Consider the following 144,179-nt stretch of genomic DNA (forward strand, 5'->3'; position numbering starts at 1 on the left):
TCTACCTGTTTTGAGATATTGCTCAAAAAACCATGCTGGATGCCCGTGATCTTTGGGCTTAGTGTTGTCAAAAGACCCGGTACCAAGTTGGTACTAAAAAAATGAAAATGTCATGGTACCAGATTTCCAGACGTCATCTCTTTCAGGGAAGACCTTGCATTTTCCAACATGACAATGCCAGACCACATAATGCATCAGTTACAACATCATGGCTGCGTAGAAGAAGGATCCAGGTACTGAAATGGCCAGCCTGCAGTCCAGATCTTTCACCCATAGAAAACATTTGGCGCATCATAAAGAGGAAGATGCTGCAAAGAAGACCTAAGACAGTTGAGCAACTAGAAGCCTGTATAAGACAAGAATGGGACAACATTCATATTCCTAAACTTGAGCAACTTGTCTCCTCAGTCCCCAGACATTTGCAGACTGTAATAAAAAGAGGGGATGCCAAACAGTGGTAAACATGGCCTTGTCCCAACTTTTTTGAGATGTGATGATGTCATGAAATTTAATACCAACTTTTTTTCAGTTTAAACATTTGATATGTCATCTATGTTGTATTCTGAATAAAATATTGAAATTTGAGCACTTCCACATCATTACATTCTGTTTTTAAATCACAATTCGTACCGTGTCACAACTTTTTTGGAATCTGGTTCGTACTTAAGGAAACCTAAAACACATCCCTAGTGATAAGAAAGAAAACTGCCTACAAATTTCTTATTTACAGGCTCATGTCTGGATTAATGTGGGACATCCCACAGTGTGGGCTGCTCATAGAGAGCCCAAAGCTGTGGAGCTCACCTGGGCAAACCAGCACTGGGCCTGTTTAGGTTTGATGTGGTTCCAATATATTGCAATATATACAAAAATATATTGCAATATATTGGAAAATATCATGTAATATATAGGCATATATTCTTATATATATATATTTATATTTTTCCAATATATTGCAATATATTAAAAGCGGCAATCATTTGTATATTTTGCAATATATTATATAATATATGTATCCTCAATATATTATTAAATGTATTCAAATATATTAAATATTAGAAAATAAAAAGGGAAAATAATATATTACAATATATTTTAAGAAATATATTGGTAAATATATTTTCCTTTCGTAAGGGGCCTACAGCCCACTGTGCCCGCAAAAAGCCAGTATTGACCCCGCAAGGACATGTTTGCAGGGTTTTTGCCTGTGTTTTCTTGTTTAATTAATAATTTAGTTGCTACACATTTGTGCTTCAGATGTATCTACTAAAGAGATAAACAATTATTTTAGCCACTTTCTGTGAGGACAATGAAAAACAGGAAACACCTATATATAGAATCAAATGTAAAGTTAGTAAAGGAACCTTTCAAAATGATTGCTTGCTTGTTGGTGTGCTTTGTGACTATTAAAAGCGTTTCCTGTTTCCACGATCACAAATTTCTGACCCAAACCAGTATTACCAAGCACTTCTTGATTGATCACAACTGTGGAAAAAGATTTTATGATTAATTGGAAAAATGTCTGCGTAAGTCACAATGTGCATTTCCACATTTTCTGATTTATTAGTCTAAATACTGTGAAAAAAGACTGAGTTCAATCTTTTTTACAGTATTTTTGAATTGCTAAAACACATTTCTTGAAACCATCACTCATTTTCTCAAAACCTTAAACACAAATAAAAACCTTCAAACTAAATTCGCAGAATCTGACTCTTCTTGCAAAATAAATTGCTTCAAAACCATTTCACCTGTACTCAAACAAAGCTTTCAAATCACACACACACACACACACACGTCAATCATATTCACACTACAGATCATTCATTAAACACTACATTAACATATGGATAAAACAGTTTCCAGTGCCTGTTTGTAGAAAAAAAAAAATCTAATCAAAAAATTAATTCCTGTTTGTTGCTACCATCTGTGATGAGTTTGAGCTCCATCACGTTAATTATTTACAGACTTTTTTTTTTATCATCACTTTCATTTCTGTAAAATGCAGATATATCCTCTATCGTATTGCTATCCTCTTACTTGCTTTAAAGGCGGATGTATGTCTACCTTTGAATGAAGGTGAGGATGCATTCAAGCTGCATTCGGTGCAGCTTGAGCTGGAGGCCGACAAGAAGCAGATTTGCGACCTGGAGGTAAGGCAGGCTCAGCTGAGAGAGAGGAGAGCTGCGCTGGAAACCTCCCGAGCTGATGCTTACAAGTCCAGGGTAAGTATACAGTACGCTGCTAACAGTCCCACCACCTCTACTCCATGTGTTTATCTGCACAGGCCTGGTGCACCCAGGATGTGATCTTCCCAGATGTCCTTCGCTCCGGCTGGTTATCACGACTCAGAGACAGAATTGCAAATTCAAGGCGGTTTAATGACAAGATATAATTATCGTCATACAAACAGACAATAATGATGCTGATACCACAGGGGGAGATGGTGTGTGACGCAAGGACCTTGGTGGACAACAGTGATGATCCTCTGTGATCCAGTGCTGTAATCCCACTGAAGGTGCTCGTGATTCCGGTGCAGGGAACAAGAAGACTCGATGAAGAACAACGGGGGAATCCACGATCCAACACAGCCAGGGGAACAGAACGGAACACAGGAAAGAACCACGACGATCTGACAACATGAAACACCAGTTACTGCACTTAAATAGACACACATAATGGGACGCAGATGGTGCTGTTAATCAGTAGTGATCAGGGACCATGCACACAGAAACACACCTGCACACTACACAAGCCGAGGGAGAGACAGCAAATTCATGAACCGTGACTGTACCTCTTCCCCTAGGAACGCCTCCTGGCGTTCCTCCATGGACTTACCTGTAAATTCTAATCATCGATTAGGGAGTGATCCAGAATGTCCTTAGTAGGAACTCAACTTCTCTCCTCCGGACCGTAACCCTCCCAGTCCACCAAGTATTGGAATCCGCATCCCCTCCTTCTCGAATCCAGAATACGGTTAACCGAATAAGTGGGTTCCCCATCTACGAGATGCAGCGGGGGAGGAACTGGGACCGGTGGGTTAATAAGTGAATGAAATACAGGCTTTATTTTTAGACACATGGAAGGCGGGATGAATTCTCCTCTACGCAGGAGGAAGTTTGAGGTGGACTGCCGGACTAATGATTTTTTTGACAGTGAACGGGCCAATAAATTTAGGAGACAATTTATTAGATACGGATCAGAGCGGAATGTTCTTAATAGAAAGCCACACTTTTTGACCAACGACGTATAAGGGAGGCTTTGACCGGTGGTGATCAGCCTGGGCCTTGGTGCGCACCCCCACATGGAGCAGAGTCTCTTGGGCTCTTTTCCAGGTGTGACAGCACCTCTGGATGAAGGCATGAGCAGAGGGGACCGCGACTTTGGATTCCATACTTAGAAAAACTGGTGGCTGGTAACCTAAGCTACATTCAAATGGAGAAAGGTAATAAAATCTAGAGCTATGTGGGACCAGGGTCTTGAAGGGACTGACAGCGGTTGAAGTAACACATCTGGAGGTCGATTGGAAGTCTTACCAGTGGCACAAACTGAGCAAGCCAAGACAAAACTACGTCATTAATGGCCACCAGAATTATTGCTTTACCAAAAGGGGGTGCGATGAACCCCTGGATGACATGCTATGCTGGAACAATGGCCCCACTGAATGATGTCAGACCGAGACCCCTCTGGCACAAACAACCGATTCGGTGGGCAGTCGGGCGGAGGCGTTACTGCTTCTAAGGCCGTCATGACCTTCGATTCGACCTCCCACCTGAGAGTGGAGACAATTAGAGTCTCGAATAAAATACACTTGGGAGTAGACGGGCATTCGGAATGATCAAAAATATGAGATAAAGAATCAGGCTAGATGTTCTTGGAAGCCGGGCGGTACGAAAAATCTAAACGACCGGAAAAAAAGTGCCCACCGAGCCTGCCTAGAGTTGAGTCTTTTGATCATGACTCAGAGATAGGATGCAAATTCAAGGCGGTTTAATGACAAGATATAATTATGGTCATAAAAACAGACAACAATGACGCTGATACCACAGGGGGAGAGTGGCGACGATCACAAGCTCAGATGGTGTGTGACGCAGGGACCTCGCTGGACAACAGTGATGATCCTCGGTGATCCAGTGCTGTAATCCCAGTGAAGGTGCTCGTGATTCCGGTGCAGGGAACAAGAAGACTCGATGAAGAACAACGGGGGAATCCACGATCCAACACAGCCAGGGGAACAGAACGGAACACAGGAAAGAACCACGACGATCTGACAATATGAAACACCAGTTACTGCACTTAAATAGACACACATAATGGGACGCAGGTGGTGCTGTTAATCAGTAGTGATCAGGGACCATGCACACAGAAACACACCTGCACACTAAACAAGCCAAGGGAGAGACAGTGAAATTCATGAATCGTAACACTGGGTGCATCCACAGCAGAGGATGAAAGCCAGGCTCCGGGCGACGACTTCTCCCCCTCTGGTTTTCGAGATCGCCGCAGGTGCAGTTCTGGGTGGAGACTATTATTGTGTCAGGACCACTCCCCATGTATCAATGAGGACATGAAAGGTTCAGTAGACTTGTTGTTTTAAACGAATGGTTAATGTCATGGTGTAAAGAACAGAAACTGCTCTGTTAATAATTGGAATCTTTTCTGGGAGAATCCTAGGCTTTTTCACGCTAATGGCCTCCACCCCAGCCGAGTCGGAGCAGAACTCCTGTCGAAGAACATCTCCAGGACGATTTGCTCTATAATATGACTAGTAAGCCAGTTCTTGAATAACAGCTATGATGGCTTTTGTTCTACCCGCATAAATGATAGAAGCACTTTCGCTGTCCAGTCTATTAAGACTGTGTATGTTCCCAAATAGTGAGGTCAAAATATAAATTTAACATAGGATCTAGAAAAAAATCTGATCTTGATAAAAGCAGAAAATTTTACAACAAAAAAATGAACAAAAACTATTTTTAAAGTTTGGGCTCCTAAACATTAGATCACTCACACCCAAAGCAGTTAACCCCAACCCATGATCACAGATAATAGTAAAAAAAAAAATTATTATTGGTCTAAATGAGTCTACTCCACCAAACTACTGTTATAAACATGAGCCCTGTCAGACTGGTCGTGGTACGGGGGGTGTTGCAACAATATATAGTCATATTCGAAATGTCACTCAGAAAACGGAATACAGGTTTAACTGATTCGAAATACTTCTGCTTAATGTTACACTGTCAGATATGCAAAAGAAATCTATTGTATCTCTTGCTCTGGCTACTTTGTATAGACCACCAGGTCTGTATACAGAATTCCTAAAAGCATTTGCAGATTTCCTCTTAGACCTATTGTTCACAGTTGGTTAAGTGCTAATTGTCCGAGATTTTATCATTAACATTGATAAAACTAATAAATAAAAAATGTCACCGGGCCCATTCATCGCTTACTAGATTTAATTATATCACATGAGATCGATCTTACTGATATAGATCACAGTAACCTCAAAGTGATGATGTTACTGACCATTTCCTTGTATCGTGCATGCTGCATATCACTGATATATATGGCTCAGCATTACCGTCTGGGCAGAACTATTGTTCCAACCCCTAAAGACAGATCTACAAATAACCTGCCTGATTTATCTCAGCTGCTCTGTGTACCCATAAATACACATAAATACTCAATAAAGAAACTCGTAGTCTTGAGCACAAATGGAGAAAAACTAACTTGGAAGATTTTAGAATTGCATGGAAAAATAGTATGTCCAGCTATAGATGGGCTCTAAAAACTGCCAGGGCCGAGCATATCCACAAAAAAAAAAAAAAAATAACCAAAACAATCCAAGATTTGTATTTATCACAGTAGCTTAATTAACAAACAACCAGACGCAGCCAATTTTAAATATTCCCTCAACTTTTAATATTAATGACTTTATGAATTTATTCACTGATAAAATACAGTAGATAACATCAGAAATACATTAAGAAATGTAGATTCTACAGCATCTAATACTTCAGTTTCATCTAGGGTGACCATATGAGCCATTTTCCCAGGACACATCCTTGCCAGGATTTTTATATTGCTTAAAATATCCAGATTTTGGCTGTTTGTGCTGTGCAGATCGATCATTGTATGACATTCATAAGAGCTATAGAGAGCAGAGCAGATGGCTCCTTATGAATTAAAATCACTCTTTTGGTACTTTGGTGTCATACAATGATCGGTACGCAGCGAAGCTTCAAGTTGAATGAACGAACAAACACCTAACATTTACGTGTATTTGCATTGCTTTGATCGTTCTCTGTAGCTCTCACCTTCTCACACACCACGATTGGTTGATTATGTACCATACCTGCATGTTATTGGTCAAACTGCTTTGGATGTTTAGGCAATATAGAAATCCTGGCAAGGATGCGACCTGGGAAAATGGCTCATATGGTCACCCTACTTTCATCCATTGCACCCAAAGATAAAGCTGCAGTGCTTTACAGCTATAGGACAGGAAGAGCTAAACAAACATATCACTGCATCTAAACCTGTTTAAATAAATAAACATGTTTATTAGATCCTGTACCCACTATATTACTGAAAGAGTTGTTACCTGTAGCAGAAGAATTGCTTCTCAATATTATTATCTCGTTATCTTTAGGTCACATCCCAAAACCATTCAAGATGGCGGTTATTAAGCCTCTTATCAACAAACAACAACTAGATCCTAATGAACTGTCAAATTACAGACCCACTTAAAATCTTCCATTTAAGTCTACAATTTTAGAAAAAGTTGTGTCTGCTCAATTGTGCTCCTTCTTGCAAAAAAATGATCTGTATGAAGAAAGACCACGCCTAGCCCTATTGTTAATGCGGCCGTGTATACATTGTTAATATTGTTGATATTTTTTTTAAAGCAGCTTATAATTTCAACACAAAACATATAAATATTTTTTAAACATTAAAACAAATTATTCTATACATAACTGAAAGTACTTTTTACAACCGTGAAACAATGTAAGATTGTAAGATTTCGCAAAACAATGTAAGATTGTAAGATTTCGTAATGTGAAAGTTGATGTGTGCGAATATCTCATATGTAATACATCAATGTCCAAACACTGTCCATAGATGAAGTTGGCTGATAGCAAATTAATATCCCACACTCCTGTAATGAAAACGAGCCACTGCTCTCAAACACGAGAATCTTCCTTACCAGGAATAAAAAAATAAAAATAGTCCAGACTGTGGCCTCACTTTGAAAATAATGTTAAATCCCTATTGAAACTGGACCATGATGTGGTAACCTCACCAATTTAAAGAGTCCTTCTAAAATGCATACACATACACTGTGTTAAACTCTTAGCATCAACCCAAATATAGGCCATATATACATGTGCCATCTCTGTAAAAAACATCAGCAATGTTCACATTTAAAAAAATATATATAAATCCTTTAGATTTGGGTTTTAAATTACACATTTCCCAACTAGGACACAGCACACCTGCAATAATTTAATGTTATATAACACAAATATCCTTTATGTATTTAATCCCATTCTATTAACCAATGTCTTTGCTTCTAAATTTCCATGACCCAGTTCAACCTTATTAATAAGCAAAAAAGACTCTAAGACAAACATTTGTATGTCTTTTTTATATCGCTGAGGTGTGTTGACATTTATTCTTCTCCATTTTACTCCATTTTACTGTACTAGCCCTGTTTCTGATAGGGCTAGATGGGGGCTAAAGCTAGCTGACTACTACTAGCCATCTGATTGCCAAAGCCTTACCATGCCCCCCACAAATTAGCGCTGTTATTTAGTGGTGCTTTGCCGTATATTCCATGCATTATCATGGAATGATTATCATTAATATTATAGTGACTGTTCCCAAAGACCCGCCTCGTTTAGTTACTCAGAAGAATTATAAAGGACTATGGATATGCAGCCTACAAGATTTTCATTACTGTATTAACAGAATTGAAATGATTGTAATGAACAATACTAGTAAATAAATAGAAGCAGAACTGCAGCATACTATATTACACTGAATATTAAAACAGAGAATATTGCGCAGAATGTGAAGTATACCATTGCACTACAGTACATGATCTGGTTTAATAACAAAGGGACCATGTGTCAGACACTTCACTATCTTGAGGCCACGAGTTAGTATCTTGAGGCCACGAGTTAGTATCTTGAGGCCACGAGTTAGTATCTTGAGGCTATCTTGAGGCCACGAGTTAGTATCTTGAGGCTATCTTGAGGCCACGAGTTAGTATCTTGAGGCTATCTTGAGGCCACGAGTTAGTATCTTGAGGCCACGAGTTAGTATTTTGAGGCTATCTTGAGGCCACGAGTTAGTATCTTGAGGCTATATTGAGGCCACGAGTTAGTATTTTGAGGCTATCTTGAGGCCACGAGTTAGTATCTTAAGGCCACGAGTTAGTATCTTGAGGCTATCAGCACATAAAGAGGCGCGTGAGAGGACGCTGGCGCGTTTTGGCTGCCGCTTCTCACTCCGGACGAAAAAGTTTGTTTGTAACAAAAACGGTTTTATCTACTGACTTTGTTTAGTACCGGTGGTATCTGTTCCTACCTCAAGATCTGGATTGTGTCTTTGCCTGGTCGCCGCATCTGCTGCCCGTCACGTTGTGATTCTGCTGTGACCATCAACAAGCTAGCCCCCGGGGTTGCCTTCGGCCCTTCCCCGCTATTTTCTGCTCGAGCAGTGGATTACAGCCCGGTTACTGGCCGGCCTGCACTCCGGAGCAGCCTGTCAGCTATGCGGCTACTACTGTTTATGACTTTCCTGCTGGCCTTTATGTCATCTACGGCTCTGACCATGGCACTTCGATACACGTCCTTGCAGCTTCTCAGATTTAACCACCGCGCACCTCCTTCACTGGACATCATCTCTACTCTGCAACAACACTGTCTTCTTCGTCGTCGCCCTTATATCCACCGAGGCTCCCGTCGTAATCTTCACTACTACTTCAGTGCCGAAAACAGTATTCCATCTTTCTGGTCCGGCCGAAGTTCACTCCAGCCTGGAAACTGGCGCAACAACAACATCCGCATACGTCATCCGCGCACTCTTCACGCGACTTCATCTAACCTCCTGCCCGTCTCAACTTCCGCCATTTGGATTTCAAAACAAAAGCCTCTTAAGACAGCGCTATTCAATACAAGATCACTCAACAATAAAAGCCTGCTCCTCTGTGAATTCATTATTGACAATAAACTGGATTTTCTCTGTCTTACTGAAACCTGGCATAAACCTATGGATTACTTTGCATTAAATCAGACCACCCCACCTGGATACTCCTTCATTGACAACCCCCGTCTGGACCGGCGAGGTGGTGGCATCGCAGTTATTCACCGCAGCGATATCTCCATCCGCCCCATCCCCATTCCGGCTGTATCCTCATTTGAACACTTGGCTTTCAGACTTCCTGGTTCCCAATCACTCACTGCTGCAGTCATCTACCGCCCTCCCAAACTTTGTCCATCATTTCTTTCTGATTTCACAGACTTCGTAACTCAGCTGTCTTCCATTTCTCCGTCCGTTCTCCTCATTGGTGATTTCAACATTCATATCGACTCTCCGACAGCAAAATTCACATCTGACTTTTTGGACATTTTAAACTGCCTCAACCTTACCCAGCATGTCACCTCACCCACACATAATCATGGACATATCTTGGACCTGGTCTGTTCCACACCCTCCCTCACCATACATAACCTTTCATTGACTGACCTCACAATTTCTGATCATCTGGCCATCACCTTGGATGTCATTACCCCCTCTCCTACCATCAAACACACAAGAACAATTACATTTCGAAACTTGAAATCTATTAGTCCCATCTCTCTCAACTCATCCATATCCCATGCCATCTCTACTTCTTCACTTCCCTCCGATCCGATTGCCTCTGATCTAGTCAATTTCTACAACCACACACTCTCCACCTGCCTCAACCAAATAGCCCCTCTTAAAACTGCCTCAGTCTCCTTCTCCACCTCTGCTCCTTGGTACACCCCAGATCTTCACATTCTCAAAAGACAAAAAAGACAACTTGAAAGGATCCATAAAAAATCCGGTCTCACTGTCCATGCACAAGCCTACAAACACGCCATAACCACATACAATTCTGCTCTCAAAACTGCCCGGTCCAATTTCTACTCACAACTCATCCACACAAATTCTTCTAACCCCCGCACATTATTCTCCACATTTGCAAAACTGACCAAACCCAAGGACAATATAACCTCCACATTCACTATAGACAAATGCAATAACTTTCTGTCATCCTACCATACCAAAATCCATACAATACACTGTTCACTAGCTTCCACTTCCTCTGCTTCTCCTCCTTCTGAATATCAACTCCCTCCGCTCACACACCACAGCTTTTCCTCCTTCTCTCCACTGTCTCCCTCTGACACCTCCAAACTCCTTTCGACCATGAAATTCTCAAACTGCCAGCTTGACCCGATCCCTTCTCCTCTCTTCAAAAGCTGTCAAGAAACCCTTATTCCTCTCATCACCATCATCATCAACACTTCCCTTATGTCTGGATCTGTTCCATCCCCGCTAAAACTTGCATCCATCACACCCCTCCTGAAAAAACCTGGCCTCAACCCTGACAATCTGGATAACTTCAGACCCATCTCCAATATTCCGTTACTTTCAAAAATCCTGGAACGCGCCGTAAATACACAACTCCATCAATATCTTCACTCCTCTCAACTCTTCGAAACATTTCAATCCGGATTCCGTCCACACCACAGCACAGAAACAGCCCTTCTTAAAGTCACAAATGATCTCCTCATTGCTGCCGACTCTGGTTTCATATCCATCCTCCTTCTCCTCGACCTCTCCGCTGCATTTGACACTATTGACCATACTGTCCTTCTCCATCGTCTTCAATCTATTGGCATCTCTGGTACAGCACTTCGCTGGCTCACATCTTACCTCTCTGATCGTCACCATTTTGTCTCTGTTAATAACTGCAACTCCCACACCTCCCCTGTCACCCATGGCGTCCCCCAAGGTTCCGTTCTCGGCCCCCTCCTCTTCAACATCTACATGCTTCCCCTCGGTCAGATCATCCGCAACCATGGACTCCATTTTCACTGCTACGCAGATGATACCCAAATCTACTTTTCCACCAAATCCATCTCCCCGGCTATTCTCTCCACCATCACCGATTGCATTTCTGACATTAAAGCCTGGATGGACAATAATTTTCTTAAACTCAACAGCAGTAAAACAGAACTCCTTATCACGGGCCCAAAATCTCTCCTCTCCTCTATTCAGAACTTTACTCTCCTTATCGACGGACATATTGTCACTCCCTCCCTCTCTGTCCGAAACCTTGGCATCATAATGGACCCCACCCTCTCATACCGAACACACATCAACCATATCACTAAACTATCCTTTTTCCACCTCCGCAATATTGCCCGCTTTCGCCCCTCCCTTACCTTGGCAACAGCTGAAATTCTCATTCATGCATTCATAACCTCAAGACTTGACTATTGCAATAGCCTTCTATACGGACTTCCTACCAATCAACTACAAAAACTGCAATACATCCAAAACTCAGCTGCCCGCCTCCTAACCCACACCCGGTCAAGAGAACACATCACCCCCGTTCTCCGTCAGCTCCATTGGCTACCTGTTCACTATCGCATTCAATATAAGCTCCTTCTCCTCACCTATAAGTCCCTCCATAACCTGGCCCCACTCTACCTCACTGAGCTCCTGGAACAGCACCAACCTACCCGCCACCTCCGTTCAGCTGGCACAAACCGCCTTGCTCCGATCGTCCGCACTAACCGACGGACTTTGGGGGATCGAGCCTTCGCTATCACTGCCCCCACCCTCTGGAACTCACTCCCTACATCCATCAGAAACTCGGACTCACTGCCAAACTTCAAATCAGTACTCAAAACCTACCTGTTCAAACTAGCTTTTCCCTAAACCCTTGTTGTTTTGTTTTGTTTTGTTTTGTTTGTTTCCCCATGTGAAGCGTCTTTGAGTGTCCAAAAAAGCGCTATACAAGTTTGATGTATTATTATTATTATTATCTTGAGGCCACAAGTTAGTATCTTGAGGCTATATTGAGGCCATGAGTTAGTATCTTGAGGCCAAGAGATAGTATCTTGAGGCTATCTTGAGGCCACGAGTTAGTATCTTGAGGCTATATTGAGGCCATGAGTTAGTATCTTGAGGCCACGAGTTAGTATTTTGAGGCCACAAGACAGTTATATTTTTTTTTTTTTGACAAAGTGGGACCAGAGGGGCTCCATAGGCAAAAGCCAGACATGAGTGTCATGAAGATGAATAAAATGTTTAATGGGACTGAATTTGTTTTGAATGTGATAATTTAATAAAAACATTAGAAATGTATAATTAGGCTCTATAACGTTTCCTCAAGGTTATTCAAACAGTGAATAAATTATAGCTAACGTTATAGAAATTAACTGATATTAAGTGCTAAAGTTTGGTTAAAACGTTTGTAGAAATGTCTTGCATGACAGCACTTCAAAAACACAACAAAGGGAAAGACCATTACCTTATAAAGTGGCTGTCTTATTGTTTGTGGGCTTTATGTAAAAAAATAAAATAAAAATAAATAAATAAAAATGTCTTTTAACGCTTTTGCTAGGTATTTGAGTAAATGAAAACACAATAAATATCAATATGAATTCCTCCATTGAACAATGTAGATTAATAGTGTGGGCTAAGTGAGGGTACCAGCACTAAGGGGCCAACGTTTTGACAATAGGTAAAATCTCAGAGACCTTGTGCTGGGGGCCCTTAGGTTAGCCCTAAGTGTGCCCATAAAGGCCCAGTGCAGACTTGTTTGCAGGGAGGGTTTAAGTGTGTTGCAAAGGCTAATCTTTAATAAAACTTTGTTATCTTCCCATACAGTCATAATTGAAACCAATTTATACTGTGTTCTTGACCAAAATGCGGCAGTTTATATTTGACATAAGTAAGAGGTAATTCGAAATTGAAGTGTATATTCTTGCATCTCTCTTTTTATTTTGAACTGAAACCGCGCAGACCCATACCCTATGGAACATCTAAACTGAATTATGCTAATAAATATGCACCACAAGCGCAGTGTAATAATCAAATTAGCCATTTTAGCTTATATAAAGGAGAGCAGTGGATTAAGACTGCCAACCAGAAGGTTGCTAGATCAAATGAATGAATGAATGAATGAATGAAGGTTCATGTCAGTGTCACCACCGTTTCCCTGAAGGGTACTTACAAGTCATTTCAGATGAGAAGTGTTTACTAAGTGACTGCAGGTTATTCAATTGTATCTCAACACTAGATGGCACAAGAGGCTTATATGACTCTAATCTGCTGCGCTGAGAGAATGATAACTCAACTAAAAAGTAATTTTGCTACTAAACAGATTACATGATTCTAGAATAGAGCTGAAACTTATCTAAATTGAAATACATTTTCATTTAGTCATTTAGCAGACGCTTTTATCCAAAGCAACTTACAAATGAGGACAATGGAAGCAAATAAAAAAAACAACAACAAAAGAGCAATGATAAGTAGCCTAGGCTATAACAAGTCTCAGTTAGCTTAAACACAGTACACGTAGCAAGGGCTTCTAAATAATATAATAAATAAAAAGAAAACAGAGCTTTTTTTTTTAGAATTGTATAATAAATGAAATGAAAAGAATACAAAAAGATTAGAAAGGTAGGCCTAGTTTGATTTTTTTTTTTTTTTTTTTTTTTTAATAGAATTAGAATAGTGAGTGCTAAAGTTAGAGAGTCAAATAAAGATGGAAGAGGTGTGTTTTAAGCCGATTCTTGAAGATGAGGACTCCGCTGCTCGGATTGAGTTGGGGAGGTCATTCCACCAGGAGGGAACATTTAATTTAAAAGTCTATCTATCTATCTATCTATCTATCTATCTATCTATCTATCTATCTATCTATCTATCTATCTATCTATCATGTCTGTATGTATGTATGTATGTGTGAGAGTGAGCGCGCGTGTGAATGAGTGTGTGACGTTCCTCCAAGTCTCTCGTAGGGAGTCCCGTTGAACTTCCAAGACTGTGAATCAATCACGGGCTCGCGCGCGCGGTGGACGCGTTCGTCAGTCATCTCCAGTTCACGCTCAAACCGAGGCCGTGACGTCATCGCAGCGAGGGTCTCAGGATCTTAGGTGTATCCCGGAGCTGTCTATCCCTCCAGCAGTGTGTCGTCAGATCATATCAGGAATAACGCGGCGGACCGCGCGTCTCCAGCGACATGGGAAAGACCCGAGCGCTGATCCTGCTGTGCGCCGCTGTCGGTGAGTTTGCTGTGGGAACATCTGAACTGCAATTGTAGCAGAGAAATGACAAACCCTCCGCACACGGCGTGCATCTGTTGTATCTGACAAGTAACAGTGTTCCTGTCAGAAACATTAAAGTGTTTTGCTAGGTTACCTAAAATGCGTTTCACAAGGTGACATCTGAATTAGCTGCTTTTATTTATGACAAAATGTAATTTAATATGACTGAATCAACCTGATTACATTAGGTGCATTATCAAAGTGATATAGTTTAGATTGTGATATCATTTTTTACAGCGTTAACCATTGCTGCTGAGATCTTATTAAACATCTCAGTCATTATAGAATTGGTCTGCCGTGATTTCTTATTAGATTTGCACGATTACAGTAAATACCTCACAGGAAGTAAATACACATTGATGTATAGTGAAGATTTGCATAATAAATTAGATTTAACTACACCTCTGAATCATTATAGATTTGTTCTGCCATGATTTCTTCATATTATTAGATTTGCATGGTCAAAATTGACACTAAATTCCTCAAGGGAAGTATGCATATTGAAGCAGTCTATAGTTAAGATTTCCATTTTAAATTAACTCTTAACTACAATCATTATATAATTATAAGTTCTTGATTTCTTACTATTTACAGTAAATACCTCAAAAGATGTATTAAATGAGATCTCTATAAAATGGGACGAATGCCTTGGCAAGTATTGGAAATAAATAGCTTTTTTTTTATTATTATTAACAGTGATGTGTTTTTTTATGGTTTTATTTTAAGGGGGGGGGGGGGGGGAGATACTCCTTCCTGTTTGTCACAAGTTTCGGAAAGTTTTATTCGAGTATGGGTCTGTGTGACGTTAGATGGAGCGGAATTTCCTTATATGGGTCCTAAGGGCACTTCTGCCGGAAGAGCGCGCGCTCCCGTATAGCAGAGCGGGGCTGAGACATTCACTGATCAGAGCGAGAGCGTCGCGAAATGTCACAAAAGAAGTGTGTTTTTGGTTGCGAGGGCAAGACAACCCTGCACAGATTACCAAAAAAAAAAAACATTAAGGGACCAGTGGACGCCGGAGTTTATTTTTACAGAGCATCAACGGAGTTGTGCAAGTGTTTGTTCCCTGCATTTCGAAGATGCTTGTTTTACAAACAAGGCCCAGTTTGACGCCGGATTTGCACATCGTTTATTTCTTAAGGATAATGCAGTCCCAACGAAAAAGGGTCACAATCGTGTGTTGGAACCGCAGGCGGTGAGTAAAACTGCTTCAAATATCTCTGTGTTGTTAACTTAGCTATCAGCGCGTAAGCACATCAACACATCACATACCACATAGAGACGTCCTGCTGTAGTCGTTGCTGCTGCTGCTCTCGTTCAGTTTCAGCCTCTGGATCTGATTCTGGATCATAAATATACGGCTGAATCTGACTGTTAGCCATGGTTTGTTTTGGATGATGTTTTTTCCTCACGGTAATGTCACAACTTCCAAACGCTCTCAACGCAAAAGCCTACTCGCGCTCGTGATTCTTTAGCTCCGCCCACATGTCACGCCTCCAGACGCTCGTGTTTTTCCGAAAAAAATCGGCACAGACTTTTTTTCTCTTATAAATATAATAAAACTAAAGACTTTTTGGAGATATGAAGGATGCAGTACTACTCTATAAGTACTCAAGATTAACAGGAGATTGAGTGAAAATGGGCATTTCACCCCCCCTTTAATTTACACTTTTACCCTGCACTTAAGATATGACATGGAATGGCATGCAAACTTATACTTTTAAAATATAATAATTGTAATTTGAATCAAAAAGGGATTGAAAGGTTTTGTTAATTCATCAAATAACATTTTATTTTTGATTTCTGTAGAAAACCATAAATGTACTGGTGCTTTAAAGAAGCCAGAAACCAAACCACTGATCAGAGATCTGAAGAAACCTGTAAAGAAACTAAAGAACTTTTAACCTTCAAAGAGCCAATCGGTCGTAATTTTTTTTTTACCTAAATACTGCAACCCTTGAATGGCAATTATTTTTACAGAAACATTGCATAATGTATCTGCTTTGCATGTTACATGAGACCTAAATAAACCTCTAAATTATTATAAAAATCTATAAAAGTCTTGATTAAAAGTTTCTGATTTACATGGTCAAAATGTATAGGGTTCTAAATTAAAAATGTTGTCTGTAAAGTTTTTTTTTTTAATTTAAAATTTAAATTTTGTACAGTGCGATATGCTGACATATTTGGGTTTTATGCATGCATATATTTGCATATGTATATTCTCATGTGGCCTTTAAACAAACTTTAAAACAGACCAGAATATATCACCTTTCCTCTCTTTTTTTGCTGTTCTGCATTCATCAACATAGACCTATCTGTTAAACACTCATGTTTGTACTTTAAAACAAAAAAATATTAAGAATTTGTGATTTTCTATAGCTGAAAAGATTTCCTATAGACTTGATTTATTTTAAATATAGTGCAAAAGAGAATAGATGAGCATATGGTGAAAATGACAATGCTTTAAATCACATGTTTCTCCTTTGTCTTCCCCAGTTTTGAAGTTACAGTAGGTGCTTAAATCTGAAAGTGTGTCACTCTGTGTTACAGGAACTGACCTGTAAGAAAGGATTATTTTAAGATAGTCTTTTTTATTTAGTGTCATTTGCAAGTCTAGTGGGGTGAGAATGACAGAGTTATCATTAGCATGGTGCTTCATTTGCATTTGTGGTCTTTTTTTTGTATGAAAGTGCATGTGTGCTTAGAAGATAATCCTCATAATCCCATTGTAAAGTGCCAAACACCAAACAGCACGTGTTTATGAAACTCAGGAATCAGGTTAAATATTAAGATGTTATTGTTAAGTTATATGTCACATCATATGTGACATAATGCTTCTTCAAAGTAACAGTGCATCCGTCTAGTTGCAAATTTGAGGACCTAGGACAGATCCTTGTGGCACTCTATACTTTACTGGTGATAATTGAGATGACTCCCCATTTAAATAAAGAAAGTGGTAGCAGTCGGACAGGTAGGATCTAAACCATCTTAAAGCCTGCCCTTAAATACCCTTATAGTTTTGTAATCAAGTTATGAGTATGACATGATCTATAGTGTCGAACGCAGCACTAAGGCCGAGTAAAACTAGCAATGAGATGCAGCCTTTGTCTGAAGCAAGTCATTTGAAGTTAACAAGTGCAGTTTCTGTGCTATGATGGGCCCTGAATCCTGACTGAAAATCTTCTTAGAGATTTTTTTTATTTTATTTTTTTGCAGCAAGGAGCACAGTTGAGCAGACACAATTAAAAAAAATAGACATAAATGGAAGATTTGAAATGGGTCTGCAATTTGACATTTCATTAAGATCTAGTTGTGGTTTGTTGACAAGAGGCTCAATATCGGCCAGCTTGAATGTTTTTTGGACGTGACCTAAAGATAACGATGAGTTAATAATATTGATGAGTGGTTCTTCTTCTACAGATTACAATTCTTTCAGTAATTTAGTGGGTACAGGATCTAATAAACATGTTGTTGGTTTAGATGCAGACGATATTTATCGCGCACCCCTAGTGATAAGTTTATTTAGCTCTTCCTGTCCTATATTTGTAAAGCACTGCATTTGTTCTTTGGGTGCAATGGATGAAACTGAAATATTAGACACTGTAGAATCTACATTTGTTATTGTATTTCTGATGTTATCTGTTTAATCAGTGAAGAAATTCATAAAGTCATTTCTATTAAATTGTGATGGAATATTTAAATTGGTTGACTTCTGGTTTTTTGTTAATCTAGCCACTGTACTAAATAAAAACCTTGGATTGTTTTGGTTATTTTCTATGAGTTTGTGGATATGCCCGGCCCTGGTAGCTTTTAGAGCCTGTCTATAGCTGGACATAATGTTTCCATGCAATTCTAAAAGCTTCCAAGTCACTCTAGTTTTTATCCATTTACACTCAGGAATACAAGTTTCTTTCTTGATAGAATTGGTCTTACTGTTGTACCATGGCACAGTACGTTTTTCTCTAACCTTTTTCAATTTGATGGGGGCAACAGCTTCTAATGTATTAGAGAAGATGGTGCCCATGTAGCTAGTCATTTCGTCTAGTTCATGTGTATTTATGGTTACACAGACCAGTTGGGATAATTCTGGCAGGTTATTAATCTATTTTTAGTGGTTGGAACAATAGTTCTGCCCAGACAATAACACAGATCCATATAGTTAATATTAATAGTAATACGTAGCATGCACAATACAAGGAAATGGTCAGTAACATCATCACTTTAAGGTACAATATCTATATCAGTAAGATCAATTCCAAGCAATATAATTAAATCTAGCATATGTTGAAAACGATGAGTGGGCCCGGTTATGTTTTGCTTGAATGCAAAAACGTTTATTAGGACAGTAAACACAAATCCTACTGGATAATTTGTAATATAAATGTGAATGTTAAAATCTCTGACAATTAGCGCTTTATCAACAGTAACCAGTAGGTCTAAGAGGAAATCTGCTAATTATTTTAGGAATTCTTTATACGGCCCTGGTGGTGTATACACCATAGCCAGAGCAAGAGATACAATAGATTTCTTTTGCATATCTGACAGTGTAACATGAAGAAGTATTTCGAATAAGTTAAACCTGTATCCTGTTTTCAGAGTCATCAGAGAAGCCTAAACCAGGGCCATTCATTTTAATATACTGCATATAGTATACTATATATAACAATTAATATAATTTTATAATTTTTTATGAAATCTAAAGAACAATAAGTTAATTTCTTATAAAAATCTCTCTCTCTCTCTCTCTCTCTCTCTCTCTCTCTTTCTCTCTCTCTCTCTCTATATATATAATATTTAAATTTAATTATATTAAAATTGTATACATTTTAATACATTCATTTAATATTAGTTCAAATGAATTTAATTTTAATTAATGTTACATTAATATTAATTAATTTAATACATTAATTTAAAATGTACTTTGGGCCCACTAAAGCCCTCAATTAAGTCTATATCTTGCCCTTCATATTAAAAAGTTTGCCCACCTCTGTTCTAAATGAACTGGTTTTATTCATGTTGAAATTATTAATATAGCTAAATCACCTAAACACATTCATTTATAGAGACAAAAGTTTTTATGTGTTAAAGGAATACTCCACCCCAAAATGAAAATTTTGTCATTAATCACTTACCCCCATGTTGTTCCAAACCCGTGAAAGCTTTGTTCATCTTCGGAACACAATTTAAGATATTTTGGATGAAAACTGGGAGGCTTATGATGGTTCCATAGACTGCCAAGTAAGTTACACTGTCAAAGTCCGAAAAGTATGAAAAGCACTGTCAGAAATGTCCATCTGGCATCAGTGTTTCAATTGTAATGTATGAAGTGACAAGTATACTTTTTGTAAGAAGAAGAAAACTAAAAATAACGACTTTATTCAACAATTCCTTTTGTCAACAGTCTTTTCTGTGTCTCTCCATATCACTCAAACTGACTAAATTGCTCTTCCATGTCAGCCGTGCCACAAGGATGCACTGTTTTCTTTTCAATTTTCAGGAGACTGTTGACAAAGGAATTGTTGAATAAAGTTATTTTTGTTTTCTTCATTTATAGGGCTGGGACAACGCGTCGAGGTCATCGATTTTGCGTCGACGCAAAATATGCGCATCGATTCGTCGACCTGTTTTTTATTTCTCTAAAAAACGTTTGCAAAAGGTTTACCTTATGTGTGGTGAATATATGCGATGGCCGGATCAACATTCTGTCCAACGTTATGTAACCAATCCAGGGGTTTTTCTGCATTGATCTTTTTTTTTTTTTTGGCGGCTGTCAAAGCCTTATTTGATCGGTGAGTGATGTAGAATAGACAGGGCGCGTACGAGAGAGAGCCCCGGCTACGCACGCACACTCACAGTCTTCAAACAACACGAGCGCTTCTTGCTCTCTCTCTCCCTTGTGCATATTAATCAAAACCATTAAACACGATAGAAAAAGGGTGAAACACCAAAGTTTCATGCGCGTTCGCGCACTCACAGTCTTTAAACTACACAAGGGCTGTCTTGCTCTCTCTCTCTCCCTTGTGCATATTAACCAAAATCATTAGACACGATAGAAAAAGGGCGGAACACCAAAGTTTTACGTGGAGCATTCAGAGATTTTTTTTTTCTCCATGACAGGCTGCTGGCTCCCACTGTTATTATTATTTTTTTTTTTCATTTTTTTTTTTGAAAAGCACTCTCTGTATTAGCTTAAAGCCCTCAAGTTTAGATTGGTTACTGTATTCTTTCAATTGCTCTAAACAAGTATTTTGGGTGACCTTTTTATTGAATGCTAGACATCAAGTTGTTGTTATTTTCATCTGAAAGAAGAACTTTTTTTCAGTAAGTTATGTGTTTTCAAAGCTTCAAGGTTTTATTGAAAGTGCAAAGTAATGCATTCTTAGTCATTCTTTTATTTTGTAATTTTAAGAGCAAGAAACATATATTGCAATCATGCAATGTTAAGGAATTCATATTTTTTTATTCAGATATGTAAATCAACATGTATAAATTGTTAGTAGTCAATTAATGGGGAGATAAGCGAAATCGAATCGGTCTGGAAAAATTAATCGTTAGATTAATCGATGCATCGAAAAAATTATCGCTAGATTAATCGTTTAAAAAATAATCGTTTATCCCAGCCCTATTCATTTACAAAAAGTATTCTCGTCACTTCATAATGTTACGGTTGAACCACTGATGGCAGATGGTCTATTCTGACGATGTCTTTCATACTTTTCAGGACTTTGACAGTATAATTTACTATGCAGTCTTTGGGAAAGTCACAAGCAAACCAAATATCTATCAACCAAAATATCTTAAATTGTGTTCCGAAGACAAATCAAGCTTTTACGGGTTTGGAACGACATGGGGGTAAGTGATTAATGATAAAAATTTGCATTTTGTGGGGGAGTATCCCTTTAACTCGGATAGAAAAAGCTATTTATGGTAACAATTGCAGGTTACCACTTTTTCTAGTGTGTTTAAAATCATAATTAACCAAAATACAAGAGTAAGTTGTCCTGTTTCAAATGGAAATCAATAAAGCAGTGTTGTGTTTGTGTTCTGAAGGTTTATGCGACTGCAGGTCGGTGATGGTGTCCGGGGGCCCCCTGCTCCGGGTCGAGGGCCAGCCGCTGTCCATTCACTGTGATGTATCGGAGTACCAGGGCCCGAGAGAGCAGGATTTTGAATGGACTATAACACGAGGGACAGAAACCATCAATGTGATCTCAACATTTGATGATCGTTTCACAGACCACTCTCTTCTGGACCGCATATGGAGCAACGACATTAGTGTGTCACGACTAGCAGACAACGCCGTTGAACTAAGAATTCAGGAGGCTCGAGTTAGTGACAGCGCCATCTACCGCTGCAGTACTCCGAGCACAGACTCGGTCATTAGTGGAAACTATGAAGCAGACGTCCAGCTGCAAGGTCAGTATGTGCTGTTTTAAATAGTAAAAAATTACCTGGTGTAAAACATTTGCAAACAAATAAATAAAACAAATGCATAATGAATATGCAGAAAATTAGGTTTAATATAAACTAATGCAACTAATGCAACTATTGTTTTTCAAGGTAATGAATCCAAATTGGAGACAAAAAAGACTTAGATAGCAACCAGTGTTATTATGAGGCATTTAACCCTTTTCAACTATAAACTGATACTTTTTATTGTCTCTGTGTGAACTAGTGAAATGCATGTTGGCGTAGTGTTTCTTTACAAAGTGACATTATCAACTACTGGCCTGGTAGTTGATAATGACCATAATACAGTGTTTTTAGTCATTTTCACGGATCTGTGTAAACAAGGATCATTTTGCCAATGTCACCTGTATGTGAGACTTTTCAGTGCATCATTGTCATGTAAATGTACCCCTCAGTATCACTGAGATGCAATTATAGTTTTGATTAATATTTTTATATCTATTATAATTATATAATTATATATTATATAAAAGTTTGTATCACTTTTAGTAGTTTTTGTATTTAAATATGTCTATACATATTTAATTATGTCAATAGTGGCTGACACAAAACATATCCAGGATGGAGAATACTCAGACACACACAGAGAAATGAAAATGTTAAACTATTATATTAAAACTAATTAAGAATGCTTAAACACACACACATATACATGCACACACATTTTATTGTAGACATAGATATTTGAAATTAATGAGGTAACAAAACTGGACATCTCATCTTTATAACACTATTTTTACAAACCCGTGAAAAGGAATGTAATTTACAAATCTCATAAACTTCACAATAGAATATAGATAACATATCAAATGTTGAAAGTGAGAGTGAGAGCAATAAGAGGCCGAAAAAGTTAAATGTACATATAGAGACCAATACTGCGGCAAAAATATGGAGCAATATCAGAAAGGAGTTTCTCAGAGAAAAATTGCAAAGAGTTTGAAGTTATCATCATCTACAGTGCATAGTATCATCCAAAGATTCAGAGAATCTGGAACAATCTCTGTGCGTAAGGGTCAAGGCTGGAAAACCATACTGGATGCCTGTGATCTTCGGGCCATAAGACGGCACTGCATCATATACAGGAATGCTACTGTAATGGAAATCACAACATGGGCTCAGGAATACTTCCAGAAAATATTGTCGGTGAACACAATCCACACAAAACTCTATAGGTAAAAAAAGAAGCCGTATCTAAACATGATCCAGAAGCGCAGGCATTTTCTCTGGGCCAAGGCTCATTTAAAATGGACTGTGGCAAAGTGAAAAACTGTTCTTTGGTCAGACGAATCAAAATTAAAGTTATTTTTGGAAAACTGGGACCCCATGTCATCCGGACTAAAAAGGACAATGCAAAACAAGTTGTTATCAGCGCTCAATCCAGAAGCCTGCATCTCTGATGGTATGGGGTTGCATAAGTGCGTGTGGCATGGGCAGCTTACACATCTGGAAAGGCACCATCAATGCTGAAAGGTATATCCAAGATCTAGAACAACATATGCTCCCATCCAGACGTCGTCTCTTTTAGGGAAGACCTTGAATTTTCCAACATGACAATGCCAGACCACATACTGCATCAATTACAACATCATGGCTGGGTAGAATAAGGATCCGGGTACTGAAATGGCCAGCCTGCAGTCCAGATCTTTCACCCATAGAAAACATTTGGCGCATCATAAAGAGGAAGATGCTGCAAAGAAGACTTAAGACAGTTGAGCAACTAGAAGCCTGTATAAGACAACAATGGGACAACATTCATATTCCTAAACTTGAGCAACTTGTCTCCTCAGTCCCCAGGAGTTTGCAGACTGTTATAAAAAGAAGAGGGAATGCCACACAGTGGTAAACATGGCCTTGTCCCAACTTTTTTTTTTTTAGATGTGTTGATGCCATGACATTTAAAATCAACTTATTTTCCCCGTAAAATTATACATTTTCTCAGTTTAAACATTTGATATGTCATCTATGTTGTATTCTGAATAAAATATTGAAATTTGAAACTTCCACATCATTGCATTCTGTTTTTATTCACAATTTGCACAGAGTGCCAACTTTTTTGGAATCAGGTTTGTAGATTTCACTGTAATCATAATGTGGCATAATTGCAAAAAAACTGATTCCTCAGTAGAAATGAAGTGGTAAACTTTGAAAAAATGTGATGTGTAATGTTATTATAGTGCTTTTATAATGTGTAAATATGAATCCAAAAGCAAAACCTGTACAAAAAAAGTACTATATTAGGGAGTTGAATGAGCTCATTAGTTGCCCTCTGCTGCCATCTAGTGGTTATAATTGTAATGTCATGGCATTTATCATAGGAATATTCTCTTTTAAACCTTTATAACTATTATAGTGCCAATTTTTGCCCGATCTCCATAAATGTTTGCCTGCTTATTTAGAATAATATGATGAATGAGTTTATGTAATTTTGTGAAGTTTTGAGTTTACTTTAAGGATTTATAGGCTTTTGGGTACACTAGTTCAAGACTATATTTTTAAATCACCTTATTATAGCTGTCCAAAAGCAAAGTAGTTTTTTTTTTTTTTTTGTATAATTATTGATTTAGTGTATGTGTGAATGGTGAATATATGAAAATTTTCTGCAATTAGAGGTCATGTACCATAGAAATATTGTGTTTTTGAAGCTTTTTTAACTGTTGTAGCATCAGCTATGGTCTGATCTCTGTACAACTTTGCATGCTTGTTTAGGAACATCTGTCGCATGTTCTCACTTAGTTTTGAAATTTTTTAAAAAAGTTTTTGAAAGTTTTAAATTTTAGTTCAGGATTTATAGACTTTTGGGTATATTTGGTGTATACGTTAATAATTACGTTTTCAGCACTACATGCTTAAACTCGTATTTAAAGGGAAAACAAGATTATTTTCTGACCCCATGGCAAATATTTTTCTTGTTTTAAGCATAATCTCATTTAGTTTTTTCAGTTATTTTTATTGAGATATGACAGGAAAGCACTGGGAGGAGAAAGGGGTGCGGCAAAGAACCTCAAGACTGGAATTGAACTTGGGTCGGTATAATGTGCCGACACACTAACCACAAAGCTACTGGCTCACAATCTCATTTAGTTTTTAATACATTTTTATTAAAATGATTGGGTCTCAAGTAAATATATCTTGATTTAAAAGTATATAGATGTTCAGACCAGAAAGTGAGACAAAAACACTGAGTAAGAAAACAATTTATAATTATTTATAATAGCTGGGCATGCAGTTCAGTACATTAATTACCGATGGCTTATGAATTATGTGTTTAAAAGCAATTTTGCAGTGGAAACTGTTCATTCTTTTTGACTGTGGACTAGCAAGCCTAAACTCTGAACACCAGCAGCATTTATTGTGCAAAATTCACTGGGTTAATGACATTGTCATTATCATTAGTTCATGAGCACTGACTGATCATGTTGAAAATTTGTGTAAGAACCCACAGAACATCAATCCCACTCAATAGTTTCTCCTGACAGCAGTGTGATTTAATGTCAATGTAGATTATTATTTTTTTATCTGGCTCTCAGATGTTTTTTTCAGAAGTCACAGATCTTAATACGAACTTGAATGTTTCTTATGAAATGCTTCCAAGAACAAATTATCTGCTATTCACATAAATTGTATAGCTCTAAACATTTACTAGTTTAAGTTTCTCCTATTTAAGAAATTTTAGGAGAATCGTCCGAGACAAAATATTACTGGTCAAAATTTTCCAGTAGTTAGAATTATGATTTTCTTTTTTTAAAGAAGACCCTTATGCTCACTAAGGCTGCATTTATTTGATTAAAAATAATGAAATATTATTACGATTTAAAATAACTGTTTCTATGTGAATATATTATAAAATGTAATTTATTGCTCTGATGCAGTTAAGAATTTTCTGCATTATTACTCCAGTCTTTACTGTCACATGATCCTTCAGAAATCATTCTAACATATTGATTTGCCGCTCAAGAAACATTTATGATTATTAGCAATGTTGAAAACAATAGAAAACTCATTTAAAATACATAAAAAAAATCTTAATTATTATAAACTTTTTACCGGAGTGCAACTAAAGCTAAAATGAAGAATTCATTTAAGTAACAAGAAATAATATTGGCACCTAACTGAACATAAAATCCGGTTGGAACAGAATTTGTCATGTTCAGTAGCTCTTCACTCTGAGGGTAATCACTATTAAAAAGATTTCAAGATTGCAAACTGCTCTGCAAAAAGCTTGCAACATCTCTAAGATCTGTTGGGTTTGTCTTCACATTTCCGTTTTCACAGTGATGTGCTGTAGATAAGCAGCATTCCTGCGTGGCACACAAGCTGATGAACACTAGCATTCACACTAACTACCTGCTGTCAGATGCTGTGTTCCCTCCTGTCTGCTTGTTCGTGGAGTAACACGCTAACTGTAGCAGGTGGAGAGTTCTGGCGACTCCATCAGATCCAGCAGAGCGTTCGTGTACAAGAACCGCAGATCAGTCAAGATCAGATCAGTGATCATTTCAGCGGTTACTGTTCTGAATGATGTTGATTGGCACAAAAAATAATAGTGACCCAAATCATATTTATTTATTTAAATTAATGCATTTATTCAAAGTTTAAAACTAAATGCGTGATTATTGCAAACGTTCAGTATATACATAGAGAAACAGACAGATATATAGATAGATAGGTCTATCTATCTATCTATCTATCTATCTATCTATCTATCTATCTGTTGTCTGTCTGTCTGTTCGTTTACCCATCCATAGTTGATTGTGACAGAGCAAGTAAGGACTTTTGATCGTATTTAGAGAGTTGCATCTGCATCTGTTTCCACAAGTTCTCCTCTGATGGTTTTAATTGTCGATCTGGTTCAGTGACTGGTGCATGCCTGTAATTAGACCTGGTAGTCATGAAGTCTGCTTTTATTGTTAGACTAACATTGTATCATTTCTGTAATGTTGTGGGTTTTGTTTCATTTTTACGTTCATCTTTATGTAATCTATGTTCAGTGGTTGGATGACGATGTACAGTGGCATTTCCTACCGTATTATTACTGTAATTCATTGACAGAAAGGTGTTGAATTGGTTGAATTGGTTGGAATTAAATTGGAAATTTTTTTGCATGTAAAGATAACAAGAGTTATTAATTGTTAGTTTTTATTGAATTAAAGTGCAGTAGTAAAAAGTGTAAAGTGCAGTGTCTAATCTTCTCTTGTAAAGAGCAAATGTCATATTTAGTCGACCTTTTTTAAATTTTACAGCTAAAGAAACAAAAATTATAAATATGCTTCTATTGAAATACTAATATAGCCACTTATATCTAGAGAGCAGACAGACAAATAATACTTAAAAAGAAATTATACTTGTATTCATCATGGATATATTAATCAAAAATGACAGTAAAGACATTTATAATGTTACATATTTCTATGTCAAATAAATAGTGTCGTTTTTCACTGTCTATTCAAAGAATCCTGAAAAGTAAAATGTATGATGGTTTTCACAAAAATATGAATCAGCACAACTGTTTTCAACATTAATAATAATCATATATGTTTCTTGAGTGGCAAATTAGCATATTAGAATAATTTCAGAAGGATCACGTGACACTGATCAGTAATGATGCTGATTCAGGCTTTATCACAGGAATAAGTTACATTTGAACATATATTCACATAGAAAATAGCTATTTAAAATTATATTAATATTTCACAACATTTCTGTTTTTTGTTTGGACAAATAAATGGAACTTTAATATTTTCCAATTGAGCAAAAAATTTTGTGAAAAATGTTTCGTTTCCTTAAAAATTGCTGGCGTCAAATTCTCACTCTGAAATTGCTAGTAAATTTCACAAATAGTTGCACAAAAACGCATTGAATTATACACAAAATTATGAACTAGAAAAACTTAAATAGTATTTAGTAGTTTATCTGTGTGTTTGTGCTTGTACATCTTCTCTAGAAGTTTTCTTTTCTATTTTAGTTGTTCCCAGCAGTCTGATTGTGGCTCCTGATGTCCCAAACCCTGTGGTTCATGAGGGCGGATCTATCAGACTCCAGTGCAACGTCTCCCGCAACTTCATCGAAGGAATTTACCTGTCTCTTACATGGTCAGCTAAGAGAGGCTCATCTCTACTAGAGGACCTGCTGACCTTTGGTCCAGATTTTGGTGTGACAGTTGGTGATGACTACATGCTGCGCTACACAGATGGAGGGATGCGTCTAGAAATGGGAAACGGCGTCTCGCACAGTCTCATACTCTCCGGAGCAACGCCAGCTGATCAGGGCATGTATGTGTGTACAGCCAAATTGTGGACAAGAGAGCAGGGAAACTGGAACCGCATTCAGGAGAAGACAATGGAGATAGGAGAAGTGACTGTCACCCCTACAGGTTAGTTACTTAAAACAACTCAATAAAAATACTGTAGCCCAACTCAATTAAATTAATACAAGTAAAATATATTAATAGAAATTATGTAAGGTAAACTAATGTTAATTTAAATTTTTAATATAAATTTAGAGAAACTGTCACACTAAAATTCTGCTGTTAGGGCTGGGTATCATTAAATATGTTCATTATCAATACCGACCTTGACTTTGATATCAGTGCAAATAGTTTTAATAAAGTTCAAATAATTTTTAGTTTCAACATCTTTTAGGCTACGTTTACACTAGTGAATTTTAATTTTAAAATGCATAGCTCAGACATAATTTCTATTCTTTTTCCACTGATTTACTGATGAGCATTAGCTGCTGCTAGCACTATGTTTTCTCTTCCACGATCACTGTTCTAAATCAGAGGAAGCTCATTCGCTGCACCCGATGGTGGTTTAAAGTGAGTTTAAAGGGAGTATAAGCATAGTATAAATCTTCTAAATTGTCTTATGTAGCAAGATACAACAGGGTGCATTAATGGTCACGTAACTTGCGTTTTCAGTCATGTAGTGTGGAGGGAGATCTTTTCTGAAATGCAGTGGAAACGCCAGTATGAACGAGGATTGTTTTAATTTGAAAACCAATTCAAAATGAAAATTCACTAGTGTAAATGTAGCCTTACTTCTATGGGGATTGGGACGCTTACACACTACAGCCCAGAAGCACTAGTGTTAAGCCGCCTTTCCACTGTCTCCTTGACTAATGAAGCGACAGATTGATCGTAAGTCATTCATTTCCAATGGAGAGTAGTGCGGGAGCTGCGTGGAGTTCCGATCATATGCGTACGTGGAAATTTCGGATCCAATTTGAGCTTCGGATGCGTTAAAATATTTACATTTCTGTAGCTAGACCATATGCGACCACCCTACCAGATGTGATGTATTCTAATCAAAACTATCGGTGCAAATTATTAATATTTTGTTCACTTTAACATTATTCTTTGAACACATTTTCTGTGAAATGGTGCTTTAGAATAATTTTAGCAGAAGTAATTATTTTATAATTATTAAATCATTATTTACATTGATTAACACCATAAAACTACTGTTTTTATTTTGGGGGGTAATTTCATTCGTGACGATGCATTCATACATTAATTATATTTATTAAAATTATTAATTTTACCATGGTGAATATGCCAAGGTAATGGTTGCTGCATGAACAGTTTGAAAGTTCTATGCGACTGCCACTAGGGGGAGAAATGCAACAGATGAAAAGCATCTTTAGTGGCTCGGAATCAAGTCACATTTTTATAGACTTCAGACTTGACTTAAGACTCGACCTCAAATGACTCCAGACTTGACTCGAGGAAAAGGACTGGTGAAAATGTAAAAAGCAATTTGAGTCTTTTATCCTTAAATACTTACTGTATTTTCCGGACTATTAATCGCAGGGTCATTTATGGTAAATAGCTTTCAGTATTATATCCTCTAGTACTTTTATCTAAAGCAAAACACGCTTCTTTCAAGCCCTTTCCACTCCATGCTTTCTCTCTCTTTTCGGAATCTTTCTCTCAGAGCTGTGTATGGCGCTGTTATGTTAAAGCTGCAGTGGGTAACTTTTGTAAAAATATATTTTTTTACATATTTGTTAAACCTGTCATTATGTCCTGACAGTAGAATATGAGACAGATAATCTGTGAAAAAATCAAGCTCCTCTGGCTCCTCCCAGTGGTCCTATTGCCATTTGCAGAAATACATCGCTCCCGTTAAGAAACAACCAATCAGAGCTGCGGTCCGTAACTTTGTTTGTGTTCAAAATTTAGAAAAATGTATATAATAAGCGAGTACACCATGAATCCATTTTCCAAACCCTGTTTTTAGTCTGTCCTGAATCACTAGGATGCACCTATAATAAGTGTTTATATTCGGACTATTTTAGATTGCTTCAGGAGTACCGCGGCGGAGTAACCCAGTACCTTTGTGATTCTTCATAGACATAAACAGAGAGAAGTAGTTCCGGCTACAATGTTCTTCCGCAAGACGCAAGCAGTTCTGTTTATTAACCGCTAGAGCGTCAAAAGTTACCGACTGCAGCTTTAACAACAACAAAAACTTATAGAAAATTACAGATTATTTTCACTGAAACACAGCAGAAAACAACAATTCTGCAAATATAGTTATTTTTCAGACGTGATTTAGCATTATTAATCTGTAGGCTAAGAACATCTCAAAATAATCATGCCATTATAATTGGGAAAAATGTTGTTAGATGGCCAAGATAGAACGTTAAAACTGCTTGTTATCTTTCTCTTTTGCTCAAGATGAGAACATTTTGATTATTGTAGCTAAATTGTTTTTAGAGGATAATGCTTTTAAGCTAAATATTAAAATAGTATAGCAGCAGCAAAACCCTGAAAAAAACCCAACAGTATTTTATTCTGTCACATGGCCTTGCATGTATTTAAATGTAAAAATACAATAGGCCTATGTAAATTCTGAAAATGTTTTTATTATTATCATTATTATTATTTATTTATTTTTAAGTCCAGACCTCTGCTTGGAAAATATAGAGGCGTGCCTCTTGGAACTTTAATTAAATACTCCTGTCTTATATAATAAAGAAACTTTAATATTTCCTTATGTGTCTTGGTATTGTACTCTTATTATAAAATTTGATTACAGAAAAACTGTTTTGAACATGGTAATGAATTAAACCTAAAAGGCTGGACGTACATTAACACCTCTTTTTCTTTTCTTTTTTCTCTTTTTTTAAAAAGCGGATCATAAAGTAGATCATATATTTTGTTTAAAGCCTATAAAACAGATTTGTGTCTAAAGATTTTTGTCTGAAGCCTATAAAACAGACATGTGAGCCAAGTCTCTGGGTGTAAATTATGCATTAAATGCAATTAAAATTTTGTCTATGCATTAAGTTTCTTGCTAAAGTCTTGTAAAGCAAATGTTAACTAAAGCAAATGTGAATCTATTTAAAATCCTGACATGCACAATTTTGAGTGAACTATTCCTTTAATTCTCTTCCATCATGGCTTTATACTGTTGTGTATTTGCTTAATGTTGTCAATTTTATAAGTTTAGTTGTATTGTGCCCTCCTGGGAAACTGTCATGATCATGATGCCAGGAAATAATCTAATTTGATTGGATAAAAGTACTTATGATGAATCATTGTTATGCAGTTTGCTTGGGTGATCTTTAAACAACAATTGTGAGAAAATTTATAAATAAGGAAAAAAAGAAAGAAAAATATGTGATGATGGTTTTTCAAGTCATGTAGCGCTAGAAAAGAGTAGATATGCTCTTTTGACTGGTTTTATCTTGTTCAATGTCTTCAGACCTTTCTCACACGCCAGGCTGTTTGACTTCTCGTTGCTAGTGAAATTCCTGCCTGGTTACCATATATTCTGTCAATGTTTACTGCAGAGAACCATCCAGCAGACATTACACAAACACAAGCTCTCAATGTCTTTGTGTTGTCTGAGATTGTAACGAAAAGATGTTAAGAGAATTAAAATCTGCAAAGCACTCTGCCGTCTTAAATTTATATACTGAATATCACATTGAGAAATTACTGAGAAATGAGAAATGACTGTTTGCTTTGAGAAATTAAAGGAATAGTTCATCCGTAAATGACAATTCAGGCATCATTTGCTTACTAATGTTATTGCAAACCCGGCTGAGTTGCTTTTTTTCTGTGTAACACAAAAGGAGATATTCAGCAGACTGTTCATGCTGCTCTTTTCCATATAAACAATTATAAAAACATTTCTATGAAAAAAAAAAAAAACACCAGAAAAGTTATAAAAAGACCTGCACTCTTCTGAAGTCATATGAAGTAGCTTTGTGTTAGAAGTTATTCATTGACAATATTTCCTCCCCTTTAGCTCTTAAATTAATTTGCATTACAGGGCTCTCTTTGTGTGAAGAAAAAAAATAAATAAATAAATTGTGTGTCTTTAATATAAAAAAGGTACATGAATAATGACTAAGGTTTGGGTGTTTTCCTCACAAAAAGCTCTTTTAAGTTTTTTTTTTGAATACTTGAAATCGGGCAGATACGTCATAATGAATAATGTATGATAGTTTTGAGGGACATTTTTTAATTAATGGAGCTGCTTTTATTTTCCACTAAAGAAAAAGTTAGATGGGTTTGGAACAATGTAATTGTTAGAATGGGCAAGGATCAGAAATCTCCATGTAAAACTGATCAGGCAGACCAAACCGTGAGTCAAAGAGACTTAAAACTTGGAGGAATGGTAGTACTCACACTGTCAACAACGTCACCAAGACTCGCCCCAATCAGCCTGACGGGGGCGCTACAGCAATCAAAAGTACAAAATCCCCCATAACTCCTAAACCATTAGTTCTAGACTCAAGTGCCTTATGTCATTGGAATCCTTGGCTCACAGCGGGCAAAATACATACCTAAATCTACTTTGGCCAACAAGTCCTAGGTGTTTTGCCCGATTGGAACCAAATCAGTACAAAAAAACATACTCTGGAAACGGATTATCAATAATTATCCAATAACCTTTCCAATCACCCTTGCAATGGTATGCCAAAACTTTGAAAGAGCCACTTTTACTGAAACGCTTATAACATTTGAACAGAAAGAGATATCATCACCAAACTTGGTACAAATATGTTAGACCTCAGTCTGGTCAAATTTAAACAATTTCAGAGCTTGGTCACTTGCTGGTGCTATAAGAGTGGAAAAAAATGCCTTTGGAATCTATTAGAAGTTTGAAAGAAATCAACCACTGCAATATCACATTTTTCAAGGGTGTAAACAATTGTATATTGTGTTTCACACATACACAAAATATTAATATTGTCTAATAGACCTACTCATTCTGAACACATTTGCCTATAGAACCACTGCTGTCAATCAAATTGTTCATTAAAATGTCAAAAACCTACTTTTGCGAACTATAGGTTTTCACTCAACCTCAATATAACCACTTCAGCACAATTCTCTGGACTTTCTAGATCAATAATCATCATCAGAAAAAAATAAAAAATTAATTTTACACTTTGGGTAGCTATAATGGGGTAATTTAGATAAGGGGTGTGCCAATGATACCCAAAAGCCTAAACGAAAACTTTACAAAACTTGGTGAGAACATGTGTCAGATGATTCTTAACAAGCACGCACAGTTTTAACGGAGAATGGATCATAGGTGGTGCCGTCGCAATATAACTGCCATAAAAGTCAACATTAGATTTCTATGATAAATTAACTGGAATTGCCAAAAATGCTCTTTTTATTTACTGATTTAGCGGGTTACAGGCTTTCTAAATATTATGTATTATATTTTTTCTTATGTGGCTAAATGCTTTAAAGCACTTGAATCACAGTATTTGCTGTTTGCATGTAATGTAATTTTAATGTCATTTTCATTTTATTTATTTCTGTAAGTTTATATATATATATATTTATTTATTTATTTATTCGTTTTTTTTTTTTTTTACTTCATTTTTTTCAGGTTTAGTGATTTTAGTGCTTCAACAAAAAGTTATAATTTTGAGTTACCTGTACTTGCCAAGGCAACATTTCTATTTTTCATTTCAAACAAGTCTATTTTAGTTTTAGTTAACAATAACCGGACCAGTTTGGAACAGCATGAGGTTTAAGGTTGCATACTGGCATGTTCATGTAGTTTGTATAATTAAGATATGAATTAATGAAGTTCCATTTCTAATATATCCATATTTTCCATTTCTCTTTCCCTTTAAATCATCAGCGAACTCCCTCATCGTTCAGGTTCAGGATAACACCACATTATCCACAGGAGAGACGCTGCTCCTCACCTGTTCTGTTTCTGCTGAAGACTCTGTTGAACTGGAGGTGATGTGGCTGATGAATGCTACCCTTGTTCTGGCCCATCTGAGTCATGACGGCGTGTTGACCAACACATCTGATGCCGTGGACATGAGACGATTGGGAAAGTGGGATTTCCAGATCAAGGTTCACGAAGTGGAGATGTCTGATGCGGGATTATATGCATGCAAAGTGAGCGCATGGGTTCAGCGTGATGGTGGACATTGGTACCGGGTCGCGGAGAAGATTTCAGACCCCATACACGTTCATGTTATAAAGCAAAGTACGTATGTTGCTTATTTTTTTATTGACAGTCCTTTTCATGTTTCTTAAGAATTATTTATAATGTCATGACTCTTAACATTAACACTCTGTAGTGCAGGGACAGGCAACTCCGGTCCTGGAGGGCCACTATCCTGCAGAGTTTCGCTCCAACCCTAATTAAACATACTGTACCTGAACAAGGCTATCAGTGTTTTCGGGATTACTAGATAGATACAGACAGGTCAGTTTATATGAGGGCTGAAGCTAAACTCTGCTGGATAGTGGCCCTCCAGGACCGGAGTTGCCTGTCCCTGCTGTAGTGTCTCACTTTTTTTGGCAAAGTGTGACATTTAGAGATAATGCCTTCTGAAGCTCTTTACAGCTGCATATGAATGCATTCTGCTTCCCTCATCTATAACATATTAATTGAATGCAGATTATTTGGTATTTTCAATGGCATTAAAAGCATAATATGACATTTGTATTAGTGCACTGAAAATATCTTTCAAGCTATAGTTTTCCTTTAGAACAGGGCTATTCAAATGAGTGCACTGCAGAGTTTAGCTCCAACCCTAATCAAACACACCTGAGCCTGTTAATCAATGTCTTTGGCATCATTAAAAAATCCCAGGTAGGTGGGTTTTGAATCAAGATTTGAATAGCCCTGCTTTTAGAAGATGATACACAGAACACGTTTTATCAGACTGTGGATGACAGATGAGACATCTTTTAGTATAATTTAAGGCCGGATAATACATAATATATATTTTTTAAAAAATTCAGCTGCATATATCTTAATATATATCTAAATGACTTTTTTGTAAATAAATTTAAGGAACCATTTAATTACTGTTAGAAAGATATGTTAATACTTATTATTAAATAGATAAAAAATAAAAATAATCAAGGCATTTTTAAGCATTTTTTTACTAAATGAACAAAAACAAAAATGATATTTAATAATTTTTCTTTGATTAAAAAGTATGGGGTCACTACAATCGTTTACATTTAAGTTAATACTTTTATTCAACAAAGGTGCAAAAAAAAAAAAAAGATCAAAAGAGACATATTTAGATATTTATAATGTTACAGAAGATTTATTTTGCAAATAAATGCTGTTCTTTTGAACTTTCTATTCATCAAATAATCCTGAAAAATAAAAAATAAAACATATCACAGTTTTCACAAAAATATGCAGCAGCACAACTTTTTTCAACATTGATAATAATAATAAAATGTTTCATGAGCAGCAAACCAGCATATTAAAATTATTTCTGAAGGATCATGAGACACTGAAGACTGGAGTAAAATTCAGTTTTGATCACAGAAATAAATTACAATGAAAATATATTTCACAATTTTGCTGATTTTACTGGATTTTTATCAAATAAATGCAGCCTTGGTTAGCAGAAGAGACTTCTTTCAAAACATCTTAACAATAGTGCATATGAAAACAATAAACAGACAAATTTGTATGGATATATTTTATTTAAATGCTTCAATGAGTAAAAACAAAATGATCTCCTGTGAACAATTTAGTGAAACTAAATAAGAGTTTTTTTAGTTTCACAAAGTCATTAGTAAGTTTTAATAATTCACTCAAATGGACAGTTTGAAATGATTCATGGAAATGAATTGCCAGTAGAACTATTTAAAATAGAATAAAATCAAGCATGCATGCTAAACTAAGCATGTTATTTTACTCTCACTACCAGACTGGTTAATTCTTAACCCATCCATCAATGTCTGCTGTCTAGCACTGAAAGTAGAAATGTTGCATTCAGTAGTTTTGCAGTCTGTTTAGCTCTGTCGTGTTAATAAGCGAGCTTCAGGCATGAGATGTGTGTGTTAGTGTCGTGTTTCTGAAGAGTCACTCTGTCACCAGCTATTGGATGGCTGTGGGTGGGCATCCTAATGAAGGACTGTTGTCTATATTTACAGGCTAAAAGCCAGTTGCTCATGCTAGAAGTCAGCGTTAATCGTTTGGGATCTCGCTGTCAGCATGATTCACTGGGAAGAGCTTCAACCTGTTTATTTTGTTAGGAACTACAAGGAGTAGTTCACTGTCAAAGGCAAACTCTGGTGCGGTTTACTCATCTCAGTTAGTTTGAAATGTTTTGTTTTAGAAGATTGCGGAGCTCCAAAAATACAGAAAACAACATTACATTTGTTAATACAAATTTCATACAATCATCGCTTTGTTTGATTTTGCACATTTGTTGAGGATTTGACAGAAATTGTAATCATTTTTCACACAAAAAAAAAACATGAACCATCAACCATCACTCACTCACTCACTCTCTCACATACTTACACAATATTTTTAACCTGCATTAGTTGAATGTTATTATTGGTTTACAGTATCTCAGCGCCACCCTACTATGATCTACAGTCATGCCACTTAAAGTTAAAGAGAATCTTATGTTTCCAGATCTTTAAAAGAGCCGCCTTCATTTCTTTAGAACAGCCTTGAACGTTTGGCCTCTCATTCCTCACCCACGGTTCCAGGAAACAGGTCTCTTGCTGAAAAACACCTGACCTGTGCAACTGCTAATGTCTAAACTTGAGAATGTATTTTTGTGTGGTATACTGAAAAGTATTATTTTTCCCTCCTTTGTTTTCTCACTTCCTTTGCTTTGCATGCTATGTGACGCTCTTAATCCAAATCAGTTTAAAAAGAAAAAGTAGGCGGCATGATCTTGCTGTCTTCTAAGATGAATATTTTCCCTCAAACTCTAAGGGTGCTTCACATCTACACTGTTTAAAAGTTATTAAATATTTGTATAAAAAGTCTCTTATGCTCACCACAGGCTTATTAAAATTAATTAAAATTAAAGTATATACTTTTTATAATTGTGTGTGTGTGTATATATATATATATATATATATATATATATATATATATATAATTGTCAATCCAGCATTTCTCTTTTTTTAGGTTAAAGGGTTAGTTCATCGAAAAATCATAATTATGTAATTAATAACTCACCCTGATGTCGTTCCAAACCAGTAAGACCTCCAATTTATCTTTTTATCAGTTTAAGATATTTTAGATTTAGTTTGAGAGCCCTGTCCCACCATTGAAGCTGTGTGTATGGTGTACTGTCCATGTCCAGAAAGGTAAGAAAAACATAATCAAAGTAGTCCATGTGACATCAGAGGGTCAGTTATAATTTTTTAACCATCGAAAATACATTTTTGTCCAAAAATAGCAAAAACTACGACTTTATTCAGCATTGTCTTCTCTTCCGTGTCTGTTGTGAGAGAGTTCAAAACAAAGCAGTTTGTGATATCCGGTTCACGAATGAATCATTCAGTTCACCAAATCGAACTGAATCGTTTTAAACGGTTCGCATCTCCAATACGCATTTATCCACAAATGACTTAAGCTGTTAAGTTTTTTAATGTGGCTGACACTCCCTCTGAGTTCAAACAAAACAATATCCCGGAGTAATTCATGTACTCAAACAGTACACTGACTGAACTGCTGTGAAGAGAGAACTGAAGATCAAGCCGAGCCAGATAATCACTCATTCACGAGTCAAGAACCGTTTCTGTCAGACGCGTTCGATTCGAGAACCAAGGAGCTGATGATACTGCGCATGTGTTGTGTGATTCAGTGTGAAGCAGACTGACACACAGAGCATCTGAACCGAACTGATTCTTTTGGTGAATGATTCTGAACTGATTCTGTGCTAATGTTATGAGCCCAGGTAAACCGAGGCTTGAATGAAGGGCAATCATCGCCAATGACGCCATTACGTCGAATGCAAAAGAACTGGTTAACCGTTTTCTTCAACCAATTTATTGAATCGAACTGTCCGAAAGAACTACTGGTGATCGGAAAACAGATGAGTCAATGTTTTGTTCATTATCTGTCTCGCCTCTGTGTTCATCTTCAGTTCTCTCTTCAGATCAATCAATGAAATCAATGCATTGACCAATGCTGACGCAAGCCATGCACTACCCTTACAACACTACCACTAAAAAAGGGACCCTTAAATGAAAGGATATTAGCATATTACCCACAAATTACTAATATGACATTGCAGACAATTTGTATTTTTTTATGAATATGACTTAAACTGATGCAAGACGCGCTCAGTCTCTCCCTCTCTCTTTCTTTCTCTCTATCACGCGGCTGTTAGGTATGTTTTGTGCTGTTGATCGTCCTCATCTTCCTCAATAAATTAAACATTTATTCATGCTAGGGTGTCACCGGTGAATCCAGTGGAGAAAAATCCCCTAATTGCAAACTGGCATTCAGATCTGCCTCCATTTTGTTAGCAACGCCCCAACTTCCAACGATCCAATAAATTCCCGAAGGAAGAAATTAACAATATTGAATGCTAGTGCTTTCTAAATTACCACATGGTGTAAAGCACTGAGAAATGTAGGGATTTGTATATAGAGTTTTGCTGTAACAGTTCACCAAATCGGACTGGTGTGTTAAAGCAGGCGAATAGTGTTTATAGTTCAGCAACATGGGTGTGCTTTTTCAAAAATGGCATTATGGTTTTGAAATTTTAGTTAAAAAGCCTAGTTATATAATTGTGTGAAATATTTGTTCCTCGCGTTTGCATCACTATAAACAAACTCCTGCCAGCATCAGCAGAATGTCACTCTTATTTCTTTGTCTTGTTGTGTTTGCTCTTATAATTCATTCTCATCATTGAGCTCTTTCATACACGCTATCCAATTGACTTGAGTTCGAAACACCGCTGTGTGTGCAGCACAATTATTTGTGCCTTATTTCAGCAATGTAAGTTCAAAGTCTGCACCTGCGGTGTCTTGAGTTCTTGATGATGAAGTCATGTTGGAGGTGTTGCTTCTCTTCGTGGTTTTCTAATAAGTGCTGTACATAGTCTCGTGCCTTTGCACCGTTATTAACCAGTTTTGAAGAATGGCGTGTTTATTGTCATCTGCACAGTGCTCAATCAAAACAGTGAAGTGCACTAATACCATGCTGACATACTATATCGCCTGAACCCATGCCATATGCTCAGAGATCTTACGAAGGAACGCCGGCTGAATAGTTGGGGAAATAGCTGAAATCTCTGTTGAGAATTCAGTAGCTGTTTTTCATCTTGTCATGCACTGATGGATGATTTGTGCTGCTCAAAATCATTAGCGTTAATGATTTTAAGACCCGGTGAGTCCAGCAAACTAAAACCATGTTAATTCTATATCATCTCTAGTGTTTGGCCTGTTTGTTGTATAGTTGTGTACATACAGTATATCATTAGTCTTTTGGATTACAATTATATAGATAGATTTGTTTTATTTTGTTTTTCTTTTTATTGTGTAATGTATATAATAAATATTTGCTTATTTTTTTATTTTGTTGAACTAATCTTGATGATTTATATATATTTTTTTACAAATATTTTTTATAAAAATATTCTAATTTCTAAAGAAGGTGCTTCTTTAGTCACTCTATTCTTATGAATAAAATTATTATTATTAGTGAATCTTTTGACTGATTAAATTATTCACTTAACTATTTTATACTGATTTTTAAATACGTTTTAATTAGGCTAGGTTTATTTATATAGCACATTTCATACACAATGGTAATTCAAAGTGTTTTACATAAAAGTATAGTTAAAATAATCATAAAAATCAATAATAAAAAGCAAGGAATTAAAATTTTTATTAAAACCGATACAGGCTGGTTACTGGTGAGGAGGCCATAACAACCCTGCTGGTGATAAAGGCATGAACAAGTTTCTCCAAGTCTTGACTGGAAACCAAACATTTAATTATTGCCATGTTTTTAAGATGATAGTATACTGATTTCAGGTTCGTAGCCAGCCTATTGAAAGGGGGGGTTCTTTTTTTCAAAAAGTGGACCTTTTTGCAGTTTTTCTCCATCGTTTGTATTTAATTATGAGGTTCAAATACTGAAATATATTGCGTTTTATTATTATAACCATGGCCATAGCCAGGCTTTGAAAATTAGTGAGGTCCAGGGAGTTTCTATAATAACCCCCTTATTATAGAATTGTGATATAATAACCCCTATAAATTCAACTAATTATATTTTTCTAACACTTGAAAAGAGACAGAAATGTAGATGTTTTTGGAGGGATGCTCTTTTTAAATCATGCCCTGTTTATTGCATCAAAGTTTGTTAACATACATATTACCCACCAAACGTGTTTTTTGCATAGTCAAGATTACAAAAGACAATTCTTAACTAAGTTCCAGTGGCGCAGAAGATAAACTGTGTGTCATTGATGTGATCAACCCGGGTTTGAATCTGCCTTTTGGCGTTATTTTTTCTCCCTTTTCAAATTTCAAATCACATCAGAAAAGTATTTATTTTCAATGTAAATGAAGTAAATAATCAAAAAGTTAAGGGTAGGTGTAAGGAGGGTTTTATTGTCCCAATAAGGTGACATCCATTAAATTACACTCAATAAGTTATTATTGCATTCTGTTTTATAATGTACTACAATACTGAGGTGCAGATAATTGCCACTATTTGAAGTAAGTAGCCTAGTATAAACAGCAGAAAATCCTGCTATTTGAATAGAGTATACATAGAATCTATTGATATTTGCACTTAATGTAAATAGCATATCACAAAAAAATTCTCCTTTTGCACTTAGTGTAAATAGCCGCTCACTTTTTTGATAACTCCCAGACTAATGCAGGGCGAAGGAATGTTGACAGATTTTCTATTAAAATAAACAAAAACCTATAAATAAATAAAATGGACTGAAATTATTTAAGATATTTTGGAAATTATAAAGTTATCCCTCACCCTAAACCTCAACTTTCTAAAGTGTTAAATTAAGTGGAAAAACAAGTTTAAAAAACCCTTATAATAGCTGGATCTGACAACATAGATGCTGCGTCTCGCGCTCTCGCTCTCAACTCTCTGAACACTTGTTCACTTCGGAAGCGTCTCGCAGTGATTATTTTCATACCACGGACGCTAAACATTCTGAATTATACATGCAGACATTCATATGAGGAGTTTAGCAGAGAATTAGTCAATCAGAGAACAATTTTTTTTCCGAACATGAACAATTTACCGAGGTCCGGACCTCGGTGACCTCATAGCTGGCTACGGCCATGATTATAACAACAACTGTATTTAATAATATAATTAAAAATATAATAAATATGTAATATAGAAGGCATACAGATAATTAGCTAATTGGCTAGATAATTGGCTTTCTAGCCAACTAACGTGCTACATATATGGTAATTAAATGGCTTTCCTGAGGTAAATGTTATGTGACATAATTGTTCTCCAGCAGTTTTATTGACCTCTTTGGGCATTGAAAAAAACTGATTGATCGATATGAGGAGGAATATTAATTTATGTATCTTTCAACATTGTTCATTCGTGTATATTTACTATTATCTAGAGATGATCCTGCCACTATAGGGATCTGTCACGTCACATGTACAAGCGGCAAAACTTATTACTTGAATTTTGTAATAAAATTGACAGAATCTGAGAGCTTAGATTATTTTTTATAACATAAGTAACCTGCTCTGTCTTGTCTGTCGATCTCCGTGTCCTCTATGCTTTGCGATTTTACTGTGCGTGAGAAAATTGATGTGTGGCATAAGAGCGTGTGGAAAGTGTCTCACGGTGAAAGCGTGAGAGCTGGCAAGCATCGCAAATTAATTAATCATTCCAAATAATTTACCTCAAGCGGTCTGCTTCGAAGTTCTCAGAGAAATAAGACGCGCACAGAAGGAGAAGCATTTCCATTGGCTCCAGTCTGCCGGTTTTGGCCAATGAAAAAAGTTGATATTGCACAGCCAATATCACTGAATTTCCTACTATGTTTTATTATTATAATTACACTACGCTTATATGGCTATTGTATTGTAGACTATTGAGTGAAAAAAATAGAGAAATCCTTTTAATAATAATAATAATAAAAAAATACCCCCCCCCCCCATCATCATTCAGAGCCAATGCATGAAAAAAAAAAAAAAAAAAAAAGACTTAAATTCTGGACCTTTGGCAGTGAGGGGGGGGTCGTTCGAACCACCCGAACCCCCCCTGCCTACGGGCATGGATTTAGTTATTGCTCGACATAACTACTGAAACTAAGGCTACGTTCACACTGCAGGCTGAAATGACCCAATTCCGATTTTTTTGCCCCTATGCGACCTGTATATGATCTTTTCATGACAGTCTGAACGACACAGATCCGATCTTTTCAAATGTGACCCAGGCCACTTGGGTATGTGGTCCTGAATCCGATACGTATCCGATCTTTTGAAATGCGACCTCGGTCTGAACGGCCAGGCCACATATATCCGACCCATATGTCATTGATATGCTACAAACGTCATAATTCTGCGTTGAAGTAGGTGGGAACGAGAAGAGCCACTCACATCAGTATCCCACAGGCGGCAAGGGAAGTCAACCGGAAGTTGAAGTCGGCCGGGTGCCGCCATCTTGTAGCAGAACTTCACTTGCGTTAGCATTCCCATTGACTCCCTTTCATTTTGGCGTCACTTTGACAGCGAATAACTTTACATCTGAGGCGTTTAAAGACTTCGTTTGTCCATTATTTATTTTCTAAAGATACACGACAATGTATAAAGGGCTCCATTACCTTCTATGTTACATTATGGCCCCGTATAAACAGTTTTTGTAAAAATAGGCTAACGATTGCGTCATAACCTCTCGACTCTCTGTCGCATTACCATACAGACAGGTGGAGAAGCTCGCAGGCAATTAACTTTATATGGTGTACTGGCGTTAAATTTTTAAATACTATACAAAATAATTAATCAGAATACTTACTCCTGCTCACTCACGCCAAAGAACTCCCCGCTCAAGCTCGCCGTCTTTGCAAGATTAACGATGGCAGTTTGCACGCACAGCTACTAGAACATTTACATCTGTCAGACAGGTTGCTGACGTTGTCAAGCTTCGTTTGAGTCTGCACGTCAGAAACGGAAGTGCTAAAAAACGCTAAAAATGGGCTTCACTTGTCTCAATTGAGTTCCAATGGGGTCGCTGTGTCCATTTCTTTTACTGTCTATGGTATCCCACCACTCCTGGCTGCGACTCCGCACCCACACGTTTCTCTGTACCGACGTTGCTAACACTGCTCCACAAAACGCCATGGCCAAAAACCTTGCTCTTCTCCTTTTTCTTAAAACGAGAAGATTGTATTTGTGCTGGCTCCGTTGGGAAAATAACTTTAATATTGCAAAAAGAGCTCCGCTGTTGACTACACTGTTGTTGACATCCATGTTTAACGTTAGCTACTTCCGCAAACAACGGACGTCGTTCACCGTTGAGTACTCCTCTGCGCATGCGGGTCACTTCTGGGTCATTTCACGTTCACACAGGAGATCACAAAAGGTCGCATTTAATTGGAAATGTGAACGGCCTTGCAAAAAAATCTAATTTTTAAAAAAAATCTGAATTGAGCATTAAGCCCTGCAGTGTGAACGTAGCCTAAGGTCTGACTCCAGAATCAAACCAAGATTCCTGACTTGATTTTTAGTTGTTTAATCCCTAGAGTCAACTTCATCTTTGTTTCCAAATGCAATGACTTCAGTTTTCTTTTTGTTTAACTGAAGAAAGTTTTGGCACATCCAACTGTTAATTTCATCATTTCACTTTCTCATTATTTGAATCAGTGGAAACGTGTACTGGCTGAACAAGAGCGGTGCAAAAATTGAGTCTTGTGGGACTCCGCACATCATGGACACCCACTTATGGTCTCCTATACTCACATAATAACATCTTCCTTCTATGTATGAACTGAACCATTTAAGGAATAGAACAATTAATTATATTCTGGTTAAAATTATTATTCTAATTTATTTATTTATTTTTTTGATTTTATTAAGTTCATAAAATTAAATACTTAAAGTATTACTAATGTTTTAAATTAATAAAAGTAATTACTTTTTACTGAATATTTTTTATTTACTGAATGATTTCCTATTTTATTCTAAATTCTAATGTATTTTCTGATAATTTTTATTCTGTATTTTAGAAAATTGTTATTCTCTCATGTTATTTTATTGTTTCTTTTACAAGTTTATTCTATTATGATAATAATAATAATAATAATACAATAATTTTTATTATTGGTGCTTTCAAATTTTATTAAATGTATATATATTTTAATCTGATTTCTAAATTTGTGTATTTTGATGAATTATTCTTTTTAATTAGTCAGTTATTAATAATTCATTTTCTATTATTATAATTAGTATTCTAATGATTAAACTATGCATTGTTAATATTATTATTATTTTTTTTATTTTTTTTTATTTATAAAAATAAATATCCGGATTAATAATATTAATTTATATCCGGATTAATTTTTCTTTCTGATTTTTATAAAATAATTTTAATTAAGTGATTTTAGTCAGTTCTGCTTGGTTCTGCTTGGTTCAGATTTTTCTAGTCTGTTCAGATTTCCAGTTATATTCTCATTTACTGTATAAATATTTTATTATTTTCTATATTAGTATTATTTTCTAGTGTCATTCAACAATATTGTTTTCCATTGGTAGCTGATCTCCAGTTAAGTGCTGATGTACAAAAAAAAAAAAAAAAAAAATGAGTAGGATTGGGTGACCTGTAATCTAAATTTACCTTTCACTGCATTGGTCTCTCTGTATTTAATTAACAACTAAACCAAACAGACGAGGACTAATCTGCCGCTCCACCTGATAACATACAAGCACTGCAGGTCATACTTTGAACAGGTGTACAGCAAACCAAAAGAAAGTATGAGAGAATGAAATAGAGAGAAGAAGACAGAGGACAAAGAGATAATGTTGACTGAATTTGTGCAGTGGAGAGGCTCTTGTTTAAGGTGATTGACAGTCACTCTCTCGGCCCCTTATTCAGTTCCCAGGACACTTGGTTCCCGTCCATAGCGACGGCTTTAGAGTTCCTGTGGGACTCCTGTGGGACATTCATCTTGTCTGCTCTATTTGTCCGGGTAAAGAAACACTGTCGACCTGTTCTCGTCCTGTCTTTATTTATCATTCTTTAACTAGAGCTCTCTCTTGCTTGCTAAGAATCTGTTTCTCCTCACTCAAACCCAAAAAAGTCACATAACCAAACTTCACCCAGAATAATGAAGATCTTTCACAGGAGGAACGGACTAAGTAACTAACTTTAAAAAGTAATTAGCTAACTGGGAAGTAGTCACCCCTCTTGAAAAAAGAACCAATATTAAACCAGATCGAACCAGTGTTATTTATATACGGTTATGTTTTATTATATTAATATTTATATATTTATATTTATATTATGTATTTTTATTTATTTTTATATTCTTATTTTATTGTTATAATTTAAATTTTAAGGTTATGGTTAAGTTTAAGCTTATGGTTAAGCATTTTAGTAATTCAATTTTTTTTTAATTATTATTATGTCTACTCATATAATTAAGTCTAATTGTGTTTATATATATACAACTAGTTGGCAAATAGTTCAAATACATGTTTAAGTGTTTAATAGTTTATTCCAGTTAACGTTTATTTTAAGTAACAGTAATGCTTTTTTTTCTTTTGTCATTTTTGTAATATTATTTTAACAGAATTTGTTATAAAATAATATACATTGTAATATTAATATTTAATATTTTGATTCAGCCTTTCTTTTTCTTTCATTTTCTTTTCTTCAGCTTAAACCTATTGTCAATGTAACATATCTATGTGTAGTTTAACTTGTTTTTAGTTTAAATGTTTTCCTCTGTTATCTTTTGCTATATTTTATTACATCATAACCTCAATTACCGAAAAATATTTTTTAAGTAATGACAACAACCATTAAAAGAAAAAAAAACTGTCCATGACTTTTACATGGACAGTGCTAGTTTTTCCTCTCTCAATCAGGTTAAATTGGTTATTGCTGACTTGTAATTAACATCTTAGTTATTTCTCCTAAGCAGCAGCAATCAAATGGAGATACTGTACTTATATTTATCTCAATAATGTCTCAAACTGTGCTCACTACAACAACAAATGCAATCAAAAGTCAAAGATCTTAATATGAACTTGAGGACAATTCTCATGAAATCCTCTCTAGAGCAGTGTTTCTTTTTTTATCTATATTTTTGGTTTCCATCATTAAAAGTAAATATAAAAATATAGCTTACATTGGTAACCAGCACTAAGACAATTTGAATGGGTCATTTAAGTTTGATTGCCAGCTGAAATAGGTTATCTGCTCTTTTAAAGACATAGCTCATCCAAAAATCAAAATAAACTCACCCTCCACTGTATGTTTAATTATCTTCTGCTGAACACAGAAACTTTTAAATAATGTTTTGGTAACACTTTACCATAAGGTTCCATTAGTTAATGTTAGTTCTATCATGACACCTCTCTGGAGATTTTAGCATGGTAATGGATATGACAATGATTAAAGGGGTCACATGATTACATTTTTCCTTTGTCTTTGGAGTGTTACAAGCTCTTGGTGCATAAAAAAGACCTGTAAAGTTGCAAAGACTAAAGTCTCAAATCCAAAGAGATATTCTTCATAAAAGTTATTTGTCCTTGTCCACGGCCCCCTAAAACGTCTCGTTTAAGCATGCCCCCATATCTCTACGTCACTATGTGGGAAGATTTGCATAATGCTGCCCAGATGTTTCTGCAAAGATAGAAAGCATACCTTTTATTCTCTCTGTTGCTGCCAGCGCCACATCGTGGAGAAGCTGTGTGTTTCATGTTGAAAGCGAAAACTACTTTGTTTGGCCTTCCAAAAGAGCACGATATCCGCTGCGTCATGCCTAGAGCTGATCCACAACCACCGGCCGCTCCTTCGCCAAATCCGCTGGGTGTTCCTCGTTATAGCCACTGGCTGTTCCTCACTCAAGCCGCTGGCTGTTCCTCACTCAACCCCCTGGCTGTTCCTTGCTCTAGCCGCCAGCTGCCACTTACTCTAGCCATTGGCTGTTCCTCACTCAAGTTGCTGGCCATTCCTCACTCTTTGCAAGGATAGTTTGGCACTTCTGATTCATGGTACTGTAGGTTTACATATGTAAAGGATTTGCCACTGATGATTCAAAGTGAGTTTTGAGCAGTGTGGAGTAGCACATGTTGTTTGTCATTTCTCCGATCACAAATGCAGACATGGTTTTATGTTTATGCGGTGCAATGTGCAATGTGCAATGTGCAACGCAACGCGAAAAAACAAAACATATAAGTCATCTAGAGTTTCATGACAGAACTTGGTACTTAATGTATTATTAACTAACATGAACAAACAATAAACATTAGATTTATTACAGTATTTTATTAATCTTTATTAATGTTAGTTCATGAAAATACAGTTGTTAATTTTTAGTTCATGTTAATTCACAGTGCATTAATGTTAACAAGCACAACTTTAGTAAATGTTAAAATGAACATTAACTAAGATTTTAATAAATGCTGTAAAAGTATTGTTCATGCTTAGTTAATGTTAACTAAAGTAGTTCACTAATGTTAACTAATGAACCTTAATGTAAAGTGTTACCAAAGTTTTTAACCAAACAGATTAGCTATTCACTTCCGTAGAATTATTATTTTTTTCCTACTATGGAAGTCAATGGCTACCGGCAACTGTTTTGTTCCCAACATTCTTCAAAATATCTTCTTTTGTGTTCAGCAGAAGAAAGAAACTCATACATGTTTGAACAACTTGGGGGTGAGTAATGATGACAGTATTTACATTTTTGGGTGAATTATCCCTTTACGCAGAGATGAAATCCATTTTAGGTCATTTTAGGACACATAATGAGACTTTATTAGAGTCAACAAGTTGCCAATTAATTGATGCATATGCAGAATTTCTGTGTATTATTACACTATATGTGGGAGGGGCTTATTGAACAGGAAGTGAAGTGGATGAAAGCCACAAAATGCAGATGGTCCCAGTGACTCAGGTAGCATGACGTCCAAAAGCTGAACGCAAAACTCACCACCACATGTGAAGCTTAAGTCAGTTGTGTATGTGAGCGAGATTCTGGATGATTTTAATTTGTCCTTCTCCTCTCTCATGTGTTTTTCAGAGTTATTTGTGTTTTGTGAGTATTTCGAGTCTGAAAATGTGGGAGAACAGTGTTTTCTTTGGCACACTGTAAGTCTTTGTGTGTCTCTAGTACTGCTCATTCATGCATGAAGGTCCCAGCTGTAAAGGAAGCAATGCAGGGAGTCTTTCACTGCCCACCGGGCAGAAAGCCCAGAAACACTTGACACTTTAATGAGTGTGTGATTGTGCACATGAGTGGATGTTTGTTGTTGTGGGAGGAAAATTTATATTGTCCAACATTTCTAAGTAATTTAAAATTTGTTTTTGGTATAGCAAAGAATCAGTTGTCAGCAGCATTAATGATTAATCCAGCTTTTTTTAGGGTTAGGGTTGTGCTTATAATATCATGCATCAATGATAGTCAGAGATGCTGACGATAGCAGATGTCTTTGTCGATAGTCAAGACGATATTGGGCTCATTCCCCTATTAATGTATTAAATTATTTTTATTATTATTATTATTATTAGGCGGCCTATTATAATTCAGCTATTATTATCAAATTGTCCCGCTATTTAAATCAGCACCACACTTCATACACACACACACACAAACACACACACGCAAGTGAGGATTAGAGCAGATAGCTGCTGAGATCCGGTATTTCATTGCACTTTAACAAGTAATCTAAACGGCCTATATATGTGCAATATTTTAACTGAGTTTAATTAATGCCACAGTTCTGTTAGAAAGCATCATTCTTGACTCTGTGGCATTGAATATTTCTCTGTGTATTTGAAAATTATTTATGAACTAACAGAATGCTTGAAAGTATAATATTTCTATTACTGGTGCTTCTATATGCCCATTCTTGTGTGCCTGTGCGGTTTTAAACACCAAATATTTATGAAATGGCCTAAGACAAATACAGAGAGAGTCTCTCTTTTGCTACCACCCACCCATAATAATATTGTGTATCGCAATCTCACGGGCTGGCGATATGACGATTTGAAAAATGACTGTATCGCCCAACACTAGAGTCACTTTGGCTCCATTACATTTTACTTTAGGTTTACATGAGTTGTTTTGTTATGGTTGTAGTTTTTTGTGTGTGTGTGTGTGTGGGGGGGGGGGGTTGCTTTGTTAGGGCTTTTTAGTTTTGTTTTGTGGGTTTTTGTTTGTCTGTTTTATGTTTTAGCTTTCTGTTTTGTGTGATTTTTGTTTTCTTTTGTGTGTTTTGTTTTTATTTTTGTTTTGTTCGATTTGGTTTGGTAGGACTTTTCAGTTTTGTTTTTTGTGTTTTGTTTTTGTTTGTTTTGCTTTTGAGATTTGTGATTTATTTTGTGTTTGTTTTGCTTCTTGTGTGTGTGTGTGTGTGTTTGTGATTTTATTAGGGATGTTTGTGTTTTGTTTTGTCAGGTTGAGTTTAATTTAGTTTTCTGTGTTTTGTCTGGTTGACTTTTTTTTTTTTGTTTAACTTTGACTATTTTCTCTTTCTCTGTCAGATCCAGACTACACTGTTGTTCTGAGTTCATCTTTGAACGCAAAGTTCTCTGGTGACCCGATGGAGTTGGAATGCAAAGCCACAAACACGTCAAACCTTCTTAGTGGACGACTGGGAGTGTTGTGGCTGTACAGAGACGTTCCGCCTGGTGCCGTGCCAGGTTCTACTCACACCATCGTGTCACTGGATGAGAATGGGATCCTTGTGCCAGGCAACACGTACAAGAGCCGTGTGGAGGCGGGGTTTATTACATTGACTAGAATGGAACCTTACACATTCAAGCTCCGCCTCTTTCGCACCACGGATGCTGACGCTGGTGAATACATGTGTGCCATAATGGCATGGGTACCATCTCGACATGGGAATTGGAAAAAGGTAGCTAAGTATGTGACCCCAGCACTTGAAGTCAGCTTTGCAAACAAGCGTAAGTGTGCATCCATTTGGATGGTTTTGTCATTTCTAATTATATTATATTATATTATATTATATTATATTATATTATATTATATTATATTATATTATATTATATTATATTATATTATATTATTTAATTCATGCACACATATACACACACACACGCACACTAGGGTGACCATATGTCCTCTTTTTCCCGTACATGGCTTCTTTTAGGACCTAAAAAAAATGCTTCCTCTCTAGGGCTGGGTACCGAACTTCGATGCCTTTATGGTATCGAACGAAAAACTTCGATACTATGAGTATAGAAAAATTATTTATCTTTCGGTGCCAAATTTCAGTTCCAAAAGCCAAGCACCGTTTGTTTGGATTTTTTTGTTTTTTTGCCAAGCTGCTGTGTCTGTGTGAGCTTGTAGCATATGTGCATGTAAGGACCTAAAGAGTAAGGACACCAAAGCCGGCAATACCACCAATTTAATGAAGCATTTGTTTTTGATGAGTGTTTTGCCCTCCCTCCCTGTTTGGTCTATTCCATTGCGTATCTTGAAACACGCCCACTTTCACATCGTCTAAAAAACAGAGAGAGAGAGACAGATTTATCTAGTACAGCGAATTTCTCTAAGCAGCAGGCCACTGTATACGTTCACTTAAAACATAACCGACTGTGTTTACGAAAATACTTGCAGAGACAATTATTTTTATATAATTGTGTGTGTATGTGTTCATTCAGAAGTTACGATATGCGAAAGATGAATTCATTCTCTGTACGCGCATTGTCTGAAATGCTGCTGGCAGCGCGTGCTTTGAATGAAAGCATCACATCATTAAAACAACACTTACCATATTATCGCAGAAGATATACTGTATATCGAACACCTTGAGTGGGAAATGAATCACCCGAAGTTGTGTGCACACTTGTTTGCAGATGCCAGACCACCTATTCTAAACTTGCTTTCCTGCAATCCGTGTTCTTCTGACTTCTGACTATTTTGTTAATATAACAAATTTTTGCAGATAGGATTATACAATAGGAGAAATTGCATTATTGACCCAATTGGTAGCGCCATCTCTCAACTTCCTTTGAGGGTGCGTTAAACTACTGTGGTCTTATTCCCAAGGCTCTTGCCTGTCATCGTGCAAATTTGCTAACATTTTTACTGTAGAATTTTGTAAGTTATGGACCCACAAACTTGGCTGATATGTCAATACAACAACAGGAGAAATTGCATTATATCTCAGCTTCCTTTGAGGGTGCATTTAAGGTTCTACTGGGCTCTTTCTCTCAAGGCATTTGACTGTTATCTTGCACATTTTTAGACCTTTTTACTTTAACATTTTGAAGTTATGGACCCATGAATTAGGCAGATATGACAATAACAGGAGAAAGTGCAGTCTCCAGACTGTATTGTCATGTCTGCCAAACTTATGGGACCATATCTTCAAAATGCTACAGTAAAAATATCTGAAACTTTGCATGGTCACAGTCAAATGCCTTGGGAATAAGACCACAGTTTGACTTTTAATTTACCCTCTAAGGCAGCTGAGATATGGTGCCTCCATTTGGGCCAATAATGCAATGTTATCCAGTTACTGTATTATCATATCAGCCAAGTGTATGGGTCCATAACTTAAAAATTATTAGGACTGCCTATGCATAGGGCCCAGGATCTTGTGCAGCGCCCCTGGTCAAGTACACTGGTAATATATTACCACAGTAGAAATTTTAACACATCCCCAAAGGAAGCTGAGATATAGCGCCACCATTTGGTGCAGTAATGCTGTTTTTTCCTGTCTCTGTATTGTCATTTCAGCCAAGTTTGTGGGTCCATAACTTAAAAATGCTACAGTACAAATATCTGAAAAGTTGCATGATTGCAGTCAAATGCCTTGGGAATAAGACCACAGTATTAATTATAATGCATCCTCAAAGGAAGCTGAGATACTGTGCCTCAAATAGGCCAATAATGCAATTTTCCTATTGTATAGTCTTATCTGCCAAACTTATGGGTTCATACTGCAACTTAAAAATGCTACAGTAAAAATGTCTAAATGTGTAGGTGTTCACATTCAAGTGCACTGGGAATATGACCTCAGTGGAACTTTTTACGCATCAAGCTGAGATATAGCACCACCAATTGGGCCAATAATGCAATGTTATCCGGTTACTGTATTGTCATATCAACCAAGTATTTGGGTCCATAACTTAAAAATGCTACAGTAAAAATGTCTGAGAATTTGCATGATTACAGTCAAATGCCTTGGGAATAAGACCACAGTATGACTTTTAACACACCCTCTAAGGCAGCTGAGATATAGAGCCACCAATTGGGCCAGTAATGCAATGTTCTCCAGTTACTGTATTATCATATCAGCCAAGTTTATGGGTCCATAACTTAAAAATACTACAGTACAATTTTCTAAATATGTGCGTGGTTACAGTCAAGTGCACTGGTAATCTGACCACTTTGGAAATTTTAACGCACTCTCAAAGGCAGTTGAGATATAGCCCCACCAATTGGGCCAAAAATTCAATTTCTCTTGTTATTGTATTGTCATATCAGCCTAATTTATAGGTCCATAACTCCAAAATGCTACGGTAAAAATGTCTGAAAATGTGTGTGGTAAGTCAAGTGCACTGGGAATATGACTTCAGTGGAACTTTTAAGGCACCCTCAAAGGTAACTGAGATATAGCCCCACCAATTGGGCAAAAAATTCAATTTCTCTTGTTATTGTATTGTCATATCAGCCTAATTTATGTGTCCATAACTCCAAAATGCTATGGTAAAAATGTCTGAATGATGACATGGTGGCAGTCAAGTGCCCTGGGAAATATTCAACACACCCTAAAGGACACCTTAGGTATAGCGCCCCCTATAGATCTATCAATGCAATAGCTCAGGTCTATATTGTCATACATGTCAAATGTATAGGTCCATAACTTCAAAATGATATCATAAACATTTCTAAATCTTTTGAGACATTAAAACTTCTAATGAAACTTTTAACGCACCCTCAAGGACAGCTGAGATTTTGTGCCTCCTAGGCTTGGGCGGTATCCAAATTTTGATACCGTCAAACCTCCTCCCTATTTTACCTCGGTATACGGTATTACCGTGAATAATTAAAAAATTATGACGTCAGGCTGAGACAGCATCACCAAACTGTTGGCTTGTGCCTAAACCATTCAGAAACTGAATACCAAACACTAATACTGAAAAAATAACAAAATTACATGCACAACAATATTAACAACTTTTATTAGCAACAAATAGCAATAGTCAAACATAATTAAATTAACATAAACATACAGAACAGTTTTTGCGCAGAGATGCGCACACAAATCAATAAAATCACTAGGGGTGTGCACAGATATTATTATTATAATATTCGTTCGGCTCTAATTATTCGATAAATAAAAATGATATTCGAATTTCGACATATATTTGCTTGCCATAAAGAAAAAAAAGGGAAAGAAGTCCACAATAAAACCTAATTCCCTCACTTTCTGTGATTCTCCATGGCATATTTGAAGATGTATGAAAGCAAAAAATAATTAATGAATGAATAAGAACTGCGGTCTTCTACAGTATTTCAAATATGCCGTGGAGAATCAGAGAAAGTGACCGCATTCAAGAACATTGTTCCGGCGTCTCTCAAGCAACGAATAAACACCGCTAACTTGGAGAATGCAGTGAAAACTCCTCTTCTCGCGTCTGCCCTAGACCCTCGGCCCAAAGATCTCAGGTTTCTCGATGAAAACATGAGAGAAGTAAGAAAAAAAAAACTTTTTTGAACATTATCAGAACATTATCCTGATGCGAGTGGTGCGTCACCAACGATAAAGAAGATGTAAACTGGGAACAGTTCTTGCTGGAGCCATGTATTCCACCAGATGAGGATCCCATTCAGTGGTGAAACGAAAACACGAAGCGCTTCACAAAACTTATTCGCTTAGCACAGCGTTATTTGTGAGTCCCGCCAACGTCTGTGCCGTCAGAGCGCGTTTTCTCCACGGACCGGCCTTATTGTTAACAGACTAAGGAGCCGACTTTCCCCCGATCATGTTTACATGCCCGGTAAAACAATAGAAAAAAAAGCAAAAAAGATTTGCAGACAGTTTCAAAGTTAAATGTAAGCTACATTCTGTACAATGGCATAATTGCTGCAGGCTGCTTTACGTTTTTTCTTTGTTCATTTTTTATTTTTATTTTTTGCTTTTAATCTGTAGGCTACTTTTGTTTGTTTGCATTGTTAAAGTTTTTCAGCTACAAAATACGATGTGTAATATTCAAGCTTATTGTGTGTAAGCTTGTTCCAAAATGACAGAAACAATAAATGTTGCTGAAAAATAACGTCTGTCTCATTAAACTTAATTAAAATATACGAATATTCGTTTTTTGTGAGCTCAAAATTATTCGAATGTGATATTTGCGGAAAAACGCCCATCCATAAAAATCACACAAAGAGCATCTTATAAAAAAAGAGCAAATAGACCCACAACACTCAACCAGAGTTGAAAAAAAAAATTATATATATATATATATATATATATATATAAAATAAAAAGTTATTGAAAAGCAATACGTTTAAATAAAAACTTCTTCTTTCCAGTCTTCTTTCCAAAATAGTTTTTAATGAAAACCAAATAAAATTACCCGAAACCATTAAATAAAAAATAAACACAGTGCCAATAGGAACGAATGGCAAGTGGCATACAATGTAGTCAAGATTTTTCGCTAGGGCACGTTGTGGACCGACAACTTTACCTGCGGTGCTGAAAACCTGCTTCGATGGTGTGCTTGTGGCACAGACGCACAGGTACTTTCGTGCCACTCGCGACATCTGGGGAAAACACCAGTCAGCATTTTTCCATGAATGAAGTGGGTCCTCGTCTCCTTGAGTAACTGGCTCTAAACGGTATGCTGTTATTTCAGCTCCGATTCGGTCCTCTACGTTGCCGATGCCGACAGGACCTGCCATTGCATAGTTTTTTTTTTTTTTGCAGCATATTCACAGAGTCATCTTTTTTCATGAGGGCACAATTTGCAAATAGCCTCGTCCTTATTCACCACCTCTCCCTTCTCGTTCGGTCGAAACCCGAAATACTGGCAAACTGCAGAATTTATGTTCTTTTTCGAGACCAGGTCACATCGGTGCGCAACTCGCCATCTTTTCCCCTCTTCTCTCTTTCTCCTCGTCTCGTTGTCACGCGATGACATCCACGCATACACATGTTTAGTCATTAAATAAATTATATTTAATATTTAATCCTTGTCTCCTATATAAGTGCATTGTTTTTTTTATTGTTTTTTTATTAACGGTATGACGGTATTGGAATGATACCGTTGCTATTTTTAGATCCCGCGGTATACCATATTACCGTATTACCGCCCAAGCCTAGTGCCTCCAATTGGGCAATCAATGCAATGGCCTATTCCACCGTTTAGTCACATTTGTCATATTAATAGGTCCATCTTCAAAATGGTATAGTAAACATGTCTGATATATAATGATATATATACACAATTTTATTTTTATTTATTTATTTTTCTTTTTTTTTTTTTTTATGGACAAGCACACTTGGTATAAGCACCTTGTGAAACTGTCAACACCCTCGGAGACAACATGATACAGTAACCAACATTGCAATGGCTCATTCAGTTTAATTCATATTTATTGGTTCACGCAAAGAAAGAAGGAGTGGTTTCAGTAACTGCAGTTAGTGTTGAAGTAGCCATGTCAGGGAGATGCTGTGTGTACTTTATTTGGCCTTCCGAAAGTAGATGCATTTAAGAATCTTTAATAAGATTACTTACAACAGAACAGCAACGCATTTTATGGACAACTGTTTCATGAACCTAGGAGAGGAGGTAATTCTGACTTTGAATCAGCTACTGTAAGAATGTTTTATTATTAGTTTAAATATTTGCTATTGAATGTTCAAATGCGGATACGGATCATTACACAAAATAATAAAAGTTAATCAAAATTGTGAGTTCAGAAGTGAAGCAGATCATATCATTGGGTAGCATAAGTATGCATTTGAATAGTTACTTAATCTTAAAGAATTAGTTCACCCAAAGAAGAAAATGGCAAGACCATGCAACATGTTTCAGTCACTGCCTTGCTTTGTTTAGTTTGCACTATGTGAAATATAAAATATATTAGGGGTCTAGTTTGTATCAGACAAACTAGACGCCTAAATATAGCAGTTCAAATGTTCACACTTCTATTTTGGTCTGAGATATAACATCGCAGCTCATGATTTCCTGCATCATTTCTATAAATTACCTGAATGGAATAACCATATGCATGGAAGCATTTGCACCGGATGACTTCAGACAGCAACGTCTCTGTCTGTTTTTTATATTCCAAGAGACTTGCCAATACATTGTCTTGTGCAATTCAAGACCAATAACTTTCTTTCAGCGAGAAGACAAGGCTCTCTATAGCTGCATGAAAAGCAAAAGTAGTGTATTGTTTCATGACCACATTTCTGAATATTGTCTGGATATCGATCATTCAGAGCTCAAGATTTTTCTATTGAATTAAGTTTCAACTTTATCTTAAAAACTTATCTAAAAATTTATTAGGAAATAAACACAGAGCCCAAATGAGACCTGAATAAATGCACTTAATGTTTATATTGTTTGGAGCAATATAATGAGGATAGCAGCTCAGATCATATTGAGATCAGTGTTATTTTAATATTATTTATATAATGTTATATTTGTATGAACATTTTAATATTAATAATATAATAAATAATACAAATTTAAATAAATAAATAACAAAATAACATTATATTATATTAAATAAAAATACAAAATAATTAATTTTGTAATATTTTTAGTTTTCATTTTTAATTTCAGTTTTTGTTTTTTGTAAATTTTGCTATGAGCTTTTATGATTTTTATTATATATATATATATATATATATATATATATATAATATTACTGTTTGTTTAATTTGTTTTTATTTCAGTTTTAGTTTATTTTAGTTCAGTTTTTATTTCCCGTTTGCTTTAGAATTTTATTTTATTTTATTCCAATCAACAAAATATTTTTGATAGTTTTAATTTAACAATAATATGATAATAACACTGATTGAGATCTCTGACTTTTATTTGCAGAGCAAATATAAGCAATTGTGAACTAATTTTGAGAATGAAAGTCTCAATTTAATCTCATTGTTCTCTTGGAGACATCATTAATGATATGTGACTTGTTCTCCTCATTCATTAGTTCCTGTTCTCGGTGTCGTGGCCCAGGGTCTCCGTGAAGCCACGGCTGCTGGCTCCACATTTGAGATGAGCTGCCAGGTCAACATCCAGAATCTCCCACCGGGAACTGCCTTCTCAATCCTCATCTTGTATGAGGTGGCCATCGGGTCACCCAGCCGAAAACTGGCCTCTCTGGGCCCTGAGATGGTTCTTCAGCTGGAGGACTGGGTTGAGCCAGGCCGAAAGGACAGCCTGATGCTGGTGAAGACCGGTAAAAGGGAGTTCCAGTTCCGGATCCAGGCGGTGCAGGTAACCGATCGTGGATTCTATTCATGTGAAATGAAAGCTTGGACGAAGCAGCCCGGGGAAGACTGGATTGAGATGGCCAAAGGAGTGTCCAATAAGGTTCAGATTGCTTTTGCACACAAAGGTACAGAATACAAAATATATTTGGGTGAACAAAACATATACATTTCTACCATCAGAAATGCCCATAGTGCTTTCAGAAATTACATTACATGAATTAGTTTTTGATTAGAATATTTGTTCTTCTTTTTTTATTTTTTTATTATATAACCTGTGTTTGTCATTTTATTGTGTTTGGTCTATCATTGAATAATTATTTGTCTTAATATTTAATGTTTATTAAAATGTGTATGATTATTAATAATAAAATACTAATAATAGTAATAAATGTGTTATTATTGTTGTTATATTATTATTTAAATAAAATGATTAAAATAATAATAATGGTTGCACTTTATTTTACAGTACATGTACTTACATGTACTTATAGTGTACTTACAGTGTATTTATCTAAGAAAGTTCTGGTAACACAAGGTAACTACATGGGGTAGGGTTAAGTTTAGGGGTAGGTTCAGGGTTAGTACCTAATTATTACATAGTTATTGTAATTACTATAATAAGTAAATAGTATGTACATGAGGAACAGGACTGTAAAATAAAGTGCTACCATAATAATTATTATTATTAATTATTAAATTATACGAATAACAATAATTTTATTATTATTGTTTATTATTATTATTATTATCATCATCATTATTATTATTTACAGAAAGTCACATTCAGCAGATTAGAGAACAGCAATAATGTAGTTCACATTTTGCGAAGAAATAAAAAATTAGTAAGTTTGCTATAGTCGATTTTTGCTATATTTGGTATATATTTGGTATATGTGTTTGTTTGAAAATTAAGTTCATGGTCGGCCCGTGGCATAGGCGACATAGGTCGTTGCCTAGGGCACAAAACGACTCGTGGGCACTGCAGGAAAGTATTTATTTATGTTTTTTGGTCGGAAATCCTCTTGTGACCATGCTCTCCTACACCCATATATTAATCAAAATAATTTCTGACAGTTAACGTAATTTTTGTACCGATCGATCATCCAACTGATTAAAATAATATGAAAATAAAATAAATTTGACATCACTGAAAAATAAAATTTGACAACATTCCATGTTGGAATGATTTAAACAAGTTCTGCCTCATTGCATATAATACATCATCATAATGCATTAATTATGCATGCCCCATGCAGTTAAAATAGTTTTGCCTTTTATTTTATCTTAAAGTAAAATAAATAAATAAAAAATAGTGAAAAAATGTAATTATCAGGAGCACAATGCAGGAAGCGAGGCAAAGAAGATGAGCAGAAAAATATCAATATAGAGGTAAAAATCACAGGTCAATGGCTGTGTATTAGCCTGTGATGTTTATGTAGTATTTTGAAATAGCCTTTTAGAACATCTTAGCTGGCTACACTGTTGCTTGAGTTAACTGCTTATTTAAATTAACTTTATTTTCTTTACAATAAATTTAAGCTTCTGTAATTTTGTTTTAATTGTATGTGTGTGTGTGTGTGTGTGTGTGTGTGTGTATATATATATATATATATATGTATATATATATATATATATATATATATATATATGTGTGTGTGTGTGTGTGTGTGTGTGTGTGTGTGTGTGTGTGTGTGGTTATAGTTATGATGGAGTTTACATTTTGGGGTGAGATAATCAAGAATAAGTACATAACCTGTTTTTATTATTTTATTGTGTGTGGTGTTGATTTTTTTTTCTTCTTATAACTCTTTGGGTTTGAGAAAAGTGCTTTTACAAATAAAAATAAAAATTAATAATAATAATAATAATAATAATGATGATGATGATGATGATATTACTGACTTCAAACTTTTGAACAGCAGGGTGTATATAATAAATATAATGCTCAGTATGCAGTATCCTTTAATATATCTATCATATAAGACTTAAATGATGCTATTTTTTCCCATTTTATCATTTCCTACAAGGTCCCACATTTGATTTGTCCATCAGTCCAGACTTAACGAGTGTTTTCCCCTGGGAAACTGTGAAGATGGAGTGTGACGTCAGTGTTACTGGCACGTCTCCCACTGCAGGCAAGTTCCACACGTTTCTTTCTCATCAACACACAAATGAAATAACACAAATGAATACTAATTAAACTGCCAGTATGAAATTAATTTTCAGTTTAAGCATTTTAAATGTCATAGTTTGCTTCTTTAAGCATTAACATAGCACAAAAATGTATCTTGTTTTGAAGGAATAGTTAATCTAAAAATGAAAATGTGCAGGACATGTCCTCACCCTCAGGCAATCCAAGATGTAGATGGGTTTGTTTGTTCATTAGATTTGGAGTAAATTAGCATCACTTAACTTGCATTACATAACCACCAATGGATCCTCTGCAGTGAATGGGTGCAGTCAGGTACGGTAGGTGTATTTAACAGTTCAAGAAATTGAACAAACATAAAAATAAACCACTATATACACTTCACTGTATAATTTATACATTGATTCTAATTAAAGCAACTGTATTAACCCTCTGGGATCGATGAACGCACCGGCACATTTTGGGACATTTTTTTCCTGATATGCTGAAATGAACTTAAATTAATACTTTGTGTTTATACAGATAAGAGCAATACATCATTTGAATCTGTGAAGGGTCTACTTTTATTGGTGTACACTCACAATATCAATAAAAGATTGTGCTTTTGTAAAATAAAGAAAACAAACAGGGTGCGCTTTCAAACCCATCACAAAAATGAAGCCAAACTCAGCGAATACTTAACACAGACATGAGAAACATATCTATGGAAAGCTCGAAGGGTCATCTTTTAAAATAACCCTTTGGCACGTGAGTTTAAAATATCCTAACTGAGACCCCGGCGTGAGTTTTTGCCTTATTGTTTCAATGGCGACACGTCATGCTTGTCATGTGACACAACACAGCCAAAATAGATCTGTATGTCTCTGGTATGAAACATGGATCGCTTTTATTTAGTTTTTCCTATTTAAAATGTTCCCAAACATACACACTATATTATGGTATATCTGATATTCCGATTCTGAAATATGTGCAAATAATGTTAGTTCGCACTGAATCCGAGCTGTGGGATTTACATCACGCACATTCATCCTCTCCTTCCGAAGCACGTTAAAGTCTCCAGTAAACTGGGAGAAGAGCAGAGTAAACTTTAGTTACACACACAGTCTGATATGATATCAATAAAAACATTGTTGTCAGATTATATTTGTAGGGATCATTATTGCCGTTTCCACAGACATCAGCATATATTTTATGAACAGTAAATGTATGTTTTTGCTAGTACTCATGTGTATTTAAATATCTGAAACCTAAAATAAGCATTATATGGTTGAAAACGTGCTCATCGTGTCTGATCTGGCTCTGTGTCATTCAAAGCACGAAAGCAGATTTAAATTCAGCAGTTGATGACGTGAAGCACTGAAAGTTCTTATCACACCGGTGTGATCGTATGCGTTAAAGGGTTAAGTAAGTCATGTCCAAAACAGATATTCTCTGATAAAATAATCTGAATGAAACCAATGTGCATTCTGGTCTTTCCCATCTGAGCTCATTATCTTTAATGCGATAACACCCATGTGCAGCATTCGCTATTCATACTGTTATCATCCATGTGAGACGCATGAGCCTGTAAATGCCCACATCACTTCCGTAAACAAAGCCTGAAGATTCATCAAGTTCATCTTGGATACTTTTCGTTTCTGGAAGAAGACACACTGAGAGGAATAAGCTACAATTTACCTCAGAAGAAGAACGCGATGCGACGCGTGGCTTGATCAGCGGAGGAGATGATTTATGATGAGTAAGTCATGCCTTATTACTTGCATTAGTTGTTATTGTAATATTGTGTAATAGCTTATTTTACTAGTTAGACTTTTCCCAAACTCTAAATCCTGACTAAGTGTATGAAATCAATTGAAACCTTTTGAGATATGTTCCATTTCATTGCATCTAAAAATATCACGGCACAAGGTTTTTTTTTTTTTTGTTTTTTTTTTTTTTTTTTTATTCTATAAAATATAAAACAACATGATATAAAAGTAATACAAATGTTAACACTGTAACACTATGAATGTAAGAGTCTAAGAATGTTTAGACCAGTGTTTACAGTGAAATACTCTGTTCGCAAATATGTGTAGATATTTATAATTTGCTTAATTTCGTTTCTCAGATATAAAATGTTTTTGTATTGTATAATACATACAAAGTGTTCTTGAGTTTATGCCTACAAAATCATGTTTTTGTTTTGTTTTTTTGAGCTGGAAATATTGATTGTTAATGTAATAATATAGTTGCTCCTGAAATCAACATGTAACAAATGTTTTTTTTTGTTTTTTTTTTTTTTGTGACCAGATACCTTGAAAACTTCACTTCAATTATTATAAGTTTTTTTTTTTTTCTGAGAGTACTGTACCAACATCAGATGTTCACCCAAAAATGAAAATTCTGTCATCATTTACTCACTCTCAAGTTGAGTATCTAAATCTGAATGAGTTTCTTTCTTCTGTCCAACACAAATGTTATTTTGAAGAATGTGGGTAACCAAACCGTTGTTGGTCCTCAGCTATCAAATTCAGGGGAGACCAACAACTGTTTGGTTACCCACATTCTTCAAAATATATTTTTTTGTGTTCAGCACAAGAAAGAAATGAATACAGGTTTGGGACAACGTGAGATTGAGTAAATAATGACAGAATTTATTTTGTGTCTTGGGGAAGTCGTGGCCTAGTGGTTAGAGAGTTTGACTGCTAACCCGAGGGTTGTAGGTTTGAATCTTGGGCTGGCAATAACATGACTTAGGTGCACTTGAGCAAGGCACTGAACCCCCAATTGCTCCCCGGGCATCGCAGCATAAATGGCTGCCCACTGCTCCGGGTGTGTGTTCACAGTGTGTGTGTGTGTGTGTGTGTTCACTGCTCTGTGTGTGTGCACTTTGGATGGGTTAAATGCAGAGCACGAATTCTGAGTATGGGTCACCATACTTGGCTGAATGTCACGTCACTCACTCACTTTTTTTGGTAAACTATCCCTTTAATAACAAGCAGCAGCATGTTTAGTATTATGAGTCTGCTGTCACTTTAAGAGCCGAACACATTTAATATACAGGCATGCATCCATTTTTTTTTCTCTCAATCGTTTACTTTCTCTTTAGACATAACCAACTGTGATTATATGTAAACCATGTTTTTCTTTTTTTTGATTGTATTAGCACAATCAGACGCGAAAGATAACTTAATCCAGTTTTTAGGCACCGTTTGACAGACTTGCACACACTTCAGGTGTACATGCTCAGAAAAAGCACATGTCAGAACGGCATGCAAATTAAATGTTTAACCGGCAAGGCTTTAAACAAATACAAATAATTTACTTTTGTGATTGCGAATAAGTGCAGTGTCCCTTGAGTGTAACTTTACCACTGATTTAACATTTGATGTGAATGTATGTCACATTGTATAGTAGATTGAGTAGTACTGCAACTGATAGAATGTGCCCTACACATGATACTACAATATTTCTTTATAAGCAAATTGTGGAGTCATTTTAATCCTCAACGTTCAAAAATTTTGATATCGCACACCACCTTAAACACTATTTTCTTCATAACAGCTGTAAAAAATCACGAAAACCCTGTTCCTGAGATGTTTCACACATCAGCCCAAATCAACCCATTCATAGCGAGACCAACATGAGCTTTGTGTAATAACAACAGATCAGCTAACAGCAGATGTGCTTGTGTGCCCATGTGTTGCATCTGGATGAAAAGTTGACAAAAGAAACAAAAGCTTCCTGTTTGTGTTTGTGTGTGTATGCGTGTGTTACCCATCTTTTAGGTTCTAACCGGTTTGTTGACATCTAGCAGGATTTTCTATTCTAATGCTTTATTCTGCAGTGTTTTATTTTTTTTTTTAATGCCCTAAAGATCAGACAGTCATTGCTTCATTGTGTCATTCAACACTTTACTGTTGATTTATCATCCAATTTCGTGTTTTACTTCCTTTAGGTGTGTTTATATGATGATAGTTCATATGTTCAGGAGTAAATTTGCTCAAGTGATAGTATCACAACAATCATAAAGTTTTGGTCGTCTTCATCCAGTATACCTTGATTCAGACATTTTGGCTCATATGTGCTGTAAAATTAGAGAATTGTTGAGAGATATATAGACAAATACAGATCCATTACAACAAAACTAGCTCTTTTTATTTCATTTTGCAGTCAGGACCTTTTATAACTGCAATATCTTTAATGAGATTTTATTACAAACAAAGTGGACAGTAGCATGTTCATTCATTTATGTATTTATTTATTTATTATCATCTGTGAATAGCAATGATCTGGAGATCAGAGATAACAGCATTATTTTAGTTTCATTTTTAATAAGTTTATATAATTTATGTTTTGTTCCAAACCCAAGCCTCAGTACTAATTTAATTTCCAAAGCACAATGAGCTTTCTTTTCACGACATACTGTACTATGAGGTCTTTTACACATTGATTTGTAAGCAGTCATTTGAGTTCACTGATTCAAGTACTTTAATGAACTTGTGACTTTATTTGATTTGTTTATACCATCTGCCACTGTCACAGTTCAGTGCATAATGCAAATTAATATCAAATAGGGCTGGTTTAATAAGTTACTTTTGCAAATTGTACTTGAAACTAATTTGCTAAATAATTCCTTAACACTTAACGCAGTTATGATCAGCTGGTTGCACATTATCTTCATTTAAAAAATATTTTCATATTTATTTTATATATTTAGTGATATATTTTTTTAATTTGTACGTTTTTGTAAGTCTTAGGGTAAAAAGGAAAGAAAGGAAGTCAAGTGGCCAAATTATCTTGCGACATTTTATAATTAATACAATTTTATAATTTTTGTAATCCAGATTTCAGGCAGGTTGCTGTTATATTTGAAACCTGTTGGAGGTTAAATGTTGGTCAAAATGAGGCAATAAATGAGTCTAAATGAGTTCAAACATGTCTGTGCTTGCCTTTATTGCAGCACAAATTTGGAAATTAATGTTTAATGTTGGGAAAAGACTGATGTCATGTGAAACTGGGTCACATTCTGTGTTTTTAAGCATGCAGCAACATGTCATGCTGCCTGAAAATCAAGACGGCATGTATTAATTAGATGCAGTTCAAAGAGTTATTGTATTGTCTGTAGATCAATATAAAAGATGTTAATATAAAGCACTTTATATTTTTTGTTGTTTGATTAAAACCACTTGATGACTGCACAAGGTGACCTGCACTATTATTTTAGTTTTTACTATTATTTTAGTGCTTTGCCTGTTGTGTTGTTATGTTTATACTTCATATCATAACCTGTTATTTTTTAGTTTTAGTTTAGGTTCCTTTCAGAAGATCTCAAAATATAGGCTGCTTTGTTTCAAGTTACCTAGTTTTGATTAATATCACATGCGTTTTTTGTGGAGAAGCCAGTACCAGAATTATGAAAGCTTATTTGCGCCATAAAAAATAAATAAATAATAATAATAAAAAATTATGTGTTTTTTTTCCTCCTTGCATTTATTATTATTTTTTTTAATAGGTTTATGTCTCACAATTCTGACATTTGATCTAACATTTCATTTTTATCTCACAATTCTGACTTTTAATCTCAAAAATTGAGTTTTTATTACACAATTCTAACTTTTTAGCCTGAGTTTATATATCGCAATTCTGACTTTTTCATGCAATTCTGAGAAAAGGTCAAAATTGCAAAATGTAATTTTATTTTTACTTTTTTAAAATAGTTGTTATATGCTTTTGTCAGTTTTGTTTGTTTTTAAATATAATTTGTATTTCACTTTTTATTTAGGTAATTTTTAAACTTCAAATTAACCTTATTTATTTCATTTAGCTGCCAAGGCAACATTTCAAAGTTTCTTAAGTTTAAGGTTTTCATTTAATAATTTAACTTCAGTTAACAATTTTCATTAGTTAACAGTAACAACACTCATAAGGACACAGTGAGATCTTTTGTGAGTTTTCTTTTCAATGTGTTTATGAGTCTGTATGTATTTTATTATGAGTTTATGAGTGTGTTACAGTATTATCATCTCTTGTAGAGATCAGATTGTGTCAACTGTAGTACAAACAACTTTTCTTCAATCCTGCTGTGTTGTTTTACCTGTAAGGATGCTTTAACTTGTTGTAATCTGTCATTCGTCTAACAGCTCTCATTCTCCACTGCTTTATTTTCTCCTAAGGACAAAGTCTTGCCACATCAGTAACATAGTAAAGTGAAAGTGAAGTGACATGTGGCCAAGTATGTTGACCCATACTCGGGAATTCGTGCTCTGCATTTAACCCATCAAAAGTGGTTACAAACAGCAATGAACACACACCCAGAGCAATGGGCAACCATTTATGCTGCGGCCCCCAGGGGGCAGTTGGGGGTTCAGTGGGCACTTCAGTCCGAATCTCTAACCAATAGGCCACGACTTCCCCTAAGTAATCTTAGGGGATGAACAGAATGTACTTCTCCTCGGCTGCGGGGCTTCATTACCATCTTTTGTCTCTTATGTAAGGCTCTGTGTATCTGCAGTCCCTGAAAAGAGCAGGTTCTAGTCAAGCTTCTGCATCTGAATCACACTGACATGCCTTTGGTTCTTCCTCCAGACATGTTCATGTTCATGATTCAAGTTCAAGTTCAAGTCTGCTTTATTGTCAATTCTTCCACATGTACAGTACATACATACAGATAATCAAAATTGCGTCACACATAGTTCAGTGGTGGCTGGGGCAGAAGAGGGGAGGCAAGTTCGGGAGTGAGTTCAGCTTCCTGACAGCCTGGTGGATGAAGCTGTCCTTCAGTCTGCTGGTCTTGGCCTGGAGACTCCACAGTCTCCTCCCTGATGGCAGCAGGCTGAAGAAGCTGTGTGGTGGGTGAGTTGGATCACCTGCCATGCAGAAGGCTTTGTGAGTGAGACGGGTTCCTTAAATGTTCTGGAGGGAGGGGAGAGAGACACCAATGATCTTCTTAGCTGCTCTCACTATGCATTGCAGAGTCTTTCGGCAGGACGCGTTGCAGGCGCCATACCACACAGTGATGCAGCTCGACAGGATGCTCTCGATGGTGTCTCTGTAGAAGGTGTACATGATGGGGGGCGGGGCTCTGGCTTTCCTCAGTTTGCGGAGGAAGTAGAGATGCTGATTTGATTTCTTGGCCAGTGCTGCTGTGTTTTCAGTCCAGGAGAGGTCCTCTGTGATGTGCACACCCAGGAACTTGGTGCTGCTCACTCTCTCCACAGTCGCACCGTTTATGGTCAGAGGAACGTGCTGAGTGTGCACTCTCCTGAAGTCAACAACAATCTCCTTCATCTTCTCATGCTGAACTGAAGTTAATGAACAGCATTCTGACATATGAGTCCTTTTTGTCCATCATCGGTCGAGCGGTTGGACCGATATGCAAAGTGGAAGGGGTCCAGGGAGGGGGGGAGGGCAGACTTGATGTGGTGCATGACTAGCCATTAAAAGCACTTCATGAGGATGGGGGTAAGTGCAACAGGACGGTAGTCATTGAAGCAGGATGGAGATGGCTTCTTCGGGACTGGAATGATGGTGGTAGTTTTAAAACATGTGGGAACAACAGCCTGACTCAGTGAGATGTTGAAAATGTCTGTGAAGACATCAGTGAGTTCTGCTGCACAGACTTTCAGTACACGCCCAGGGATGTTGTCAGGACCCGGAGCTTTGCGGGCATTGATCCTGCTGAAGGATCTCCTCACACTGTCTGGGGTCAACGTTATCACCTGGTCGCCGGGAGGAGGTGGAGTCTTCTGTGCAGTGGTGCTGTTTTGTTGCTCAAAGCGAGCAAAGAAGGTGTTCATCTGATTTAGCAGAGAGATGTTGTTGTCACTGGTCCGTGGTGGGGGCTTGTAGTCCGTAATGGTCTGTATCCCCTGCCACAGGTTCCTAGTGTCTCTGCTGTCGTTGAATTGATGAGCTATCCTCCTGGAGTGTTGTCTCTTATCCTCTCTGATGCCGCGGGACAGGTTGGCCCTGGCTGTCACCTCAGGCCCACCTCATTTCCAGCTCTGAAGGCAGCGTTCTGTGTTCTGGCCCGGACAGTGATGGTTTTTGTGACCGTTACATCATCAATACACTTGTTGATGTAGGCAGTGACAGTCTCTGAGTAGTCCTGGAGGTCAGTGGTGTTATTGAATGTGGCAGCCTGCTTAGACATGTCCCAGACAGTTGTGTTGAAGCAGTCTTGAAGAACCTCTGATGATCCTTCTGGCCACACTTTAATCTGTTTTTGAAATGGTTTGGCGACTTTTAATGAGTGGTCTGTATGCAGGCATTAGCATGACAGTGATGTGGTCTGAGGCTCCGAGGTGGGGGAGGGGGAGGGCTTTGTAAGCTCCTCTCTCTGTGGTGTAAACAAAGTCCAAAATGTTATTACCTCGTGTTGGAAAGTTAATGTGTTGGTGTATTTTTGGAAACACACTCTTTAAGTCAGCATGGTTGAAATCCCCAGCTATGACGAGAAAAGCATCAGTGTGTTGTCTGCTGCTCACTGATGTGCTGGTACAGTTCATTTAGTGCGTCGTTCCTGTTGCTGATGATGTTGAATGGGGGAATGTACACCGAAATGAGCAGTATAGCAGTATATTCCCTCGGCAGATAGAACGACCGGCACTTAATATTCATAAACTCCACCAGAGGTGAGCAGTGTTTGCTGATCACAACAGTATCGCGGCACCATGCGTCATTGATGTTAACACAAAGACCGCTGCCGTGGGTTTTTCCTCCCGCAACGAGAGCTCTGTCCGCTCGATAGCATATCAGCTGGTCGAGCTGAATAGCGCCGTCTGGAACGCTGTTGCTGAGCCATGTTTCTGTGAACACAAAAACACAACAGTCTCTTACAGTGCTCTAAGTTGAGCTTAGTAATCAAATGTAAACCAGTTTATTGTCCAACGAGCGTACGTTAGCCAGTACGATGGTGGGGATAGATGGCTTGTGTGGGTTAGCCGCTAGCCTAGCCCAGATACCTCCGCCCTTCCCCCTTTTCTGCGTCCTCTCACACCGCTTGTGGCGCCTCCGCTGTGGGCGAGATACAGTAGTGGGGGTCGGTAATGGTGAAGGCCTCTGTAGCAGACTGAGATCCCGTAGCTGTTCCGCGTGCGTGGAGTTTAACTGTAAATATGCGGTTCTGCCGACATCGAACAGAAACTCACGACTGTATGCTTACAGACAGGTAGACATGATATAAAAATGTAATTTTACATTTTGTTTAATAGGTTATAAATATTATGAAAAACACATATAATTGACTTTAGACTATAAATATCTTATCGGTCAGTGAGGTTTGTTTCTCCACAGGTGAAAAAAAATAAAAATTGTTCTGAGGTTGACAGTTCATTTGATAAAGATTACAAAGACAAACAGAATAATGAAACTTTTCACATTCAGAGGACTGCCATGTGTAAGGATCCCTCGTGCAGATCAATGGGGTTAAGCACATTTAATCAAATGGCTTTTCACGACTTCCTTCAGGCCAGATGTGTGCAAGTGTCCGTCAGCTTTTATCTCACTATGCCTGCTCCGCTTCAGCCACTGACCCTTTCTCATTATTGTCAGTCAAGTTCCAAACACATTAGTTCAGGATGGACAAGGCATCGTGGAATTCGTAGGAGGAATAATGGACCATTAGCATTTCTGCTTGAGAGTGTCTCGCTATCTCAAACGATTCGATACGTCATGAAGATAAAACACTGCCATTACCGAAATAGAACTCTGTGTACTTAATTTATTTATGCATTTATTTATGAATTTGGGCATTAATTTATTTGTGCATTTTATTTATGCATGTATTAATGCATTTGTGCATTTATTTATTGATACATTCATTGATGCATTTTTTTATGCATTTATTTATTTGTGCATTCATTCATGCATTTGTGCATTTATCTAATAATGCATTTACATTCATTCTTCTATTAAAAGTTGTGTGTTATATTAGCTGTAAAGCTGTTTAACACTAGAACTACCAAGGCAGTCATTTTGACCGTTTTAAAGATTTGCAATGTAATAACTTTGTTGAAATAAAACCCATATAACTACAGTTCCATGACTTTTCTTAAATTAATGTAAATTTTATTTTAACATTGTTATTTTATTAAAATTACAAAACACAAAAGAGTTCTGAGTATTTCTACCTTGAATGGCCATAGCAGTCAATTTGACCACACATATTACAGGCGTTGTATCTCCTCAGCGCTTTTTCCCGCCGTTAAAGATGTGCGTAGCTGTTGCCTAGCAACCTTTCTCTGGCAGTTTTGTATGCTTTTGCTAAGCTAAAACTTAGCTTTACCGTCAAAATGGCAACAAGAAAGAAAATGACTGTCACTGAGGTTTTATCCTTGCTTGAGAACATTGATGATGCAGAGTCTGATGGAGGAGCAGAGAGCGATGTCTCTTGGTCTCTTGACAGTTCGTCTGACAATGATATAATATAACAGAACTATTTATTCATTCTAGCTTTCATTAGAGGCTGCATAAAATTGTTTCCGATTCGTGTGGTCCAAACATTTCCGATAATGCTAAAGCATTGTAAACTCCAAAAGTCAAAATGTATTGAATAAAGACAGATGTAATCATTTCCAAAATTCACAATATGTTTTTATCTAACGAAATATTCTGCTTCATTTTATATTTGTTGACATTTTGACTTTCAAAAACAACATTTTAACTGCGGTGAAAAACTTTGATCTCCAGCTTGCCAGATGCAAATTGCGGAAAGCAAATTGCGGCATGCACTTTTGTGGGAGGTCTAGTAGCTCTTACACAATAATATCACGAACATATTATATTATGTATGCTTAAATTACCCCACATTTTTCATAAAACATGACCATAGAAGCTTTGAAGTAAATATAACATGACAAAAATGACATTCACTGCTGTCTGGTATGAACAGTCAAAATGACCGCTATTGGCAGTTCTAGTAGTTATAGAATTCCGGTAGTGCTAGTGTTAAATCATAATACTTCACAGTTGTTTTAGGGTTTACAGCATTGTTAGGAACGTGTGATAGTTTCCTGATCTATGAAAGGGCAATAACAATTACATGTCCTGCAATGTCTTGATTATCTCTTTCTCTCTCCCTCTCCCTCTCTCTCTCTCTCTCTCTCTCTCCCTTTAATTTTCTCTGTCTTCCTCTTCTTCCCCATAGTCATTGTCTTGGTAATGGGGAAAGATGGCCGTTGTGTTCAGGTCTTTGAGTCAATGCGTGGGTTTGACAGCAGTGGGGCGTCATACAGTCAGTCTAATTGCTAGTTTGGGACCATCGTGGCTTTATAGTTGTCTCCTTCACTCTTTCTCTGCGCCTTTCTAGATGTGCCTTTCAATGCTGTTCCAGCGATGGGAAACAGAAAGCTTTATTTTTATAGGACATGCCACATCTTGATCTTTAGTTCTTTGAACCAGTATGTGTTAATGAAGGGAAAAGACTGCTGCTGGATCCTCAAATAAATGCATCTCAAAAGAAGGGAATTTATTTATTTTAATTATTTTATTTATTTTATGTCAATTTGCAGTGCTAAAATGTGTCCTCATTGGTAGTATTTTTTAATCTAGGGGGTTAGGTTTAGGTTTAATAACCTGTGCTTTTTATACTCCATATGGAGGTAGATTAGAAATGTATTTTTTTCTTATGACACAATGTTATTGTATTATATTGAGAAGGAATTTTCATAAGCAGTGTTCACTCATTTTTTTTATTTTATTTTTTTTTATTGCAGAGACCTTAAGAATGCACAAACAAAATTTTTTTTAACTTGTAACTTTTTACTTGAATGTGCTATTTATATTTGATTTGACCCTTGATGTTACTAAATGATGCACATTTTAGGTTACCTGAGAAAATATGTTTTTCAATGCTGTACTATATATATACTTGTGAATTCTGCACATTACTATAGTACACACCTATGTGTGTGACTGTAAGAGTCTTGTTACCATTCTGTGTCCATCATCTGCTGTTTCCAGCACTCAATCCAGCCACTCTTCTTTAAAACATCACAACTTTTTATTTCACGTCATTGCGTTTGCGTAGATTCTCGTGTTGAGCTATTTCGTCCACAACCATTAAAGTATTCAATTTCTACAGTGACTCATTTGGCATACATCATTCTCTTTCTATGAAACCTGTAAACCGTATCGACTCTATAGCAACACCAACTCTATTTAGATTTGCTGCTTTTTTTGCAGTGCATTTTAATCAGAATTCTGTCATTTCTTCCTTGTCAGATGATGTAGCGTACGAGATGAAGTGGTTTCTGAATCGTCTGAGGGGCTCAAACAGCACGTCCCTGCAAGCCAGTATGGACCGCTGGGGCATCGTGCGCAAGGCCCCTCGCAACGACAGCAGTGACTGCAGCCTGGAGCGCCTGGGACCCAGAAGATTTGCCTTTAACATCCACAGCACACAGGACAGTGACGCAGGAGGCTATTTCTGCATCGCAACCCCCTGGTTCCGGTCGACCACTAGTGGGGTCTGGAGCAAAGCACCGGAGGTCACCTCACAAAGAGTCTTCCTCAATGTTAAGTTTGCATGTGAGTTTGGATGTGAAGTTTCACAAATTTTATACGTTAACCTGTTAACTGTCACTCACGTTTTTGAAGATAGACTTGAATGTGCATGATACAAACGTAAATTTTTCTAATTCATGACTGAAAATATTTTGTAACATGATTTTGATGTGCCATTTACATGGTAATGCAATGTCTGATTTTAAAATGGGTTTTAAAGGTTGAATTTTGAGATTTTATGTTTTCAAGTGATATATAACTTCTGATGATTTCTAAAATGTGATAGAGAAAAAGGCAACGAGGAAGTCTTATTTTTAAACAAAGGTCAAAGCTCCTTTTGTAATGTAGATTTCTGAGGGTGCACTCTTGTCATAAAGTGATCTATTACTTTTCCTACATAATTTTTAACAAAAGATATTGGTATAATATATATTTGGGAGTCTTAGACCTTTCCAACGATATATAGTTTGTCAAGATTAGATTAAATTTGATTGTAATATAGTATAGTCAACGTAGGTGTCCCGTATACGGGACGGGGTGACATTTAACAGGTTAATGGGAGGCTCCAGCATTTGCCACTCATTCCCACGATAAGATTGCGTTCATCCAAAACTTCTCAATTCATGTTGGAGCCTGAATGTGTGATATTATGAAATCTAGTGCATTTTGTTCATCGAGGAATAGTCTAGTAGCATTTTATTCGTTTTATTTGTGCATTTATTTATTTGTACATTTGTTATACAGACGTTTATGTATTTATGCATTATTATTTATGAATTTATTTATTTATGCATCTACCTAATTCATTTATTTATGCATTTATACATTTTAAAAAGCCCTTTAAACCATAATTTTTTTTTTTTTATTATTTTTTTATAGACACTAAATTTTTGTGTGTATTTTGATCTTCTTTCAGTGTGGGACTCATTGAAGCTGCCTTTGCTTTATGGGATCTGTGCTTCGGTGACTGTAGGCATTGCTTCTCTCGTCCTGGGCCTAGTCTGCGCTCACTGCTGCTGTAAAACCACGACACCTACTCCACGCGCTCACAACAAACTCATGGAGCTGGAGATAGATTGACAAAGACAGAACAGTTGTCCCCTGCCGACCTGGACGGCGTGTTGACAACTGATGGATGCTGGGACGTGTCCTGTGAAGCTACATTCTCAGAGGAAATAAGTACTGAATCAAGAGTCAACGGCCACAGAATCACTCAGATATTGCACTAAACACATTCTCGTATCAGCCAGGTGAACATATTGTATGAACCTTCTGCCAAACAAAAAAAATTTTTTTTTACGCTCTGATTTAATACTTGACAAGAACAAGCTGATTTTGATATATCGACAGAAGGATTATATTACTCAAGCTCCAAAGAGACCGTCTGCTTCCAGATCAGGGTTTTAAAGACACTCATTTCTACCGTGATTCTTCTGAGTCTGGTGCTCTCTCTTTTTGCAAAACATGGGAGGAGCTGAACCCATGCCACAATGTGAAAGACGACATTTTATCTTTGATTCTGTGACATTTTGTGTTGTAATGTATGTACCATTCAGCTTTGTTCTCCAGAGTTTACCGGCTCTGACTAACCCACCCTCTAAAAGCTAACTAGTCAACCATTATAAACTGGGTTAACTGAAATGCGACAGGGGCAGTCACACTAGATTTTAAACATGAATTTAAATATATGATGCTTTCTTAAATAAGTAGTATTTTTTAAATAAATAACACATTTCTAATGTTATAATATATAATCAACTGTTTCCATGTATTAGGCTGACACATATGTTTAGCTAGCTAGCAACACCCTAGCAACCACATCACACTGGAACAACCATCTAAAACTCCTTCACAACTGTTTAGAAACATCCTAGGAATTGATCAGCAACTCCATAGCAATAAATTAAAAGGGTCACGAACTGCCTTTTTATTATTTTGTACTGTTCACTGAGGTCCACTTATAATGTTTTCAAGATTTTCGTCATAAATGTTCCTTATTGGTAAAAGTATTTTGTAAACCAACCCTCCTAACTAGAACTTTGGTACAGAGAGATAGTTGAAAGTCCCATGCACAATTCTCGCACACCCCACATTCACATGAAAGCAGTTTGGCTAATGAAATATCAACTCATTGACTCCTACAGATGGGGCGGTTTGAGTCACATGGAGGTCAGGGATTGCTTAGGTTGAATCTGTGTCTTGGACCTGGTCTTGAAGCTCTGCTAACAGCTTGGCCCACAGTTCTGCACCTCCACCTGCGGCTCACGGAGCAAGTAGAGCTAACACTCATTGCTGTGTATTAGGGCCATGAGACCCCCAGAACAAGTACTTTCCTCTTTAGTGACAAATCAAGGACATTGGTCGACCTTTTTCTTCTTCTGAGGGACTTTGTCTTCACTCCTAAAGCTATCGGCTAACAGCTCCTGCTGAGTCTCCAACATATAGCTAGTAGAAATTCACAGTGTTTGTGCTCTGCAAACATTCTAGTTTGGGTTTGTTTTCAACCTCTTTTCCTCAGTATTAAACTTCTGTCACTAATTCAGTCCAAGACTTTGTTCTCTAGATCTATTCAGCCTTGAGAGTGCTTCGGTATTTATTATTTCGGTTTTGTAAACTTTATACTTTCTAGGAAAATTAAGATTGAGATTTGAAACTTCTTTTGACATTGTTCACCATTTAAAATGACTGTGTTGATGTCATCATACAATTGTTCTTCGAACCTGCATTTATTTGCATACTGAATTACGATTGGTGTTTGATTGTGTCATTGACTGGGTTGTTGAAATAAAAATTTAGTGACATGTGTGACCAATAATAAACTGGTTAACCTATAACAAAAATTAGCGTGCAAAATTATTATAAAATTAGTTTAGAAGGAATATGGGCAACAGGATATGATGTCATGGTCCAGTGATTTTGTTTTTAAAAAAGAAATAAATTATACTCAATATTAATACATTTAAAATTTCATCTGCTTCATCTTGCATACGAGTATACTGAATTGTGATTTGTTTAATGCCACATGCTTCTCTATGCATATATTTTTATTCATTTATTTTTTGCTCCCCAAGGCTGCCTTTATTTAAACAAAAATCCAGTAAAAACAGTAATATTGTGAAATGTTATTACAATATAAAATAGCTATTTTCTATATGAATATATGTTAAAATGTAATTTATTGCTGTGATGAAACCTGAATTTTCAGTATCATTAATCCATTCTTCAAAATCACACGATCCTTCAGAAATCATTCTAATATACTGATTTTCCTGCTCAAGAAACATTTCTGATTATTATAAACGTTGAAAACTGTTGTGCTACTTCAATTTTTTGTAGAATACAAAATTGATACCTTGATACTTTTTTTAGGATTAAAATAGAAAGTTCATAGAAATGACAGAAGTTGTTTTTCTGGCATATCTTTATGAAACCCTCAGTCACACACCTTTTCTCTGCTTAATTTTATATGATCGCATCACATATTTTTTACGCATATGTGAAATACCTTCATAGTACTCAAAGGAAATGACAGTAAATGTTTTCTTTGTCATGTTTTTCCAACTTTTCTGCTGTAATTGCTTCTGATTAACTGTGTGGGACTAGAAAGACGTTTGCGACGGGCAATTTCTAAGCTGTGTATTGCAGCATGTTCTACTTTCCTCTGTTGCTCTACTTGAATTCACTCTCACTTATATGTGTTATTAACTGTACAGTTCTGCTCTTGAGACAACCCTGAACCTCACACAGAAACATATATCCTTCTTCCAAACCATCCCAGAAACTGTGTACTGGTGCAGCCATTGTAGTGCAATGGTACTTTTATGAGGTATTGTATGATAATCATAATCATGTACCATGGCATTTTTAAAAACACCATAGTACTGTAGTATTGGATTACTAGTTAGAGTGTCACCTCAAATATTTGGTTTGGCCATTTTCAGTCAATCTTTGTAAATGTCCTGGGATGTGTGTGGTGGTTCCTGGTATAAAGTCATTAGCTCATAAACATGGTTTCATTATCCAGTGTGGCCTCCAGTGCCCTGTAAAGTCCTGCAGCTCTCTGGGCAAAGTGGTAAACTAAGGGCAGGGGTGATATGAGAACATCACTCTCTGCTCCTCAGTGTAAATGTTAAAGCGCTCAGGGAGACAGAGGAATCTTTGGGTGTCTTCAATGTCATGGAAACAATGTAAATTGACCTATGGTGAGAAACGATGGCATGGAATGGATTAAGTGAACAGATTTTCATTGAACCTGTCAGTGACTGTGCCAGCATATATTGTGCATTTTTTTATTTGTTTTTGCACGATATACATATAGACAGTTCAACCAAAAATGAAAAAAAAAATATAGATATATATTGAAGAATGTTGGTAACAGAAGACAGTAGCCATTGACTTCCATAGTACTTTTTTCTGAATTATGAAAGTCAATGGCTACCATCAAATGTTACCAAATTCTTCAAAATATCTTCTTCTGTATTCAAGAGAGAAAAGTAATTCATAAAGATTTGGAACACCTTCAGGATGAATTAATAATGATAGAATTGGCTTTTTAATTATTATTTTTATTATTATTATTATTATTATTTTCTTTTTTGGTAAGGTCCAAGTTAATAAAAAATAACTAAAATAAATAAATAATCTAATAACAAAAATGCAACCGAGTGCTAAACTTCATTCAAGCCAGTAGCAACAAAAATATTGCATATGCTTTTTCAGATAATGCCAGTGCCTGTCAAAAATAAAGAAGTTGTTACAAAAATATTTGAGATTTTTTCAAGAATTGCACTTCTAAAGAACTTAAACATGGCCCCTGGACGTTTTTGACATGACACTGTTTAGATTAGTGGATAAATAGTTTAATTGACATAAATCTACACTGACACTGATGTTGGATCGATGTGCCTGTGTACAATCAGGTCCAGTTCTCCTTGTAAGGCAGTCTGCTGCTCGGTACAAATCTATCCATCATGAACCAGCGATGCCAGCTTCTCTTACATAGGTTTATACGTAGGCTTTCCACATTGAGCTTGACCCTAGTTATTGTTATTTTTCTTCATGATTTGTACTTTCTTTTATGTAAAGCACTTTGAATTACCACTGTGTACGAAATGTGCAATTTAGTCTTGCCTTGCCTTGTTCTAAAATGGCTTTTAACCCCAGATAAAGGTACATTTCACACTTAAAATTTGGATTTGGCACCACTTTTACCCAGGGTTTTGAAACCTTTTATGCTGTCAGACTTGTACAGTATGAAATGATGCAGTGCTATGGTTCGTTCTAGTCCTCCAGGAAACTTAGTATTTACTCATTGGCAAGCTGTAATTACAACATCGTGTGCGTTCAAGTCACTTTGGTTAGCACAAGATGGCAATATACCTTTTCTAAAACAAGATTTTAAAAAATTACTTCTACAAAATGATGAATAAAGAACTTCTGGTTCCATCAAAACCATTGTTTCATCACAATTTCACCATCCAGTTAGGCACATAAACCATAACTCCTTCAAAAACAGCTAGAAATGTTGGAGTTATGATTGATGATCAATTGACTTTCTCAGAACACGTTGCTAAAATTGCCCGGTCCTGTAGATTTGCTTTATTCAATATCAAAAAGATCAGACCCCTTCTTTCGGAACATGCTTCATAACTCATTTTTCAAGCTCTTGTTCTGTTCAGGCTGGACTATTGCAATGCTCTCTCGGCAGGTCATACCATACCTCCAAGAACTCCAAGATTTATGGCTTTTATAGTTGATGTGCCTAACTGGATGGTGAAATTGTGATAAAATTATGGTTTTGATGGAACCACAAGCAGTTCTGTCTTGGCAAGGTTGAGCTGAAGGTGATGGTCCTTCATCCACCAAGAAATGTCTGTTAGACAAGCTGAGATGTGAGCAGCTATCGTCGGATCATCAGGATGGAATGAGAGATAGAATTGAGTGTCATCAGCATAGGAGTGGTATGAAAGGCCATGTTTCTGAATGACAGAACCTATGATGCCATGTAGACAGAGAAGAGAAGAGAAGTGGACTAAGAAGAGAAGTGGACTAAGAACAGAGCCCTGAGGCAGCCCCGTAGTTAGATGTTGCGTCTTGGACACATCACCTCTCCAAGATACCTTGAAGGACCTATCTGAAAGATAGAGTGTGGTTCCTAAGATGCTCTTTGCAGTTGATAGGAGGATCTGGTGGTTAACTGTGTCAAAAGCAGTGGAGAGATCCAGCAAGATAAGTATTGAAGATTTGGAATCTGGTCTTGAATGCAATGGCCAATCACAGGTCTTCAAGAAATCAACAAATATGACTGTGATTAGTAACTGTACATTGCTCAATGCTACAAAAACAAATACGCACTGTAACCTTTAGCAAATCTGTTTCGCCAGTATCCTATTATTACAGTTTTGACTAAGGATGCTTTTGACTGTGTGATAAAATGGACGTGTGGCATAAGAGCATGAAAACGGTTTCAACTGACCTAATGTTAAGCCCCTCCCTTCGAATGCAGATGAGCCTATGGCAGTTGAGTATCATCTCTACAGAGACCGGAACTCTGACAACTTTAGGTTTCAGTGCAATAGAGAAACATTGGAAGATCCAAATCTCTCATCTGTTTGATGGTGTTTATGATACAAAAAAAAAGGAAAAATGGTGCGCCTGTGGTACTTTTAACACTGATTCCAGGTATCCTGAGAGTATGGGCAGAGGAATTTATTTTATACCATTTCCTAAATCCAAATAAGACAGAGCCAAATGTCCCTAAGCATTCAACTCCAAGCAATCCACCTCCTAGATGAAAACTTCATTTTCTGGTTTTCATACTCTCATTAAGTTACAATTTTCATCTACTCTAGCAGAACATTAATGCCATCTTGTGCTTAAGCAAGGTATCTCTTGATAAAACTAGCTAACAAAATAGATTGGAAAAACAACCACTTACAATATTACCATCCTTTAAGTATCTGAGCAGCATTGTATCAGAAGACTGCAATCTCCATGACGAAATTAAAAATCGGATAAAGCAAGCCTCTGTAGCATTTGGCAGACTTTCGACATAAGGTCTTTCAGAATAAGCACTTTCAATTGCTTACTAAAGTTACTTATCTATCTACCTATTACCTATCTATAAAGCTGTTTGCATTAGTACTCTTCTTTACAGCTGTGAAACCTGGGTTATATATAGACGCCACCTAAGATTGCTGGAGCGTTTCCATTAATGGTGTTTGCAGCTAATTTTGGGTATTACATGCTATGACCGTGTACCCAATTTTGAAGTGCTTGCCAGGACAAACTGTTAGAGCATGGAAACCGCAATGAGCATAAGTTACGCTAGCTTGGGCATGTTATTAGGCTACCTCAAGATTGTTTGCCACATCTAATCCTTTATGGTCAGCTCCATCAGGGCCGCAGTTCCTCAAGGGGTCCAAAAATAAAGTTATAAAGACCAAATTAAAACATTGTTAAGGAAGTGCCATATTAATCTCTTATGCCTGGAAGAATTAGCAGCAAATCGCACCATAGGCAGCTCTGTCATGCAGGAATAATGCAGCTGGAATCAGAGAGAAATAAAGGGAAACAACAAAAAAGACTAAGGAGACACACAGCGATGACTGCCCCAACATATTCTGACTGTATTTGCCCATCCTGTAATAAAATTTGTGGATCAAGGATAGGGCTCTAAAGTCATCAAAGGATACACTGCAAATGAAGAAGAAGGTGATCATCGGATACGATGGACTACCAGAAGAATGTACTAGCCCTAATAGCTAACTGTCATGTAGCTAGGTCAAAAACACAGAAACGAAGGTCTACATTTCAGTGTCTCTCCATATTAAACTAGTTAAATGTAAATTAATTTAATCTTACATTGTGGTACATGGAACTATGATCGTGACGACCATAACATGGGGCTTCCTCCACCTACATTATGATCTGTAAACCCTCAAATAAAACTTGTTACACACCATATATATATATATATATATATATATATATATATATATATATATATATATATATATATATATATATAAATCTTTTACATATCCCTCCATGGCATATTTACAGTAAGTCCCACTTGAATGTTGGTCCTTCTTTGTCATTGTAAGACAGTTAGCAACTCTGTTTGTTTGTCCTAGTGATCAACAGTAAAGGGAGCGGCGCTTACCGATAGGTCGATTGCGCTACTTGCGTGAGAGTTGGCAGCCCTGCTTAAATAGCTTTATGGTCAATAAAAACAAATTTATATATATATATATATATATATATATATATATATATATATATATATATATAATTTATTTATTTATATATAATTTAATCAATTGGGGATGGGTGATATGGCCTTTATATGTTTCTGTATGTTCTAACAAAGACTATAGAATACCCAAGACGTGTCACTTGTATAGTTTCAAATGGTGACGGAAAACACGTGAATTGGAGTGAAGAAGAGACTTTTTCTAACCTTTTCTCCGAAAACCCCATCTAGGTAAAACTTAACCTACTACAGGCAGCAATACATAACATGAGGATTAGCAACGTTAAATTAAATTAAATTAATGCATTTAGCAGATGCTTTTATCCAAAGCAACTTACAGTGCATTCAAGCTAATAATTTTTACCTAACATGTGGTAACCTAACAACGTTAGATTTGTTATATGCTTCACATCGGGTGATTTTAGGTCAAGGTTTTGACTGTCAGTCAATAATGCCCACTTCCGGTGGGGAATAGTAAAATGGCCGCTCAAATACTTACAGAGGGTTCACCACCTAATGACAGTTTAGAACGCAGTGGCAATCTAGACATTATATAGATCAGTGTTCCCAACCCGGGGGTCATGAGAGGTGGCCAAGGGTTACAAAAAGGAATGTGGTATGCACAGTCCTCTGGAGGGTCGGGACAAAATCACATTTCGAGGGCAGTTGGGGCCCCCCTCGGTAGAAATCAAAGTTTGAGAATAAACCAAGGTGAAATTTTCAACATTTTGAATTCCCATTCAAACATTTTTAATTATTTGATTACTGTTAATTTGAAAAACTCAAGATAATACTGTCCAACATTAAGCAAAAGGTTTGTTTAACTAGAAGCAGTGGTGCGCAGACTGTATAACATCAAAGTATCACAAGATCTAAAGAGAGCTGACATCTCCATATGTTTTTGGATCACTCTCGCGTTTCTTTGATGTCATACATGATCGGTGTGCGCTGCACCACTTCAAGTTGAACACACAGTTACTAACACTGGCCCTGTCCCAAATCACACCCTAAACCCTCGCAGTCTTCTTCTGAGTTCATACTTTCGTGACATAATGCCGCTTTGACTGTCGGGTAGAAGACCGCATCAAGGGTGCATAGCGGCTGATCACGAGCACCCTTCTGGAAGCTTTTAATTTCATCTTCACTCTGTCTAGTGCCTAATAAAGCAATGTTTATAAGTGCAGAGCTGCTTTGTTTACAGCAGTTACCGGGGAAACCACTCCACCTGTCAGCAAGTGGACCAGTGAAATCAATGAAATTTTATGCACCATTGTAAATTATAACCGGTTGATGGAAAATAAGCTAATGTGCATTCTAAAAATCTAAACAACTTGGATAATAAAGAACAGAATTATTAACCTGAGCAGATAAAATCCCTATAATCATTCATCATTTTGACTCAAATCTCTTTTCTTAATTATAGTTTTAAATCAGCTACAGTGTGTCGGTTATTTTGCACATTTCTGCAAATGCAATAAGTCATTGAGCTGCGCATAATATGCATATTTTGAAGTCTAAAATAAGACTTTGCACAACTTACACCTTATTTAGTTAAATATATAAAACTAGACACACTCATAACAGATGAGCAAAATATAGATTGAGTAGATTGAGCTTTGGGATCCATTCAAGACAGCAGACGGATCCTCCACAGCACACCTCATGCATGTCCACAACCACTCTAAACATCCTTCCTGACAATATACAACACTCAGCTCACAGTAAACGATTTCTAAACGGACAGGACTGCCCACACATTAAACCAAACCATAAACTATTTTCCAGCCAAGGCCAGCCAAGATGTCAACATTTGAGTTACAACCGATGGGATTTTTAGACAAGGTTTCTACAACGTTTTCAAGTTTCTTGTAAAGCCACTAAAGCTAAAGTATCTTTTGAAACACATCTTCTCATGTTTAATACAAATCATTTTCATGGCCAGTTTTAGAATAGAGAAACACCTGAGCAGCGTTTGATGATTCTTGCTTTGATAATGCAATGGCAATTTTAAGCCAGTGAATTTTAGCTTCAAATAATGTCAGCAAAAAATCTCTAAACGTTGTTCATTTAAGAATTAAAGTGACTGATGGTCAAACAGACCAACTTTAAAAATCAAAGGCATCAACTCATCACAAATGCATCACATTTATTTAAAAAAAAGTCACATTTATTTTAAATAAAACTGACCTTTACTGCATTTTGCGGAATCATTTTGTAGGAAAGAAAAAGAACAAGATCTCTCGTTTCTCTTATACTGCAATGAAATTAAATAGAAATTGATAAATGCTGCTTTTCAGCTTTTCTAAAGGCAAAAGACCCCAGTAACCTCAAATCCTTCTCAAAAATGTCTCAGACTGCACTCAGAATTGTCAATATACCAGTCTGAAATCTAAAGACATCAGGATGAACTTGAATATATCTCATCAGATGATCTCAGCATATTGATTGTATTGCTCTATACTCTTTACTGTATGGTAACTAGTGATTCATGTAGGTCTGTTTTCGTTAATTTTAAAACATAAACACATAAAAACATTAAAAACATAACTGAGAGCACCACTATCAGAGTTGCTATTATTAACAAAGTATATCTGTTAAAAATTGGATTCGGTAATTGAAATTAGGCTGAAATCAAATAAAATGTTAAAATTAGGTACAGTAAAATAATTAAATTTAACATAAATTTTCTGAAATGAAAATTTAAAATGTTGCCTTGGCAGCTAACTGAAATAAATTAATTTAAGTTGAAGTACAAAAAAAATGACTAAAACTAAATTTAAAAATAAAAGCAAATTCTGAATAAAAATAAATGTTTTAATCATAAAATAAAAAATTTAATAATTCCTAAATAACACTGACAATAATGATCTTAAGCAAAGCAATTTAAGAAAAACATTATTTTTGTCTTTCACTCATTATGTCTTATGAACACATGTATTATTGTTTCCCAAAATAGTCCGATGAGCTCCATCTGTGTCCAACATGTCCTCCTCTTGTCATATAACACGAGCATTGCTGTCGGATCATTAGCGTTCATGATAATTGTCTCCTAAAGGCACATCTAATCAGCTCGTTTAGTGCAGAAACTCTTGTGTCATTGCAAAGAGACTGTGTGCTTTCACCATTGCTTGTGTGATTAAAATAGCATGTCCCCATTATTGTAAAGTGTGAACTGGTCTCTCTAACGGCAGCTCAGCTCTGAGGAGGTAGCACTCTTTCATGCTACCATGTTCACATGTTTAGCCTGTCAAGGTCTAATGGCTGTCATTGACCTACAAAGAATCAAAGTTATTGCGTTTCCAGAGCTTTCAGCTAAATGAATCCATTTCATTAATTAACCAACTAGTGAAGAAAAACTTTGGAGCTGGTATGAACGGAACCGAATCAGAATGAAGATTTTGGTGCTACATTTATTTGTATCTTTTGCTGTAGTGTGTCAGTAGAAAATATCAGTTTACATTTCCAAACATTAATTTTGCCATTCATTTTAATAAAAATCTAGTGAGATTTTTGAATGTACAAGCAGTCTGAAAACAACTGGTGCTCCACATGGAGATCTGATCTCATCATCATCGAATGATCTGTGATTACATGAAGAAACAGATGAAACTGAGACAAACTAAATTCAGAACTGACAAAGTGATTGACAAAGATTTACATTATGTGTGGTTAATTAAACAATGACCCAGATCATGAAATACATTTATTATCCTTAGAGTTAAGGAAGCACAACCTGGGAAATAGGAGCATAAGTAATTAAAGGTAGTATAATTAAATTAAGTATATTTAAATGAGCATAATTAAAGTGTTAAGGCCTAGATGTATTTAAAATAATAATATTTATTATTTTAAATATTTGTAATGTTCTTTATTGTTATCCATAGTTTTTAGTGGCTCTTTTTTAAGTATCAGTTCAGGCACCATTTAGGCAGTATACCTTTTAAAAGTGTCGCTATTGCAAAGGAATCATAAAAAAAAAAAAAAAAAAATCGATTCCCAACCATAGTTATTATGCAGTTCGGATAATAATTGCTATGCAGTTGCTAGGGCATTCTGTGTGGTTACCAGAGTGCTGTTATGCAGCATGTTCTGAGGAGTTTATAATCATCGCCATACAGTTGCTAGGGCATTCTCTGAGTAGTAACATAATTTTTGCGAATACAGTTTTATTTTAAAATACATTATTAAACAAATATAAATGGTGAGCAAATGATATGGTCTCATCACACATTATTAAGCAAGGTCTCTACTTGGTGTTCATCTTTTTCTCCATGTGATGGTGCAGAGAGTTCAGTTTGAAAACAGAAACACACAGACTGCAAGATACATTACCAAGAGTCAAGCAATCAGACATTCAACAGTCATAAATACTGACGTTAACACACAGGTAAAATGTGTATTGGACGCCTAGTACAGTAGATGCAAATGGGATAAATAATGTTTTGTGTTTTGATTAAAGTAAAAGTTGGCCAGCAACATATCACATTGTTTATTACTTTTCAGACCGATTCACAAATCAACAGATACGAGGAGTATTCAATAAAGCCTGTGTGCATTAATGTTTACTCTATAGAGAATTTCAAAACAATAAACAGAACAAAAAACAGTAAACTTGTTATTACTTACACTACTGTCTGTTCATCAAGAAACACTGAGTAATCCATTTGCACACTATTTTTTTTCTATGCACTTTACTGTCCATTGCAATAGTGTAAATGATGTTCGTATGATCATAGTTCTGCCTATAGTGTACATACACTTTTACATAATCCATCTGTAAAGTATTTTCATAGTACACCTATCTGTATATCATGCTGATAATATTTAAATCTGTAAATTATGTCCATAATACTTTTCTGTATAGTTATTGTACATATTATAGACCTTGTATATTACTGCTTATTGCACTTCTGGTTAGATGATAACTGCATTTCTTTGCCTTGTGCCTTACCAACGATATCTCACGGCCAAGTCGTACGTATTTTACGAGGTGGCTTATTCGTACGAATTTGTACGACCTCACTCGTACGATTTTATACGATTTGTCTAAATCCCAGTGACGGTTAGGTTTAGGGGCGGGGTTAGGTGTAGGTCATTCGTACAAATTCATACGAATTGTGCAACTCGTAAAATACGTACAATTTGGCAACAATCGTATGAATTTGTACGAGTGTGGTCGTACGAATTCGTACAAAAATGTAGGAATTGCCGTGAGATCGGGTTGGCCTTACATGTGCAGTGACAATAAAGTTGAATCTAATCTAATCTAATTTGCTCTATAGAGAAAATGAACAAATATCATGCTATTTTTCTGACTTTGAAACATATCCTACTGCCACATAAAAATCCAGAAATTAGTGAGTGTGATCTAGAAATTTTTATGTATATTTTTTTGTCCCATCCATTACTCTTTCGAGCATGAATCCCACATAAATATGCGGATGTCATTTTCAGATATTTGCAGCGTTTACATGACAGAAAAACAGGACCTGATACAAGGACTATCAGGACCACTATTGTAAAAAATAAACTGACATTTAGCATACAGTTTGTATTTGGTGGTATGGTTGTTTTATCGGCAAAAATATCCCTGCCCTTCCATGCAGCCTGTCAGGAATGAGCAGAGAGAGCAGCAATAACTGCCATAGGGTAAACAGAACAGAACAAATCCAATATATTTACTGTTCTTAATTATATTTAAATGTAACAACATTATTTAAGATAAAAGAAGTCTGATTCAACAAGGAATATCAGAAAGCCAAGTCCTGACTATAACGAAAGGACGAGTTGGGGATGGAGGGGGGTAATTCCTGTGGCTGCTCGATCCCCCACCATGGGATCGGTGCCTATGACTGACAATGTAAACTTGAATGCAATGTAATGCACCTTATGAAAATGTCCTTTTCCGATGTATTGTTCATCGTCTATAGCACAAATGTTATTAATTGTTGAGAGCCTACGTTATTACATTTATTTTTATCCATTTAGCAGACTTACAATAGAAGAACATAAGCAATTTGTTATAGAGCCAGTTATAGTATAATTCCTGGTTTATTATAAAGCTATAGGAAACAAGTTAGAGAAGAGGTAAAAGGAAGATTTCTGAGCATTTGTGAGGTAAACACCACTAATAACATTTCATTAAGGTGTTGAGGAACATACACAAGCAAAAGTCTGTAGCATAAGTTTGAGGGATCTTCTGCCATTCTCTACTACAAAGTCACTTATTCTCAGCTCAGATACAGAATCAGTTCAAGCCTGTGTTGAGACAACCCAAGGGTTCGACTAACCTATTTTTCTCTTTATTCTATTTGTGTTCAATGGCTGCTAGGGCCTGAAGCTGCGGCCAAAGGTGGATCTGAGATCACTACAACAACAACAGTAGCAAAACTATTCATGGCAATTTAAGATAAACCTCTAAAATAGGATTTGAAGGTTATGTGTTCTAATTTTAAAGTGTTTCAGTTCTGTCATTGTTTATACACTGACATGTTGTTTTTAATCCATATGGCTTTCTTTCTTCAGTGAAACACAAATGTAAAGTGGTAAAGCAGAATACATATCCAGGCTGGTCTTTTTCATACAGTGAAAGTGAATAGTGAGTAAAGAACTTATTTCTCCTTTTATTGATCATTTTGGAAATTGAATGATGGCATTTTCAGATTCTGCATACAGAAAATTAGTATACTGGACACAGAATACATACTGTATTGCCAAAATAGTACAAGTAATATGTTAGTATGCTACTGCAAATATAGCCAGAGGGTTTGCACACGTCCGCTGACAGTTGCTTTGGGGTTCTTTACAGTGTTTGAACACTCCGCTTTGCTGTCAATAACAAAACTCCAATCCAGGGAGGAATGATGCAATATGATGCAGGGAGGGATAGGCAATATCGGCACAGAAGTGCCGCTATTCTGCATAGCTTAGCTCCAACCCTAATCAAACAGACCTGAACAAGCTAATTAAGTTCTTCAGAATAGAGACCTGCTCTCCAGCGGGACCCAATGCAACAGGGTGCGGCGTGGCACAACTCTTGATAGATAAAAATAGAAATTATTTAAACAAAGTCAATCAATCAATCAATCAACCTTTATTTATACATATATATAAATAAATGATTCCGCAATATATATATATATATATATATATATATATATATATATATATATATATATATATATATATATATATATATATATGTATGTATGTATGTATGAATGTATGTATATATATATATATATATATATATATATATATATATATATATATATATATATATATATATATATATATATATATATGCTCACTGAGCCTGCATTTATTTGAAATATTTGTACTATTTAAAATAAAAAATGAAATCAAATTTATTCTTGTGATTTAAAGCTGAATTGTCGGCATTATAACTCCAGTCTTCAGTGTCACATCCTTCAGAAATCATCCTGATTTGCTGATTATCAATATTTAAAACAGACTAGTACATTTTTTCAGCATACTTTGATCAATAGAAGGATCCAAAGATTAGCAAATAAAATAAAAAGCTTTTGCAATATTATACACTATTCCATTCAAATGCTTAGAGTAAGTATATTTATATACATTCCTAAAAAGTAATTATTAATAATAATAATAATAATCAGTGAAATTTCATTTTTGTCACATGAATCTCTTGGTTCTTCCAGATGCTGGCTTTTACAAGTGAGATCTTCCAGGAACCACTTTAATGTTAACAGAGCTTACAGTAACCCTTTTTTAAAATGTGAGTTCCTCCAGGAAACTTCAGAGCACTTTGAGGTCTCAGTGTAATGAAAGGGTGACTCCAGAACCTCAGAACTGGGAACAAAGTGCTTCAAGGATCCCATGAGTTCCTGCACGAACTGCAAAGACTATGGTTCCTCCAGGAACCATATTATGACAAAAAGAGCTTTGAGGCACTTAAAATACATTTTAAGGTTCCTGGAGTACTCAAAAGGATACCTGAGGCACCTTTAGTTTTTACAGTGTAGGTCCAAATAAAACATCAGGTCATGCGCAAACTATCTTGTCTCTTTGAGTTTATATTTTAATTTATTCACACCAGCTCTTGAAAACGTCTATGCGAACACACTTGACCGAGAAAGTGCGGGGGACGAATTTCCGTGTTATCAAAAGTGGGGGGGACACGTCCCCCGCGTCCTCCGCATAATCTATTCCCCTGATAACACGTGTTGGGTTAAGCAGTGTAGCCAATCACAGACATAGCTGTTGATTTCTGGAATGAAAAAGATGTGATTAAGTTAGAATCTACTCACTGCAGTGCTGAAATTGCGGCAGCCCATGCTTGCTTTTCTGTTAGAAATCACAGTGGTTTGTGAATGTTGCTGCTTAGCCTAAATAACACATATTTTATTGGGAGTGTTTATGCTGGGATGTTGTAGAGCTTAGGAGATGTTACAGAACCATTTTATGTAAATTTCTTTGAATGTACGGAAAAAAATATCTAGGCCTATAGGCTAGATAATTTGGTAACACTTTTAAAATAATGGTCCGTTGTTAATAAGTAACTACGCAGGAAGTAATAGGTAGTACTACATTAACACTTAACTTAATACTATTAACTAATATAGAAGCAAGATTAACTAAGCAGTAAGTAATAGCTCATTTAGGACATAGGTAGTTCCTTATTAGGTATTTGATAATTACTAAAGAAAAATATCATCATTGAGAACTACACAGTAAAATTACCAGTGTAAAAAATGCAGTGTTAAATGTTAATAACTCCCAAAAAGTTGAATTAACAATCTACAGTGTTGATGAGTACACCCTGTCTTTGTAGTTGCAGGGTGCAACATTATGTGATTTTATTTTTACACTAAAAGTGCAAAAAGACGCGCCAAATTGTCTTGACTCCACCCTCAACGACTGCCTTGTGGGGCAATCACGCCATTTTGTCTGTAAGCGACGGAGAAGGTAAGTCTGTTTCTGCGCTTTTCTTGTGTTAACATTATTTAAATAAAAAATACACATTTATCTCGAATACGTTTAGAAATAACTATTCTGCTGATGTTTCTTTTAGGATTAAGGATGCTCATTAATGTGAAGTTCAACCATGAACAAAAATTTGTTAAAGTTTCTGGCGCCGACCTGATTTTCTGGATGAAGGTAACGTTAACTTGTTAATTTACTTTAAAATGAATTTTTAGTTGTGTTTGTAGCTGCCATTGACTTTAAGAATTTTTAATTTTAAACTGAAACTCGTTTTGGTTTGTTCACAGCCTTTGTGGAATTCCCGCCTCCAAACGCGCCGAGACCAGGCTCTACGATTAGTCTTACACAGAAGTTGATGAGGATGTTTTCGAGGAGGTTATAAAGCAGCCAAATTTAGGCGTTTTTATTCTTCGATTCGAAAACTCGTCACACGGTAATTTATCTTTTTGTGTGTGTGTGTGTGTGTGTGACTGTAAATGCTATTGAGCTTTAAATAATGTTGTTTGAGCCCTTTCAGTATTAAAACAAATGGCCCTTTACACACGATTTGACCATATTTTTTTCTAAATATTAAAAATCTAAAAGATGCGCATCAAATTTGACACCTATATGAACAGTTTTAAAGTTGGTTTTATGAGTTTAAGTCGTTATCTTCAAATGCTATTTAAGTTAGAAATGTTGTGTGTAATTTCTGAGACTTCCCTAAATTGGCGAATATCAAACGACAAGTTACGTTTAAACCCGTTTTTATTGCTAAACCAATAAGTGTGAAACTCCTTTTGCTGAAAACGCGTTAATGCGACGGTTTACGCATTTATCGAGTCACACCCTGGCCGTTTCTCAATACCAAGAACGCAAAGTTCGGACTTGGCAAGATCGAAACGGGAGTGCAAACTCCTAAGAATGGGAGGACGCAAGGCCTGTAAAAGGAACAGCTGCGTACTTAACGTCACTCAGCTCGCCTTAGCTACTCCGGTTATCCTTACTGTATTTACAATAAGATGAAATATGATATCAAACACCACTGCTTCTTCGTTTTCATTTAAACAATAATAGCCACAAAAATGTAGTTCAGGTAAGGCAGATATATTTAGATTATCTTCACTCACTGTATGTATACTTATAACAAAATGAAATATAAAACACAACCACATATAAAATATAAAATACACACACAAATACAAAAAACGTTAATATGGGGTTCAGGCAATATTTGCATATATATATATATATATATATATATATATATATATATACACTCTGATTATCTTTACTGTATATGTATTAATGTATGACTACGCTGCCTCTTTTGGTTATGTCAGTTTTAATGAAAAAATAATAGCCATTAAATATGTATAAAAGTATAAGTATGAAATATAAGAGGCTTATATAATAGGAAATAAAGACAAAAGCAAACAATTCAGGCAAATGTATGCTACATCAGCGCTGTAATATAAAAGTTAATATAAACTAAAATTTGTGGTCCGCCAAAACGATATGACCAGGAACAAATAATAGATTTATGAAGATTGTCTGTTAGATACACCTAAAACAAATGATATTTCATGTTTAACTACTACAGACACATCCAAGCTAGTGGCAAATGTCAGAAGGACAAGCTGAGGTGAGACTGCACTCGGCGGTATATATGAGCACTGAGTGCCCGGTGATCACCTGGAGCTCACGTCTCCGAAATAGGCGAAGAAAATTTTTCAAATATGCACCATCTTTATAAATAAACTGCAGATTTGAGTTTTAAACAACTAGCCTACGTTCCCGCCTGAAAAACCCTTAAATGTACATTTCATGAAACAATAATAGTAATATTTTGAAAATCATGCTGGTTTTGTCCTCTGCCATTAACGCTCACTGGTTGTTGCAAAATGCATTGTGGGTCACCTGCTCCCTCAAGTTCACACAAGTCACATTTTGATGCATCCTTGATAAAAGGGGAAACATCCCAAGAACAATAACACATCCGGGGATTTGAACTGTACTTGGCTAGATGTGAACTTTGAATTAGAACAGTACTTGGGCAACAACTGATGACATTTCACAAGTCCACAAGAATGCAAGTACAGACAAGAATGCATATTGAGAAACGGCTCCTAATTCCACCATTAAAAAAATGCAGCCGATGTATTGAGGTGAGGACTTGTTAAACAGAATAAAAAATTGTCATAACCATGCAGGCGGGTTGCCTTATGTCATCAAATAATTTAAATAAAAACTTAAAATAGAGCTTATATAAAAACACTTTTCAGTCTTCCAATACTAACGTGTGAATTGTATAATGCCCTTTGTCCTCTGCATGTCCTTCGCACTTAATATTGTGTATGTAATTTTGTCATAACGGCGGCAAGACAGCAGGGCTATCACCTAAATTTTGCACAAGGTTTTGTGGTTGTTTTCAGAATCAGAAAGAGCTTTATTTTAACAGTCATTTGATTACAATTATTTTTCAATAGATTTGGCCCAGGTCCCTTCTGTGACAAGTGAAGAAAGCTCATTGCAGAATGCAAACTATGAATCTGATGACACCAGTCTTCTAAGTGATGGAAGTCCTTCAAGAAAGCAACAGAGGGTTGAAGACGAAGCCAGAATTGTGAGTCTGTGATTTTTGCATTGTATATTATTCTACAGTACAAATTTTAAACCTGACTATGAAAAACAAGAAATTTAACAGTGTGACTACTGACTACACAATCTCTGGCCCTTTTCACACCTGGCATCAACATGACTTGGATGATAGTCACAACTAGTAAGCCAAGACACATTGCTGTTTAAATCTTGTCAATTATATGTCTTTTGTGACTGCTTTTGATTTCATGGTGAATGTTTTGCTGCTTTAAAGAACACATCACTTGCAGGGTATTAAAGGGTTAGTTCACCCAAAAATGAAAATTCTGTCATAAATTACTCACCCCCGTGTTGTTCCTAACACGTAAGACTCTCATTCAGTTTTGGAACACAAATTTATATATTAGTAAGGAAATCTTTCCCTCTATTGACAACTGATGCAGCTGCAATGTTCAAGGCCTAGAAATATAGTAAAAACATCCTTGAAATAATTAATGTGTCTCCAGTGGTTCAACCTTAAATTTATGGTTATGGGAATGTGATTTTTATTTTTATTTTTTTGAGCTAAAAAAATGGCTTCATTCAACAATTTCTTCATCAATCTGTAAAAAGTCCACGTTGAAATGGTAAACTAACATCTATTTAAAAGAACCTAAAGCAGGACAGAACCTGAAGCACAGAAGAACCCCATCCTGGAAGCACACTGTTTACGGATTGATTTAGGAGTGAAGAAATTTAATAAAGTCATTTGTTTGTTTTTGCACACAAAATACATTCCTGTCACCTCATAAAATTAAGGTTGAACCACTGGAGTCACATGGATTATTTCAGAATGGTTCTTGAGAGGGATATGGTTTGTCAATGATTGTATTACGTAACACTTTGCAGTTGGTCCAAAAAATCCTGCAGACTAAACCTGGTGGAGACGCAATCATCAGGGAATACAACAAAACCAAAAGCTTGACTGACAGCACCAGGAGAAAGATGATCAAGATTCTTACTGCAGATATGACTGAAAAACACAGGTAATCTGATGCCGTCCCAAAAGATTCTCCCACAGAACACAAATGACAATTTTAGAAGATCTGGGCCCATATTCACAAAACATCTTAAGGCTTAATGTAGCTCATAACTCACCAATTTAGGAGAAAATCTTAAAAAGAATGGGTGTGTCAGTCCTAAATTTAGGACTCCTAAATTTTTGCTCTAAGAGTATTTCACAAAGCATTTTATCACTAAAACTAGCTCCTAAATCTGTGAAATCTTAGGAGCAGTGAAGAGGACTCCTAAGTCACTAAGACCAAGCCACAAACTATCCTAATATGGCTTTTGGCGGCAGTCTGCCTCAGAACGTAAACATTTTAGAAACATTTGAAGATAATGAGCTTTTAAAAAGGTATCGCCTTTGGTTTTGGAGGTTATCCCAATCCAATTTTTTCTTTGATTATATCCTTGTTTTCATTAACCTGCTGGGCAAGAAGTAACAGCTGTGCTTGTGTCCAGTTTGGTTTTCTTTTACATTTGCATGTATTACTATCAGCCATGATTATTCTACTCTGTTTATTAAAAGGCTGTTTATATGCATATTCACTAATTGTTTAAGAGGCCGTTAGCTGAACATATGACACTTGCATTTTAAAATCTTTATTTGAATGTGGCAATTAACATTTTTATTTTTAAATCTTTATTTGAATATGGCATCATATTGCGTTCTCTGACAGAGACTATCAGCCAATCACTGTGTGCATAGTTAGTAAGCATGCTGACATCATCCACAGCAACAAGGTCAACCTTACTCTGAGCTTAAGACTTCTCTGTATTCCTAATTAAAAGTTTGTCCTAATAGGTTTTAAGAGAAAACTATTAGCTAAAAACTTTTACTGCAGTTTAGGTGAACTCTTAGTGGTAAGATTAAATGTTTTGTGAATACGGGCCCTGATCTGTCAGCTTCTTAAAGGGTTATTTCACCCAAAAATTAAAATTCGGTCATTAGTTATTCACCCTCATGTCGTTCAAAACCCGTAAGACCTTTGTTCATCTTCGGAACACAAATTAAGATATTTTTGATTTAAATCCGAGAGCTTTCTGACCCTGCATAGAGAGCAATGCAACTTAAATTTTCCCAGACACTGAAACCTAGTAAGGACATTGTTAAAGCATAAATAAAGTCATTATTTTTGTTTTCTTTGTGCTCAAAAAGTATTTCATAGCTTCATAAAATTACGGTTAAACCACTGATGTTACATGGACCATTTTAACAATATCTTTACTACATTTCTGGGCCTTGACTGTGGTAGGACCCTTGCTGTCTATGCAGGGTCAGAAAGCTCTTGGAATTCATAAAAAATATCTTACTTTGTGTTTCGAAGATGAACAATGGTCTTACGGGTTTGGAATGGCATGAAGGTGAGTAATTAATGATAGAATTTTAATTTTTGGGTGAGCTAACCCTTGAGTAATCCAAGTCACATTTAGAGCAATAAAACAATAATCAATAATTCAAATTACTACATTTGATCAATTAAAGTGAAAGTTTACACCAAATGAAAGTGAATTTACTCATCCTTATTGAGCTGTCAAAATGGCTGAAAAACTAAATTAAAAAATTTTACTTAAATATTATCAATATTCTAATTATATTAGAATTTAAAAGGCATAATTTCAGTTATGGGAAAAAAAGCTTTTGGCTTCTCTCCTGAGGCCACAAGAGGGCGCATCGAGCAAAATATTATGCATATCATTTCTTCAAAGCATAATAAAATAAAAGGACTATCTTTGAAAAAATTGCATAATGTTTAAAATAATGTTTATAAACCATATATAATGAATAAACTTGCTTAAACAATTAGAAACAAAACAGCATCATGCATGTATGTATAGTTTAATACAAAGGACCAAAAACCAATCAAAAAGAATACTTTCTTCATGTAAAAACTTGATATGCAGTGGGGTGGGGAAAACTGCTATATAGTCTTGAGACATGTTTTTTAAAAGTTGAACTTGCATATATTTGACATAGCTTTACATGCGGCTATCTTGTGTGAGAGGCGAGTGCAACATTGATATATGTCCCTCTAGAAAATGCGATAAATGTTTTGTGTGAACGGCTTCAGTTTTGACATACACAACATCTTCCCAGCATCGATTGTTCTCTTTTTCCGCAATATTTTGAATGAACAACGTAGCAGCACCGCATCTAGTGGGTTCAACTGGATAGGCTAACAAAAGCATTAAAATGCAATGACACTTCGTCGTCGCATCGCGTGCGCCACTGATAATGCTGCCTGACGCACACCTAAAATTCAAATGCAGATTTTTTAAATTTGATAAGTAAAAAAAAAAAAAAAAAAACAGCCCTACATCCTTATATTCATGCCAAGATGTAGGTGTTTTTTTTTTTTTTTTTATAGAAAAACAATAAAGAATATTTTTAGCAGATACTGTGGTCCTTGGAGGTTTAGATAATGCAAGTCAATGCTTAGCATTCCTTTGAGAGTCAAAAAAATCATATCAGGTTACACTAAATTAATACCCATGGCTCATGATGATACACTGAGGTCTTATGAAGTTAAAAAAATCAGTCTGTGTAAGAAACTGAACATTAACTAGGGCGGCTTGATTATGGCAAAAATCATCACAATTATTTTGGCCAATAGTGTAATCTCAATATTATTTAACACGATTATGAGTGGGCCAGTTGACCAAAACTTTATATGACTGATTTATTTAAAGATTTCTCAATTCTCAATACCACAGCAGAATACTAGGGTAACTAATTAATAGACATACTTAAATGTCATTGTTTTATTTTGACAGCACATCTCCACCCAGAAATATTAGGGAAATGTATGCCCAAGGAATCGTTGCCCTGTTTCCATATCTTCGTGATCCCTACACAAAGAATGGATATGTAAGTGCAAATAATTTTTGTTAAAATCTAGTTATGGGGTAGTTGGTCACCTTTGTATTTATTAAGATGTGTTTGTTTTTAAAGGAACATTATTATGACCCTCAAAGTGGACAAGGTTACTTGACTTGGAAAATAAAGAACATTCAGAGGAACAGTGCATCATCAGAGAACTGTAGACGTTCCTCACAGTCTTTCAGTGGTGGCCCAACTTCGGAAAGAGAGGCTGCATCCAGCACAGATGTTATCCTCACTGAAGAACAGTGTAGAGAAGCAGTTTCTCTAATGAAACACACCTCAGAAGTGGACACCATCAAGATCAAAATGAAGGAGACATTTCAGTACCGTCGCAAGATGATTCAAGACCCGAACAGAAGCACTGATGTGTTGACGGAATTTCCACGCTTCTTGGATGTTCAAGGCCTGGTGAGAGAACATGTCTATGTGGTGATAAGAGAATTTCTTTAACCCGGTCAATGGGTTGGGGTAAAACAAATATTATAGATATAATGCAAGTTCAGCTCAATTGACAACATTTGTGGAATTTAGTTCATTACCATTTACAAAGAAATATAAAACTACAATGTATGTGCATAGTCACACATTTTTGAGCTTTATGAATTCTTGTGTTAAAACACGTTATTTGAGCTGTAAAGTTGTTTGAAACATTTTTATTGTGTTTGTATTAATGAATGTTTATGATGTTTTTGCAGATTGAACAGGATTTTGTTTTGCTCTTTGGTGAAAAGACGACTTCTAAGCTTTTAGAAAGGTGGCCAATTACATTCATGCACAAAGTTATTCAGCAAAGCAAAAGTCTTAACTCCTCCCAAGCTCTTCAGGACTTGATTGACTGTGCCGAAATGACTGTGAAGGAGAATGAAATGGGGGATGCAGGTTAGACTGTCAGAGTTCAGTATAAGATTGTTTAGACTTCTCCATGTATTTTTTTTTCTGATGTCATTTATTTGATTTTTTCAGGATGGAACAGTGACATTGCTTCTATTCTTCTTTTACTTCATTTGATCCCACCTTCACCACAAGGCAGAAAGAGACCTGGAAAGATGTCCGCATCTCAAGCAGAAAAACACCTCGTCATCTTCAAAAAGGTAAATTTGATCTTTACTGTCATTTCCTGTAGTCTGCCGAAAATCAGTGTCTGTTGGGCTAATTGTATTGTGAAAAATTAATGTAGAGAGAGTCAATTGGAGAGCTGATTTAATTATTATTATTATTATTTATTTTTTTATCTTTAGGCCGGTACTAACATACAAGAGCACCTGGACTCAATTGAAGAAAGCACACAGCCATACCTGCTTGCCATGGGTCCAAAGAAGAACAGCATTCATGTATACTACATCATTCTCGACAAGAAAGACATACCGTGCAAATCAGTGAGTGGTCTCAGTGCCTTTGATGAACTTTTCAAAGCGCACTTTGTGTTTGGTGCATCTTACAGCAAAGTCCTGCACAACATGTACACCTTTGTACAAACAACAGTTTTTCAGATTGACATTGGCAAAGTCAAAGAGTGCCCAAGAGTTGCTGAACTCAGAGCTAGATTCCTGCGTTAGATTTGATTGCTGGGAAAAATGATTTGTTTTGTTTGTTTTTGTTGTCTGAAAAACACAAATGTTCTTGTTCGACATCTAAAGTTAATTCATGGGCTCTTGCCTGGCAAATCACTTCGACTAAAATGTGGTGAAGCAGGTTGCTGTTTAGAATTTGCAACTTTTTCAGGTTTTCGCAAACACTTAAAAAGAGTTCATGAAGCAGGTGAAGTTTTGTTATGTGTAGAGGATGATGCTGTTGTTCATAATGCAGTTGGGCTACCAGGTAATACTGATGTGGCTACATGTTCAAAGGACAGTTCTTTGCCAGTTCCCAGCAAAAACACTACCGATTTGTGTGCATCAGCAATAGCACAATTGCAAGCTGCAGGTGTTAGTCAGACTACTGTTGATACTTTTGTTATGTCTATGGAGGAAGTAGTTCAAGACATCCAGGATCAAGTAAAAGAGACCGCTATAAAATGCTTATTTTCAGAAAACACGGACATTAAAAGTTCAATTGAGCAGTCATTTCATGAAATTGAAAACCCTTTCACCATGCTTAATTCCATATCTAAACGAAAATCATATTTTACCAAAAAATGGGGAATTGTCCAGCCTGTGGAGAAAGTAATTGGGGTCAGATTTGACAACAGAAAAAACAGGACTACTGGAACTTATGAGCAAGTTGCAGTGACTGACAAGTTTGCCTATGTTCCAATACTCCAAACATTACAGAACATTTTAAAGCACCCAAACACCACATGCAGGTTCAAGTCAGGTTTACCTAATAAAAACGGTATTTACTCTGATATTGAAGATGGACTGTACATAAAAAGTCATCCCCTGTTTTCGACTGAAAAAAATGCACTTCAGATTCAATTGTATTATGATGTATTCGAAACTGCCAATCCTTTGGGCTCAAAAAAGGGAATTCACAAATTAGGCGGTATATATTTTACTTTGAGAAATTTCCCACCACAATTTAATTCATCTCTAACAAACATACATTTATGTGCACTTTTCCATGCCCAAGACATCAAAACATATGGATTTGATGCAATATTGGAACCTATTGTCAATGAAATAAAAGTCCTTGAAAACAAGGGTATACAAGGACCTGCTGGTTTTGTGCGTGGAAGCATTGTCCAAGTAACGGGAGATAATCTTGGTTTACATGGCCTTTTTGGATTTGTTGAATCTTTTAGAGCTCGGAATAACTGTAGGTTTTGTCTCACTGAAAGGGAAGATTATCAAACTGTGTTCTGTGAAGATGAGCCAAATGTAACTTTCCGCACCAAAGAAACACACTTACGACACTGTGAAGCTCTACAATCAGACCCAACACTACGTCATGTTTGTGGTGTGAAACGTACATGTTTGTTAAACACTCTGCAGTACTTTAATATATCAGACAACTTTTCTGTAGACATAATGCATGATATTTTAGAGGGAGTTGCTCAGTTTGAATTAAAACTTGTTTTAAAGTATGTTCAAGCTAATTTTGTCAGGTATTGGTAAGGAGGAACTCAGGTGCAGACAGGATTTACAACACAAACAGGTTTATTTACAAAAAGGGGAAAATAAAAACCCACGAGGGGGAAAACAAGGACTAGGGCAGATACAAAATAACTAAACAGGACCGATAAGGCAAGATAAACAAAGACTCAAAACTAGAGAACACTGACTACAAATAAACACTCACGGTATACAGGACAAAAGACTTCGAGGAGTTTCAAGGACAAGGTACAATCACGAATGATGAACACATATGAGGTACACAAATCACAATGAACCGACGCAAGACAGAGCACACTAGGAGATCTAAATAGGGGAACTAATCAAGACACGACAGGTGTTACAGATAGGACAATCACGACACGACTAGGATAACAAGGGGGGCGGGGCAAGGGAACGAGACAACACAAGCACATGGCCCAAAGACAAGGCCATGCGCTTGTACACAAAACATGGGTCTGTCATGATCCTGCCTCAAGACTAGGAAGAATCAAGGACACGAGGGCAGAATCATGACAGAACCCCTCCCTTAAGGAGCGGCTTCCAGACGCTCCTCAAGGGAACATCAAACACGGGACATGACTGACATGACAGACTGGGACACAGACACAAACCAGCAAGACATGACAAATAATAACAAAGGCAGACATGAATACACGACGGCAGGGTTAGGGTGACAAATCAAAAAAAACAAACAGGGAAGGGGAGGAGGCGGGACCACAAAGTTCATGGGGGACAGACCAGGGTGAGTGGGTGGGGCAGGAGTTTTAGGAGGACAGGACGAAGGCTGACGACGGGGGGTACGGGCAGGTCTGGGTGGTGAGGGGCGGGGAGGGGTCTCGGGACAACTGACAGAGGACATGATAGGAGCAGACAAGGGACGCGGGGCAACACTTACGGGACGCGGGGCAAGACTTACGGGACGCGGGGAGACGACAGCTGGACACGGGGGGACAACATCTACTGGACACGGGACGACAACATCTACTGGACACGGGACGACAACATCTACTGGACACGGGACATCTACGGGACACGGGGCAACATCCTCTGGACACGGGGGGACAACAGGACTCGGGACATCTACGGGACACGGGGCCACATCAACAGGATACATGACTTCATCAGCAGGACACGGGGCAACACTCACGGGACACGGGGAGACGACATCTACGGGACACGGGGAGACAACATCAGGACACTCGGGATTTCTGGGGACAGGGTCTGAGGACAAGACAGGACTGACGGGGACTTCTAGGATACGGACAAGACTAGACAAATAATCAGAAAAGGCTTTAGCCGCTAAGACAATTGGCATCTCCTTACGAGATGAGATACACTGAACTAAAGTCTTTGCTGCAGAGTCAGCCGCGGCACTCTCCTGCGCTCTCACGACTGCCGACTTGCATACTGCCCTCTTCTTTGCCGGCTCGGGCACGCCAGTGCTCACCGCTGCTGGCTCGGGCACGCCAGCGCTCTCCGCTGCTGGCTCGGACACGCTCACCGCTGCTGGCTCGGGCACGCCAGCGCTCACCGCTGCTGGCACGGGCACGCCAGCTCTCTCCGCTGCTGGCACGGGCACGCCAGCGCTCACCGCTGCTGGCACGGGCACGCCAGCGCTCACCGCTGCTGGCACGGGCACGCTCACCGCTGCTGGGTCGGGCACGCCAGCGCTCTCCGCTGCTGGCACGGGCACGCCCACCGCTGCTGGCACGGGCACGCCAGCGCTCTCCGCTGCTGGCACGGGAGGAGACAGGGTCACAGGACCGGCAGGCCCCCTCTTCCTCCTCTTCCTCCTTGGGCGCGGTGCAGAGGCCACAGCTGGGTCAGAGGCGGGTTGGGGGAGTTTGGTCTCGGGCAGGGCAGTCTCGGACGCCGAAGACTCAGAAGTTGACTCCCATGAAAACCGTCTCCCTCGTTTCATGGGGAGACTGCTGGCTGTGGAGGGCACCTCAGGACTCTGGGAGGGGCTTGCCTGATCCCCCAGGGTTGCCACGGCCAGGACACGACCCTCCGGGATCGCCGGCAGCTGGGTAGGTGGGGACCTCTGGGGCTCCTCCTCTCGCCCGCTCGCTCCGGAACGACCTCCCCTGGTCCCCCGGAACACCACAAGGCGAGAGCCCTCAAAACGATCTCGCTGGCTGGCTGATGCCATCCAGCATTGCCTCCTGTCTGCTGAGTTCCATTCTGGTCGGTTCATTCTGTCAGGTATTGGTAAGGAGGAACTCAGGTGCAGACAGGATTTACAACACAAACAGGTTTATTTACAAAAAGGGGAAAATAAAAACCCACGAGGGGGAAAACAAGGACTAGGGCAGATACAAAATAACTAAACAGGACCGATAAGGCAAGATAAACAAAGACTCAAAACTAGAGAACACTGACTACAAATAAACACTCACGGTATACAGGACAAAAGACTTCGAGGAGTTTCAAGGACAAGGTACAATCACGAATGATGAACACATATGAGGTACACAAATCACAATGAACCGACGCAAGACAGAGCACACTAGGAGATCTAAATAGGGGAACTAATCAAGACACGACAGGTGTTACAGATAGGACAATCACGACACGACTAGGATAACAAGGGGGGCGGGGCAAGGGAACGAGACAACACAAGCACATGGCCCAAAGACAAGGCCATGCGCTTGTACACAAAACATGGGTCTGTCATGATCCTGCCTCAAGACTAGGAAGAATCAAGGACACGAGGGCAGAATCATGACAAATTTTTTGACAGCGAAAGAGTTGGATGGCAGATTAAATTCATTTAATTATGAGTACATGGAGAGGAGAAATCAGCCTCCTTCTGTAAAACTGGATGACGAGAGCAATGATTTGGGCATAAATGCAATACAGTGTTGGTGTCTACTTCGAAATGTGCCGCTGATATTTGGTGACATTGTGCCAAGACGATAAATACTGGCAATTACTACTACTTTTACTACAAATAGTGAACATTGTATTTTCTCCCATTTTAACTGAAGGACTTACTGTTTATTTGAAACACTTAATTACTGAGCACCACAGGCTGTTCAAGTGCTTATTCCCAGGAAAGAATCTGCTGCCTAAACATCATTTAATGTGTCACTACCCTCGGTGTATACGAAATATTGGGCCTATTGTTCACATGTGGTCAATGCGATATGAGTCCAAACACAATTTCTTCAAGACTCAACCAAAATGTTTCAAGAACATAACTAAGATGCTTGCCAAAAAACATCAGAATTTCATGGCATATAACTGGGAAGCCTTTAACCATGACAGAATTGTACTTGGACCAGGAAAGAATGTCTGTGTCAGTGACTTGAATGAAAGTGTTCAGATTGCATCTAAGTTGAACATTCCTACAGAAACAAATGTTCTCTCAGTGAAATGGGTGAAGTATAATGGAACTGAATATCGTTCTACCTTAGTTATTTGTGGTCAGGTAGACCTTGATTTGCCAGTGTTTTATAAAATCAGGGATATTATTGTCAGAAATGAATGCGTGTTACTGGTTACATCGCAGCTCAAAACTGTTTGTTTTGATGAACATCTTTTTGCCTACAGAATTGATCACAGACCCAGCGCATCTCTGAAAGTGTTTACTGTCAGTGAACTCACTTATTACAAACCTTTTGATGTGCAGATGTCCTATGGGTCTGATAATTTCTTTTGTTTTGTTGTACCCTACTGTAATCTTATTCAAATTTAGCTGTCACTTGTTCATGTCTCTGTGAAGTTAATGAGTTTGTTTTATCCATTTTGTATTTCTGTGCAACCCCTCATGAAATTGACCCAACTGTTGAATGTTGTTTTAAAGTAGCCACTTTGCCCAGTTTTTAAATAAAAATTAGTTGTTATATCTGTCTGAAGACTCTTGATTTTAGATTTGATAATGTACATTGACACCATAGAACAAAGTAAAAATAAATTTTGCACTAAAAGGAATACTTTCTTGATAACACTTGACTAATCCATAGGAATAACAACAACATCAAAAGGTGTTAAATGACGCGTAGTGTAAAATTTTAAGGTGTTAAATGACCCCAGTGTAAAATTGTAAGGTGTTAAATGACCCCAGTGTAAAACTTTAATAACAATAGTAAGTGTAACAATCTACACTCTCAGTGTTATTTTTCAGCACAATAAGGTGCCATTTTAACACTGTAAATTCAACACTACAAACAGTGTACTTTTAACTCTGGACAGATTGGGACCATATATGATCTTTAGTAGTGTTAAAATTAACACTTGTAAGTGTTAAATTGACTGCTGATTTTACTGTGTACTTTGGAACTATGGCCAACTAATGAAGAATAACCAATTAATTACTAATCACAACAGCTATGTCTATAAAGTGAACAATATAATTTTATATAATTTTTTTGCAGGCGGGAGCGGGACAAAACACTAATGTCGCGGGCAGAGCGAGACCAGATAAGATATATTTCTGCGGGAGCAGGTGGGCACGGGACAGAATCTTGCGGGAGCGGGAGTGTAAAATTCATCCTGTAGGGCTACAGGCAGGTGAGTTTTTTTTTTTTTTTTTCAAAGTTGGAGCTAAACTCTGCAGGACAAAGGCAATGCAGGACCGACGTTGTCTATCCCGGTGTATCCATGTCAGTGAAACAAACTTTCCTCTCAGCCGTTTTATTGTGCTCATGGCGCACACTCTTCAACGGTACGCAAATATGTGGCACACAATATCTATCATTTCATCATAAATAACCCGCTCAAGAGCATAGGCTAAATAGCCTACCAGGTTCTGTCTGCAGCTACCCAATGGGGATATGTCTTTGCAGACGATGAAAAGACGTCCACTGAGGAGCCAGAATGAAAGTTTTTATGACGTATTTTTTTACGTGTTCTATACGTCCATTATAGACGTTCACAGAACATCCTTACAAGGTTAAAAACTAGTTCAAACGTGGTCAGTGGAAATATTTTCAACATCATTTAAGGTTCATTTAGGCATAATTTATACTGTTTCTGGACCAAATCAACACTATAAGGATGCGTTAGATTTAGACTCATGTTATTTCAAGGTAATTTCCAGACACTGTGTTTGTCCTAAAAATAATCAAGAAAATCAAACAGTCTTTATGAAATAATGAAATAACTTTTGATTGAGCATGTGGTAAAAATCTACGAATAAAAGACATTAAATCTCTGAAGATCTCAGGACTTTATTTCTGTCAGACATCTAGAGAAGCTCTTATTGAGAATTAATTAATTTTAATGTTGATATTTGATTAATTTGAAGTCACCTTTGTGTTGGACAGTGTTTGTTTTAGTTGGGATCTTGGTCCTCATACTTCTGTGTTAGCTTGTTGCTAGCTGTTGTAACTGTGTGTTATAAAACACTCTTATTGTGGCAGAGAGAGTTGAGATCAAGTGGTGACATCTTGCTTTTAACGGTAACTAAACCATAGCAAAATAAGATATTAATGTTTTGTTGCAACTATGTATTTACTTAAATGGATAGAAACATTGTAGAAAAAAAAGAATGTACCTATTTTTAGAAAACACATCATGTTGTCACACACAGACATCAAGATTTGGATATGCATAACAACAAAAAAAGTCTGGAAAATAAGGATGAATTTGTGCTATGAAGCTCTTTTTTGTTGTTGTTGTGATGCATATGCTAAATCTAGATGGCTGTGTGTCAGTACATGATGCTTTTACTCAAAATATTTCAAACGCATGCATTGTGTCCATCTTCAAAATAAGCAAGTATTTTATTCTTGCTGTCTGTGCTGTACAGTGCAAAGGTTTGGGGGCTACATCCTCTGCCACTTCCTATTAAGAAATATGACCAAATATATTACGATATAATAATATATTATGATAGGCTGTAATAATTGTGATACAAAATTAATGTGAGTGCAACATTAAAACATCGCAAGGGCAAGACGAATACAAAAATAAAGGAAGCATAATAAAAAAAGTTTTTTTTTTTTTTTTTCTCAAGGTAAAAGTTTCATCCTGTGTTATTTTCTTATTTTGGTGGTGTAATCACACGTAGGTTAGATTAGTTTATCTCTAGTGGTTATCTTGACACATCATCATGCTGACTGAGATAGATCTTCAGTAAAACTGTTGGTTGTGGTAGATGCTGTTGATTCTGACGACAGTCTAAGCTATTTACTAAAATACCCTTTAAAATACCCTCCCTGCTGTAAGTCAAAATAAACTGATATGGAATCTTGTTCAAATAGCGTAAGAAGCTTACTCTATAGTTGAGTTTGTCCATTCTCAGCCACAATTGTTTCAGAATTAAAGTGCAGGGGCAAGCTGTAAGCATTAATCATTATGGAAACGTTCTATATAGTAGGCCACATTTATATTTATTGTAAGTCGTTAAAATCAATGTGGTATTTGCATCGCTGTTTGGCATGGTAGCTATATAGCCTACCATGATATAGCACTCTGAAAATGCTGGGTTGTTTTGGGTCAGATATGGACTAAGGGTTAATTTTTAAATAGCCTAAATGTTTAACCCAAAATGTCCTCTTACTGTAAGACTTTCTGCGGGAGAGTGCCTTCCAGCTTCGAGTATGAATATAACATACACTCCATGAGTGTTTAGTACTCATTGTTCGTGTTCATCTCGCCTTATTCTGGGTCGGAATTAAAAAATAACAGCAGGTCATGTGCAGACTATCCTGTCTCTTTGAGTTTAAATATATATTTATTCACACCAGCTCTTGAAAACCTCTATGCATACTTGTCCTAAAAAGTGCAGGGGACTAATTTACATGATATTAAAAGCTGTGGGACGACCCTGGTACCAAGGAACTACCAATAGTGTGAATTCACAATCACATCGCTTGCGGGAAAAGCCGCGGGTGGGCGGAACGGAAATGTGCGCGGGTTCGATTACGTCATGGACGCGCGCGGGGGGTGCAAATGGAAGAGTTAGCGGTCTCTTCATAAGCCGGCTCAAGTGCATTGCCTCCCTGCTTTTCAAAGACTTAGGTAAGTGATTAGTTTTAACCGTTTAGAAAACGCCAAGATCTCTGTAAGACTGTTCATCTTACCTGTGCGCGAGCTGTTGTCTTAAAGTTGTAAAATAATCTCACTCAGCTAGTTTTACATGTGATTTGATATTTGTATTAATATTATTATTGTGCAGGGTGTTAATTAGTGCTGATATAAGTTTGACGTTAATGTGTGCTTTTGAATAACGATGGTATATCTGAGTGATGGCAATAGTGGACAACTAACTTAGATATTAACTTTTATAAACATTACGGTTTTAGTTTTAACTGTGACTGTTTAGATGGCTTACCTGACACCATTTATTTTGTATTGCTGTTGTTAATTATTATATATAGGCCTATAGCAGTTAAATTAAATAATGGTTGTGTGACAATGTATTAAAATACAAATATTCCATGTAGTCAGTTATTAAGTATGAAGTGAGTTCTCCTCAAGTTGTTTTAACTGGAGAAACAGGTGTCTTTAATCACAGCACAACCATAAACAAACGGTTATTAGGTTATTTAACTTAAACTGACAATTATGGCATTATTTACCCATTGCTCTTAAAAAAAGGTGTTTTGAATAATTTTTATGCATATTTCCTTAAAAACATATTTTGTGTTCCATGGACTGAAAAAATACAGGTTCTGAACCAGTGAGTAGCCTAAATAATGACAGAACTTTTTACATTTTGGGTTTATATTTAATATGATATTTATATTTAATATGTTTAATTTAAAATATATATATATATTTATTTCTTCCTAAAACCCAAGAACGTTTTTGTAATTAAAAATGTTTTACACTATAATTCATATTTTAGCTGTTGTTAATATCAGTTCACAAAACCTGAAAAGAAGAAATGCAAGTACAGTACAGTGACAAATTAAAAAGGACAGCGTTTTATAAATTGTAATACTCTCTGCAGACATCTGACCAAAATAGGAGTTGTACTTTTCTTTCCTGGTCTGCATGGGTGGACTTAACTAATAAGTGAGGTAAGCGGCTGCTTAGGGCCCTAGGGAATCAGGATATTGGCAAAACATATTTGGCAAACAATTCAGTGTGTATTTATGTTTTGGGGAGTGTCACTTTTTCAGAGGGTTTTTTGTAATTTTTTTTGTTTGTGAGTTCTGCAAGCTTGCGAATCCTTTCATTAAAACAATGTGTAGATACTGTGTAAATAAGATATTCATTGTACAGTGTAGACAGTTTCATTGATTAATGGAACGATGTGAGATTGCAATGAACTGATGTGATGTTAATGTCTTTATCAAAGCTATTTATTTTCTCTCTTTCAGAATCCATTGCTATATGTGTCCTGTTCTATCAACACCTAAAAAATGGCATCAACAATGGAAGCAGCAGATATCGTTGTTGTTGCCATGTACTTCGTTCTTGTCCTGTGCTTTGGCTTTTTTGCAATGTGGAAGGCGAATCGAGGTACTGTGAGTGGATACTTCCTGGCTGGTCGTTCAATGAACTGGATGATGATCGGTGCATCGTTGTTCGTTAGTAACATCGGCAGTGAGCACTTCATCGGCCTTGCTGGCTCAGGTGCAGCAAGCGGTTTCGCTGTAGGTGCATGGGAGTTCAATGCGATTCTACTGCTGCAGCTCCTGGGCTGGGTCTTCATACCTGTTTACATCCACTCAGGTGTGTACACCATGCCAGAGTACCTCTCCAAAAGATTCGGTGGTAAGCGGCTAAAGGTTTTCTTCGCATTCCTAACACTGCTCCTCTACATTTTTACCAAGCTCTCAGTGGATCTTTATTCCGGAGCACTCTTTATCCAGGAATCTCTGGGCTGGAACCTGTACATATCTATAATCCTGCTCATCACTATCACCGCCCTTCTCACAGTCACAGGCGGCCTGGCGGCGGTCATTTACACAGACACTCTGCAGGCGTTCCTCATGATATCGGGAGCACTGTGCCTGATGGCTATTAGTTTAGTCAAGGTGGGAGGTCTTGAGAGTTTGCGCACCAAGTACATGAATGCCTTTCCCAATATCACTGCCATTGAGCTAGAGAAAAACATCACATACTCAAATTCCTGCCATGTGCATCCTAAGCAAGATTCATTCAAGATCTTAAGAGGTCCATTGGACAAAGACCTGCCGTGGCCTGCTTTTCTTCTGGGCCAGACTCCAGCCTCGATCTGGTACTGGTGCGCAGATCAGGTCATAGTCCAGAGAGTCCTGGCAGCCCGAAATATTGCCCACGCCAAAGGGTCAACCCTGATGGCCGGCTTCCTAAAAGTTTTACCAATGTTTATCATTGTGATTCCAGGAATGATTTCACGTGTGCTCTTTGCTGATCAACTCGCTTGCATTGGTCCGGAGCACTGCATGGAAGTCTGTAACAGCAAAGCTGGTTGCACTAACATCGCCTATCCTCGCCTCGTCATGAACATCATGCCTGTTGGTCTACGAGGGTTGATGATGGCGGTGATGCTCGCCGCGCTCATGAGCGACCTAGACTCAATCTTTAACAGTGCCAGTACTATCTTCACCCTTGATATCTATAAGATGATACGTTACCAGGCTTCCTCCAGAGAACTCATGGTGGTGGGACGCATGTTTGTGATCCTCATAGTGGCCATTAGCATAGCTTGGGTGCCATTCATCGTTGAGATGCAAGGTGGTCAGATGTTCCTCTACATTCAGGAGGTGTCTGATTACCTTACGCCACCCATTGCTGCACTGTTCCTGCTTGGCATTCTCTGGAAACGTTGCAATGAGACTGGTGCATTCTGGGGTGGCATCGTGGGCTTCTTCCTAGGAGCCGTAAGACTCATTCTTGCTTTTGTTTATAGAGAGCCGGACTGTGACACAACTGATGTCCGCCCTGCTTTCATCAAGGATGTACATTTCATGTATGTGGCGGCTGTATTGTTTTGGGTTTCAGGGCTTGTGACAGTAGTCGTCAGTCTTTGCACAGATCCACCAAGCAAGGAACAGATTGCTACGGCTACTTTTTGGGGACTACGCGACAGGAATCAACCCGAGAACGGCAAAATTCATCAGCTGTCTGTAAAAACAAAAAAAGAGAAGTCAGTGGATGAAGTGGAAATTAAACAATCATCTCAGGTTATTCAAACTGGGTCTGAAATACCTTCAAATGGCCACTTGGAGTCTCAACATACCCACAAACACCAGGGCATTGATCATGTAGGTGGAGATAAGAGACAGTGTGTGAAATGTTTTGAGTGGTTTTGTGGTTGTAATACAAATTCTGAGGAAGAGGCACTAGATTCACCTTTTGGAGATGACAACAGTAATGTTACTGAAATGCTCAACGAACCTCCAAAAACCAAAATTATCCTCAACCTTGGTCTCTTGTTAGTGTGCACACTTGGAATATTTTTGTTTGTGTACTTCTCTTTGTAATATTCCTCATCTAAGTTTACACAGCAAACATGTTATATTGATATTCTTATACATTATACATATAAGGTGTAATTTATTAAGGTGTAACTGTAGTGTTGCATAATGTACAACTCACATTGTACTGTCAAGTATACTGTATTAGTTATATTCTTTAGTGCTGGTTGCCAGTGCGCTACCAGTACTGTACAATTGCATTTCAAACATTCACATTATGAAATGAGTGCTCTGAAAGAGCAATCAAAGAACTGATGTCATTGCATGTGGCATTACAACAGGAAATATTTAAAGATAAGAAACATCTTCAGTTTTTGTAAACTTAGTGTTCATCATTGATCAACAGTATTTTTGGCATAATGTTGATTACCACAACATTTAATTTCCACTTTTTCTTTTTTTCTTACCATTAAGTCCCTATTTTTCTTGAAACATCTTGGTTGGACCATTTAACAGAACTATGGATGTGAATGGGGCCTGCATGCTAAAATAATAATAATAATAATAATTAAATCTTGGTAACCATTTTTGGTAAAAAAAAAGAAAAAGAAAAAAAAAGGATGATTTCAACAGCTTTACAGAGGATTTGTCATTTATCTGCCTAAATTTCCTAAAACATTTGCCACATTAACTTCCATTATAAGTGTAACCGTGATTTTAGCTTTTGTTCTAGCTTTGTTTTTAAAACAAGGGAAGAGTTTTTTTTTGTTTTTTTTTTGTAAAACAACATTTTAACAAATGCTGTTGATTGCACTGAATGTACTGAACCTAGAAAAAGTTTTACTTATTTGCTTATATTTTTGTCTTATTGTGCATTTGTAACTCCATTGGAGTAATGCTGGTTAAATTCAACAGTCTGTGAACAGACAGCATGTTTAATTCAGTCTCGCCTCTGAAAACATGTCAACCTACCACTGACCTCATTAAAAAACCATAGGACTTTGTTAGGTTTGTTGACTAAAATGTGTTTTTCACTGAGGTCACTGGAATTATGTGGGCTAATTATAACTCTTGTCCAAATAATAAAAAGTTCAAATATTTAATTCTCTTACCTGAAAATGTATACTCATACACCCATCTATGTTAGCATAGTAACTGAAAAATAATAATTTTGGCAATTCAAGTCTCTTGCGCTTTTGTATTTCCTTGGCTTGTGTTCTTCAAAGCTGGTTACTTTTTAGCAGTAAGAAGGTGGATATATTTGTAGGCTTTTGTGGTTTTCTTTCTTTGGAACCTAACCTATTTAGATTTGTGGTTTGTATGCGTCTGTCAAGTAGCTACGAGTGAGCCTGGGCCCATCCAGTCAGTTGACTCACAAGGTAGCCTAATGAGTGAATTGTTGAAATTATCACAATACGTGATATTTAAAAATAAGTTGTATTGTCAATTTATTCTTGTTTGCCATATAATGATTAATATACGTTAGTTTTGTGAGTAGTAGTGTGTGTGTGCCCACAGGCGTAGGATATGAGGGGGATGTGTCCCCCGGACTTTTAATAAAATGTTAAATATGTCTCCCGCACTTGTTTCAGGCAAGTGTATTCATGTTGACGTTAATAAATCTAGATTTGCTTGTAAAGAGACCAGATAGTCTATGCATAACCTGACATTTTATTTGTATGCAAAATGAGGCGGTGTGAACATTACAGAGCGCTCAACACTACAATGACGCACAGTTTATGTATCATTCATACTCAAAGCGGAGAGCGCTCTCGCACAGAAAATACAAAACAGCCTTACAGAAGTGTAATAACTTATGAAATGCCAGGAAATCCTTAAAATGGACAATGGCATGTAGCTGAGATGAATAAAAAGCAGAAACATTGATCTACTATCAAAAGCAAGCCACTAGTAAGTCACTGTTGTTTATTTGATGTAGCCGCTGAGCCAGGCAATGACAAAGCATTATTTTTACATATGTCCACTACTGTCCTGCTGATTTGATGATGGTGTTGCGATGCATGATTAATGGAATGTGATGGTCATGCGTATCTAGTCAGTAAAGCCAGTTCTGTGATTAAATCTCCAGCACGTGCTTTCAGATTGAACAGCATTTACTACACAGAGCCATAGTTTACTGAAAAGGCTACGCAGAATCGCATTCATAATCACAGACGATTTAATAGCACAATTATGAAATTGAAGAAATCATTCTGCGATTATGAAAGCTGTTTGCGTAGCTTGTCAGTGAACTAAGGCTCTGTGTAGTAAATGCTGCTCCATCTGAAAGCATGTGAAAATATCACATTTATTAATACATGATTTTACTCCAAACTCACTTTATAACGTCAGTCGGGTGTTTGAAGTAAATCCTTCTGTGAGAAGATGTGGCTTCTTACACAGAATAAGGCATGCGACACACACTTACTGGCCACTTTATTAGGTACACCATGCTAGTACCGGGTTGGACCCCCTTTTGCCTTCAGAACTGCCTTAATTCTTTGTGGCATATATTCAACAAGGTGTTGGAAACATTCCTCAGAGATTTTGGTCCATATTATTGACATGATAGCAATACACAATTGCTGCAGATTTGTCGGCTGCATATCCGTGATGTTTATCTCCCATTCCACCACATCCAAAAGCTGCTCTATTGGATTGAGATCTGGTGAATGTGGAGGCCATTTGAGTAAAATGAACTTTGTGAACTCAGCTTTGTGACGGTGCATTATCCTGCTGTAAGGAGCCATCAGAAAATGGGTACACTGTAGTCATAAAGGGATGGACATGGTCAGCAACAATACTTAGGTAGGCTGTGGCATTTAAACTAGGGATGTCAATTTTAGATCATTTCCATGATCGATCATCGTTTAAATTAACGATCAATTAATCGTTAACCTCAATGCTGCAAAATGCGTCTATTGTAGCAGCGCAGTCACTGCATGACAGGATGTGCAAAACACAAAAAAAGCGCTGTTGCTCACATCAAACATTTTTATCTGAGCATTATGACCAGTACTTCATTTGATCTTGCTGGATTCTGTTCCGGAAAATGTCTGATTTTTTATTTTTCCCATATGCACGATATGAAATAATTATCTGGTGAAATTACTTAGTTACTACATTTCTATTGCTTTCCATATTAAATAAATTTGTGTTGTTTCTTTTTTAATTTACTTTTAAAGTTTAAATCACATTAAAAGTCTAATTTGTACATTATGAATGAATGACAATGAATTTATATATGGTCACCATCACTCACACCAGCTCGCACGTGCATGCAGCCCAACATTAAATAGGTTAACCGACCATCGATAGCTTTAATTGATTGCATCTCTTGTTGACAATTAATTGATCATTGATTAATCGTTGACATCCCCGAAAGTGTGCCAAGAAAATATCCCCCACACCATTACACCACCAGCACAAGCCTAAACCGCTGAGACAAAGCAGGATGGATACATGCTTTCATGTTCTTTACACCAAATTCTGACCCTACCATCTGTATGTCGCAGCAGAAATTGAGACTCATGAGAGCCAGGCAACATTTTTCCAATCTTCTATTGTCCAATTTTGGTGAGCCTGTGTGAATTGTAGCCTCTGTGTCCTGTTCTTAGCTGACAGGAGCAGCTCCTGGTGTGGTCTTCTGCTGCTGTAGCCCATCTGCTTCAGGGTTCAACGTCTTGTGAATTCAGAGATGGTATTCTGCATACCTTGGCTATAAGTTTGGTTATTTGAGTTACTGTCCCCCTCTAATATCTCTAACAGTCTGCCCATTTTCCTCTGACCTCTGACATCAACAAGGCATTTTCGTCCACACAGCTGCCGCTCACTGGAAATTTTCTCTTTTTTGGACCATTCTCTGTAAATCCCAGAGATGATTGTGCGTGAAAATCACAGTAGATCAACAGTTTTTTTTAAATACTCAGACCAGCTCATCTGGCACCAACCACCATTCCACGTTCAAAGTCACTTAAATCCCCTTTTTTCCCCATTCTGATGCTCGGGTTGAAAAAAGTTGTAATACTACAAGAATAAAGTCTAAATGTTTATAGGATTTAAATAGTAGAAATTAAAATAATAATATTTCGAGAGTAGGCCTTTATTGCGCATGTAAATGTCCCAGATTGAGAGCAACCTGAAGTTGCAGGCCACCGGGATTGATTTGAATATTGTTGCGTCCGAGCGGCCGCAGCATTTTACTGGGATGAGGAACAATCTGTTTTAAGGACTTGCGGAAACATCTTAATATCAAGAATATGATATGTATTAACAGACTGAACAGGAACAACTTTTTATCTTAACATCAGCTCACACACCCACTAATATTACCTTTTCATCTTGTCACCTTTACATACAGCTTGCTTAAACTGAAGGTATCTTCCTGCAAACTTCAGCTCCTACCCTTATAAAACACACCTGCCTTTATTTTTTTAAGCAACTGTGAAAACCTAGATTAGGTGTTTGATTGGGGTTGGAGCTGAAATCTGCAGTACATTAGCTCTCCAATAGTGGATATTAACATCCTTGAAAGTATATTTACTGTTTAATCAACCTTTATAATGGATCTATGTGTATAAAAAAAAAACTGCTCTGCCACCTTCAATGAGAATGTAACAAGTCAAAACTTTGTAATATAATTTATCAAATCAATTTGTTAAATTTGTCATTTACCCAATTATTTATTTTTCATAGTTTGATTATTCAAAAACAACTGATATGACTAATGTGCAATGTTGCAATGTACAATTACACATGTGATACAAAAAAATAAAAAATAAAAAAAATAAGTAATCTTGTTTCTCTCTAATGATTCTGTCTACTTAATTGTCTCTATATATTCTCTGAATCACCATGTCATCCTTTGCAAAAACAACAAAGTCACACCACTCAAAAGCTGGCCTTGGACCTGCCTGAGTAGCTGTGCTGTGATTTTAGTGGCATGGTGCAATTTTAAATAGCTGCAATCAACATAGCTTTTTGCATTTGGGTATTTCATTTTATTTTCTAGTCTCTCGATTAGGTCAAACAGATCACGATCAGGTGATGACTCTAACCAGGGGTATCTGGGTGGATGACAAACCCACAAGGCCAGCAATTAGTGTTTTTTGTTCTTCAATACTCCTTAATTGCAACTGGCAAACCTGCAGCTGGTGGGCTCAAGCCTGTAGTCATCGAAAGATAGCAGTAGTGGAGGAGGGGCAATGGATAGTGAAAGGAGATGGGACTTTTCCAAGAGCAGAATCAACACACAGTATGAGACGACTGCATTTATTGCCATTGTGGTAATAAATGGTGCAATGTCTGATGAGAAGTCTTTATTAATCTCTGCCTGTCTTAATCAGGCAGCTCTCCTTGCACCACTTTGCAAAGTGTGCTTCTGTGAAGAAAGGATTTATAAAAAATAAAAAAATAATATTGATAGAAGCAGAACTAAAGCAATAATTTAGCAAGGTTCAGTTGGGAATAGTGTACAGTTTGGTAAAGAAGTGCAACATTATTATTGCAAAGTCCTGTTCTAGACATGCATAAACTCTCAGTATCACACATCTTAACAGAGGAAAGTCAATCTTTATTTATATAGGCTTGTCTCTCTCCTTTTTGGTTTCATCATCAGGTTTTCTTGTGTGTTGTCTGCTCACCGGGTTTTGTTACACCTTTTATATGTCACCCCAACGACGTAACTTGAGCAGGGCAGCTAGCTTCGTTTCTGTCACTAGCGCAAGCGCAAGGCAACACTGTGTGCTTTAGTGATGCGCAGCTCGTCTCATGACCCGCGGAGTCCGTCGGGGTGGATCAGGTAAAGAAATTGTCACTTTATTTGCGGGGCGGGTTGGGGTGGGTCATTAAAAACAAAAACAAAAAATGCAGCAGTGTTGGGCGATATGGTCATTTTTCAAATCAGTTCAGATCGACGATACACGATATTATCTGGCATGGGTGGAGCAAGAGAGAGACTTTTGTTCTTGTCATAGCATAACTATTTGGTGTTTTAAAACATGCAGGTGCACAAGAGAGAGCCTATGGTATGGAATCACCAATAATCGAAAAAAATATATGCTTTCAAACATACTGATAAACTAACGTTAAATATAAATATACTGTATTTAAAACAGCTAGTTCATATATAGTCGGACGCAACTGTCATATCGCTCGTACTGTGACAAATTTGCTGCTTCTGTGCACGGAAGTTATCAGTCTAAATGTTCTGCAAAGGCTTTGTTTTGAGGCTTTGATTGTGTTTACAGTGTGCAATATAACGTGTTCATGTTTCGCGTGTAAAAAAAACAGTATTTTTCACACAATTCACTCATCTGTATACCACTGTTTTCACTGTCATAAAAACGGGCTGATGACTTCCTTGTTCTATGAAATCCCTCCTTCAGAAATACTTAACGAGTTCTGATTATACCAGTAGTTCCTGTGTTGTGATTCAACAGCAGCTTAGCGCACGCTGCCATCCTGGAAACACGATTGGGCTAGTTTTGGAGTAGTTTTGAGAAGCAAATGGGCAGGATTTGTTTTGAAAACCTGGCAATCCTGATCTGAATGCAAGTGCTGGAGATGTACTTCTAATCACAGAACGCCTTTACTGATGAGATGCGCATGAACATCGCATTCGATTATTTTGCAAAACCCTACCATCTAGTTAACAAAGCTAAACAGCGTTGCCCTTTGTGTAATAAGTTACAGAAACTGTTAAACGCACCAACTTAAATAATAAAATACATTTACCGGTTGTGATCACAACGCCTTCTCCAGACAAAGAGGGAACTGTTCCATCTTCCAAGAATAATCTTTGTGCGAATCCGGCATTAAACTGATTGAGATTGAGGAAGCTGTCCTCAGCAAAATGTGCTGCACATAGTTTTACATGTGGATTATAATTTTCGGGAACTGAGTTAAACATAAATTGTAACCATTGATCTCTAAGTACAGGGGAAGGCCAAACAAAGGTGATTAACAGCGTAACAGCGTTTCGACAACATGGCGACAAACACAAACACAACTCTTCCTCTTCTCCGTGTGAGGGCAAGAAGACCACGCCCCTTTTTGGGTATTTCAAAAAACAGGTTAGTCAAAAAACAGTTTTAATGACATCATTACTGCAGGAAGTAGAGGGATGTAGTCCAAACTGGTCGTTCAATGTAGGCGAATTCTGTTAAATAAAATATCTCGCTTGGCATTGAAATTTGAGCTTTAGAATTTTACAGATATTATTTATATACAACAACATTACACACTAACTAAAGTTTGAAACATGGGATCACGAAGAACGGGACCTTTAAAGTCCACCAGTTTAACACTAATATTGGACATAAACGAACATGTTAAATATGAAGTATTCAGAACAGGTAAGTTAATATTTTTGGAGTAAAGTTGAACTGCTGCATCAGTCATACAGAGCCCGATGCACTTTCTCAGAAACAAGAATGAGATGCATTCTAACATAACTGTGGCTTTAAACTCAGTTAGTGTGGGCTTGTTTAATATATTGCACATATATAAGCCCATTCAGATTACTTGTCAAAGTGCAATGAAATACCTTATATCTGCAGACGATGTACGTCTGTTTGTGGATGAAGATTTCACCGGCTACAGGCTCTAATCCTCATTTGTGCACGCTCACGCGTGTGTGTGAAATGCGGTGCTGAAATGAAATAGCTGGGCAGTTCAAGCGTGTACGTCTGCAGACTGCAAGACGGGGGCTGAACTTGAAGTGGGCGTAACTTGAAGTAGGAGGCGTAACTTGAAGTTGTTCAAATCACACAGAACCACGCGAGATCTCAAAACGATAAGTTGTTGGCAATATGGCGGCTTTAATTAGGACACAGAGTAGAATATTGATTAAGTTTTAAGGGAGGCAGGGGTTTTAGGCAGGATTTGATTCATGATGTGTGTGTAGATATTAATGTTGGGGACAATATGAGAGATGTGTACGTTTTAGTAGGAACACGTATTATCTCATCCACACTCCGGAACAGAAGAGGGCGGTAATGCACCAATAAACTGGATGCCAACAGGTGTTAAACTCAAAGAAGACGAATATGACAGCTTGTTGTGAGAGATAACGGTGAGAATATTTTTTCCCCGAAATAATTATTTAAATTGAAGTTTATAAGTCATTTTCATACAGTGGTATTGTTTTTGGAGTTAATCATTTATTAAAACTAAGGCGTAAAGTAAGCAACATATAAGCAAAAGGTCTAAAGACGTTATCCCCAGGTTTCACCTACATATAGAGGGTTTTCACCGACGTCACGTTCTGGGCGGTAACCCGGATGCGCGGCCATTGTGGAGGTACTCGGTGTAAAAAACTGAACGGAGTACAATCAAAGAGTATACTCTTTGGTACAATGGAGTATAGTGCGCTTTGGATACTTTAAGTGAATGTAGCCATGTCTAAACAACCGAAAAGTTCAACAAAACGTGCCCAAGATGCAAAGGCATGTAGGGAAGGACTTGGACCACAAGAAAAGGCGCGATATTTCGAGAAATTGCGATTTATTGGCGGTGCAGATCCCTGCAAGTTAGCTCCCTCTTCTTGGATCCGTGACGACCCGGTGATTCTTCCTTCATATTCATATTCTTCCTTGCATATCCCGATAAAGTCAACTACCTGGTTTTCTCGCCGAGCCCATACACAGCGGAATACCTTAAATCCTACAAGGGTTTGGAGGCTTATAACCAGATGGTGTGTGGATGGGTGAGGGAGACGCAGTACCAAGTTATCAACGACCGTTGTATTGTAAAGGCCAAAGTAATGCAATAACGTCTTTAATCAACCTATACTTAACTGTATGATATCATTGCGATACTCAAGGTGTAGCCAAGTGACTCTCAATCATGTTTTTTTTTTTCATTTCAAAGACTCCCAGTTTGCTATCTACACTGTAACGTTACACTATCTGAGTTAGTTTCATAGTATTTTATTCTATCATATAAATGCACATGTACAATCTGACACCCCCCAAAAAACACACACTATTATTCTCGAGCTGTCTTTATTAGTACAACCTGAAACACGGCAATAATTAACCATTTTCCTTGACGACGTTCGGGATATACTTCAGTGCCAGTGCTTTGTTGTGATGCGGAGTGCCTCCAACATGGCCGACTTCCGGTCTGATGACGCGCCGTGAAAACCCTCTATAGCATATTTGTGATTTTGCTGTAAACATGTTTTATAATGCATAACTAACAGGGGAGCTCCATTAAGTACACAACTCAATAGTGGATTTACATAAACCATATATACTTCTTGAAGACTATTACTAAATGTCTATTTATCATCTGACAGGATAATGTTTGATAAGTATTGTAGATGAGCACATCTAATAGACATGAAACCGGTGTCTGAGTGATGTGTGTGTGATATTGTGTAGAATTCACTTTTGTCATCACTGCTATAGATGAGTGTAAGTCATGTAAACAAACAAATCTATGTAAAGTAACTAAACATAAGTTATCTATTTTATTTGTCCATCTTGCAATATTGATAATTTAAGGAACATTTGTGTTGGATAAAAAGTGAGTTACATCAGGTATTAACTCAACATGTAAATGCAGTATATCACAGATATATGACAGAGGAGACTGACTCTTGGCTGGATGTTACAGGGACAGATGAGACACACGTGTGTTTATCTGCTATAGAGTAACTGATGAAGGAATGCTGCCATCAAAGGATTTGTGTAAGTACACTAAAAAAATAAATGAAACATTTTAAATCTTAAGTTGTATTTTAATTAATGCAATTTTAAACAACTATTACACCTCTTTTCTTATTCTTGATTTCTGTGCATTTGCTGCAGATCTTTTGTGGTGGAGCAGGACCTGCAAGGAAAAGAATAATGTAATGACATTTTGTGTTGTGTATGTGTATTTTTGTAGGACATGAAAATGTCTGTAGACTGGTGTGTGCACTGAGGATGGAGAAGACCACAGCATCATCCTGGAAATGATCGAGAGTCACAGATGAGACGCTCCATCACTCCACCTGCCCTTTACTGTCTCATCAGGACCAGATGCTGCTGTGGTGTCTTCATCCTCAGTTCGAATACCAGGGAACACATGTTGGATAAAAACTGTTAGTCTGAATGCGCTGTAAGTCGCTTTGGATACATTTATAATTTATTTAGAAATTTGAACCACTTCAGTGGTTTAGCCCACTACAAAAGTAATAAATCAATGCATGTACTTGTAAACTCTGTGTAAATGTTTTTCAGGTAGTCGTGCTCATGGGGTGCAGGCACATAAAAGTTTGGAGCAGACACAGAGTGTTCTTCTGCTCTAGCTTCAAGGTTGTGTGGATCAGAGAGCCGACATCATGGTCTTCCTCATCCTGTTGCTCAACGACATCCCCATTGAGAAGAGTGAGATCGTGAAGTGCAGCAGCAGAATTGTATCAGCTGTGTTCAGATGGCAGGAGGATGTTAGCTTCACCATTTGTAAATACATGATTGTTAGAACAATAAGTTTGAATGAAGCTTTGTATCATGTGTTGTTGACTTGTACATGTATGCATTTATTGTGATGCTAACTTTTATACATTATTTTAATCATTTAGACATGTTTTTGTTGTCAGTAAATAAAATATAAATATTTTATCCATTCATGTATTAATTGCTTGACTGAAAATTGATGTATTCACATCGACTGCATTTGTTTAACTAGTATATATTAATGTATAGTTATGTCACAAAAGAAAATACATTTTGCTTCTTTTACTAAAATTAATTAATTTAAAAAGAAATTATATAATTATTGGTTGGCATTTATCGTTATTATTGCATGATAGTGTTGGGGTGGGCAAAAGATGCAATTCATTATGGGGTAATGTTAATTTTTGAGTAGTAATACTTACATTTTTAGAGTAATCAAATCAACAGTCTTCTCCAAAGGTGAGACCTTCGAGCAGCTGATCGACATAGTCTTTGTGCAGATATTCCAGAGTCGCTGTGAGGTGTACACCTGACCCACTTTTTTTATTATTATTTCCAACTTATTACATAAAAGATCATGGTAAGAGGTTGTATCTCACAATAAACAATCATAATGCCATAAAACAGTAAATAAAAAAATTCATGTGTTCATCATAGTATGAGATACTTTACTAGAAAGACATTTTTCACGTAAAATTATAAAAAAAAAATATTCAAGAGATATTTGGGTTTTCTAATAAAAAATGCTTTAATGTTAACACTTGATCATATTAGTGGAGTTAAAAATATAACAATTTTAAATCAACAGTAGTACTGCCTATACTACAATCACAAAATAAAAAGGCAGCCGTTTCTGCAACAAGACTACAACATAGGCAATGTTCTTCATTATCAAGATACTTACAAATACATTAATTAAACCTGTCTCTTATATCTTTTAAGTTTTTGTGCTTGTTTTAACTTTATACGTCACATGATCAACATAGCGGATCATGATATACAAATTGCATTCATACTTCACACATAAGCATTTAGGCTGTAGAGTATGTACTCTTAATTAGCACTCGTTAAGTTAGTACTTATTGAAATTAAGTGCCTAATTAAAGGGTATGCGGTTTCGAACGCATCCCGACAAAATCTCGTTTGACATCTCGCGTGGTTCTGTGTGATTTGAACAACTTCAAGTTACGCCTCCTACTTCAAGTTACGCCCACTTCAAGTTACGCCCCCGTCTTGCAGTCTGCAGACAGACCCTTCTCAGGCAGTTTGATAGCTGAATTATAATAGGCCGCCTCATAACTTGCGGGTTGGGTTCGGGCGGGGGAAGGAAATTTTACTTTATTTGCGGGGCGGGCTGGGGCGGGCCAAATAATTTCATAAAAGTGGGACCCACAGGTTGGAAAACCTCCTGACCCGTGCATCACTAGTGTGCATGTAATACTCATGGTAGTTGTAGTGTCGTAGTGTCACACTACAAAATTACTGTTTAAATTATCCCAATTTTGCTTCTCTGCTTGCGATTAGATCATTTTAAGCCGCTAAACTCCGGGAATGTTTTCAGTCCAATGGTCCAGTAAGCGAATACATTCAAACAATCCATCCAAAACAGTGCTAATATAATGGAAACCAGGCTGATTACATCAGAGATTGCAGAAAGAACAGAGACTTGCATTGCTTTTTAAGTGAATTATTGAATTATTCTTTCCAGTGTGTTTCGCTTTAAAATACGAGCTCTGTCATATTCTGTGATTGTCTCTGAAGAGCGCGAGCCCTCACGCGTCATACGCACTGTGTGAAGTACAGACTGAATGGATTGTCAATACATCCCACCACTGTATGGCCAGATAAGATACAAACTTTGTTTTCTCAACCGCTTTGGCAACCGCTCTTCAGCGGAAGCCTGGACACTAAGAGATTCAAGAAATATTAAAATATAAGAATAAAATATAAAAAATATCAATATTGTAGAATTAAATATAGAACGCAAAATGATATTCATGAAAGTAAACTGTAGTCTTAAATATTAAGATACACAGGGATGTACAATTTGCATATGTGCATTATACTGTATTCTTAAATATTAAGATACACAGGAATGTACAAGAGGCAAATGAGTAACCAGGTTGACACTGTCAGTGTGTCAATGTGAGGCAGTGAATAAAGAATATCTTACTGATAAATTGAACATTAAGTGGAGACATGAAACATTAAGAGGCTGGTTTTGAGTTTAGGAGCCTGATGGCCTGGGGAAGAAACTCCTCCTGAGTCTCTCGTTTTTTTGCCATCAGGCTACGGAAGCGCTTACCAGATGGCAGCAAAGTGAAAAGATGTTACTGGGTGGATGGAGTCTTTGATGATTTTAACAGCTCTGCTTTTGCAGTGTTTGAAGTAGATGTCCTGCTCCTTTGCAGTCTTGACTGGAGCTGTTCCCATACCACACTGATATACACTGAGTCTGTACACTTTTTATGGCCCCTGAATAGAATGTTTTCAGGATTGCTGGTGAGACCCTGAATCTCCTCAGCTGTCGCAGATTGTACAGTCTTTGCCTGGCTTTGTTAACCTGTGTTTGAATGTGAGTAGTCCAAGTCAGGTCCTCGGAGATATTTACACCAAGGTACTTGAAGCTGCTCACCCTCTCCACAGATGTCCCGGTGATCATAAGAGGTGTATAGGGCTGCTGCTGTCTCTTCCTGAAGTCCACAATCAGTTCACAAGTAGACACCAGCCCAACAGGTTTTCTATTCCCCATAGAGGCTCAGGCAATAAGCAGTCCAGCATCCATTCAACAGCTCCGTATTTGGTCCAGCAGAGTTCTGAACAGTGGGATGTTGTGTCAACACAGCGCTGTATGACACAATCAGAGATAGTTCAGATCAGTAACACAGCACAGAGGATTCTCACTCTCACCAGTGGGAGCTCAGGCAGTAGACAGATCAGCATCCATACAGTAGTTCCACATTCTCTCTGATAGAATTCCAGACAGTAGGGTGTTACGTCAGCATGGCGCTGTATGTCATACTCAGAGATAGTTCAGATCAGTAACACTGCACAAAGGATTCTCACACTCACCAGTGGGGGCTCAGACAGTAGACAGACCAGCATCCATACAGCAGTTCCACATTCTCTCCAGCAGAGTTCCAAACAATGGGATGTTACATCAGCACGGCATTGTATGTCACACTCAGAGTCAGAGATAGTCAGATCAGTAACACAGCACAGAGGATTCTCACTCTCACCAGTGAGATCTCAGGCAGTAGACAGACCAGTATCCATACAACAGCTCCGTGTTCGCTCCAGCAGAGTTCCGAACAGTCGGATGTTACCTCAACACAGCGCTGTATGACACGCTCAAATAGTTCAGATCAGTAATACATAGAATACACAATCTCAAAAAGAGTTTCACATGCAATCCTCACGACTCTCTGTGAATGCATTCATTCCAACCCCAGCCAGACGCCTATCCTGCTCTGTCCCCACCACCTTCTCATCTCCTATCACCCACAATGAACCGTCATGTTTATGTTGCTGTGTTAAGTTATACGGAATGGTACCGTGTACTGTAGTAGATAAGCAGTCAGCATGGGAATTTAATAATTTTTTTATAAATTTTTTTGACATACCCCTGTGGTCGTGTTCGGTATCGCATCTTGGCTTCAGATTATACATAGACTATCTTGGCTTCTTCTGTGTTCCACTGTACACATACTATTTTTTCATATGTGCTTATATGGGCTCCTTACATCATTTGGTTCTTTGTTGTCTTTTTGGAGTTTCTTAGTGTCTTTGAAAGACACCATTTTGGAAATACATCTAAATTTAACTTGAAAAAAGCTTGCATAAAATATAGATTTTTGAAAATTACTATTCAATCTTTAGGTTTACTTATAGCAAATAGAAAATGATGACAAAAAAACATTTGAAACAAGATAAAAGGTCTATGCTTAATTTCATTAAGTGTGTGATCAATCGTGACAGAAAAAGATGTGATTAATTAGATTAAAAAAATTAATCGATTGATAGGCCTAATACATTCATTCATTCATTCATTCATTTGTTGCTGTGTTACTGACATTAGCACAAATTATTTGCAGAAAAAAACAGGGATGAGCAAATTGAGAGATGGCTGATTAGATTGTGTTAAAAGGTCATGGAAGCAAGACTGAGTCTTGTCCAAGTCTCAGCTTGCTCTAACTTTATGGCCTGGTTTCACAGACAGGGCTTATATGTAAGGACCCGGTATACTCCAAATAAAGTTGTTTTTTGTTCTTCGTTTTTTCCATAAGAACCTCGTTCATGTAATCGTACCTGTATTTAATCTTACCATGTTTAGTATCTATGAATTTGTCTTCTGATGATCTTAATTAGTGTATATTATATGTTGGTAGATATTGGTGTTCTAAGATTCCTTAGTAATTTTGCATCAACACCCAATTGAGTTCTATGCAAATTACCATGATCTCATACAAAGGGCCATACAACTCTCCAGTTCTCCTTTCTCATTAGACAAGGCCATCCTTAGAGGCCTGAATCTCCTCAGACCTTAAAGGCCTCACATCAGTGACCCGCCTTCAGTCGGTGGTTTTGATTGATTCTGAGAAAATGGGGATGCTGAGCTAGTCTTCTAAAGGCCAGGACACACCAAGCTGACGCTTTACAAGTTGCCTCACATTCACCCATTCACACACTCATTCATACACCAACTGCGGTGTCAGCCATCCAATCAAGGCGCCATCCAGCTTGTCGGGAGCAGCTGGGGTTAGGTGTCTTGCTCAAGGACACCCCGACACTTGGTCAGGTGGAGCCAAGGATTGAACCACCAACCTTCCGGTTTGTAGACAACCTATATGAACCACTGACCATTCTAATACAAAATGTTTTCATAACTATGTGGGCCACTTAAAATGATTAAAGTTATCAATGTTACTGATATTCAAAATTGTTTTGTTTACATATATCTTTGAGTACAGATTTTTGGTCTGACGCTGCCAACGTGAGGCAACAACACCATCAGCTTTCATCACCTCTAGTTCTTTGAAGTCGGCTAGGTGTGTCACAGGCTTAAGCACACCCTAAGTTCCTGACAGGCTTCCGCCTTGACTTTCCATTCACCAAAGATCCTAGGATCTCAGCTGTTGTCTGTCTTAGCTCTTTTTCACATTCCACTGGAAAGAAACTCCCAATCACCATTGAGTCAAAAATCTTTGGAATTTATCATTCTTCAAACTCAGAAGAACGTGATTGCAAGTCCAAAACCTCCAAACTATCAATACTTTCATCCGAGACTGCATCCAGATGCTTGTTCCAGGCCAAGGCAATGCAAGTATCATACATTTAACTAAACAAAACAGATGTTTAGTATAAGCTAAGTGACTCTTTTCATAGGTTAATTCTTTGGTTTTCCTGATGGTTTCATCCATCAAAACTCATTTTCCATTTCCCCTTAATGAGTGATTGTTTGTTTGTGTGACTAGTTTGTGTTAGTGTTTAGTTAATAAAACTCTTCTGCACAAATTACATGCATTTCTGATTCTGCCTAGCAAGTTAATTCTCCCTTTATGATTTTGATCCTTGCTACATGCTATAATGCATTATTAGGCTACTCTAAGAAGGATGTTTTCTATGGTCATGACCACAAGTTTACATGAATTTACGCTAAATATTCACTGGACAAACATATTAGTTGACAGCAATTTAATTCTGCGACAGTTACTATTGGCAGCTCATATACATAATTAATCATAATTAATTGTAATTATTTATATACATTTGCCTTTTGAGCTAATTTACTAAACTAGGCTAGAATTATTTACCAGCTTTATTTCTGTGGTCATCACTTACATTTGTATTTATCAATTTAACATACATTTTAAACTCCCTTTCACGCTAACTTCTTGGTGCAGAAGAGGAGGTACAGTAGATTCAACTGCAGGTTTTCATACATAACTGGAGGCAATGAAGGATCTTGGCAATTCGTATAATTTCCATAACAGATTTGACCTCCAATTTCTTGTAAGCTCCTATATTTTAAATGAATCCCATAAGTGACCTTACATAACATTTTCATGGCAGCAGAATTTGGTATCAAGTGTTACACAGTTCTCTTGCTCTATATTTGTATAGGTTTGTTGATTTTACATTTTTACACACATTTCCCCTGTCTTCATAGCTAGGTTTATTGGGTTAATTTGTGCGACAGTCTGCTAGTCAAGTTAACTTGGGTTAAAACTTTGGCTGAGAACAAGTAAATTGTGGTCTGGATGTTTCAAGGCTAGTGTGTGTGTGTGGTTGTGTGGGTGGTTATTTACAGGCAACATTGAATTCCAAGAAGAAGGATGTATTTTTTACTTTCAAAACAGAACAGTGTGAGCATTGCAAACTTCCTTGTAGAAACTACTGTTTTAATTAGCCTTCACAATAACGCATTTCATATTTCTCATTGTTAACATAATTGGTGTTAAATAGATGTTATAAAAGCTGTCAAGATTTAAATAGATTTGAAATGACTCACTGCAGACAGCCCAGATTTTGTGGGGAAGTACAAACTTTGTGAGGCGTCTTCTTCATGATGTAAGATGTGATGTTTTTGTGAGAGAACATCAGAAGAATGATAATGAGTAACCTTCATTATTTGACTATTATTGGTAGGGTGGCCATATGCACCATTCATACGGGACACATCCCGGCCAGGATTTTAACTAACTTAGTTAGCAACTATGGTTTTGGGAAACGCACCCCTAGAGCATTTTGACCAATAATATGCAGGTATTGTACATAATCGACCAATCGTGGGTGTGACGAGTGGGGCAGGGCCGAGAGCCATGGGAACGGGGTGGGGCCGAGAGCCGTGGGAACGGGGCGAGGCCGGTGGAGTGATTGCAAATGAGCGACACCTGCTCGACCTACCGGTCTCAAGTGCCACGGAGGAGATGGAAGGATATAAAACAGAAGCGATGACAGTGATGGACGAGAGAGGACCAGGCCTGGATTTTGGTTTTGTGTTTGGTTTTGTTTGTGCGTGGCAGTCATCCGTGAGGGGCTGCCGCGATTTTTTTGTTTATTTTGTAATTAAAGTTTAATCACTGTCATCCGTCACTGTCATCGCTCTTGTTTTATATCCTTCCATCTCCTCTTTGGGACTCGAGACCGGTGGGTGGAGCAGGTGTCGCTCATTTCCAATCACTCCACCAGCCTCGCCAAAACAGACAAATGTTGTGTTTTTTTATTTTATATTTTTTTCATTTACAGGATAGCAGAGGTAAACAAAAGGTGAATGGGATTGGGACACTCCAGTCCTCAAACATCTCCATGAAAGTTGAATCAATGATCACTGACCTGCTGTACAGTGAACTTTGACTGGAGACTTTGGTGTTGGGATTATAGGTGATATTTGATATGAAGGAAATGGGATCTGAAGTGCCATATTGTTTCATTTAATGAAGTACACAGTATACCTGTTAAGCCTGTCCTGGTAGAGTTATGTTTTCTGCATAGTTTGTCATTATACTGTCTGATTTCATAATCACTGTGCAGAACAAAAGTGTATTTAGTTTTGTATATGGATTGTTCAGTATCACTCCAAAGCAGTCTATGGCACCCTCTTGGGGTTTTCTTCTGAGTCCACTCTTAGATAAAATAATTTTTTTAGTAATATAGAGTATTTATATCTTAAGATTTAAAATGTTTTAAGCACAGATGGTAACGGTGCCCATGGTTTTAATTATGTACCTATGTATGAACACATATCTATTAAGTCAAGTCAAGTCAAGTCAACTTTTTTTAAATAGCACTTTAAACAAAAAAGATGGTGTAAAAGCAACTGAACAAAATTAATTAGTAAAACAGTGTCAATAATGCAAAAGGACAGTTAAAGGCAGTTCATCATTTAATTCAGTGATGTCATCATTTAGCTCAGTTCAGTTTCAACAGTATCTGTGTAATCAAGTAAATGATATGGCTGTAAATGAAGTGTCCCCAACTAAGCAAGCCAAAGGTGACAGCGGCAAGGAACCAAAACTCCATCTGTGACAGGATGGAGAAAAAGCCTTGGGAAAAACCAGGCTCAGTTGGGGGGCCAGTTCTCCTCTGACCAGACGAAACCAGTAGTTCAATTCCAGGCTGCAGCAAAGATTGTGCAGAAGAATCATCTGTTTCCTGTGGTCTTATCCTGGTGCTCCTCTGAGACAAGGTCTTTACAGGGGATCTGTATCTGGGGCTCTAGTTGTCCTGGTCTCCGCTGTCTTTCAGGGCTGTAGAGGTTCCTTCTAGGTGCTGATCCACCATCTGGTCTGGATACGTACTGGATCCGGGTGACTGCAGTGACCCTCTGATCTGGATACAGACTGGATCTGGTAGCTAGGGTGACCTCGGAATAAGAGAGAAACAGACTAATAATAGCGTAGATGCCATTCTTCTAATGATGTAGCAAGTACATAGGGTGTTATGGGAGGTGTTCCCGGTTCCGCTTTACCTAATTAATGCAGCCTAAAAATCCTTTAATGGATTTGGATATTAAAAGCATATTAGTATGTTATGTGTAAGCCAGGTTAAATAGATGGGTCTTTAATCTAGATTTAAACTGCAAGAGTGTGTCTTCCTCCCCAACAGTGTTAGGTAGTTTATTCCAGAGTTTAGGCACCAAATAGGAAAAGGATCTGCTGCCCTCAGTTAATTTTGATATTTTAGGTATTATCAAATTGCCTGAGTTTTGAGAACGTAGCGGACGTTGAGGATTATAATGTAAAAGGAGCTCATTCAAATACTGAGGTGGTAAGCCATTCAGGGCTTTATAAGTAATAAGCAATATTTTAAAATCTATACAATGTTTGATAGGGAGCCAGTGCTCGGAAGAAGAGAGAAATAGACAAATATCAGCGTAGATGCCATTCTTCTAACGATGTAGCAAGTTCATCTGGTGTTATGGGAAGTGATCCTGGTTCCGGTTTACCTAACTCAATCTGGACCACCTCCTTCAAATATATTTATGACAATTGTATTGCATACAGCCTAAAAATCCTTTAACGAATTTGGATATTAGAGGTGTATTAGTGTGTTATGTGTAAACCAAGTTAAAGAGATAGGTCTTTAATCTAGATTTAAACTGCAAGAGTGTGTCTGCCTCCCAAACAATGTAAGGTGGGTTATTCCAGAGTTTAGGCACTAAATAGGAAAAGGATCTGCTGCCCACAGTTGATTTTGATGTTGTAGTTATTAGCAACTTGCCAGAGTTTTGAGAACACAGAGGATCTGGAGGACTATAATGTAACAAGAGCTTGCTGAAATACTGAGGTGCTAAACATCTATACAATGTTTGATAGGGAGCCAGTGCAGTGTTGACAGAACCGGCTAATATGGTCATACTTCCTGGTTCTAGTAAGAACTCTAGCTGCTGCAGTTTAGACTAGCTGGAGTTTGGAGGAATTAATAATAGTCAGAAGAGGATCTATGACTTCTTGAAGCACCTCTTTTAGGAGCTGTGAAGGAATAGGGTCTAACATACATGTTGTTGGTTTAGATGATTTAACAAATTTATACAATTCTTCCTCTCTTATAGTAAAGAGTGAGTGTAACTTTTGCTCAGGGTATCTATAGTGCACTGTCTGATGCGATACTGTAGCTGACGGCTGCATGATTACAATTTTATCTCTAATAATATTGATCTTAGAAATTAAGTAGTTTACTGCTGTGATGTTGGGAAATGTTTATTTTTAGTTTATTTAGCCACTGTATTGAATAAATACCTGGGGTTACAGTATGTTCTTTTAAAAGAGACAAAAAGAAATCAGATCTAGCCATTTCTAATGCTTTTCTGTAGGATAGGTTACTTTCCTGCCAGCAATATGTAATACCTCTAGTTTTATTTTCCTCCAGCTTCGCTCCATTTTCCGGGATGCTCTCTTTAGGGTGCAAGTGTGTTAATTATACCACGGTGTCAGACTGTTTTCTTAAATCTTTCTTAAGCATAAAGGAGCAACTGTATTTAAAATGCTAGAAAAGAGAGAATCAATAGTTTCTGTTACATCAACAAGTATTGTTATAGTGTTAGTTAATTAAATATAAGTTTAGTTACAGTTATTTTATATTTAATAATGAGTTCTGTATTGTCCAATTAGATGTTGTTATGTCATTACACAGGGACTAGTTTTTTACTGATTGTTATGTTCAGAGTTAGTATGCTCGCAGGTTCTGGTGCAGATGGTTGTAGTAAACCCATCAGCACTGGGCAAGAGCATAACCCCGCTGTTGTTAATTTATACTTTACTAAGTAATTTATACTTTACTAAGGATTATCTATGTTGTGTGCTTCTCTCCGCGCCTCCACGAACACTGATAGACTAACGTTACAGACGAGAGCAAAATATGTGGCGTCAGAAGTTGAGCGCGATAGAAAATCATCAGTGAATTGTGTTATGAACTAGTATTAAAGACTGATTGACACGTTTATTCAGCGCATTAACCGCTCTTTCACAGAGATAAAAGCAGCAAGGAATCCCCCCCCCCCCCCCCCCCAGCTGAAAAACATGGCACTGGAAGTCTACCAAATCAAGCGCTGCATTTGGCTGCCTGCCAAGTTTCACAGGCACTATGAAACAGCCTTGAAACGTCACTTTGCAACTCACAGAGCATAATATAATTTCACTAATAAATAAATATTATAAATAAAACATTGACTCAACAGAACATACAAGATGGATTCAACTGATCCGGAAGTCTCACTTGGAGCTTCAGCTGCCCCAGACCCCCCACATTGGCTACAGGCTGTATTGTCACAACAAAATAAGCAACTTCAAAATGCCATTTCACCTCTGCTTCAAAGAGTGGAAGCAACAGAGACTTGTTTGTTAGCTCTTACCCAGCAGCCCCATGCCAAAAAGGTGATGTGTTCCACACCCACATGATGACACTACCACACATTCATCTGCCCCAGATAGAGCACTTGTGACAAATAGAGATGGAACAGTGCCTTCAGATGCTGAACAACTTTTTGCTGCTGAGCTTGCTGTCATTGATAGACATGGACGGACCCCAGCTAGTCCAAATTCCTCAACACCTGGCCCGGATGTGAGACCTAGAAGCCATGCACAGGGACCCAGCCATTATAATGGCTCATTCAACTTGGGCCCACCCATGCATGCACCCTCTACAACTTCAAAGCGACACTTGGGCGACATTTCGATCAGAGGGGGAGGACACGTTGAGTATCCTGGGATGATCTAGAAATGGACTCTGATGAGGAGCCACAGGCCTTGCAGTCACGTAGAGTGCAGTCACATGGTTATGTTACTCAGCACCAGTTGCAAGCACTAATGGATAAAGTTGATAAGCTCCAACTGGCCATAGACCGTCTACCTCCTCCCTCTTCTGGTGCTCTACCTTCTATGGTAAGACCCACCCACCAGACAAATTCAGTATGGCAGTCCAGTCAGAAAGGGGACGCACAGCTCAGACTTCTTTCAAGTCAAACAGATATAGACAGCAGAATAATAGCCCCACCAGAGCTGCTAGTGGGCCATGTTTTCAATGTGGGGAGGAGGGGCACTGAGGAAACTGCTCATGGTCCCCTGATCCATCTACAAGTCCCCAGTCAAATACTGTGACCAAAATGGAGCCCACAAGTCAAAATCGCTCTGAGCAAGCAGAACAACATCCATTCATTGTACATGTAAGCAGAGCTGAGAGTCAAGGGCCCAGTTTAATGATCTTGCTGACTGTTGATGGCATACCTGTTAATGCAGTTATAGACACAGGTGCTGAGGCCACCATCATGTCTAAAGAGACATACAGCAAATTCCCTGATAAATCACATATAGGACTGAAATGCAGGAACTGGAAGGGAGATGTCAGCAACAGGAGAAGTGAAAGTGGAATTTAGAATTGGCACAAAAGTGTTGGAGTGGACAGTTTGCATTGCACCAATTCGTGATGCCCTGCTCCTGGGTTTATATTTCTTAAAAGGTTCTGATTTCACCATTCATGCCTCTGGTAAAGTTTTCATGGGCTCAGAACTCATCCCACCCTATATATCTGAAGGCAAAGGGCCAGACTACATCATTTTGAAAGTGATGTTAGAAAGTGATTTCACTGTGCTGCCAGAGTGTGAATGCTTAGTTTAGGGTGTGGTAGATGACCCAAAACCAGAACTCCCTGCTGTTCTAGAGCCTGTTAGCCTGACCGATGGAGTGTTTTCAGGCAGTATCATGATTAACATGGAACAGAGGTTTCTGGTTAGGCTATGCAACATCACAGCTTCCAGTAGACCCTTATCAGGGGGAGTCTGTTTGGGGGTGCTCATCGAAGCATATCCTGATGCTCAAGAGGAGGGAGAAATAGCCTATACAGTTCCAGTCGAGGCACAGTTTTACTCAAAAGGTGGGGACTCAGTGTTACGAGGCCCTAACAGTGAGCCCTGGATGAGCACCATAATAGAAGGGTGTCATCACCAAATGCCCTTGACCTTCCAGAGCACTTCAGACATATTGAAAATGAATAAAAAAGACAGATCCAAGACTGCTTTTGTGACAAAGTATTGATTATATGAGTACACCAGAATGCCATTTGGGTTGTGTAATGCACCCAGCACATAACAGAGGGCCATGGAGTAATCTTGGGGGGTAGACTCATTTAAAATAATGTAATCATCAGGTTTTAGCCAGGTTTCTTTCAAACAGAGCACATCTAGATTATGATCTGTGATCATATCATTTACAAAAATTGCTTTCGTAGAAAGGGACCTGATATTCAATAAGCCAAGCTATATCATTTTTTTTATACATATTGAATCTGTTTTTTATTTGTTGAACCTCAATTAAATTGTTACTCTTAAATTGGTTTGGATGTTTTTTTTTTTGTATTTTCTAGTTCAGGGAACAGGCACAGTCTCTATAGTGTGATATCTAGGTGAAAGAGTCTCTGTGTGCTGAGAATGAACTGATTTCTGTGGCGTGAAGCTGCTAGCAGATGGTCGGTTTAGCCAGTCTGTCTGCTTCCTGACCTAGGCCCCAGTTAATCATATACAAACTCTAAGACTATGTGCTATATTTCTAGAGAGAAGAGCGGCACCACCTCAGGAGGGATGAAGACCATCTCTTTTCAACAGGTCAGGTCCTCAAAAGCTTGTCCAATTTTCTATGAAACCTATGTTATTCTGTGGGCACCACTTAGACATCCAGCCATTGAGTGATGACAATCTGCTATGCATCTCATAACCACGGTAAGCAGGGAGGGGACTAGAGCACATTACAGTGTGCTTGCAAGTTCACTCACCTATTTAATGTTATTTTTAGTGATCTCTGTGGCGGGGGGCGTGGTTTAGCGAAGTCTGCAGCGGGAGAGAGAATCGGGAGACGAGCGGTAAGTGAGTGGTTTGGGCAAAAACTATCAACACCTGTTTCTTGTTTCAGTAATTGGCGCGGAGAGAGTATAAAAAGCCAGGAGAGATGGAAGCAGTCGAGAGAGAGACGGACTGCTAACGTGAACCGGAAATGGAACCGGAAAGAGTAAACCGGAAGTGTTGTGCGATCATGTCTGTGTTGATGTCAGGGTAAAAGTCACCATTGGTGTTTATAAAGTTTGTTTTATTTTGAGATAATAAATTCGTCAGCAGTCCAGCCGACTCCTTTGTCCTCTTCCTTTCCTCTCGCGAACTTACTACAATCTCCAACTGGCGAAGTCAAACATCATTAGCACTTGCATGAATAACAATCTTACTGTATTTACATTTAGCATTAGCCAGCACTTTTAAATTTGCCAAGATGTCAGGTGCTCTGGCTCCCGGTAAACATTGGACTATGGTGGCTGGTGTCTCTATTTCCACGTTCCCTACAATAGAATGGCAAATAACTAGAGCACTTTCATCAGGTTTCTCAGTGGGTGCGTCACTGAGTGATGAGAACCTGTTTAATGTTTTGATCGGAACACAAGAGCATTGTTTTGACCCGCGACTATTCTGCCTCACAGTCACCCAGTCGCCTTGCTGCAGAGGCGCTGTTACCGGAACTGAACAATGTACAGGACTCCCTGTGCTATTCGCATCCAAAGCCGTATATAGAGCCCTCACATTCTTACTGTCCTCAATTAAAGTTTGGATGTGAGTCTCTAATTCTGAAATCTTCTCTGTCAACTATTTCCCTGCATTTATCACATGTGAATCCCTCATCGCCGACAGAAAGAGATAAACTATACATGTGGCAAGCTGTGCAAATAACAAAAGCAGGAGAAGCCATTACTCACCATGCTTGATGAAAGATTCTTACCACAGAAAAGCCTGTGCCAGTTGCTCGTCAGTGCCGACCCAAGCATGAGGCCACCTCCACAAGCGGTTCCAGTGGCTAACTTTCCTCCTCCCCTCTCGCATGCTCACTCTTCCTTCTCTCTATCTTCAAGCTGTCACCCCCAGAACACTCCAATCATATCTAACAGCATGGAAATGCTTTTCACTCTGCATTTAACCTGCCATTCCCGTTCTCTGACCCTCACCATCACTTGATTCATCTCTCATCTCAAAATCAACAAAACCTCCAAACCAGATCCATTAAAGGCTATCTACATGGAATCCAGTTTTTCCACAAACTCATATACGGTTCAGCCTCACCTCTGCAAGAATTTTCTAGCTCTTTTCTTTTAAAGAGGGGAATCGAATCAAAGATTAGAATTGCTTTAATTGATCTGATTCCAAAAGTAATTAGTTTATACTTCCTAAATGGTTCGTACAGTGAATGTTGAAATCAGTATATCTTAAACAGTTCTGTTTATACTACTTTGTGGCCAACGAGTAAACAAAATTATAATTTATAAGCGACGAGCTAGGTAGCACAGGATCTGGGCAAAGTTTAAAGGGTTAGTTCGCCCAATTTGCAAAATTATGTCATTAATAACTCACCCTCATGTTGTTCCAAACCCTTAAGACCTCCATTTATTTTTGGAACACAGTTTAAGATATTTTAGATTTAGTACGAGAGCTCTTAGTCCCTCCATTGAAGCTATGTGTACGGTATACTGCATGTCCAGAAAGGTAAGAAAAACATCATCAAAGTAGTCCGAGTGAACGAGTCATTATCTGGCTCGGCTCGGTGTTCATCTCTCTCTTCACAGCAGTTCAGTCAGTGTACTGTTTGAGTACATGAATTACTCTGGGATATTGTTTTTTTTTTTAAGTCAGAGGGAGTGTCAGCCACATTAAACAAATCAACAGCTTAAGTCATTTGTGGATTAATCCGTATTGGAGACGCAAACCATTTAAAATGATTCAGTTTGATTTGGTGAACTGGTTCAAAAAGATCCGGTTACATCGAATGATTAATCCGCGAACCGGATATGACAAACTGCTTTCTTTTGAACTCTCTAACAACAGACACGGAAGAGAAGACAATGCTGAATAAAGTCGTAGTTTTTGCTAGTTTTCTACTAAAATGTATTTTCGATGCTTCAAAAATTCTAACTGACCCTCTGATGTCACATGGACTTTCTGGACATGGACAGTATACCGTACACACAGCTTCAATGGAGGGACTGAGAGCTCTCGGACTAAATCTAAAATATCTTAAACTGTGTTCCAAAAATAAACAGAGGTCTTACGGGTTTGTTATTAATGACATACTTTTGCAAATTGGGTGAACTAACCCTTTAACTTCAAAATACACGACCCAAGACAACACTTTTTTATAAATGAAACACAAATTTAGATCTACTTTTAAGGTTACATGGAACTACTATGACGAACACACATACATACACATACAGTTACTGAAGATGAGGATTAACGGAATTTGAATGATGTCCCAAGGTATTGGTTGCAAGTTCTTAGATCGCACCAAGAGAATCACAAAAGCAGAGATTTGTCTTATCTTTACTGGTTAAGATCAATTTGCCCCAGCTTCAGCAGATGGAAGATTTGTTTGTCAAACACCTTTGATCAATTTAATGTATTTTTGACAAATCTTACTGGCTTCTTTTGATATTATCCTTTTCAAGCTATTAGCACTTGATGTTAAATTAAGAAAAGACAACTACCCATATAGCTATGGTGTCAATTATCATTCCTTACTCCTGAATATATATATATTTAGAATAGGCTACCTATTGTTTTAATTTGTGTGACTGTTTAATGAACAGCCTTTCTAGAAGTGTGTGAACTGGTTTTTGCGTGCCAGTTGAGAACACCTGTGTGCTTTACCAATGACATAACATGCACATGTGATTGCAGGAAAGAAAACAGTAAATACCAGTGAAATGCAAAAAATTAATTCCACTCTATTGTGTGATGGTTACGAAACACTTTTTGCGATGTTGTTTCAGTTTAACAGGAAATCTTTAAAAAAGAGAGAGAAAGAATGCCAAGAGTGTGCAAAGCAGTTAATAAAGCAAAAGGTGGCTACTTTGAAGAACCTACAATATGACATATTTTCAGTTGTTTCACACTTTTTTGTTATGTATATAATTCCACATTTGTTAATTCATAGTTTTGATGCCTTCAGTGTGACTCTACAATTTTCATAGTCATGAAAATAAAGAAAACTCTTTGAATGAGAAGGTGTGTCCAAACTTTTGGTCTGTACTGTATATATAAATTATGTATGTGTGTGTGTGTCCAATATTATACAGTGCATTGAGCCACTTGAGACTGCACATTCAGGTGATTAATCATAATTACCATTAAATAGGTTTAAATATGATTAACTCTCACCATTATATTAAATTTAGTTCTGTTCTAAGACTTTTATTTGTGTTCCCTCAGTTCATGCCTTCCTTTGTTTTTGATTTCCAGCTAATCTTTAGTTTTCATTGCTACAATCAGTAAGTTCTGTGCTTCCACTGTGTTTTATTAATCTAATTTGTGTCTGCTTTATATAATTTACCCAAACATTCACTCTTTGTCATGGTCACCATTATGCTTATGTGTTTGTTAACGGATGCCTGCCTGATCCTTTTGGATTTATTAAACGTTGTTGTGTGGAACTTTATTCCTCTGCCTTCATCTGTTCATACATTAACACCCCTTAATCATGGTAAAATCACTTCATCTTATATGAGTTTCTTATTGCTTTTATAAAATGGCAACAACATGTATTAGGATATAAGGTGTTCTATATGTTAAGTTACTTTTTTGATAACACTTTCATTTATAATGAAAGTTAATACCAGTGTTATTTCAATATTTTTATATTATTTATTAATATTTTAAATTAACTTTCATTTCTACTGTATATGAATTACTGTTGATTTACAATAAATATACAGAAGCTCCTTGTTCCTTTTTATCCAGGTTTGACGGCCAGTGTACATGTTTCCTCATATGAACAATAGATTAAATTAGTTACTCCATTCAGACCTACATACAGGCATATCATGTAAAACAAAGACAATCAATTAAGCAACTGAAGGCAATAATGTTCTGACTAAAATACCACTCTGTCAAGTCAATTGTGCAGTGCACATATTATTCAAACTAGTTTCAATGTTTTATCAGTTACCAATGATTTCGAATGAATTGTACATAGCAAAGGTAAGCAATGCAAATATAATTTTTAGGCAAATTTATTGCTGTTTGACAAAAAGAACATTATCATCATAAAGTCAAGGTTTAAGAGTTAAAGCACACAATGTATCAAAACAGACATACAGCAGCCACAAACACAGAGACCATCAGTGTACAAGAGCAATGCAATAACAACTTTATATGGAAAATATCTTTGCATATTTACTTACTAAGGCAATTTTGAGGTTGGATTCAGATTCAACTCCTCCCACCTTACATATCCTTAAACCTACCCGTCTCCACCCCCGATCCCTGAACACTATTTAATAATGGGGAAAAAAATGCAACATATGTCTTTGTGTCTTTTTGCTTCTATAAAATGGCAACAAGTATTCACGGTAAATATATATTTACATATATTAACATGATTGTTTACATAAATGTAACAATTTAGATTTAGCTTTTCATTATATATTCCTTAACTTTAATATTTTAACTTTTATAAGTTTTTTCTTCTAAAATATCTTCTTTTGCATTAAGCGGAAGAAAGTCTGTCTTACAGGTCTGGAACAACTTCTGGTGAGTAACTGATGACAGAAAGTCATTTTAGGGTAGAATGTCCTTTTATATATCAACTATTTTACAGTATCTTTGGCTCATTTGTTTAGTGTATTTCAAACACCAGCAGACCCCTCTCAATTCAAACACTTGTTTAGTGTATATTTCACCAGCAGAAGTCTCAGCTGCTTTGCTCATATGTGATGTTGGTTGCAGGTTTGCTGATCACAGCCATTTTAATCACCCCCTTAGTATTCGACTTGAGCAGATCACATTTGAACATTTCCACGAAGCCTTGCTTAAAACAATCCCCCGACAACGTGTAGAGCGGCAGATTGAAAATGATGTTGAGTACAGCGATCGGCCTTGAGATAATATAGGCGGCATGAACGCAGCGGTCCAGCATGCAGTTGTTTTCCGGAGTACGATTCGTGTAGATCCTCAAAGCTCGTAGCACATGAAAAGGAAAAAAGCACACAATGAAGCATGTCAAAATCAACACAATGAGTCGCCTTGCTCGAACCCGTTTGGTGCTTCCCATATGAGGACCCTCCTTGAGTTCTTTCATGATGCGCCAATAGCAAACACAGACCACTACTAGAGGAACCAGATATCCAACTACTGTCAACACCCAACTATACGGCCAGACGATTTCTGGATTGTTACTCGCGAGATCCAAACAGTAAGTTTTGTTGTTGTTCTCCACTATGTCAAAATAGTTAAAAACTGGACTTATTTCTGCAACCACCACAGCCCAACACAGCACGCAAGCCAATGTGCCCCAACGCTTCTGCTTGATGCTGTGTCCATGTGACGGGTGCACGACCGCCACGTACCGAAAAATGGCCATACAGGTGAGGAAGAGGATGCTGCCATAGAGGTTGAAGTGGAAGATGAAGCGTGTGAAGCGACACATGATGTTTCCCAGCGTCCACGAGTCATCAAGCACGTAGTAGTAGGTCAAGAAGGGCAAGCAGATCATGAAGAGGAGGTCAGTGATGATGAGGTTCACCATGATGATGGTGCTGCTCTTCCAGGGACGAACTTTGACCATGTAGACAAGCAGAGCAGTGATGTTACCCACAACACCTACAATAAATATTAAGCTGTACATGGTGGGGAGATAGTAGCGTTTCACAAGATCGTCCGCATTGGTGCAGTTGTCAAGGGAAGTGTTTCTCGAGCCATAGTAAAGGTTGCTCATGGTTGTTCCTGCAGCAGGAATGAAGAAAAAAGTATTAGAAAGCACACATGGAAAGTCTAAAAATGTCTAACTGATGGAAGTTTAGATACTCGTCTTGTTTTCTGCTTTGCTTTAATCTCTGACATGAATTCCTGGGATTTTAGGCACGACCTGATTTGGTTTGCTATACCTGATTTCACACAATAACCCCATTTAAGTCACTGACACACTTCAAACACTGCAGTCTGCACGCAATCTCTGTTTATTCAGTAAATTTCAACACTTGTGAAATTCCGTTCTGTCAATTCTGTTCCAGTTGAATATTTATTTTGAATAATAATAGTAATAGAAAAAGACATATAGTTACAATACAATATGTATATATATATATATATATATATATATATATATATATATATATATATATATATATATATATATTGCATCTGAACTCTTCATATATATATATATATATATATATATATATATATATATATATATATATAAAGAGTTCAGATGCAAAAGCCTCTAAATGCCATCTGAAATTTTCATCTAAAATTAGGATTTTTATCTGTCTCCTATATTTATGTTCAGTTATTTCACTTTAATAGCCTGGAAAAGGACCTGGACATTGCCATTAAAGTAAAGTGACTCAAACTAAGCATAGGAGCTTGATAAAAATCCTAATTTTAGATGAAATTCTCAGATGGCACCTGATTTGCATCTGAACTCTTCATATATATATATATATATATATATATATATATATATATATATATATATATATATATATATATATATATATATGCCTATGGGGAAGTGAGACCACTAGTGAACACCCAGGGAAACAGAGACCAGACCTCTTGAGTAGTCGGGTCGGCCTACCATCCCAGATAATGACTGACCAGGGCACCCCCTTCATGTCCCGGGTGATGGCTGACCTCTGCAAGCTCCTCCAAATAAAACAGCTCCGCACCACCGTATACCACCCGCAAAAGGACGGCCTGGTCGAACGCTTCAACCAGACCCTTAAGCAGATGCTGCGACGGGTGGCTGCTGAGGACAAGCGCGACTGGGACAAGATGCTGCCCTATGTCCTCTTCGGCATTCGGGAGGTACCCCAGGCGTCCACCGGGTTCACCCCTTTCGAGCTCCTTTTCGGCCGACAGCCCCGCGGCCTGCTTGATGTCGCCCGAGAAGCCTGGGAACAGCAGCCGGCCGTCCACCGCTCCACCATCGAGACCATTGACAGGGTCATGCCCATCATCCGGGAGCACCTTGCCAAAGCCCAGCAGGCCCAGCAACGACATTAAAACAGGGCGACCCAACCACGGGAGTTTCAGCCTGGAGACCAAGTTATGGTCCTAGTCCCCACTGCCGCCTGTAAATTCTTGGCCAACTGGCAGGGACCCTATACCCTATACCCTATACCGCTAGACATTTAAACAGACCTTTGCTCTTAATTCTGATCGGTCCAACGCAATAACGAAATCTGAGGGATTGGTAATGCTGCACTGTAATCATAGTTATTTATATTTATCATTATATTTTATTATATGATATTGGTTTGAGACTGAGAGTATTTTATTTAGTGGAGAACTTTGCAGCAGTATTTTATTTCTTATTCTTTTTTTATTTTATATATATTTAATTAAAAAGTATTTAAAAAAAAGTGTAAACAAATTGTTAAAAAAAAGTTTATAGTAATAAACAACCTGCAGTTTAATGTTTGCATTTCTTTCCCTTACTGTACCGAAAATGAACCAAACCGTGACTTTAAAACCGAGGTACATACCGAACCGTGATTTTTGCGTACCGTTACACCCCTAATATATATATATATATATATATATATATATATATATATATATATATATATATATATATATATATATATATGTATGTATGTATAGTTTTGTTTTGTTTTGTTTTTTCAGCTCATTCACTCAATTTAAAGTGATTGTGCACATTGCATTCACTCAACTTGAATGTGAAGCTGTATAAGGATATAATACCAAATTTAACTATTTGCAACAATCATTTTTTACAGTAATAATTCAAAATATATTCTATGAGAATATCTTCTGTTATGCTGTTTTGCTTCTATGTATCTGTCAAAATTCCAACGATTTAAAAATACTAGAAAAGCTTAATTTCTGTTTAACATTCTGTTTTAGAAGTGATGAGTACTTACAATGGGCGCTGAAGCTATGCATCAGACCACAGGTTCCTCAGCGAAATAGACTGCTGTGATCTAGTTAACAGTTAAAACACCTGAGCTGATCCTCCCTCTTCTACGAAAGAGTTCCTGGTAAATCTCAATTTTAAATCTCTTCATTTGCATTCTTATATGTCATTTCTAAATACCAGCAGTGAAGTATTCGCTGACGTATCCGTAAACCCATGGGCATATGGGCGGGATTTACAGGTATGATCTCTCAGGTGTGATCACATTGTTATCATATTTTACTATGGTAAAGTGTTACTGTCAAGTCTAGGTTAATTCCTTTGCTGTCAATCTGTATTAATGCAACCCATTCTCACTCCCAAGGCGTCAGAAACTGAAGCATGGCCAAGCACCTTTAGCGTCACTATGAGGACATAAAAGGTGCCCCTCGGCATCACTATATTGTCAAACTAGGACCTACATTGCTTTCAGTGGGAAACTTTTGGCCAGGGCGCCTGCTGGCCAAATGGGTGGCCTAATCACAATTGTATTGTTGTGCCCCGTCCCCCAAATATTAGGGATGTAAAAAAAGAAATAAAAAATACACACCCACTGTAGGGGTCAAAATAGAACTTTTGATAAAATATAAAAGTAAATAAATAAACTGTAATTATACTACAGGGCCGTTGAATGCTTGAATCTGATTTGCAGACGAATGTTCTGAGGTGTGCAATTATTTTGAGGGAAATGCACATGAATATAGTTCCAAAGAGCTCTTCTGACCGCATTTCAGTTCCATATAACTTTGCATAGTTAACTGTAATAACGGGCACGCAGTTTGCACAAAAAAAGGTGTTGTCAGCACTGCCCTAGTGATAATATCAGTAAGCCTGTATAGTGTAGCAACTTAAAGGCTACACATGACATTTCTTGCTCGCGAGGTAATAACAGCGCTGTTTAAAGAGACGCTGCTGCAGAAGACTGTTGAGGGTCGCACAAAGGTAGCCTAATTTACACAAGCTTTCTCTCTCTTTCTAAGAACTTCATTAATAACTGCATTAGATTGCAATCAATGGCTCAATCCTCCATTACCAGCTTTAAAATGACTTTTTGGAAGCAGCGAATGAGGCATTGGATGAGATGAGGAAGAAATAATCTTACTCAAAATAGCAATTTAAGTACAAAAACTGGACAAATCCATTTAAATATATCATCTGATCAATGTCTTGAGGTGTGGTAACTGTAGTATAAGTGGAATAATTGACTCAGGGCCATTGAATTATTAACATAATAAAAATTAATTATTTTCTAATAATTCAACAGCCCATAGTCAATTATTCCTTACTTTAATTGTATTATTAATAATACAATTATTATTATTAATTGTATTATTGTATACATTACCATTGTAGCTCTAGACAGTTACCTATGGCTATTATTTTATACAGTTGGCTTATTGCAGTGGCGGATCTACCGGGGTGGCACAAGGTTAAAAGCTGTGCCACCCCACCTGCCACCCCAGGATTATCGCAAAATAAAATATAGATATATGCAGTGTTTCATGTGCTACTTTCCAGCCGCGGCGATGAGAGTAACGCAAAATAATGGCAAAAATACATTGCCAAAAGTTGGTGCCCTACTGCATACTCTTTGTATAGGGACGGCGGTAGACTGTACAAGGCAGGGGTGCCCAAACTCGGTCCTAGAGTGCTGGTGTCCTGCAGAGTTTAGATCTATCCACAATTAGACACACATGAACCAGCTAATGAAGCTTTTACTAGGCATAGCCTGCTAGAAACCTCCAGGCAGGTGTGTTGAGGCAGGTTGAAGCTAAACTCCGCGGCTGTCTTTGAGTTTTATTGCATCTAAACGTTGTGTGGATTTTACCCAGCAAACAAAATGTACTAAGAAAGTTTGCTGACGTTTCCATTAAGTTATGAAAATTGTATTTAAATATTTAATAATTTAAAATTAAAACTATTATTAATGTCCAGACAACTTTGAACAAAGGTTATTTTAATGTTAATGGAATAACATTTGTTATCTATGCAAGATATCTATTGTCAAGATAAAACTTAATTAGTAAAAAATTAGTAAAAAAAAAAGATAGAAAGAAAAGACAAACAAGAGGTGTAAATTATTTCTGGTGGAATTTTGCAGTGTCCCTCTTTCCTTCTGTTCATTTAAAATGGCCCAGGCAATGGCAAGGTTCGATTATGGAATGCATGACCTGATGTAGTGTAAGTCACATTTTGGATAAAAGTTTTAGCATAATGAATACGGTGTAAAATAAATGTATTATTATCATCATCATCATCATCATCTTTATTATTATTATTATTATTTATTTTTCCAGCTAACAAAAATATGGTCGAAGAAAGGTTTGATAATGTTCCCATTCATTTATGAAAATGTTATTTTTAAATTTTGTCTCAATGCTCAAAATGGCCCATTTTTAAAATGTTTTAAAAACTTTATTCTTAGTTATAACGTTAAGGTAACATTACATTGCATCATCTTGCAAACATTATGTGAATGTTACTTTTGAATGTTCTCTAAGCATTCTGTAACAAAATGTAACAGAAAAAAGATAGACTTAGATAACAGCAACAACTAAAATGTTTCAAAAGAATAAGCCCCATGAATAATGTATAAAGATATCCATGGTTCATTGCTGTGATAATAAAAAAGTGTTGTTTAAAAAAAAAAAAAAAAAAAGAACACTGAAATGTTCCTCCCATACTTCCTATTAACCACCAGAGAGAGCAATACTCACACTTAAATTAATAACTAGATAGATAGACAGATAGATAGACAGATAGATAGATAGATTAGAGTCTAACTAATTTTCATTTAGTCTAACTTGGTGTACTAAATAACAAAATAAAAATATAAAATAAAAATAACAATATAGA

General features: G+C 37.2%; 4 protein-coding genes across 4 annotated transcripts; 3 read left to right on the forward strand and 1 right to left on the reverse strand.

Moving 5' to 3' along the window:
- Positions 1 to 14,014: 14,014 nt before the first annotated feature.
- On the forward strand, positions 14,015 to 73,615 carry LOC113098585 (prostaglandin F2 receptor negative regulator-like). The gene is made up of 9 exons (XM_026263659.1): positions 14,015 to 14,327; positions 21,423 to 21,788; positions 27,805 to 28,212; positions 33,959 to 34,318; positions 49,781 to 50,203; positions 57,441 to 57,848; positions 59,751 to 59,858; positions 72,077 to 72,382; positions 73,275 to 73,615. The coding sequence occupies exons 1-9, from the start codon at positions 14,285 to 14,287 to the stop codon at positions 73,436 to 73,438; spliced, it is 2,586 nt and encodes an 861-aa protein (XP_026119444.1). The 5' UTR covers positions 14,015 to 14,284; the 3' UTR covers positions 73,439 to 73,615.
- Positions 73,616 to 90,482: 16,867 nt separating this feature from the next.
- On the forward strand, positions 90,483 to 97,878 carry LOC113106363 (uncharacterized). Its single transcript, XM_026268257.1, has 8 exons — positions 90,483 to 90,501; positions 92,048 to 92,184; positions 93,048 to 93,184; positions 95,976 to 96,069; positions 96,154 to 96,492; positions 96,780 to 96,963; positions 97,048 to 97,175; positions 97,323 to 97,878. The coding sequence occupies exons 1-8, from the start codon at positions 90,483 to 90,485 to the stop codon at positions 97,638 to 97,640; spliced, it is 1,356 nt and encodes a 451-aa protein (XP_026124042.1). The 3' UTR covers positions 97,641 to 97,878.
- Positions 97,879 to 107,433: 9,555 nt separating this feature from the next.
- Positions 107,434 to 109,523, forward strand: LOC113098669 (sodium/myo-inositol cotransporter-like). Its single transcript, XM_026263729.1, has one exon. The coding sequence runs from the start codon at positions 107,456 to 107,458 to the stop codon at positions 109,502 to 109,504; it is 2,049 nt and encodes a 682-aa protein (XP_026119514.1). The 5' UTR covers positions 107,434 to 107,455; the 3' UTR covers positions 109,505 to 109,523.
- A 28,572-nt stretch (positions 109,524 to 138,095) lies between these two features.
- On the reverse strand, positions 138,096 to 139,118 carry LOC113106428 (2-oxoglutarate receptor 1-like). Its single transcript, XM_026268385.1, has one exon. It carries the CDS (start codon positions 139,116 to 139,118, stop codon positions 138,096 to 138,098), a length of 1,023 nt encoding a protein of 340 aa, XP_026124170.1.
- Positions 139,119 to 144,179: the final 5,061 nt, after the last annotated feature.

The sequence above is a fragment of the Carassius auratus genome, chromosome 1 (genome assembly GCF_003368295.1).
Source record: "Carassius auratus strain Wakin chromosome 1, ASM336829v1, whole genome shotgun sequence".
Lineage (NCBI taxonomy): Eukaryota > Metazoa > Chordata > Actinopteri > Cypriniformes > Cyprinidae > Carassius > Carassius auratus.

Coding starts and splice junctions, on each gene's coding strand:
- LOC113098585 (XM_026263659.1), top strand. CDS start 14,285: ATGGGAAAGACCCGAGCGCTGATCCTGCTGTGCGCCGCTGTCG. Junction 50,204..57,440: donor AGTCAGCTTTGCAAACAAGC/GTAAGTGTGCAT, acceptor CTCATTCATTAG/TTCCTGTTCTCGGTGTCGTG. Junction 72,383..73,274: donor CCTCAATGTTAAGTTTGCAT/GTGAGTTTGGAT, acceptor ATCTTCTTTCAG/TGTGGGACTCATTGAAGCTG.
- LOC113106363 (XM_026268257.1), top strand. Junction 96,070..96,153: donor CCTACACAAAGAATGGATAT/GTAAGTGCAAAT, acceptor TTGTTTTTAAAG/GAACATTATTATGACCCTCA. Junction 97,176..97,322: donor ACCTCGTCATCTTCAAAAAG/GTAAATTTGATC, acceptor TTTTATCTTTAG/GCCGGTACTAACATACAAGA.
- LOC113098669 (XM_026263729.1), top strand. CDS start 107,456: ATGGCATCAACAATGGAAGCAGCAGATATCGTTGTTGTTGCCATGTAC.
- LOC113106428 (XM_026268385.1), bottom strand. CDS start 139,118: ATGAGCAACCTTTACTATGGCTCGAGAAACACTTCCCTTGACAACTGC.